Raw genomic sequence first — 144,179 nt, forward strand, 5'->3', positions numbered from 1 at the left:
AAGGACCAAGGACTTGAAGTGTGGCAAAAGCCAAGGGAAATTTTCCTATCTCAAGGAAAATATGTGGTAAATATATTGGAAAGACTCGGTATGATGGTCTGCAAGCCTGTGACTACCTCGAGGATCTTAACTTTTAGAAGTTATATGGTAGTGATGTCGGACCAGACTTGGGAAATGCCTCTGAGTTTCAAAAACTCATTCACATTGATGTTCTTGGTGAACCTCCGTCCGAACATATGTTTTGCAGTTAGCATTGTGAGCTCATATTTGGTTGAGCCTCACTGGATTGATGCCAAGAATCTTCTGAGATGTCTTCAGGACACAATCTCTCATGGATTAAGATACACTGCCGGAGATGTGAGACTACTTGGATATACTGATGTTGATTGGGCAGGCAGTGTGGTGGACCGTAAGAGCACTTTCGGGTACTGTTTCACCTTGGGATCTGCTTCGATATCCTGGATGAGCAGGAAGCAGAAGTCGGTGGCTTTGAGCACCGCCAAAGCAGGATATATTGTTGCTAGCATAAACTCATGTGAGGCAGTCTGGTTGCGAAAGCTCTTCAGTGAGTTGTTTGGATTTACATTGGATACCATTGTGATTCTCTGTAACAACCAGAGGTGGGATTCGATTATTGAGGAATCTCGTATTCATCAATTGCTCCAGTAGATAGACATCATCTAGGATATGGTAAGTCGATGAGCAAGGAAGCTCCATCACATTAAGATGATGTATAGGTTGATACACCTTGTCAAAGCCCCGAGGAAAGATCTAATCTATGATTTTCCCAAACGACTTGGAGTCGGCAAGAAACCTTTGTACAAGGTTCCTGCATGTTGCATACATTGAGATCTGGGAGCTCTGAGGGCTTGCGGTTCCTACTGGAGCAACATATGACCACAGGGTGACTCACCCTCCCCTGGTGGTGCACACTGGAACAAGATGATTCGCTCTCTTGTGGAACAAGATGATTCGCTCTCTTGTGGGACAAGATGATTCGCTCTCTTATGGAACAGGATGATTCGCTCTCCTGTGTAGCAGGATGATTAGTTCTCCTGTGAGGCTTGGATTGATGTGTTCTCCATGGCAGCCTGGATTGATGTGTTCTCCATGGCAATTGTAGCAGGATTGATGTGTTCTCCTGTGAGGCCTGGATTGATGTGTTCTCCATGGCAATTGTAGCAGGATTGATGTGTTCTCCTGTGAGGTCTGGATTGATGTGTTCTCCATGGTAATTGTAGCAGGATTGATGTGTTCTCCTGTGAGGCCTGGATTGATGTGTTCTCCATGGTAATTGTAGCAGGATGATTAGTTCTCCTATGAGGCCTGGATTGATGTGTTCTCCATGGCAATTGTAGCAGGATTGATGTGTTCTTCTGTGAGGCCTCGATTGATGTGTTCTCCATGGCAATATTAGCAGGATTGACGTGTTCTCCTGTGAGGCCTGGATTGATGTGTTCTCCATGGAAATTGTAGCAGGATTGATGTGTTCTCCTGTGAGGACAGGATTGATTAGTTCTCCTGTCGAGGCATCCTACCCATGCAGTCTGGGACTCATGGGAAGTACATCTCATCTGATCAATGAGCAGGGAAATGAAGTTAGGGACCATAGTAGTACCGATGGACACATCGTTGTAACTACCGTACTCCCTATGCTAGGATGACCTCCATTGATCTGGGATCAATGATACTGGTCTGGGACAAGTGGTAGGAGTTGTACCATACTATGACGCTAACTTCGATTCGGTTGAGACTGGTCTAGGATCAGTGGTACATACTCTGAGACTGACTTTGAGTCAGTGGAGGATGATATTGGTGTGGGACCATTGGAGTTGTACTCACTATGACGTTGACTTTGGGTTGGTTGAGACTGGTTTGGGACCAGTGGTACATACTCTGAGACTGACTTTGAGTCAATATGATACATCCTCGATCATTTCTTCTTCTTTATAATTCGGACAAAAACAGAGTAGAACAGAACAATGCAAGAGCAGAGCAGAACAAAACAAAACAGTACAGATCAGTGCAGGGCAGAACAAGACAAAGCAGAACAGGCAAAATAGAGCAGAGCAGGGTAAGGGTCAGGCTGTACAAGGTAGTGTTGATGGATGAATAGTAATGACCGATAGACAGATTGCAGATGAAGTTCTCCATGGTTGAGAGGGAGTGTTAAAATTGGCAACCAGGGAAGAACTTCATGTGGGTCATCTTATTCATGGCTAATAATATTTTTATTAGATTCGTCTCGTCGAGAGGTGTAGGATTGATATAAAGATCATCCAATTCCGATAAGTATTCATGGAGATATGAATTTATTTTGATTATGGAATTATTATCAAGCCGACCTACAACTCATGTAGGCTCAGAAGCCCAACAATCGCATCTATTCACCCACCAATGTTGTGTATAAATATAAGAGGAATTTTCCTCATTTGGACTCACTCATCTCATCACATCTGTCTCTCTCTACTATGCTGAAATGGGTCTCTCTTTCTCACACATGTGAAGCCGGAAACTGCTGAAACTGAAGCTGCAACTGCAGAAGTAAAGATTGACTTGCGTGGCCTAGAATATCTCCTCTTTGGAACTGTGTTGTAGGTTCATCTGAACCTCCTTTGAAAGCCGCAACTTTTGGCGGTGGAATGAAGTCAATCCGACGAACGGTTTGCAAGATATCGACTGCCCTAGTTTGAAGCCGGAAACTGCTGAAACTGAAGCTACAACTGCAGAAGTAAAGATTGACATGCGTGGCCTAGAAGATCTCCTCATCTAAACTATGCTGTAGGTTAATCTGAACCTCCTCTGGAAGCCGAAACTTTTGGTGGTGGAATGAAATCAATCTGACGATCGGTTTGTGAGATATGGTCTGCCCTAGTTTGATAATGAAGCCGCTAATGCTGATGTTACTGATCTAGGGTTTGCTACTGCTGATATGAATCAGATTTATTGTACTATTTCTCTCTGCTGAATTATTGAAGATAAAAGAATATTTGATCAAAGGGTTTCCCCACACATTGTGGGGTTTGTCCCTGGCTAGCCGCCACATCTTGTGTCTCTTGTCTTGGCTTGTTTTCTGTCGATCGTTTAATGTTCTATCTACACTTTACTTTATGTATATGTGATTGCTAATCTGTGGAACATAATAAGAAAAAGAAGTAAACTGTTATAAGCATAGAACATACCATAACTTAACACATATGTGGAACAAATAATTCAAGAATGAAAGAAGATGTTGGCAACTGAATTTGCGATGAAGGATCTAGGACTAATGCACTACTACCTGGGTCTAGAAGTATGGGAGAAACTTAGGGAGATATATTTGGGGCAAGGATTGTACATCATCAAGTTGTTGCAGAAATTTAGGGTGATGGATTCCAAGCCTATGACTACTCCTATGATCACCAATCTTGATAAGTTGAGGGGATCTGACTCAATTCTCATGGATCCTACCTCCTATCATTAGTTGGTGGGCTCCGTAATGTATCTAGTAAATACTAGGCTAGATATATATTTTGAAGTAAACATTCTTAGCAAGTTTTAGTTGGATCCTCGTCTTGATCACTAGATAGATTCCAAACCCATATTGAGGTATCTTTGTGGCACTATACATCGCTACCTAAAGTATGATAGTAAGGAATCCAATCTAATTGGCTTCACAGATTTTGATTGGGGTGCCAGTGAGAATGATGGAAGGAGCACTACCAGAGGATGTTTTTAGTCTGAGAGCTGCTATGATCTTATGGATGAGTAGAAAACAAGATCTCATTGCTTTAAGTAGTGATGAGGCAAAATATGTGGCTGCATCTGAAGTAAGAAAGGTGGTTGTTTGGTTAAATAAGTTTTTGACAGATTTGTTTGAGAAGTGTTTGAGTCCTACCGTGATTAATTGTGACAATCAAAGTTGTATTAAAATTTTTGTAGATCCCATGTTTCATGCTAGAATGAAGCATATCAACAATAAGTTCCACATTATTAGGAGCTTGGTGTAGGATGGGATCGTGAAGTTGGAGTATGTCTCGACAGATGAATAGGTAGTAGACATACTAAAAAAGTCTCTTCCTAATAAGAAGTTTGAATATATAAAAAACATGCTTGGTTTAGTAAATATTGTTGATTGTATTGATGATAAGAGATTGGAAGATATTTGTTGAGGATTTACAAGTGAAGCATTTCCTAGTAGGACATCTGGTCGGCACTTTGTGATTATTTCTAGGTCTCAAATTAGGGAGGGTGGCGTTGGTCATGGAGCTTTGACCTCGGATACACACCTAGGTCCCTAGGTTGGTGGTTAGAAAGTAAGCCCGATGATACCTAGAGAGGTTGAAATATTGAGTCTACCTTAGTCCCACTTAGATACATTTCCCTGGTAAGGAATCTAGTCCATGGCATTGCAATGCCTAAACTATTAAGAGATCAATGGATAGACTGCCCTGGTTAGGAATCTAGTCCATCGTATTGCGATGGCTAAACTCTTCATTGTCCATATAGTTTGAGATATTCCATTATATTTGTATATTATGAATACCTCATGTCTAGTCAATTTAACATCTTAAATTGCTCTACATAAATTATCAATCCGGGTATCGTAAACTGATGAAGTGTGGTGCACCATATGTGCTTAGTTAACCTTTTTTCTTATTTCATTGTTTTATAGTTTTTATCTTGTTTTGGGGTTTTGTTCTTGTTGATCTCCTAAAGTGTCTAATGCAAATGGAAATCCTATTCTAAGGTCTTAAGAATACTTTTAAAGGTCAAGTATGGATAGAGATTTTGAGACAAGGTTTATGTCCCTTATGGTAACTTCCAAAGCTTAGTGCTTCAAAATATCTCAAAATGTGTTATTGATCAAATCAGTACTTGAACAAAAGTGTAAATATGCAACTACTTAAATCAAACAAAAGATGAAATATTGATCATAAAATCATTGTCTTTGTTGTTTATCTAAATACAGAAATAAAAGTTAAGCTATTGCACTCAAACAAATCAAAAACTGCAAACTAATAAAAGTAAAATCAATTTACTTCATTCATAGTCTGATAGCTCACCAAGTATTCTAAGCTATGGCTTTAGGAGATAACGTCAATAATATGAAGAATTTGATATCTAATTGCAGAAAAATAAAGCTAAAATCAAATCACATCATTCATAGTCCAATAGCTCGTTAAGTAGTCTAAGTTATGGCTTTAGGAGATAATGTCAATGATATGAGCAGTTTGATATCTAATTGTAGAAAAGTAAAACTAAAATCAAATCACATCATTCATAGTCCGATAGCTCGCCAAGTAGTCTAAGCTATGGCTTTAGGAGATAACGTCAATGATATGAAGAATTTGATATCTAATTGCAGAAAAATAAAGCTAAAATCAAATCACATCATTCATAGTCCGATAGCTCGCCAAGTAGTCTAAGCTATGGCTTTAGGAGATAACGTCAATGATATGAGCAGTTTGATATCTAATTGCAGAAAAGTAAAACTAAAATCAAATCACATCATTCATAGTCTGATAGCTTGCCAAGTAGTCTAAGCTATGGCTTTAGGAGATAACGTCAATGATATGAGCGATTTGATATCTAAACTAACTGACAAAGCAAATGAATAAGTCTGAAATCAAAGCATAACCAAAATTGAAAAGATAAAACAAAGTCAGCAGAGAGGCAAATTTCATGTCACTATTTGATGCAAAAACATGCAAAGAAAAATTAATTTACAATCAACCGATTGAATACACTTGCATGAATTAAAATTGCATAAATGGAAAATCTAATCTACCAAGTTTGAAAGCAATAAAATGACATAATGAAATCAAAGTAAAATTACAAAATAAAATCTATTCTACCTTACATTCTAATGTGCTCCATGACATCTACTTCACATCTCCTTCCATGTTGAGAACATCAAAGCTTTATTCAAATTCTTCAAAATTACAAACTACAACAAAGCTCTCCAAAGCTTTCAAAAGCCATCAAGGAATAACTACAAACTCCAAGCTAAGTTAAGAATCACAAGCTAACAAGCTAAGCTCTAACAAGCTCACCAAACTCTAAGCTAACAAATGAAGGGGAGAGATCTCCTATTTATACAAAAAAAATGAGAAGCTATCTCATTAATGAGAGTCCATGAATCTCTCCCTCTACCTCTAGAGTCCTAATCAAAATAGGAGCTGATAAGACACATGTCTTCTTAGAGTTTCAATACAATTAGGAGATGTGACACATATCCTCATGATCCCATGATTCTTTCCACTAAAATTCGAATTTGGCCTTAGAGTGCCACATAAGGGTCTTCTAGAAGCCTCATTTTGACCTACACATGTCAACAATCTCAACCCACTTGTTAGGTATAAGCATATGCACATTATTTTCTAATATTTAACCACAAATTCACTTAAAAAGGCTAAGAATTAATAAAGTTTGGAAAAACATAAATGTGGCCCAATGATAATGAAAGTGGGATGAATGTAGTGACATAGTAGTGAAATGGGGGTGAAATGGAGGTGATATAATGGACATAATAGTGAAAGTGTAATGAAAATGAATGACATTTTCAAGACCCAACATACCCCCCAACTGAATCTATTGCATGTACTCATGCAATATATAATACATTAACTCTTTTGATCCTTGAGCTTTGGCTTAACTTTGCATGATATCATTTGATAACTTCATATTTTTGCAAAGTGTGTTACTTGAATTGCAACATGGTTGTTCTTGTGTTACAACCAATTTATTTTGTTGTTGTTGCATTCTATTTTGATCTTTGATCTTTGCATAATGATATTTTGATTATTGTTGCAAAGTATATCTTTATTGGATTGCATAATGGTTGGTTCTTGTGTGACAACCATGATTTTGTTGTATCCAATTTCTCCTTTAAGCACTTTTTGAAAAGCCATTGTATGCTCATAATAACAATGTAATAGTTAATATATGTTAAAAGTATGTGGGATCATGAATATGATATGGACATGGCAAGATATGAATATGAATGTATCCCCCCCCCCCCAAACTGATGGTATTGGCAATTTTATGAAATGAGGAAGAGAAATGTTTTTCCAACAATTATCATTCTAGCTTTTTATGGAATTCTATGGTCAAAAGTTAGAAAATGATGTACCTTAACTTACCCTTTGGAATGGATGAGTTGTATATGTGGTGGCTGCAAAATTCTGATCATATTCTTCTTCAAGTGGCTAAAAAAGAGGAGTCATGGATAAAGAGATAAGATGACTTTTTATTGCTTCTACTAAAACTTGCTGAATCTGCTCCAAAATGCTGAAAATAATAGTCTTCATGTCTTCAAAACTCATTTGCACAATTCCTACTATGTGAAAAAAATGTTCTGATATCGAACATAGTAGGAAATTGTTGACTTAGTGGCCATTAATGGATGCCACTAGTCAACGTGAGAACTCTCACCATTGATGACAATGAGAGTTAAGATGTCCAAACACATCTTGCTAGGTACGAATGAATTTGCCGATGTCGAGTCACCTACAAGACCTGACAAACAAGGGACATTAATGTATTCCCATTGTTTGTCAGCATGAGAACTTGCTATTAAGGCATGCAAGTCTCAAGGTGTCTTTCCAAGGAACTTAGACTCAAAGGACTATGGACTCAATAATTTGCATTGAGGCAGGGCTTATTTGCGAAATGAAAATGACAGGAAATGAAAGATGAAAATGGAAGATGGCAATGGAGAGCAGAAATTTCAATAGGCAATAAGCATGTGAATGAGCCTCTTGCTTTTATTTGTGGATTATGAATGGAAAAAAAGAGATGGAAGGTGCATGTAAATAGAAAGTATGAAGTGAAATGAGGTGAATGGTTTATTATGAGGTATGGATGTGATGGAGACAATAATATCTGAAAGTTTTTCAAGTGCTTGGATCTGCTTTTGCATCAGCATATTTCCTCTTTGTTGTTGATCATCCTCTTATGAAACAAATTGGTCTCTTAGAGAGACACCATTCTCTTCTAGTCATTTTTCCTTTCTCCTGGAACCTGCAAAAAAACTAATACTTCTTCTGCAATGGAATGTAAGATTTTCAAAGGAGAGATATGGAAAATCTCTCTAGTTATGATATTTACACACAACTAAGAATTTGTATTAATGAAACAAGTTCTCAAAGGAAAAATTAAAAGAATTTATACCTGCTTTGAAATTAGTGCCTCAAGTTGATGTTGCTTCTTTTCAGCAATTTATTTCATTATTCTCCTTTTCAAACTCTAATAATGGATTTCTCATTGTGTAGATCTTGTTGAGATCTTTCCAACGGTACTTGAATCATCAAAATATAATTTTGTATGAGAAAGTTAGGCTGATTTGAACAATGAGGTTTTTCAGCTGCGAAATTGGGGAATAGCTGCGGAATTGGAATTTAGCTACGGAATGTGCATGGTTTCTGTAGCTAAAAATCTTGAATAAAAATTTAGCCATTCATCTTTCATCATCAGTCCAAAATTAATCAATACCTTCAGAAAATTGAGCAAATAACTTATTCATTTGATTGATTCAATTTTTTTTAATTTTTTTTTTTAATTAAAAAAAACTGTGTTGACAGATTGTATATCATCGCATGCATTCTGATATTCATATAATACAAATCCATTGAACACATATTTAGGCTGTTTGTGTGTGACATTTATAGTTTATACCATCAACCAAAAGAAAGTCAAGGTGCTGAAGTCTTCCTATCCCATGACCAATGATCAAATTTAACCTCCACAAATGTCAAACATATTTTAGTTTCAAGATGCTCACATTTCAAAATCGTCAATAGAAACCTATCCATGTGGTGAATTTAGAGCAGATGATAGTCTTACTATGAAGAATATGCATGCACTCCAGAGTGCAGAAAAGGAAAAATATTGTGAAGGCACGACAGAAGCTAAAATTCAATAAAGCTGAAATGACTTAACCAATCATCTGAACTTGAGAGAAGCTCAAACAGGACGGAAAGGGAAGCCTATATTGTTATTGATGTCCCAAACAATCTCACTATCGTACTGACTCTTTCAGCAAAAGCACGTGAGGTGATTCTCTTTCCTGGGACATGGAAAGGATTTGACACAACTTCCACATATGCAGCATGAAACTATCTGAAGAAACTATCTGCGGATTCACGGCATCCACTTTGGGATCCTTAACAGCGACTTTGAATACATTTCCATGTTGAATAATTGCCACGTCTTATTAATCGGCTGTGAAGAGCTATATACACCCGGTTCACGTAATGGAGTTAAACAGAGTCGTATTCAACTGAGATTGTTGTTAAACATGTGTTAGATGAATTATTAAAACAAGAGACGTGTAATCATGATTGATTTCCTGCTCATAGTTGACTCCAAATAGAAATTCTCTTGCCGAATTAAATCATAGCTTGTTCATTGATTAAAATCCATTTTTCTTGACGTGGCAAGCAAAAAGAGGCTTTAGAGAACCGAGAAATTCTCTCAAACCACCACGAATTTCTTAAAACCGTTTTTGGGTTATCTAATTGACCCTATTGGCGAAAAAACCCATGTTTTATTTTTCCCAAATTCGTCCCCGTTTGGCCAGATCGTGCATTCAAAGTTTGACGTTTTTCTCTATTTTGCATTTTTTTCTAAATTGTTGTGTTTGAATTTGCAGGTTCATGAGCGTCTTGGAAAATTCTTGCAGCAGTATTATGAGCAGTCACAGTTGCGATAACCTACCACATGGAGATTTTCTTTGATTGTATGCGTTTGGAGATAGTATATGTCCGTCAGATTTACCTAAATCAACACACCTGTTTATGTAATTTTGATCTGCATTTTGAAATTCCACTATTGAGCTCAGCGCTAATGGAATAAAATTTATATTGCAGGTTTGTTGAAATCGATACTGAGGATGAAGCATCAATTCACCGTAGCTTCATTTCACGGTTTCGATCCTTCACTTATCGTTGATACTCCAAATGCAATCACCTGTTACATTTTATTTCATTTGCCAAAAAAACAAACTTTTATTTTCTTAGCCCTACGTGGTTTTCATGGAGTTGGTTTTTTTTTTTTTTTTTTTTTTTTTGTCAATAAAATTACATATGTTATATCTCCAAAAATTAAAAATATACATATATATTTTACTAAACAAAATAATAAAATTTATTATATTCTTTTTAATGTTTTTTTTTTTAAATTGTTTTGTTAATAAAATTATATGTTATACTTTCAAAAATTAAAAATATACATATACATTTCATTAAACAAAACAATGATTATTTTTTATTTTTTATTATGAATCAAATGAAATGATGAAGTTTATTTTGTCCCCTTTTTTCTCTCTCTTTTTTTCTTTTTTTTACATAACAATCATTTTTCTGATCCTCCAGATCACACGAAGTGCAGGAGGAGAGCATGCTCAAGAATAATTAATTTTTTTTTACTTAACAATCCCTTTTTCTGATCCTCCAGATCACATGAAGTGCAGGAGGAGAGCATACTCAAGAATTGTTAATTTTTTTTTTTTAGATGTAAGAAATAAGGTCTCTTAATTACACTTCCCCAACAACAGTGCCAAAATGTCTAGTCAATTTAACGTCTTAAATTGCTCTACATAAATTATCAATCCGGGTATCATAAACTGATGAAGTGTGGTGCACTATATGTGCTTAGTTAACATTTTTTTTTACTTCGTTGTTTTAAAGTTTTTATCTTGTTTTGGGGTTTTGTTCTTGTTGATCTCCTAAAGTGTTCAATGCAAATGGAAATCCTATTCTAAGGTCTTAAGAATACTTTTAAAGATCAAGTATGGATAGAGATTTCAAGACAAGGTTTATGTCCCTTATGGTAATTTCCAAAACTTAGCGCTTCAAAAGATCTCAAAACGTGTTATTGATCAAATCAGTACTTGAGCAAAAGTGTAAATATGCAGCTACTTAAATCAAACAAAAGATGAAATACTGATCATGAAATCACTATCTCTGCTGTTTATCTAAATACAGAAATAAAAGTTAAGCTATTTCACTCAAAAAAATCAAAAACTGCAAACTAATAAAAGTAAAATCAATTTACTTCATTCATAGTCCGATAGCTTGCCAAATAGTCTAAGCTATGGCTTTAGGAGATAACGTCAATGATATGAAGAATTTGATATCTAATTGCAGAAAAATAAAGCTAAAATCAAATCACATCATTCATAGTCCGATAGCTCACCAAGTAGTCTAGTCATATTTAGATGTAAGAAATAAGGTCTCATGATTACACTTCTCCGGCAACGGAACCAAAATGTCTAGTCAGTTTAACGTCTTAAATTGCTCTACATAAATTATCAATCCGGGTATCGTAAACTGATGAAGTGTGGTGCACCATATGTGCTTAGTTAACCTTTTTTCTTACTTCGTTGTTTTATAGTTTTTATCTTGTTTTGGGGTTTTGTTCTTGTTGATCTCCTAAAGTGTCTAATGCAAATGAAATCCTATTCTAAGGTCTTAAGAATATTTTTAAAGGTCAAGTATGGATAGAGATTTCAAGACAAGGCTTATGTCCCTTATGATAACTTCCAAAACTTAGCGCTTCAAAAGTGTAAAAGTTAAGCTATTACACTCAAACAAATCAAAAACTACAAACTAATAAAAGTAAAATCAATTTACTTCATTCATAGTGCGATAGCTCACCAAGTAGTCTAAGCTATGGCTTTAGGAGATAACGTCAATGATATGAAGAATTTGATATCTAATTGCATAAAAAATATAGCTAAAATCAAATCACATCATTCATAGTCTGATAGCTCGCCAAGTAGTCTACGCTATGGCTTTAGGAGATAACGTCAATGATATGAGTAGTTTGATATCTAATTGCAGAAAAGTAAAACTAAAATCAAATCACATCATTCATAGTCCGATAGCTCGCCAAGTAGTCTAAGTTATGGCTTTAGGAGATAATTTCAATGATATGAAGAATTTGATATCTAATTGCAGAAAAATAAAGCTAAAATCAAATCACATCATTTATAGTCTAATAGCTCGCCAAGTAGTCTAAGCTATGGTTTTAGGAGATAACGTCAATGATATGAACAGTTTGATATCTAATTGCAGAAAAGTTAAACTAAAATCAAATCAAATCATTCATAGTTCGATAGCTCGCCAAGTAGTTTAAGCTATGGCTTTAGGAGATAACGTCAATGATATGAGCAATTTGATATCTAAACTAACTGACAAAGCAAATGAATAAGACTGAAATCAAAGCATAACTGAAATTGAAAAGCTAAAACAAAGTCAGCAGAGAGGCAAATCTCATGTCACTATTTGATGCAAAAACATGTAAAGAAAAACTAATCTACAATCAACCGGTTGAACACACTTGTATGAATTAAAATTGCATGAATGGAAAATATAATCTACCAAGCTTGAAAGAAATAAAATGACATAATGAAATCAAAGTAAAATTACAAAATAAAATCTACTCTACCTTACATTCTAATGTGCTCCATGACATCTACTTCACATCTCCTTCCATGTTGAGAACATCAAAGCTTTATTCAAATTCTTCAAAATGACAAACTACAACAAAGCTCTCCAAAGCTTTCAAAAGCCATCAAGGAAGAACTACAAACTCCAAGCTAAGTTAAAACTCACAAGATAACAAGCTAAGCTCTAACAAGCTCACCAAACTCTAAGCTAACAAATGAAGGAGAGAGATCCTATTTATACAAAAAGATGAGAAGCCATCTCATTAATGAGAGTCCATGAATCTTTCCCTCTACCTCTGGAGTCCTATCAAAATAGGAACTAATAAGACACATGTCTTCTTAGAGTTTCAATACAATTAGGAGATGTGACACATATCCTCATAATCCCATGATTCTTTCCACTCAAATTCGAATTTGGCCTTAGAGTGCCACATAAGGGTCTTCTAGAAGCCTCCTTTTTACCTACACATGTCAACAATCTCAACCCACTTGTTAGGTATAAGCATATGCACATTATTTTCTAATCTTTAACTACAAATTTACTTAAAAAGGCTAAGAATTAATAAAGTTTGGAAAAACATAAACGTGAACCAATGATAATGAAAGTGGGATGAACGTAGTGACATAGTAGTGAAATGGAGGTGATATAATGGACATAATAGTGAAAGTGTAATGGAAATGAATGACATTTTCAAGGCCCAACACCTCCCTAGTTAAGAGGGAGTGTTGAAGAATGAAACTAGGTTTGGTCTTCATGTAATGTACTTGTCAAAAGAATAAAGAAAAATGTTTTTATTATTGTATCAATGACTTATTAAAGCATGGGTTTCAGGCTTGGGTCATCATTATATTAGTCAAAGTCCCCATTGTGGACTACTAGGATTAATATTGAGTCAATAGAGTCATTGTACATTTAAAGAGAACCTTTTTGGGATTTTGAATCATATAAAAAGGTTTGTCAAATATGATTTGTGTAACCTCCACACCAATTCAGCCTAAAGGAGATCAAGTTAGCTTAAGGGACATCAATTTGACCTCACCTAGAGCCTATAAATAGGATATAAAATTCATTTGGGGTATCTCTGCTCAAGCAAGTTTGATATCTCTAGTGAAGTTGAAAAAAGTGCCAAGTGGGTCAAGGAAGTAAAAGGAAGTGCAAGTTGGGTCAAGTCTAAGGATAAGGAAGAAATCGAATTTTTGGTGCTACTCTATTTCTTTCGTGCCCTATTTTGGGAGATCAAATTCTTCCAAGTGTTGTTGCTTCTAGTTGTTTACTGATGCCATAAATTGCTGCATAGTCGAAGTTATTGAAGTGGAAGTGCTGCTGCAAATAGGTCGAATATCTGGAAGGGTTGACTTGGCATGGAGGGAAGGTTTGGTCTATGTGTAGGTTGAAGAGTCTCAAAGAAAACTATTAAAGGAAGAGAAATTTTGACTGGGTTTTCCCCTTGAGAGGGGTTCTTCACTGGCATAGTGCCTACATATTGTGTCTTGTGTTTTTGTGATCTTCATACACACAAAAAATGGTAATTGCTTGAGAAAAGATAAGATAATAAAGAAGTAAAATAAGCCAACATACTCACAAGTAACTATCAAGAAAGAGGAATCAAACCCTAATATAATTGCATTGATTTTTTCTCAACAATTCAACCATATGAGTATTCACACATCACAAGAAACATCATGCTCCCTCTCTCCATGCAATTGCAACATAAAAATTCATCCATCTAAAGTATACCAACAACATGCATGATTCATCTAGAAGTAGAAACATAAGAAACGAGGTACATATATTTTGTTAGTGTCAGTCTTTGAAGCCTTCCACCAGCGATCAAACATGCTCTTACAAAGTGGTCTTAGGGTGCCAAAGTCAAATTTTGTCATTTCAGTAAGTCTTCAAGTAAAATTTGGTCACTAGGTATTAGGTCTAGGATTTGTTTTCACTCCTTCCAAAATTTTCCAAGTGTCGGTCCATGTCACCATTCAGTTGAGTGTACCATCATGCAGAGAGGTGTCATCATCATTTCAAATTACAATGGGTCATTTTACACCTTGTTCGTGCTTCAATTGTACTTGAGTAAGGCTCATTTCGCTCTCCTAAGGTTTTGAAGGTAATTTCTCTTGGATGGTCAAATCATCAACAAAACTTGTATCCTGATGCTCGTAAACCTTTCCCTATCCTTTATGTACCTTATTAAACACTTCCCATCACTGATATCCCTCAAATTCTTCATTTTCCCACAAACCCTAGTTTCTTGCTACAATTTGACAATTTTCTAGGCTAGGCCTGTGTTTTTTCATTTTGGACCCCTTCCCCTAACTCAATCTTTGAAATACCACTTTCCCCTACTTCCTAACATCCCTCCCTACTTCCCAAAATTTTCTGAAGAATTAAGAAGGCTCTTATCCCCTTCATTTACCTCCATTTCTAAAAATCCCTTGTTCCACACATCAGGATAAGTTTTACTCAAATGATGTTTATGAGCAAGATAAAATGAATTTGGAAAACGTGAGAGAGGTTTTTGTCAATAATAGGCCAAGGAAGAAAAGCCTACTTTACTTTTTACACAGGTGTCATGGTTTTAGAGAAATGTGAAACATATAGTTTCCTCAGGAGAGCTGCTGCACCTCTGGAGTGACCTTGGTAAAATCAAGATTTATCTTAGCCTGGTTGGCCAAATGAATTTCTTGATGATTCAAACCATAACTAAACAAATATAGATTTCCAATGAGCTATCATTAGCTCAATTTGGAGTTGAGGAAGACCTTTAAAAGTTGACTGCAACAACACTCTGGATTTAGGCAGCCTCATTTTGCACATTTTGACCAGTCTTGGGATATTTGACTTTTTACAGGGCAAATGAACTCCAAATTGAAAAATTCATGATTTTTTAGAAATTATACTCGACAATATTTCCAACGAGATATCCCGTGTCCAATTTGGACACTGGGAAGGCCTCCAAAAGTGGTCTGCAAAAGGGCGTTGCGCATTAGATTAGCATTGCGCATTGGACTGTGAAGCTGCCAAAACCCCTAAAATCATCTTCAATCACTGTAAATTGCCTCATGTCACTTCCTATCAAGTAAATAGAGCCTCTTTTCAGATGAAGCTAGGGTTTACATGAATTTTGGTGGTTTATACCTCTCTAAAAACTAAACCCTAATTTGTCTCTAAATTACCAAAGTTGTTTATCATTCTCTTTCTAAACCTATCTCCTAATCCCATCTTCCCTAAGTCCTATTCCCTTCCTCCATTCTCCTAAAACCATAAATCCCTTACATTCAAAACCCTAACCCTTTATAAAACCCTACCCTTCACATATCAAACTCTATATCATATGCCTTAAACCCTATCATACTCCCAAACCCTACATCATTCATTAATCACTCATTTCCTACACCCCTATCCCATTCTTGTGCACCCTCATTAACATTCCTATCTAAAATCTCTTCATACTCATCATACCCTCATTCATTACTCCATCACTCCTCATTGACCATAAAGACAAACAACAATACAATAAATGGAGAGGGACAGTGGGTATGAAATGGAGGAAGAGACACATAGTGACAGTTCCAGAGAGAGAGACACTCAGGCAGAAGACCTCATAAGGGAGGAAAACATATCAGAGAGGAGCCCACCAGTTTGAGAGAGCTACAAGTGTACCCATTTACCATTTCTTATTTCAGACATCAGTGATGTTTTACTTTTTGTGAAATGGTGGAAAGGGTAAAATCCCATCATGAATTAGCAAGGTTAAGGAAGGCTTTGAGAAGCCAAAAGGAGAAAAAAAATTTAGAAATTCTTGTTGATGCCTCATTAGCTCATCAAAGTAGTGCTTGAGGGTTCCTTGTACCAAATTTGGGGCAATTTTGAGAAAATTTTGCAATTTACAAATTTTGAAATTGGAAACACAGGAAAACCCAATAGGTGTGCAGCGCCACTGGCACTATGCTTTTGACAGGAGAATCTTTTGAAGGAATGGTTTACTTTTTTGTATTCAGCATGAAAAAACAAGAAAACCCAAAAATTTTCATCAATTTTGGAGTAGATCTTGGTCACCTAAAGGCCAAAAAACCATCAAAAAATGACCTCTCTGCCACTTTTTTGACACACATGAAGAAGTCTTGGGAGATTCCACTTTTGAGGGGGAAAATAACCTCCAAATTCAGAAATCCAAGTTGCTCCAGAAAGTAGACTTGGCAAGATTTCCAACGAGCTATCGTGCACCCAATTTAAACACTGGGAAGGTCCCCAAAACTGGTTTGGAAAAAGCGTTGCGCATTGGATTGGGGGCGCTGTGCATTGGATGGAAATTGCCAGTTTGGCTCCAAAATCAAAATTTCGCCTTGATTTTTTGTAATTTTAATTTTGGGTACTTTTTAAGTAAATATATAAATTTAATTGATGCTATGGGATGTAAATATGATTTCAAAATGACTCTTAGAGGTAAATTCATCATTTTGAGGTGGTTAGGGGTGGAATGAATCAGTTTCCATGGTTTTAGAGGCAAGTTGTTCCACTGCCTATATTCCTATTCTTAGTTTAGATATGGTTGAAACCACTCCTTTTCTCATGGATTTGACCCCTGATTACTGGAATAGGTGGTTTGATGCTTATATCATGTACTTTCTTAGTCATTTGTAAAGGTTGGAGTCTTGTGAAAGCTCTGAGCTCTATTGTATATCTCTACAGCAGTTTGGCAAGGAATAAAACCAGGTTTTGCAACGATTTTTGTGGGATTCTTGTGATATTTTGTTTTTGTATTGTTTCTTCTTTTGTAATAAGTTATTCTTATGTGTTATATGTTCCAAAACCTTTTCCATTCTTCTTAACTAAATGAATCAAGAGAAATAGGCAAAATACATTGATAACAATGATTTGCCTTGGGAATGCATTTAGTTCTTAATGTTTTCAGTAGTCTGAAGAGGATTCATGATCTTTGCATGCCCTCCTCAGCTCCTTAGCAGTCTTAAATCATCCATCTCACTCAATTACTAGTGCATAAACACTTATCTATCTCACCCCACAGAACATGTCTGTAAATCTGACTTGATTTCCCAAACCCAAGCTACCTGCTCCATTTGATCCAGTAACCAATCAATCAAAATCAACCAAAAACCCTTGAGCTACTATACCTAGCCTAAAATCTAATTTCAATTCAGTCATATCAAGCTATAATTGCAGTCATCTTTACTGAGATTGACAAGGAAAGAGCCCTCTCCCGACCTGGTAGGGCTAGCTACTAGGTTAAGTGTGGTTTTTGGTTATCCTAAGATTGCCTCACTTCAGCTTGAGTTTGATCTAGGCTTTAACATAGTGGCAACCATAATGGGGAACGTAGTGTTATATTCCTCAGCAAAATGTATCAAGTTCAGATCTGATTGTTGATTGTGGACGACGATCAGATACCGGAAGTTTGAAATCATTCACCTGGCGATCCCAAATCAATTTCGAGATCAGATCGAAGGATTCCACTGGAGGATGAACCTAACCAGTAGAAACATGAAAGGACAATATGGAAATATCAAGTATTCAAGTTGGAATTTCATCCAATACATTATGTTCTTTGTTATAAATTATTTCTTCTCTTTTCCCGAGAATGTCAAGAAGGCTTTACAAAGTATACTGTATTCGAGAAAAGATCCTAGACCTGCATTTGATTCCTTCCCTTGGAAGATTGTGAATACCAAATATTCGCATGCCTTTGATCCTGATGAAGACCCTTCTTCCGAATCTTATGATGACCATCTTCAAACTAATGAGCCTCAAGAGACCAAGACTGATTTTACACCTTCTGTATATACTCCTACACCTTGTAAAATTCCATATTGATACAAACCTCTGATTTTACCGCTTATGTCCCATGCTTTCCCTAAAAATCATGACCTATATCTACCAAGATTTGATGGTGAATGCGACAACATCACTACTGAGAGACATGTACTGAATTTTGAGTCTTTCCTTGACCTTTTTAAAGTTGATGAAGAAGATGTTAGTATTAGGCTTTTTTCTCTTTCCTTGCAAGGCAAAGTCAAGAGTTGGTTCAAAACCTTGCTTGATGCAAGCATCTCAGATTTCCAGCAATTCGTCAAAGTTTTCCTCCGCAGGTGGGTGGTCAGAGAAAACCCTTTCTTGATTCTAGAAGAGTATAACCAGTTGAAAAGACTGCTAGAGGAGACAATACAATAGTTTTCTGCCAGATTTAACCAAGTTTATTGTTCGATGCCTATTACTATAAGACCTCCTCCTGGATCCACTCTCTTGCACTACTCGGAAGCCTTTGATCCAGAAATGGAGTTTCAACTGAGAGAGAGGAACCTTGCAACACTTGAAGAAATGCAGAACAATGTAGTATATGTAGAGGCTAATTTGCTAATCAGAAGGGAAAAATTGAAGGAAGAAAAGATGAAGGACATAGATCCAGAGGAATCGACATATTTAGAGGTAAAGCTAGACATTTTGGTAAGTGCATTGGCAGAGATGATGTAAAAGATCACCACAAGGAATAAGTATGATGTTCAATATCATGGCTCGTTGATTGAAGAAGAAAAAGTGGCTGATCCAAAACATTTTCTTTCTTATCACAATTGTCATAAATCTGATAGTCATTGTGTTATAGATCATCTTGGAGAAGAGAGAGATTTTGACCTGACATCTATGCTTGATGATGTGTTTTATACTGATGATTTCCCTAAGTGTGATTAGTATGATGATGATTATGTTCTCCAAACAAAAGCTAGTCTTGCAGATAAATCAGCAGCTGGTTTGTGGAAGGAGGAAGTTCACTTTCAACAGCTCGAATACAGTGATCAACCGATGCATATTAGCTATGGAAGTGAGGAGGAAAGTGGAGCAAATTTTGAAGTAAGTGAAGGATATTTTCCCTTTTGTTTTGCTTTATTTTAGATCATCAGAGACAACTTTCGTGCTATCAAAAATCAACCATTGATAAGTTTCAATCTTGACCATCTAGAGGGCAATGAAATCCTTGTTCAAGACTTCTCATATCAAGTTTTGCATCCCCCAAATGCCATTGAATGTCAGGTTGCAGATGAAGACTTGGAAGCTAGAACATATGATCAAATGATGCAAGATGATTCCGTGCCATTTTGTTTTGAATCATTTCAGTTTTTGAAGGATCATTCACATAGTATATATTCAAATGAGCAACCTGTAGAAAACCATGCAATCTCATTGGAATAAATAGAAAATGGGTTACAACAGTATTTTCAAGTTTTTCACGATCCAATAGTTGATGTGTTGGATGATGTCTGCAGTGAAAGCCCCTCTCCATTAGCTACCTATGAGCTTGAAACAAGTATTGATACAAACTTGATCTAGCAGCCGGTTTCTTTGTCATTATCAGTAGGAGTCTCGTCACAAAGCTCAGATGAAAGTTTGCATTCATGGTATGAGGAGAAGCAAAGTAATCCATTGGATGAGCTAAGTCCCAGTGCACATGAATTTCAAGATCTTTATACAGTATTTTTGGAGGCGGATAGAGAATCCATATTATTTAATTTGGGAAAATTTGGATCTGTTTACAAGTTTTCATGGGAGTTTCCTTTCAGTAGTTCTCTCTTGTTGTTCATAAGCAAGCACTTGTGAAGAATTCAAACAACAACTGAAATACTTACTTGGTTGCATTGGTTGTTTCATTTCACTTGATTAGGTGATGAATGGAACAGTTAAAGTAGGTTTTATTGAATAAACTCCATTTTGAGCATATTTTCCAATTTGTTAGTTGTGTTTTAGTATTGAGTCAGTTTCAAGTCAGTTTGTGTCTTTGAGTCATCAGTATTCAGTCGTGTAATTTCAGCTTGAGTTTTTGACTCCATGCCCAATGGATAAGGCTACTAGGTCTACGGTGCTCTTGGCACCTCCAAGGAGCTACCATCCCCATTGGAGCCAATTTTAGTGTCAGCCTTTGAAGCCTTCCACCAGCGATCAACATGCTCTTACAAAGTGGCCTTAGGGTGCCAAAGTCAAATTTTGTCATTTCAGTGAGTCTTCAAGTAAAATTTGGTCACTAGGTATTAGGTCTAGGATTTGTTTTCACTCCTTCCAAAATTTTCCATGTGTCAGTCCATGTCACTATTCAGTTGAGTGTACCATCATGCCAAGAGTTGTCATCATCATTTTAGGTTCCAATGGGTCATTTTACACCTTGTTCGTGCTTCAGTTGTACTTGGGTAAGGCTTATTTCCCTCTCCTATGGTTTTGAAGGTAATTTCCCTTGGATGGTCAAATCATCAACAAAACTTGTATCCTGATGCTCATACACCTTTCCCTATCCTTAGTGTACCTTATTAAACACTTCCCATCACTGATATCCCTCAAATTCCTCATTTTCCCACAAACCCTAGTTTCTTGCTACAATTTGACAATTTTCTAGGCTAGGCCTATGTTTTTCCCTTTTGGACCCCTTCACCTCACTCAATATTTGAAATCCCACTTTTCTCTACTTCCTAACATCCCTCCCTACTTACCAAAATTTTCTCAAGAATTAAGAAGCATATTATCCCCTTCATTTCCCTTCATTTCTACAAATCCCCTGTTCCACACATCAAGATAGGTTTTACTCAAATGATGTTTCTGAGCAAGAAAAAATGAATTTAGAAAAAGTGAGAGAGGCCTTTGTCCATAATACGCCAAGGAAGAAAAACCTCTTTCACTTTTTACAGGTGTCATGGTTTTAGAGAAATGTCAAAAATATAGTTGCCTTAGGAGAGTTGTTGCACCTCTGGAGTGACCTTGGTAAAATCAAGATTATCCTAGCTTGGCTGGCCAAACGACTTTCTTGTTGATTCAAATGATAACTAGACAAAGATATATTTCCAATTAGCTATCATGAACTCAATTTGGAGCTGAGGAAGACCTTCAAAAGTTGACTGCAACAACACTCTGCATTTAGGCAGCCGCATTTTGCACATTTGGAGCAGTCTTGGTATATTTGACTTTTGACAGGGAAAATGAACTCCAAATTGAAAAATTCAAGATTGTTTGGAAAATAGACTCAACAAGCTTTCCAATGAGCTATCCCGTGCCCAGTTTGGACACTGGGAATGCCTCCAAAAGTGGGTTTCAAAAAGGCATTGCGCATTGGATTGGCGCTACGCATTAGATGGTTCCTCTCAGTGCAAAATCACACTGGCACTGCGCATTGCATTGTGAAGCTGCCAAAACCCCTAAAATCATCTTCAATCACTGTAAACTGCCTCATGTCACTTCCTATAAATTAAATAAAGCCTCTTTTCAGATGAAGCTAGGGTTTACATGAATTTTGGTGGTTTATACCTCTCTAAAAACTAAACCCTAATTTGTCTCTAAATTACCACATACATTTCAGACCATAGTTGTTTATCATTCTCCTTTTAAACCTATCTCCTAATCCCATCTTCCCTAAGTCCTATTCCCTTCCCCCATTCTCCTAAAACCCTAAATCCCTTACATACAAAACCCTAACCCTTTATAAAACCCTACCCTTCACATATCAAACTCTATATCATATGCCTTAAACCCTATCATAATCCCAAACCCTACATCATTCATTAATCACTCATTTCCTACACCCATATCCCATTCTTGTGCACCCTCATTAACATTCCTATCTAAAATATCTTCATACTCATCATACCCTCATTCATTACTCCATCACTCCTCATTGACCATAAAGACAAATAGTAGTACAATAAATGGAGAGGGACAGTGGGTATGAAATGGAGGAAGAGACACATAGTGACAGTTCCAGAGAGAGAGACACTCAAGGCAGAAGACCTCATAAGGGAGGAAAACATATCAAAGAGGAGCCCACCAGTTTGAGAGAGCTGCAAGTCTGCCCATTTACCATTTCTTGTTTCAGACATTGGTGATGTTTTACTTTTTGTGAAATGGTGGAAAGGGTAAAATCCCATCATGAATTAGCAAGGTTGAGGAAGGCTTTGAGAAGCCAGAATGAGAAAAAAAAATTAGAAATTCTTGTTGATGCCTCATTAGCTCATCAAAGTAGTGCTTGAGGGTGCCTTGTACCAAATTTGGGGCAATTTTGAGAAAATTTTGAAATTGGAAACATAAGAAAACCCAATAGGTGCGCAACGCCACTGGCGCTACGCTTTTGACTGGAGCATATTTTGAAGGAATGGTTTACATTTTTGGATTTAGCATGAAAAAACAAGAAAACCCAAAAAGTTTCATCAATTTTGGAGTAGATCTTGGTCACCTAAAGGCCAAAAAACCATCAAAAAATGACCTCTCTGCCACTTTTTTGACACACATGAAGAAGTTTTGGGAGATTCCACTTTTGAGTGGGCAAATGACCTCCAAATTTAAAAATTCAAGTTGTTCCAGAAAGTATACTCGACAAGATTTCCAACGAGCTATCCTGCACCCAATTTGGACACCGGGAAGGTCCCCAAAACTGGCCTAGAAAAAGCATTGCGCATTGGATCAGGGGCGCTGCGCATTGGATGGAAATTTCCAGTTTGGCTCCAAAATCAAATTTTCGCCTAGATTTTTTGTAATTTGAATTTTGGGCACTTTTTAAGTAAATATATAAATGTAATTGATGCTATGGGATGTAAATATGATTGAAAAATGACTCTTAGAGGTAAATTCATCATTTTGAGGTGGTTAGGAGTGGAATGGATCAGTTTCCATGCTTTTAGAGGCAAGCTGTTCCACTGCCTATATTCCTGTTTTTAGTTTAGATATGGCTGAAACCACTCCTTTTCTCATGGATTTGACCTCTGACGGCTAGCATAGGTGGTTTGATGCCTATATCATGTACTTTCTTAGTCATTTGTAAAGGATGGACTCTTGTGGAAGCTCTGAGCTCTATTGTATATCTCTACAGCAGTTTGGCAAGGAATAAAACCAATTTTTGCAGCTATTTTTGTGGGATTATTGTGATACTGTGTTTTTGTATTGTTTCTTCTTTTGTAATAAGTTATTTGTATGTGTTATATGTTCCAAAACCTTTTCCATTCTTCTTAACTAAATGAATCAAGAGAAATAGGCAAAATATGTTGATAACAATGCTTTGCCTTGGGAATGCATTTAGTTCTTAATGTTTTCTGCAGTCTGAAGACGATTCATGATCTCTGCATGCCTTCCTCAACCCCTTAGCAGTCTTAAGTGAACCATCTCACTCAATTACTAGTGCATAAACACTTATCTATCTCGCCCCACAGAACATGTCTGTAAATCTGACTTGATTTCCCAAACCCAAGCTGCCTGCTCCATTTGATCCAGCAACCAATCAATCAAAATCAACCAAAAACCCTTGACCTACTATACCTAGCCTAAAACTAATTTCAATTCAGTCATCTCAAGCTGAAATTGCAGTCATCTTTACTGAGATTGACAAGGAGAGAGCCCTCTCTCGACCTGGTAGGGCTAGCTACCAGGTTAAGCGTGGTTTGTGGTTATCCTAAGATTGCCTCCCTTCAGCCTGAGGTCAATATAGGATCTAACATACCCATATAGCAAAATGTGGCAACAACTATAAAAATCATCTTACATAAACAATGTCAACATTATGCAAAAACATTAGGAAGCACATAAGCTCCCCTTGAAAGTGTGATCCTCCATCACACCTCAACCGTATGCATGAGACAATAGTATGGTTTTCATATGTCTAATGTTATCATAAGAAAACTAACATGCAGCTGCTCCAAAAACCATCAGTAACAATATATCTGAAATATAGGCTGCAACAAGGCTGATATACATATATTTTCAACTCATATACAATAAATGAAAAAATGACGAGTGTAAATAAATCAAACATAAATAATGAAGCCTTGAGAAATAGCTCCCCCTGATAATGATATACCTCATATGAAGTGATCTAGTTGATATGAAGGTGCATGAAGGAACTGGATCAAGCTACCAACTCTCCCCCTGATACCATGCAAGTATCATGCATACTGCTATAGTCAAGTAGATCTAACATGCAAGAATGGACAGTAGTAGGGACTGATCTCATATAATCTGAATCAGATGAGGAAGAGTATTCTCTTGGCCTCTTCCTACTCTTCTCTCTTCCCTTCAACACATACACATTATTAGTATTTTTTACTCCTCTAGCAATCACTCTCCTTGATCCTTCCTTTTGGATGATGCAACCTTTGGGTTTCAGATTTTATGGAGATTTGGGCTTCCAAAAGCTTAAAATACATGCAAATTTTGACTTTCTGCCCCTATTTTGAGTTGCAGAAATCTGTCTTGGGAGAAATGACTTTTGAGGGGTCAAATCAACTCCAAATTCAAAAATTCCGGTGGGGTTGGAAAGTAGACTCGCAGACCTTTCCAACGATCTATCTTGCACCTGATTTGAACACCGGGAAGGCCCTCAAACAGAGCTGTGAATGTGCGCGACCTGTCAGAGTGATGTGCGCGACCTGTCAGGGAAATTTGCCTGTTTTGACCAGTTCGGCCAGCAAAACACTGTTTTCATCTTGGTTGACTTTTGAGGCATGTAAATGATGGATTTTTGTGTAATTTTCATGGCACTTAGATACTTTTACTCTCCTTCATCACTTCTAGAAGATTCTTTGATGTAAATGGTAAATATTTAATGCATGGATAGGTTTCCTAAGTTTTAGAGGCAAGTTGTTTTGACTGCCTATTATCTAGTGCTCAGTTTAGAATTAGTTGAAACAGCTCCTAGGAAGCTGAGCACGACCCCTAGAGGTGGGGAAAGGAGTTAGATCATCTATATTATGCCTTCTCTTGCTCATTTTTAGGGTTGGACTCTTGAGGGAGAAGCTCCTATTGTATATTTTACTTGTATCTCTGCAATTTGAGGAAAAGGAAGACCAGGGTTTTGCAGACATCATTGGGATTCTTGTGGACTCTTGTGTTGATGGTGTGTTCTCTTATTGTAATTGTAAGTGTGTTTATGTGTTCCATCTCTTTCTTTACTGCAGCTTATTAAACAAATGAAGTGATAAAGTTTGAATTCATGCTTGCCATGCTCAGCTTTCAAATTTGTTTAATGTTTATGTTTTCCACTGTCTAGAGAGGATTCAAAGTCATTGTTTGCCCTCTTTAGCTTCTCTTTTTTCTTCCTTGATCATCCATCTCAGCTAAAGGCATCAGCACAAACTCCTACCTTGCCCCAAAGACCCACCTGCAAAACCTGAGCTCAATCCCCGCACCCTGAATTGCACTCCCTCCAATTGCCACCAAAAACCCCAAAAACTTTAAATCAACCCTCCTTATCAGTTTACTAGCCTAATATCAGTGTTTCTAATTGGTTAGCTCATCCTATTGAAAAATCCACCGAGTTTGACCGGAGAGAGCCTTCTCCTGCCTCGTAGGGCTAGCTACGAGGCTGAATGGTTTGATGTAGCTTTGAGATTTGCCTTTTCAGCCTGAGGTGAAATTTCAAGTGCTAACATACTGGCGACCATACTAGGGAGAACAAACTTGTTTGTGGGTTGATGTTTTTGTTTCATAAGTCTTAGACGGAGCCTGAAGTTATGCCAGGTAGCCTTCGAAAACGCTCTTGTTTTACATCAGCGGAAGTAGATAAACGCTGCTTCAGTCCATCTCCGTGAGCTTGTGAATACATCACTTCATTCGCATTTTACCCCAGTACATGTATCAAGTTCAGATCTGATCGTTGATGGTGGACAACGATCAGACACTGACAAGGCTGAAATCATTCACTGGCGACTCCTTCACTGAAAACTCCAGAGATCAATGCTTCATGGTGACTTCACTGCAGAGAGATCAGTAGCTGTGAGATTTTCAAGATGGATCGGATTGCAAGAAGATATGCTCCCCTGAGCCGAGATCACATCCCTGGTTTTCCGAATAAAATTCCGAAGGTAGATTGGTCAAGGAATCTGCCTACATTTAATGATGATGGTAAGAAGGATGCTGCTTTACATCTAGTTAGATTTCATATGCATATTCGCAAGTTGAAGGTCGATTTTCCTGAAGATTGTTTGATGAAGATATTCTTGGCCACTCTGGAAGGTGAAGCCCAATCATGGTATGAAGGTTTGCCGCCTGCTTTTATTTATTGTTTAAAGGATTTTCATGCTATGTTCATTGAAAGATATAAGGACTCTTATCCATCATTGAATTTAGTTCAAGACTGTTGCAAGCATGCCTATAGTTTTATTGAAAGCCTTGAGAAGTTTTATGAAGATGATAATTTCATGGATGAAGAGATCATGGAAGCCCTGTATGAAAATCCGTTTCAGCAGCACATAGAAATCTTAGAGGATACTTGTCAAGATCAGCAGGTTGAAGATGGCCATATGGCTGTAATTGATGAAAGAGAAGAGCTTGTTTCAGATCTGCCTACAGAAGAAGACAGCGTGCAAGATAGCCAAGATTCAATTTTAGAATGTAATGCAGTCAACTCAGCTATTTCAGATCAAAATTCAGATCATGGTGACCAAGCATACCTTGTGCCGAATCCTGAAAAGGAGAGTTTTGTTGTTGAGATCATGGACAAAGTTCTTGATCCAAATGTCCTTATGCCATCATAACAGAGCCTGCATGAGGAGGTAATTCAGCCAGCTCATGAACATCAAGATGAGATCTTTGTTCAAGTAAGTGAAAACTCTTCTTTCAATCATAATTTGGATAGTTTGATTGCCATGTCATATGAAGATGATCAACAATGTTTCCAAGTTTCAGAAGATCAGGACTGTCATTCAGATTTTTCATGTTTTGAAATGTTATTTCAAGAAGACAAGACTTGTTTGAGCAAAGGGAAACAGAAAGTCTTATCTCCTTTGTCTGAAGAGGAGATAGATCAGCTTTTGAAAGGTCATGCTACAACCCAAGCTAAAGCAAATCGGCAGTGTGCACATGGTCACGAAAGTGATGGTGAAACTTCTTCCTCTTTTGAAAATGATGACAGTCTTGTAATTAGTTTTATAGATCAGCAAACAGATAATATTTTCTTTCATGAAGATGATAAGGTTGTCATGTTTGATGATCTTGAAGATTGTTTTCTGTTTAAGAATGACCTAGACCATGAAATTGAGGAATATAAGCTTGAGAGAGACAATATGTCAAAATTTCTCACGGTCAAAGAATTTACAGCCAACACTCATATGGCAGAAGCTTATACTTCTCTGTGCCTTCCTATCAATCAGCAACCCACTGTTCTTTCAGATCAGAATGAAGCAAGTACTTATATTTTTGCAGCCGGATCTCCAAACAAGATAGTGCTTCAGGATTATCAAGATCCCTTTGGCATTCTTCTGCAAGCATTAGAAAAGATAAATGTTCCCTGGTTCATTATCATAAGCTTTGGTTTCAGTGGTTATTTTGAGTTGCCTACAGGTTCATCGTTTCGCCTGCTCGAGATAAGCAAGAGCAGAAATTTGGTATGTAGCCATCTGCTGGATTGGTTACATTGGAAAGCTCATTATACATGATTGTACATATTTCATTAGTATGCAGGTGGTTGTCATCATGATTCCAAATCTTGATGGACTGCTGCCTTTCAAAAAGCTTTGTAAGTTCTTGTTTTAGTTAAGTCAGTCATGAGTCATTTGTGTTTGGTCTGTTGAGTGAGTTTTTCAAGTTATTTCAGTTTGCCATCGAGTCGGTTTGAGTCAAGCTTCAGTTAAGTTTCAATCAGTTTTCAGTCAAGTTTTCATTCAATAAATGTGTCAAGTTAGTTTGTTTGTGTCGAAGTCCTTTGAAAATTTCAGTTCATAGTCAAAGTCCAATACAGTCATTTCAAGTTTGGTCATGTGTGTACAAGTTGACTCCATTTGCCCAATGGATAAGGCACTGGTCTGCTCTCCCAGAGGTCTAAGGTTCTTGGTACCTCCAAGGAGCTACCATCCCCATTGGAGCCAATGTTAGTGTCGGTCATGATGCCCTCCATCGGTGATCAAAAGCTCTTTGCATTATGCATAGGTAGGTGTCTCATCAATGTCAGTTTTGCATTTCGTTAGGCATGCCATAAAACTGATGGAGGAGCTGGTCCATGTTCCCTTCTTGGCTTTGCTGGATCAGGTCATATCAGTTAATGAGCTTGTGTCACATTTGTTTTGCTTTGTCTTGAAGTCCAAAGTCTTAGGTCTAGGGTTTCGGTCAAAAGTCTTTGCAATGTCATGAGTCAAAAGTCCATGAGTCCCCAGCAAGCCAGAAGGAGGTATGTAAATATGTTTCATTGATATTTTCATCAGGTACAGCTCATTTATACCTTGGATTTAAAAACCCTGTTTTTAAAGCCAAGGTCATGTCAATTTTGCAAAAAATAAGGAAATTTCAAAAATTCTTCAAAATTTCAGCAATAGCCCTGGTCTTCTCGCCAGAGTCCATCAGATGGTCTACCTGCAAAAAGAACGGAGTTAAAGCACTCAAAGAGCCAAATTCAGGACAAAGAAAACTCAAATCAGTGTTAAAAGTGAATGCCAAAACAAAACATTAGAAAGTGGGTTTGGTAAGTAAATTTTTTCAAATTGGGCCTATAAAGAGTCAAATTCCCTCTAAAACACTCTCATTGTGCATCTAAGAGCTTGCAAGGCAAAGAGATAGGGCGAAGAGGCGAACGAAGGCGAAGTGCAGAGAAATTGGTCGTTTTTCAGGTGCGCGACCTGTCAGGGACTGTGCGCGACCTGTTGGGCGGTGCGCGACCTGTCAGGCACCTCTCCGCAGTGTAAAAACATAACGGGCGCGACCTGTCAGCCCGTGCGTGACATGTCAAAGCCTGTGCGCGACCCGTCAACCTGTCACTCACAAAACCGCTTCAAAATTTGCTCAATCGCCCTCGTGCTTGCCAAATCAATCGAGGTAGGGTCTTTTAACGTGTTGGATGCTTGAATCAAGGATGTTGGGCTTGTGCTTATATATATTTTTGCTACCAAGAATGTAAAGAGAAATGGATTTTAGTTATTGCTTGTTCATGTAGGCATAGTGCTAGGGTTGGTGTTTTTTCAAGGTTTTTATTCCCATTTATATTCCCTCCATTTTTTCCCATTGATTTCGCAATTGTCATTATACATCTCTATCATATGTCATTTGCAAAGAAATTAAAATTTTCCCATCTCCAAATGTCAAACCCTATCCCTCCCTAAACATATTCCCAAAACCCTAATACCCTCCATTGTGATATAAAAACACACACAGCAAAAGAACAAATTTCTATGCAAGAAAAAGGCAATATGATGGCAAAATGACAAAACTAAGAGAAAGGCAATATGGCTGTGCATAGTCATTACAAAACAGAGAACATATTGCTGTGTATATTCAAAGCAAAAACAAAGACAATGCAGCTGTGTATATTTATCAAAAAGACATATTGCTTTGAGTATTCATTACCAAAATAATGTTGCTGTGTCTCCCAAAACCAAACCCTGTTTTCCCTTTTCCCTTCTATCCCCTAATATCCTTGTTTCAGTACAACTCTTTTCCCTTTTGAAGTTGTCAATGAAATCCCTTTTCCCCTTTTGACAAAAATGTAAATAAAGCCCTCCTTCCCCTATGACAAATTTAAAAGAATCCCTTGTTTCCCTTAGCATCAAATGTACATGAATCCCTTGAAAAACAGAGTATGCCTTATAATGTACAGTCAAAAGACAAAATCAAAGAGCAAGTTGTTGATGCTAGTGATCTATGCTGCCCCATACCCCTGTTACACATGCTGTCCCTTACCCCCTGTTGAGCATGTATATCCTTTCCCTTGGTTATTATCATCCATGTTTCCCTAATAAAAACATTTCTTTGCAAATGATTTCCCCGTGATTAAGATGAGATTGTATGTTTGACAGTTTGTGAATTGTCCCTTAGAAATTCCCTATTTTTATATGTTTCCCTTTCCTTATGAAAAATCCCCTCCCCTAACATTTCCTTCATGATTTTGTTCCCCTTGAAAACAACATACAACTCAGCATTTTTGCAGGCAAGGGCAGCAGTCTACTTTATCTATTTTCTCCACTTTGCTCAAAAGCACCATGTCAACCACTGAAACCTATGAGCAAGGTGATGACCGGTCTTCTTCCACAGAGGTTGAGGTACAGCAGAGGCCTCGTAGGGGTGGCAAAGGTGGTCATCATAAAAGAGAGGAGCCCACCTCTTTGGCAGAGTTACAGGCCTGTCCTATGGCAGTGAATTGTTTCCGTTATATGTCATGTTTTCAGTTCTGTGAGAGGCTTGCCCAGATTCAGCACCACAGGGAGTTGGCCCGCTTATTTGTTTTGCACCTTCAGGATGGGCAGGTCACTCTTGCAGGGGTGAATTTTGTGCTATCTATGGAGGTGATTTCAGAGGCTACCGGGATACCAAATGTGGGTGAGGTGTGGCCCAAGCGCAAAATGCTGGATTATGTTTATTTTGAGCCATATGTCAGGCCAGCATTCATGAGCCACTTGTCGGGGGTCTTTCCTTTCAGATTCCTCCGGGGGGAGTATGCTCCGATCATGCGGCTTATCATGCATTACTTCACATGTGAGGGGAGATTTTCACAGGTCTTCTCTTATCACATTCGCCTGTTGATGCACTTTACCCGAGTGAGGATGATGAACATCCCGGTTTTCTTCTTCCAAGACATTCAGAGGATGGTGTCCGTGTTTCAGAGGCGGTCCCCAGCTCAGCAGTATAGGAGTTTGTGCCATCATGGTCTCATCCAGCTCATTGTTTCCCATCAGTTGAGTCAGCAGGGCATTCCATGGGCAGACTTCATTTCTCATGAGTTCTTTACAGTGCCACCACAGCCAGAGCCAGAGCCAGAGGCCATTTATGAGGAGGGAGGTCCGTCACACCAGCCTGAGATCACTGTTCCGAGACATGTTGCTTCCTCACCTCAGCTCACTTATCAGAAAGGCCCGAGGGCCTTGTTTGCAGCAGCTCGGCGAGTACTATCTCCACAGCAAGTGGAAGGGGTCTCTCCATCATCATCTACAGGTCAGCGAGTGTTATCTCCACACCAGGTGGAAGGGGCCTCGCGTTCTCCATCAGCAGTACGGGAGGGAAAACAGCCCATGACAGAGGAGGAGAGAGCCGGTGACACACAGGTTGACATCATTGATCTTGATGCTCGCTCCCCCACTTCAGATTTGCATGAGATCATCCGACAGAGAGAGGCGGAAAACCGCTTGTTACAGCAGAAGCTCGACATGGCCCAATGGACAATAAACTATCTTGAGCAGCGCAACAAGCAACTTGAGGATGAGAAAGAGTTGGATGAGCTGTGGAGGATTCGAAGTGACCGAGTCATCAACCGTAGGAGGCCCGGTGACTTGCTGCCCAAGGAGAGGGAATCCATGCTTATCCGTGTGAATGCACACTTGGAGAGGCTGTTGGAGAAGGCCAACCAGGACAAGAGACTGCTACGGAACATGAAGAATCATTACTGGGCGAGGATGCATGTTTGCAAAGCAAAGATGAAGATATTCCAGAGGAGGTTGTCCGAGGCCCGCAAGAGGAAGAAGAAGACCAACCCACTCCGTATCTTGGCTGAGGCCTCTCTCACTCACCATGATACTCATTAGCATCCTCCTAGCAGCAAACCCAAGAAATTTTGAGAGTTTTGAAGCATTTTTGGCATTTTTGGGAATTTTACAGGTTTTGGTCATTTGACGGGTCTCACCCCGCGCGCGACCCTACATGGGGGCAACTCAGAACGGGGAAAAATTTGCATTTTTGGAATTTTCATGCAAAAATACACTTGCCTATGGATGGGTTTCAGATTTTATGGAGATTTGGGCTTCCAAAAGCTCAAAATACATGCAAATTTTGACTTTCTGCCCCTATTTTGAGTTGCATAAATCTGTCTTGGGAGAAATTACTTTTGAGGGGTCAAATCAACTCCAAATTCAAAAATTCTGGTGGGGTTGGAAAGTAGACTCGCAGACCTTTCCAACGAGCTATCTTGCACCTGATTTGAACACCGGGAAGGCCCTCAAACAGAGCTGTGAATGTGCACGACCTGTCAGAGTGATGTGCGCGACCTGTCAGGGAAATTTCCCTGTTTTGACCAGTTCGGCCAGCAAAACACTGTTTTCATCTTGGTTGACTTTTGAGGCATGTAAATGATGGATTTTTGTGTAATTTTCATGGCACTTAGATACTTTTACTCTCCTTCATCACTTCTAGAAGATTCTTTGATGTAAATGGTAAATATTTAATGCATGGATAGGTTTCCTAAGTTTTAGAGGCAAGTTGTTTTGACTACCTATTATCTAGTGCTCAGTTTAGAATTAGTTGAAACAGCTCCTAGGAAGCTGAGCACGACCCCTAGAGGTGGGGAAAGGAGTTAGATCATCTATATTATGCCTTCTCTTGCTCATTTTCAGGGTTGGACTCTTGAGGGAGAAGCTCCAATTGTATATTTTACTTGTATCTCTGCAATTTGAGGAAAAGGAAGACCGGGGTTTTGCAGACATCATTGGGATTCTTGTGGACTCTTGTGTTGATGGTGTGTTCTCTTATTGTAATTGTAAGTGTGTTTATGTGTTCCATCTCTTTCTTTACTGCAGCTTATTAAACAAATGAAGTGATAAAGTTTGAATTCATGCTTGCCATGCTCAACTTTCAAATTTGTTTAATGTTTATGTTTTCCACTGTCTAGAGAGGATTCAAAGTCATTGTTTGCCCTCTTTAGCTTCTCTTTTTTCTTCCTTGATCATCCATCTCAGCTAAAGGCATCAACACAAACTCCTACCTTGCCCCAAAGACCCACTTGCAAAACCTGAGCTCAATCCCCGCACCCTGAATTGCACTCCCTCCAATTGCCACCAAAAACCCCAAAAACTTTAAATCAACCCTCCTTATCAGTTTACTAGCCTAATATCAGTGTTTCTAATTGGTCAGCTCATCCTATTGAAAAATCCACCGAGTTTGACCGGAGAGAGCCTTCTCCTGCCTCGTAGGGCTAGCTACGAGGCTGAATGGTTTGATGTAGCTTTGAGATTTGCCTTTTCAGCCTGAGGTGAAATTTCAAGTGCTAACAGCTCGATTAGAGAAGTTTTCTAAAAATGGCTAAGTGAGGGATAGGTGATGAACTATGGTGAACCTTGACTATGATCATACACTTAGCATACTTTGACGACACAACAACATAGATCATCAGAAAACATGAAAAAATAATTTTCCCTCCATGTGACTACCTCATGACAAGATACAACAAGTGAGACACTTAAGATAGGATTTAGGATGACCATGATGACACTTATGCGACAGTGCTCAAGACTTTGTGTATGGATGTGGAAAATGTTTACATGGTTAGGAAAAATCATATACACAAAGATCGACCTTCGAAACTATCAAAATAGGTTTGTAAACATTGCACGACATCCAAACATGCCAAAAGACGACAGTTAACCCAACATGAAAAAGGGACCAAAGCACTATAGGAAAGCTCATGAAATGATCTCTAGTGTTTGAAACAACAATGTAAAAGACCAAGAAAGGCTCTAAAATTGAGTGTAAGCCAAAATTTTGGAAGGTGTTGTTGCAGCAACAACACTTGGCGACACACTAGTTAGACTCTAGCTTCTCTGTCTTGGTTAACTTCTTTTGTGTAGGGCCTTCATTCTTCAGGGAGTATTTATTCATCGTGTAGATTACTTTGGCCTTCCTACTTACCCCACGAATAGACATGTTCCCTTCTATCCCTTCTTAGTTGAACACAATCATAAGATTCAACATAATCACAATGTTTTGAGTTGGGAAGGGTAGTGTAGCTCGCGAGCTTAAGATATTCAGAGGATAAATTTTCATCTTTGGTGTTGCTCCACTACTAGCAAGCCTAGACAGTACCCCGATGGAGTCACGAAGGAACACAAACATTGCTTTGGATCCAACTAGCTTGGACAGTACCCTGACGAATTTTCTTGCTTCACCTCTCTGCGCAGGAAGGCTTTCTCTTCTTTCGTCTTAGTTTATTTATTTAAAGAGAATTATGCATTGGTACTTATTTATTTTGGGGTGGTAGAGGGATCCCAACTTATTGAGAGAAGAAGAGGTTTTTCCTTTAGAGAAGCATGTAAAGACCTCTGATTTAGGTTTTCTCATTAGATTTTTCCCCTTCTCCATTTCTACTAGTTGGATAAGCTTGAAGACACCAAAACAGAAAATTGAGTATAGGCATGAGGTTTCCAGACTAGACATAGGTTCATGGTGGGACAAAAACTCTCTTGATGGACAGATCATATTTTCCGTCGAAATTTCATTGGCCAAAAGATGTAACCAACACAAGATAGACAGAATGCTAGCCAATTGTTGTAGTTTCACAATACTCTTTATAGTTCAACCACACACATACTTAGAAGCCACGACATATTCGTGCACAAAACTTATTCACATAATGGAAACCAAAACAAAATTCAAACAAACAACAAAGAAAATACTATGTACACGGTGTAGGCCACAACCCCAAATTTTCATTTCAAGTCTTTTCCATTGACAGGGAGAGATTCAATCTTCCCATCAAGTGATTGAAGACGATAAGTGTGTTGGCCAAGCTTTTCGTGCACCATGAATGGCCCAATCCACATGGATTGAAACTTAGTGTGTTTTCCTTTTTCCTCGTGGGCTTTATCCCACTTTAAGACTAAGTCACCCACACTGAAGTTGTTTTTCCCTACAAAGTTCTTGTCGAACCACCTCTTGATACGATTTTGGTGAAGTGAAATTTTTTCTTTTGCTTTCAACCTTTCTTCCTGTAGCTTATGAAGGGTGTCCATCCTACGCTAAACTAACAGACATGGCTTGCCTTGGGATTCTTGTGAGAGTTGGAGAGTAGGAAAGTAGATGTTTGGAAGGAGGATGGCTTCTTTTCCATACACCAGGAACTAAGGGGAGGGTTTCAATGAAGGTTTCAGCATGACTCGGTCAACCCATAAGGAGTTTTCCAAAGCAGAGGGTTAGTTTCGCTGCTATGAGAATATGGTATTTTTGATAATGCATATCAAGTTCTTATTCATAGATTCAACAAGGCCATTCCCTTGTGGATAATAATTAGCTAAGTGTTTCATTTTCCAATGAAAAATCATAGAGTTTTAATGATGAAAAGTATGTTGCATTGTCAAAAACAAGTGAAGTAGGAATGTTGAACCTAGAAATGATGTTTTTTCGTAGAAAGTTGATGACTTCCTATCATTCACCTATTTGAGCAGAACTGATTCTATCCACCGTGTGAAGTAATCTATGGAAGTTAGGATGTAGCGGTGTTGCTTTCATGAGTGTGGGAAAATATCCCCAATAATGTCTAAGCCCCACTGTTGAAAAGGTTATTACACTACAATGGGTTGCAATGGGACAATTGACTTCTTGTTTCTCCCGGCACACATTTGATAGACTAGACACTTGCGGGTGTAAGCATGAGCATCTATAAATAAAGCAGGCCAGTAAAATCTAGCCCACATAACCTTGTGTGTTGTGGTGTTGCCTGTGAAGTGTCTTCCGGCTGGTCTATCGTGGGACCCGGTAGCGGCAATGCGGCAGATGACATCAGTGTGACGTGGTAGTATAATGACATGTGGTAGGAAGATTCAACATTCTTGGGTAGCATAATGGGAAAAATATTGGTTACACGTGTCACCATATAGAAGGTTCCATGTGGCCTATAAATGTTAGCATGGGATAAGAAGATGATGTGGTAGAACCTCGAAGTTTGAGCCAAGGGGATGTTTTGTGAATATTTTCCCATGTATTTGATCTTCGGCATTGAAATTGATAAAATTGGCCCATAGAAATTGATAAGGATTTAAGTTGGGCCTATAAGCAAGTCAGGGTTGAAAAAAATGTAGGTACATAAGAAAATAGAGTGGGGCCAACTCTTGACCTCCCAAACTACATTGGTAGGTGTGCCCAGGTCATGGTTATGCAATTTTTTTATGAGTTATACACCTAAGGTATTTTGCATTGAATGAAATGTATTTCAATTCTACTGTGTAAGGTCATGTGACCCGAGGCTCGGATAGCATACTAACAAAACCAGAGTAAATGGAGTCGACAGGAAAACTGAGATATAAGAAAACAAGGACCTTGACATGTTGCATATTAATGTTGTTTGACATAGTAAAACTTGAGTTCTCCTCACGCCGCGGAGAGATAAATGAGAGTAATGGAGATTATACCAAGCTCAAGAAATCCATGTCGTTTTTACAATAAAAATTTAAATGGAGGATATATTTAAGTATGCAGGTGGACTGAGAATTAATTCTTAGCATGGAAGAATTGCTAAAGCCCATTCTCAAATTTAATATAGTTATAGCGACCTAGTGTTAAGATGTAATAGGATAATGAAGAGCTTTTCAGGAGTATGCACTTGTGCAAAGTGAAGAATAGAATGAGCCTTGTTGAAGAACCACAAACATTGAGTGAATTAAGCTCACTTGCAAAATTGAATTCAGATGACCATCCTCCACATTAAATCAGTTGTAGTGATTAAGAACACAAGCTAGAACAACATGAAAGAGCCTTGTTGTTTTGGGTTCATTATTTTCATTAATTGTAATGTAGCTACAATTGGATCCCATTCTCATTGATTAATCCAATTGTAGTGGTATTTCACTCTGATGGAACAACAACTTGGAGAGCCATGTAGAAGTAAACTTCCAGGCACTATGTTGCAAAGGCAACATCGATCACAACACAGGAGAGGAGAAAAATTATCGAGAGAAATTATGCAACGTGGGGAATGCATAATTGTTCAGTGTCATAGAGTGCAGTGCAGTGGGTGTGTGACTAAGCTAAGTGTCACTGAGTGAAGGTGTATCATAGGGTTGAGACAAAAGTTGGTTGAGCCATCATAGAGCACAGTTCGAAGGAGAATTGGGGATCGAAAGGAAGGGAACTATTACTAGAGCATACCAAATTTATTTTTCTATGTATATCCATTTGCCTATGTTTTCAGTTCTAAAATTGTATCAAAAGTAGAACAGTGGCTAGAGCAGGTAGTGGCCTACATCCTTAAGAGGTGACTGCCTCATGGAAAGTAGGGACTTGCTGTATTAAAGGGGGTTGGTGCCTCCTATGATTGGGTGCTCACAGACAAATTGATGTAATTAAGTAGGTGCTTAGTTTACATCATAACAACAAACATATTGGTGGTTTGCTCCCTTTGGATTTCCACGTCAAAATACCTGTGTCAATATGTGTATGTTGCTCATGTGATGGATTGTAGGTACATGTGAATTCCTTATCTTGTTGTTCATTGGTATTGTATATGAAATATCTCACAAGTAACTGACCATAGTGAAAAGAATCAAATACTTATACTTGAAATTTTAAAGAAACTAATTGTTACTTATTCACCCCCACCCTAGTAATTCCAACACTTGGTACTAGAGCCAAGTTCCTTCAGGAACAGTCTAACCACTAGAATGTAGATCCATAAGGAATTATGTCTAGGCAAGAGAGTCAAGATGTTTGCTCAGGATAGATACCAATCTTTGATGGGACAAACTACACCTTCTGGAAAGTTAGGATGGAATATTATCTTATGTCCCTAGGAGTAGATGTTTGGATCTCTATACTACTAGATTATGAAGTCCCTGATGTCCGTCCTATTGATGTAGATGGTAAAAAATTTGTATGGAAATAATTCTAAATAAAAGAATGTCATTCTCTTTGGCCTTAGTTAATATGAACTCGTAAAGGTTATGCACTGTAAGTCTGCCAAGGAAGTATGGGTGAAGTTCAATTAGAGTCATGAAGGAGATGATAAAGTCAAGTAAGCCAAACTTCAAGCCTTTAGAATGTGGTTTGAAAGCTTAAAAATGAGGGAAGAAGAAAGCATAACATAATACTTCCTCAAAGTTGATGAAGTAATCAATATGATTAAAGGAATCGGTGAAGAAGTGAAGGAAGATATGATTGTTCAAAAGGTCTTAAGATCTCTACCCATGAGATTTAATGCCAAAGTATCTGTCATTGAATAAATGGTTGATTTAAATAATTTCAAGATGGATTAGCTGCTTGTTACTCTCACAGCCTATGAGATGAGAGTAGGAAGATAGAAGTCTAAATCCAAGGAGGCAACATTCAAAGTATCCAAGAAGGCCAAGGAGCACAAAGATCATCATGATTGCTCCAACTATGAATTTGAGCAAGAGTTGGGTCGATTTTCCAGGAAACTAAAGTGTGGCTCAGGTAAATATAAAGGAAAGTTTCCCTTTAAATTCTTTGACTGTGGAAGAGTTGGACATTTTTCGTCCAAGTTCCCTTACAAAGAAAGGACAAAAAAGGAAGATGATCAAAAATTTAGAAACAAATCTCAAAAACACCAGAAGAATAATTTATATAAGAAAAAGGGGTTCTACTCCAAAGAGGATAGCTCAGCGCCAGATTCAGACAGTGAAAACTCTTCAAAAGACGACTCAAATAATTATTTACTCATGGAATTTAGAGCATGCTCCAAGAAACAAAATATTATTGACTTTGAAGAGGAATAAGAAGAATATGGAGTAGTGAAATTTGAAGAGGAACTCATCAGTTCTCTTGATGAGTTAAAGAAGGTGAGGAGAAAGAACATGTAGCTAAAAGAAAAGCTATAGTGTGTTGAACAAAGTATGTACATCCTAGAAAATGAGGAGTTTGTTTATCAAAAAGAAAAACGTGAAGAAGCCATTAAAAGAAAAGATAATTTAACCCTTCTACTAGAAGAAAAACAAGGAACATGTGAGAAACTAGAAGAAGAGAGAAAGAATTTAAAACGGGATTTGTTCAAGGTAAAGAAGGAAACTATCTCAAAAACATGCAAAGATGAACTTTTTTCCTTGAAATTCAAATTAAAAGAAGCTAAACAAAAGGAAGAAGCTCTTTGTGATTTGATCCATGAATGGTAAGATAGTTGTCAGAGTCTTGAGGTAGAGGTCATCTCTCTGAGAATAGATCTTGAGAAAGTGGAGACCGGGAAAGGTATAAATAAATAAAAAATTGCAGAAGGAACAAGAAAGCTAGATCAGATTCTAAAGAGTCAAATGTCTTCAGGAAACAAAATATGCATGGGATACTCTAGACCACAGGAATCTTCTATGGGATAGATGAACTTCAAGTCCATAGTATTTGAGGAACCTCATAGCCATGCAAATATGTATCAAGAAATAATCAATGAAGACAAAAAGGTAGAAAGCTAGAGAGGATCTCTTCACTGGAATAATAACTCCATCCACCCCAAGGAGCCATGCCAACAGAGAACGAATCAGTCAGCCAGAAAACAAAGGTACCTTTATGCACAAAATCATGAACTTTCCAACTTTAGGTACTCTCATTTATTTTATGATCATTTTTATAAATGTCGTATCATTGGACATAAGTCTGTTGCTGTAGAAGGATCAAAGTTGAAATATGTAACACCCTCCTCCCACATCTACCTAAGAAACCGGCCAGCCGAGGTAACCATGCGATGAGAGGCCACTTATGATAAGATTCAACCTCCTTGGTGACTTTAAGGAAATGTAATCAATGGAACATCACATACAGTCATCCAACATCATCCAAATAACCTTTAGGAGATAAGTCAGCCACTCGGACTGCCTGTCCCTGGATCCTACTGTTGTTTGAGAAACTTAGGGCAGGGTCTCTAAACTAACACTTTGTTTTGCTAGAATTCTAGGATTTGAGCCACCTTTTTCAACCCAAAGCCCGAGACACTGCCCAAAATGGAATGTTCACTTAAAATTAGTAAGGATGTAAGGAAACAAGGATGAAAAAGAAATAATATGAACAAGATCATAACCAGACCCCTACTAGCCATGATAGCATTTCATCAAGCATATCATCAACATGTAACCTACAGGTGCCAATAACAGAATTAAGTGTAGGGATCTCATACTTATCTGAGAATCGTTATGAACCATTATTCCCTCATGCCATTTGTTGCATTATCCTTTGTTAACTCATAAACACATTATCCAATTATATACAAATAAAAACATGTTGAGAGCCATACATAGCTACTATCATGAAATGTGCATATAACTAGCATAATAGGAACAAAATTACAAACATATCAGCCATCAAATCCATAAATACATTAGTACCTTTGCACATGAAGAACAAGGGAACAGATTCCTCATTAATGAATGAAATGAACCAACCAGAGATGGGACTACCACGTTCCACCTGACCATAGAATCGTTGATCCAAATCTCTCTTCAACCATTCACCCTCGTGCCATATTCCAAGCATGAATGTGGGATCTCATATAACACATCAATCAAAACTCCTTCAGAGCTTCTAGAGGCCATCCACCTCAACCCATCAAACAACGATTCCACTTCACGATCGGACATCACCAGAAACCATCATTAGATTGGTCTCCATCCAAGCCTTCCAGGGCTTCCAGAACTAGTAACTCAACCCACAACTTATATAGGGCTTCTAGAGCATTTTTCCAACCAAGGCTTCCAGGACTAGTAACTCAACCCAAGCTAAGGAAACATGGGAACCAACCAAAATAAAGAAATGAAATTAAACCCACAATCAACATGGCTTTCCAAGAAATGTCAAGGCTAGGCAATCCACTGTTAATCCCAACCATCCTCCATGCCCATGACAAATCATAACCAAGAAAGCACATGCATGTGCCATGCATACCAAAACTAGAGAAGAAATCATACATGCAACTTGGTACATACAAGAAAATTTGATGTAGTTGCTAATGTTGATGCCCTCTTGCACTTCCCTACTCTTCCTTTGCCTTCTTTCTCCAAGAATCCAAGTATTCCACACCCTCCAAGGGTGCTCCAAGAAAAATCTAAGTGACCAAGAGTATGAGAGAGAGAGAGAGAGAATAACAAGAGAGCTCCAAAATTGAACTGACAAAAGGTTACCAACTGATCCTCCAAAGACTTTTTTATGAATGAGGCCTCTAGTTTCTTCATTTTCCATTATTTTCCTTCATTTTCCTCCTCACATGCAACCTGTGACCTTTCACCTTTCTTTTCTCCTAATTTCCATTATTTTCATAAATAGAATGCAAATCAATGCCTCATGCCTTTTCAGAGCCTTAGCCATTGCATGTGCCAATTTCCTTAGCCATAAACAATCAAATGAACACCCCCTAGACTGTCTTACCTGCCATTTAGCTTGGAATACATGTCCCATCATCCATGGTATTTATATATTTTTACATGGAATTTTCACCAGGGTTGTTACAGAACCCTCCCCCTTGGGGAAGATTATCCTCAATTTTCAATGACACCTATAACCAACAAGACCATTTAAAACAAAAAATACCACCCATGGAGCTTTATAACACAACTCATTGTAGTATTTACAATGATTGGCCCACTCAAAAGAAAAACATCATGACAACATGACCAAATAAAAACCAAACCACATATTGGATCTTTATAACACAACTCATTATGGTATTTACAATGATATACACATATACACATTTTCTTAACCAACAAATAAAGGATACGATGCCCGTATCAATCAACAAGGGAATCTAAAGGCTCACACCTCCACCCTCAAGTAATACCAGGGTTCACCTCCTTCCTATGAAGTCCATAATCCTCTGCAAAGTCAAATATACATCCAATGTCCAACGCTATAATCATGCATCACTTGTCCTTTCAACAAACAACTAATAGATCATTGTTCTGGGGAGCACTCCCAATGTGCATCTAATTCCATATGGCAATGCTAATGACCAAAACGAATCCATCTGTGACCTTCCCTTATGTGCTACACAATCCCTTGGGAATCCGGCCACCCCTCTCATGCAATCACTCACCTTCCAAGTTCTGCTGGCACCCCCATCTTGGGTAGTCCATCCCTTGGCAAGGCTTCATCGCATCGAAAGATACAAAAACTAAGGCATGTACCTTCCTCAACACATCATACTGGTCATAACATGCTCATGGAAATCTATGGACACTATTGGGTACTAGTGTCCCACAATGGCCCTATTCTTGAAGTGCTTTACCAACATACTATTGCCTATTTCAATTCCTTTGTTGCTACTGCTAATTCTTGCGTTTGATTTTGGCCACTCAACTGAGCATGTTCATCCATTCATGTACCGAGCACATAATTTCCATTAGATTTAAAATAAACTGAAATAAATTCACATCATACCTCATTGGTAGCTCGTCAATAAGGTACATTTTCAATCTTGTTCACTTCCTGTCACAACAATTCAAACTAGCATATTTGACCAAATCAACATGTATAAAAATATCACATCAGGTTAGATCAAAACATAACCATCAAAATCATAAATCACATGTCACCATCATAAACCAAAATCATAGATCACATGTAATCATCATATACCATAATCATAAATCAAATGCATACTAAAACGTGAAATACAATACTGATACTTATCCTTCATTGATTCTTACTTCTGCCTTTGTTCTTTCCGTACACAGACCGGATCGGTTTCCACACCCAGGAACACCCAATGCCTTCTCCTCAACCATGTGCACATACACATACGACCACATACGACATACAACTCCATGCAACACATGCATCTACACCAGACATACAACACATACACCTACACCTAGTGTACAACACAACGCAATACATACGCCTATGTCTGGTGTATAACAAAATACAAAACGTATACATACACAATGTACATCACAAGACATGCATCTGCACACAATGTGTGACACCAAAAAATGCATACACATACACCCGATATACAACACAACTCCTACATCTACACTCGATGTACAACGTCACACAATACATGCACCTACACAATGCACATACATAGTGCCACAAACCCTCAACACAACATGTATGACATGTGAACAATACCACACATACACCTGTACCACATATACAACATGTACATAGTACCACTTGTACACTGCACCACCTGCACAATGTGTGCACAACATGACATGTACACAGCACCACCTGTACAATGTGTACACAACGCCACATGTACACTGCATCATCTATACAATGTGTACACAATACCACATGTACATAGTACCACATGCACGACATGTACATGACACCACATGTACACATTGCCACATGCACGACATGTACACAACACCACGTGCACACATAGCCACTTGTACAACATGTACACAACACCACGTGCACACAACACCACATGTACAATCATGCACACGACACCATATGTACATAGCACCACATGTACAACATGCACGCAACATCACATGTACATAGCGTCATCTGTACACAGAACCACATATCCAACATGTGCATAACACGATTGTTGAAAAGTGTGCAACAAGAAATGCTTGTTGAGAGTGCAACAAGATGATGGAGCTTAGTGAAAAGAGTCGCCTTCACTAAGTGGGCCCGCAGGCTATTTTTGGCGCAAGTCTATTTTTAGACATATGGATCATGTCTATGGATTGCAGGTTGCTGTTTATGGATGATTGGTCAAGTTGGAAAAAATAGATGGACTTCTATTTTTGATGAAAGTGTGAGTGATCACAGTGTCAGTGATCAAAGTCTATTTTAGACTGGCTCTCAAAAATAGAAAAGTCAAATATTATTGTCTCATAATAATATTTGGACTATAAACTTGATCTTATTCTCTTAGAGCACTTCAGTTTGAGCTACAGAGGTGGCACATGCAGCTGTCAGAAGGAAATACGCTTTTCTTATGAGTCAGTTGAGTTGTTGCATGCAGGACTTCAGTTAGAACTCAAGTGAGTTGAGTTTAGTGGACTGGAGGTGCAGTTGATGGAGTTGTGTTCAGTTTAGCTTTGTTAAACTGGTTGTATTTAGTCTAACTGATCAATAGACTAGAGATGAGTTGGGTGAATTAGTTATTAATTAATTCACAAGTTATTAACTCATAATACAACTATAGAATACATCAGTTAACTCAGTTGCATGTCAGTGCATGTTCAGTTCAGCAAGGACAGGTGGTAGAGAATCAGATTGCTATCAGTTGTGACTATAGTTGTGCACCAGATCTTGCACAATCAAGGGATTGAGTATGCCAATGAGTTTGCTCACGTATTTGCCCACATTATAGCTTGTGCTCACGTCCAACAAAGAGTGAGTGACTAATTTGCAGGTGAAAAACGAGTTTGGTGAGCCATTCTCATCAGTTCTTGAGCAGGTATTGAGCAGTGGAGGCAGGCAAGCAGTGGAAGAGATTTGGAGATCAGATCTGAGCTGTATTGTGTGTAACAGAGGTGGAGATACTTGTGAGAAGTATTATGCTGTGTAATGTTACATGACTCAATCATTAATATACAGATAGTTGGGGTTTTTAGCGAGATGCTTTCCCCGGGTTACATACTGTGTTAATGTGTGAATGCTCTTGATGTTTTATTGTTATTGATGTTGCTATATTGATGATCAACGTAGAGGAGCTTATGTATTGTGTATGTATTCCGCAATAGTACATGATCAGGATAATCTCTGTTGAATATGTGTTAAATTATTCAAAATTTCTACAATGATATCCATACAACACCGCATATCCATCATGCACACAGTACAATATGTACACAACACCATATATCCAACATGTACATAGCACCATATATACCTAGCAATGAATATGCAACATTCATACAACATTATCTATACTAACACCATGTACATAATATTGCATAAACAACATGTACACACACTACATATGCTCAATATTGCATGTGCACAATCATCACAGATGCAACATGCACAACATATACAACATATGCACAACAGTACTACCACACATCTGAAACCACACTATCCTTACCAAGAAACCTTGCTTCTGGTGTCTTACCCATGCTTGTCCCAACATGTTGCAGACCACACTGCTTTCATTTTGCTGATGTATCCCTTAGTATAACCTATCCATAACATAGACATAGCATAATCACATAATATCAACTCATAACCACATGATACTGACCTCATATATTTTTCATCACTACTCTTCTCACTTGATTCCTCATGAACCAGGAACCTCTTCATGCCATTCTCCTGCATAAGCAATCATTCCTCCACAAGAATTATCCCTGACAACCTTGTCATAAAACAACACAGATACATGGATACATACATACAACAATCATGATCCTGTCAGACAATAACATACATACATACATGTATACATATATAAACATCAACATAATCATGATCATAAAATAATTACCATAGATCAAGGTCAAGGTTAAGAGAACTTCTTTTATTCATGCACAACATGCACGAGATTGAGAACAACAATTCCCAACATACCCAAGGCATCCAATGCCTTAGATCCATTTAGTCTATATTTTTGGTTACCTTTCTCATGCCTGTACTATCACTGTCCATTTACCACAGTGGACCCATCCAGTCCAACTGACTCTCATAGTCTTGCCTTCCGTTGCGCTTACTCATGCACCAAGCTTCATCCAAGCCTTACATCACCTGTTGAGTACCACACAACTCTCCTCGAGCTCCATTAAATTTCCTCTTTCCCCAAACAATTCCCAAGACTCAAAACAATAAAATAAAAGACAAGAAACAACCAAGAAGAAGACCACAAAAACCCATAACGATATGACACTGCAACAAAGTGGCAAGGCCTTGCACCAGACATAAAAAAATTCGCAAATCAAGCTCAGAAAATCATAAAAGACCAAAAGCACAATACTAGAAACAAAAACCATGACTCAATCCCCATGGTTCCCAAGGAAAGCTCAACCAGAGCCTTCTTCAATATTTAGTGGAAAATTCTTTTGCCCTACAATCCCCTACATCATACTGCCATAAACACATAACTGTAAGTGTATATATAACATAACAATACACCAGTTACCTTATCTTGTTGTGCCAAGTAGGTTTCCTTTCATCTTATCACATTTGTGCCATGTCATAAGGGACCCCAATTATCTTGACAGATCCACCTGTAACTAGAGACTAGCTAATATACCTACCAAGTACATGTTCATGAATCTAGCACATATCCACATAATGTCAAACAAAATCAATGTTAAGAAGACTTCCTATGTGAAAAGCACTCATATTCATTCAAAATTAGGGTTTCCAAACATAGCCAAAGGAATTCTTGCCCAATTGCTTTCTTTTAGCTTTTTACCTTGTTGGAATCGAGGCTTACTATGTGTTGTCACACCACCCAACTATTAGTTATATAGACACATCAACTATTACCTTGTCATGCTAATACCAAGCATATTACCTTGCAATTTCTCACACATGTCAACCACCTGTTCCAAATATCAAGACAATCATATCTATCAATTTGAAATCAATTGTTACCAATACTAACAATCATGTCATAACCCATAGTCAACTCATAATCATTAGACATAATGCTACAATTGTCAGCGACATTAAAGTTTGTAGAGTTTTCTTCCAGAATCATCGCATCCATAATTGTTAGAATCGACATTTCGAGCCATCCACCGTGGCTCATCATCAGGATAGATCTATAAGTGTGTAAGACAGATCTCATGGGAATGAATAAATAGAGAAATGAGTTATATGGAATGGGAATGTTGTTAGCTGACCATGCCTTTATTTATAATAATAATTTTAAATAATTTTAATTAATTTTTTCTTTCAATTTATTATTTTATTTTTAATTAATTTTATTTTAGAATTTCCAATAATTTTAATTTTATTTTAAAATTTTATTAAGAATGTTATTTAATTTTTTTTAAAATCAAAATTATTAATAATGATAATATTCATATTCATATCATTTAAATTTTGATTAAGATCCGAGTAATCATTTTAATTAATTTTGATATAGAATTAATTGTTTTAATTTAGAATTAATTTTATTCTAGACTAAATTATTAGAATTCATATAATTGCAATCCCACTTTATAATAATTCAGGGTTCATGTTAATATTAATATTAATCTTTGATAATCTTGATATTTATTATTAATTCAAAATATTTTCAATTATTTTAATTAATTTATTCATTTCTTATTTTGAATTATAATTAATTTTATTTAATTTTTATTTTAGAATTTTATTAAATTTTAAAAAAAATTATTGGTAAAGTTAATATTAATATTAATATAAATTTTGATTAAGATTAAAGTAAAAATCATTTTAACTAATTTTAATTTAGTTAATTAATGTTAAATTTTAATTTAGAAAATCATCTTCACTTCTTATTTTTAATTATAATTGATTTTATTTAATTTTTATTATATCTATATATATATATATATAGGTAAAGTTAATATTAACATTAATTTAAATTTTGATCAAGATTATTTTAATTAAGTTAATTTATGTTAATTTAATTTAGAATAAACTTTAAATTTAGAATTGGTTTATCTTTAGAAATGATTAATTTTAATTTTATTTTAGAATGACAGATTAAGAATTAATGTTTAATAATAATATTAATTATTAATAATATTGATATTAATATTAATCTAAATTTTGAAATTGTTTAGTTAAAAATAATTTTACTTAATTTTAATTCAGATTTTTTTTTTTAAACCTTATATTTTCAGTTGAAATCTGAATTAAAAATTCAGATTAGGGTTAGCGACTATTTAGAATGTGAGTAGGGGTAGAAAAGTAAGGTTAGGAATGGAGGTGAAAGGTTCAGTGAAAAGAGGGGAGGGGAGATGTTAGGAGATGGCGATCTAGGAGGTTAAAGCAGGAATCCAATTGTCACTTATTTTCCATCCTTCATCCCGATTGAGGTTGTTAGGGTGTTTCCTATTTCTATGGGTTCTCTAAATTTTCTATGGTGATAATGATCGATTTTGGCCACCACACTGGAGTGTTGGGTTGTGTTATATTCTTTTCACAACTAACCCACGTAGTGAACCGGGGGGTTTGAGGGGGGCGGGTAGCCCCCCTCTATGGGGTCTAGGGCAGCGCCCCGGTAAATTTTTTTTTGGACCATATATTAGGTTGGGCGAACCTACCTATGGTTTTCGGTCCATGGTTTTGGACGTGATGGTTTTCGGTCCATGGTATTGGATGCTTCGGCATGTATAAATATGTATTGTAACATTGAAAGGAAAATAATGAAAAATCAAGCTGGTAGTCCTGGTTTTGGGATCCAGGGGAAAATCTCTGTGTATATGTGTTTTATGTGTTATGCTCTCGCATTGTTTATTTTTCTGTGATTTAGAATTCGTATGCAGGTAATTTCTGTACGGGGTTAAAACCTACATTTGGTATCAGAGCTGTTTTGGCTTCAAGGGGATGCCTTTGTTGCTGAGGGGTTTCGCTCAGGCCTGTGGTAGACCCTGTTTAGTGGGAGATCTGCAAGATCGATTTTGGTGGTGAAAGAAGATGGCGAGCAACGGAAAGATAGAGATCGAGAAGTTCAATGGTCAGAGTTTTGAGTTGTGGAAACTCAAGATGGAGGATCTGTTGGTGGATAATGACCAGTGGATCGCGGTAGATCCAAGTACTAAACGAACGGGAGTGACCGATGAAGAATGGAAGAAGTTGGATCGGAAGGCAAAGAGCACAATATGATTGTGTGTCTCAAATTCAGTATTGCTGAATGTATCAGGGGAAGCTACGACGAAGGCTTTGTGGGACAAGTTAGGGACTTTGTACCAATCTAAGTCTCTGGTGAATAAACTGTTCTTGCGGAAAAAGCTATATAACCTGAGGATGAAAGATGGAGACTCAGTGGCAGAGCATCTGAACGAATTTAATACTGTGGTAAGTCAGTTAGCGTCTGTTGATATTAAAATTTTAGATGAAGATAAGTGCATCAGTTTGTTGTGTTCTCTACCAGATTCGTGGGATAGCCTGGTTATTGCAATAGGTAGAAATGCAACTACTTTGCAGTTTGATGAAATAGTCTCAACCTTGCTGACGGAGGATATGAGACGGAAAAATATGGAGAGCAATAATGGTGATGCCTTATCTGTACGAGGAGGGTCCCATAATAGAAACAAAAATAAGTCATCGAGTGGGAGATCTAAATCTAGAGGGAGATCTAAATCTCCAGGAAAACCTGTAAAGGTGGTGTGCTGGAAATGCGGAAAGGAAGGGCACTTCAAAAGGGACTGTAAATCTAAAGCTCCTAATAAAGGAAAGGGATCTGATGATGCTCCTTCTGCAGAGGCGAAAACCACCTCAGATGAAGGTGGGGATGTGTACTTGGCTTCTTCAAGTACACATGTATATCATGAGGCATGGTTGATTGACTCAGGTGCATCCTTTCACTTCACTCCCCATAGAGAGTGGTTCTGCAAGTATGAGAAATACGATGGTGGTGATGTCTTCTTAGGAGATGATAGGAAGGCTAGAATCATTGGTCATGGAAAAGTAAAGTTGAAGTTGCAAGGTGGAAGGGTTAGAACACTTCCAGGTGTTCTGCATATTCCTACATTGGCCAGAAATCTAATTTCTGTAAGCAAGTTGAATGATGCAGGTGTAAAAACAGTGTTCGAGAAGGATACCTACAAGATGGTTCGGGGAGCACTAGTATTGATGCGAAGAGTTCGGACTGGAACTCTATACAAGCTACAAGGTAGGACTGTTGTTGATGGGTGCAACAGTTCTGTGGTTCCTGAAAGTGGAGCTGAAAATCTAGTGGTCTCTAGAGAGAAGACCATGCTGTGGCATCAAAGGCTTGGACATATTGGAGAGAAGGGCCTTCTAATACTTCATGGTAAAGGTATGGTAGAAGGTATGAGTAATAGCTCTCTGGATTTTGATTTCTGTGAAAATTGTGTATATGGGAAGCAGAATCGAGTGAGTTTCCCCTATGGTGCTAAGAGGGCGAAACAGATATTAGAGCTTGTGCACAATGATGTGTTTGGACCTATGAAAGTTCCATCACTGGGTAAGTTTGTGTACTATGTATCATTTATAGTTGACTTCTCAACGAATACATGGATATATTTCCTTAAGAAGAAATCTGAAGTCTTTGATAGGTTTAAAGAATTTAAGGCTCTGGTGGAAAATCAGGTAGAGAAGAAGATAAAGGTGTTGAGGACAGATAATGGTGGAGAGTTTTGCAGCAAGGAATTTGAAGAATTCTGTAAGAAGTGTGGTATAGCACGACAGAAGACTACTCCATATACACCTTAGCAAAATGGAGTCGCAGAAAGAATGAACAAGACGTTGATGGAAAGGGCAAGAAGCATGCTCAGGGTGTCGGGTTAGGACAGGAATTCTGGGTAGAGGCGGTGGATACTGCATGTTTCTTGTTCAACAGGTCACCTTCATCAGCGTTGGAGGATAAGACTCCATAAGAAGTATGGACTGGTAAGAAACCCTCTCTTTCACATCTGAGGGTATTTGGATGTGATGCGTATGTACATGTTCCAAAGGAGAAATGAACCAAGTTTGATAGTAAATCTGAAAAGTGCATCTTTATTGGGTATAAGGATGGTTTAAAGGGTTATAAGATTTGGAACCCAGTCACACGGAAGGTTGTGTACAACCGAGATGTGGTGTTCAGAGAGGTAAAAGAGGTTATTAAACATGAAGTCCAACCAAAGAAACCTGAGAAGATAGAGTTTGAGCTAAAGGAGGAAGAATCAGACTCTGCAACAGAGGAGGAATCAGAAGATGAAGAGCCACAAACTCTAGTTGTGAGAAGATCAGTTCGAGAAAGAAGGCAGCCAGAAAGGTATAGTCCTTCTGCTTTCTGTTCAAATTTTTCTTTGTCTATTACTGATGATGATCCCAGAACTGTGAAGGAAGCAGTAGATTCAGAGGATGGAAAACTCTGGAAAGAGTCCATGGCTGATGAAATGGCATCTTTGCACAAAAATGAGGCTTGGGATCTGGTGGAGTTTCCGAATGGAAGGAAACCCATTGGAAGCAAATGGGTGTTCAAAAAGAAGACAAATGCAGAAGGGAAGGTGGAGAAATACAAAGCTCGGTTGGTAGCAAAAGGTTATTCCTAGGTGCCAGGAATTGATTTTGGTGATATTTTTTCTCCTGTTGCCAAGGTAACTTCTATTAGGTTACTTTTATCTGTTGTTGCTGCTTTTGATTTTGAGGTAGAACAGATGGATGTGAAGACATCATTTCTTCACGGGGATTTGGAAGAGGAAATCTACATGAAGCAACCTGAAGGCTTTGTGGTGAAGGGTAAGAAAGAACTGGTATGCAAGTTAAAGAAGTCTTTGTATGGGTTAAAACAGTCACCAAGGATGTGGTATCAGAAATTTGATACATTTATACGGGGACTTGGCTTCACCAGAAGCAAAGCAGATCACTATGTGTATTTTAAATTAATTGGTGACTGTGTTATTTATCTGGTCTTGTATGTGGATGATATGTTGCTAGTTGGAAATGACAAAGAAATTATCCAGGATTTGAAGACCCAATTGTCCTCCAAATTCGACATGAAAGATCTTGGTGCTGCAAACTATATTTTGGGCATGGAAATTAAAAGAGATCGGGCAAAGAGGAAGCTCTGGTTAAACCAGAGGAATTATTTCGAGACAATACTACAGAGGTTTAATATGCAGGATAGTAAACCAGTGAAGGCTCCTATTCCTGTAGGTGTGAGGTTATCTGCTGAACGGTGTCCCAAGACACAAGAAGAGGAAGAGGACATGTCCCGTGTTCCATATGCGAGTGCAGTCGGTAGTCTGATGTATGCAATGGTCTGTACTAGACCAGAAATTGCACATGCAGTGGGAGTATTGAGAAGGTTTATGTCAAAACCAGGGAAGGAGCACTGGACAGCAGTGAAGCGGGTTTTCAGGTATTTGCGTTGCACTAGTGATTATGGTTTGTGCTACCAAGGAAGACCAGGATTGTACAGAGTGTTGGATATTCATGGCTTTGTTGATGCAGACTGGGCTGGAGATCTGGATCAGAGAAGATCTACAAGTGGGTATGTGTTTAACCTATTTGGAGGTGCAGTCAGTTGGATGAGTAAGAAACAATCTGTAGTGGCACTATCAACTACAGAGGCAGAATACATGGCAGCCACTCATACAAGCAAGGAAGCAATTTGGTTGCAGAGATTGTGTTCAAGTATGGGGTTAGTACAGGGAGCTATAAGAATAGACTGTGACAGCCAAAGTGCAATTTTCTTGGCAAAGAACCCTACTTATCATTCAAAGACAAAGCACATTGATGTTCAGTATCACTTTGTGAGGGATATGATAGAAGACAAAAAGGTGTTGTTGGTAAAGGTGGACACTTTGAAGAATACTGCAGATGCATTGACAAAATCTATGAGCTCTGAGAAGTTCTCTTGGTGTAGAGAAACAATGGGCATTTCAGGGCTGGAAAAATGACTAAGCTCTCCTGTGGCCCCCTATAGAAAGAAAACAACAAGTGGGAGATTGTTGGGTTGTGTTATATTCTTTCCACGACTAACCCACGTAGTGAACCGGGGGGTTTGAGGGGGGCGGGTAGCCCCCCTCTACGGGGTCCGGGGTAGCACCCCGGGAAAATTATTTTTGGACCCTATATTAGGTTGGGCGAACCTACCTATGGTTTTCGGTCCATGGTATTGGATGCTTCGGAATGTATAAATATGTATTGTAACATTGAAAGGAAAATAATGAAAAATCAAGCTGGTAGTCTCGGTTTTGGGATCCAGGGGAAAATCTCTGTGTATATGTGTTTTATGTGTTATGCTCTCGCATTGTTTATTTTTCTGTGATTTAGAATTCATATGCAAGTAATTTCTGTACGGGGTTAAAACCTACATGGAGTTTTCTATACGTACATGATGATTGGTTTTGCTGGAATTTTCAGCAAGGGCTGAGGTTTTACAGCGGTTGTATTTTATGTTGGCGGCATGTTCTTGAATCCTGGTAAGGATATATTGGTCAGTTTCCCCAATGTAAGTTTTACTGCATGAACAAGGAAGATTAAAGTACATATAAAATTTCTCAACACATATGTGTTAGTAAAATCATCTTAAAATAGGATCATTGGAACACATACTCATATTATGCAACTCATCAAACTTTCAACCAACGTGCAAACATACCATGTTAAATAAATCAACTAGATGATATGATAAACACTAAACACTCAACATCATATAGAAGACGTAATCAAGAATGAAGCACCAAGTATACTACATAAGCAACCTCATACCTTAGTGTACCTCAGGGGAGGCTATCTTGTCTGCACAACCAATCTAGGTTAGCACAATAAAACTTCACAACATATCAACTCAAATGTAAATCATGATATCCATAGCAGGAACTAACAAATATGTTCACATCATAAGCTCATAAGAATTTGTCGTTCATGCATAAAAATCACATATGTAAGATCAGTCTAGATTAGTACTTCAACATATCACAAATATGTTGACTCATACCTGAATATCACAACCATAACCATTTGCATAGGTCAAACTAGGTTAACACAATAAATATAACATTTATATCTTCAATGCAATGAGCATAACCATCACGCATGTGATCAATCCAAATTACAACATTAAGATCTCAATGAAGTAACCCTAATCATCAAGTTAATAATGGCATATAACAACAATAAGCAATGCATATGGTCACATGTTACTATCTTTCATGACTATCTGACACATGTGCATATAACTATACTAATAAACTATCATGTATCATGTATGTAACCATAACAGGCAAAAGACATGTACATAAGCCTAATGTATATAACCCTAATGCATATAACAATCCATTAACTAACATATCTGCATGCCAAACATACGATACCTTTATGACAATCTGCTCTTACCCCAAAGTCCAATGATGCAACCTCATTATGATGATCTGCATCTCCTGCTCCATCTTATCCAACACATTAGCATCATAACATACCAATAGCACCATGATGACCTAAATTTTATACCATGACTTGACAAGGCATGTTTACTAATCATGCATAACCATAACCAAGACCATACATGCTTAACAACTGCATATACACACATAACAAATGAGTGCAAAAACATATACTCATCATTCTTGCTAGAGTCCAATCATCAATGCATGACCATATCAACTACACAAATCATGAACTCATGCATGAAAACAACAACAACTACATCACATGCATTTGATAACATGTGAACACTAACGTGCATAACAATGCATAATAAATCCATACATACATGAATAAATACTCCATGAAAACACCTTCAACCTTCACATGGCGACATCACTACAACCATGATCAACACCATGTAAATGCAACAAGAACATGGACTACATTCTTTAGTAACACATATGCAACCAACATGAAAGCATGACCAACACACAACCGAAGGAGAGTGTAACCACTCTCTGATACCACTCTGTAACTCCCTCCTCCCACATCTATCCAAGCAACCGGCCAGTCGAGGTAAACATGTGACAAGAGGCCACTTATGATAAGATTCAACCTCCTTGGTGACTTTAAGGAAATGTAATCGATGGAACATCACATACAATAATCCAACATCATCCAAATGACCTTCAAGAGACAAGTCAACCACTCAGACTACCTGTCCCTAGGTCCTACTGTTGTTTTAGAAACTTAGGGTAGGGAAACACTCCCTAGACACTGCCCAGGAGAGTTAGTCTCAGAACTAATGCTCCCCAGACACTAGAAAGGTTCTTTATAATGCTTCCCAGACACTGTCTAGGTGAGTTAGTCTCTAAAATAATGCTCTGTTTTGCTAGTATTCTGGGATTTGAGCCACCTTTTTCGGCCCAGAGCCTGGGACACTGCCCAAAATGGAATGATCACTTAAAATTAGTAAGGATGCAAAATAAATAAAATGAACGAGATCATAACCAAACCCCTATTGGCCATGACAGGCATTTCGTCAAACACATCATCAACATGCAACCTACAGGTGTAAATAACATAATTAAGTGTAGGGATCTTATACTTATCTGAGAGTTACTATGAACCATTTTTCCCCCATGCCATTTGATGCATTATCCTCCATTAACTCATAAACACATTATCCATTCATATACAAGTAAAAACATGCTAAGAGCCATACATATCTGTTGTCATGAAATGTGCATATAACCAACATAATAGGAATATAAATACAATAAACATATCAGCCATCAAATCCATAAATACATTAGTACCTTTGCACATGAAAATAAAGGGAATGGATTTCTCATTAATGAATGCAATGAACCAACCAGAGATGGTACTACCATGTTCCACCTAACCATAGAATGGTTGAGCCAAATGTCTCTTCAACCATTCATCCCCATGCCATATTCCAAGCATGAATGTGGGTGTTAACACCCAGGTTGTTCCCTTTGACTCCCAAGGGAATACGGCCGGGGTAACCACTAACCAATCTTTGGATTATAGTTTCTAGCCAAACTGTAATCAGAGAGGGCTCTCTCTTTATGATTTGTCTCTGTTTTGATAGTATTTTAGGCTAGCTATAATGTTCAGGGTTTTGTTTTATGTTTTGGTTGAGGGATGTCTTCTGCATCTAAGGTGTAAGTTTTCAGGCAGTATTAGTCCATTGGGCAATGGAGTCTGTGGCTACAGGTTGTCTGAAATATTGAGTTGAGTTACTAAAATTACAGGGCCATTTAAATACTTCATGAAACAAATTTGGAATTGTGATGGTGGAGTGTGTGTTAACCAGTGGAAATAAATTGAGAATTTTCCACTAAGCTGGGAGTGCGAGAAAGAGATATATTGCACAGGAAGCAGACTTGAATTTCCTGAAACAATAATCACTGTGAAAGATATAGTGTAGAGGTGCAGCAAATAAGAATTACACCTTTATAAATGTAACTGAAGAAAACATTTATAATAGCATAGATTGAGTCCAGGGTAATCTGTGATTAAATCCTAGAACTATTCTTTTTCCTTGCTATTAATTGTAAAACACAGAACATGAATGAGCTATGAGAAGATGAAAAAACACATAACGAAGAGTTTGAAGAGAACTTATTGATTCATGAAGTACGCAGGAATCCTGTAACATTCAGCTAAACACCACAATGCATCAAACAACACAGAGCTTTGGAAATTCCATCACTTTTGTATTAATAATCTGGAAGTTTACAACACAAGAAATCTGGAAGAGAAATCAACAACAACCCCTGCAAGACTATGCAAGGGGGGAATATATAGAATCGGTCATACAAAATATCTGGAGCATTGAGTCATTTTAGAAATGAATACGTTCACCAACTTTTCAAGATAGTAGATAAGAAAGTTATTACATCATTGAATACAGAATAAGTGCTCTTTATGTATGTCAGAAGATATTTTGACCTTTGGAGGCCACTGAGTCGGTCTGAACGTTCTGCTTTAATTCTGGAAAAATGTGCCTTTATGGCTGTCGTGCTGTAGTTTTTGGCCCTGTCACCTGTAGCTGTCACTGCTGCTTTGGTGGCCGAAATAGTTTTGCTGAGTTGGCTCAGCCCATTCTTCTCCATGCATGCTGACTTTATCAAAATTTTCCTGTGCATGATAACTTGTATTTTTGATGAAAAAAAACTTAGTGAATGGCTTCTTGTCTATAAGATCATCTGTATTGCCTTAGTCCACCATTCCTGTGTGGGCAATTGATGTCTCAGAATTGCCTCTAAAGTCTCATCTGCCTCTGTGTATTTATAGAAGTTTGGAGGCACTTCAAACAGATGTTTAATTTCATTCATTATAAAGAATAAGTTCTCTACCCTGTTGAAGAGACTTTGTCCTGTTGCTGGTCCTGTTTCTTCTGAGGTACTGGGCCTTTCAGTGATCTGATTAGTAGCGAATGTATTGACCCTCTTGGCATAATGCTCATGTGAAAGTAGTCTCCCTGCGCTGTTCAGTAAGCTAGGAAGACCTTTGCCCTGTAGTGCTGTGAACTTGTCCATGAACTTATTCACCTCTGTCTGCATGTCCTGGCTTCTCCTTTCCAGCGTTTGTACCAGGCTTCTCAGTGTAAGGACCCTCTTTATCAGCTGGATGGTTTCAGTTCTGCTTGTGATTCCCATTGTCGCCAGCTGAGCACTTGTTCTATTATTAAGCACATTGATCATCCTGTTGGCAACTTCAGGCATATTGCCTAGAGATGCCCTTGATCTCTGGATTTCCCTCTGTGCTTTCCCTATGAGCTCTATTTGCTCATGAATTGTCTCAATGTATTGCCATTGATCAGTTATGGATTGGCCAATGTTGGCCCATAAGACTGTCTTGAGCTCAGCTGTCACTTTGTCAAGTGTGAGCTCCTTCTCCAGCTCCTTTATCTTATCCTTAAGGGCCTTTATTTCCCTGCCCTTTTCTGCTACAGTCTGCTTGGATTTATCATATCTTTCATTGAGCTTGGCTAGACTCTCCCTGGCCTCATTTAGCTCTGCCATTTGGGCTTCCAAGGCTTGTATTTCATTCTTGAGCTTCTGCATATCCAGGCTTGGAGCCTGCTCTGTTGTTGGTGCGGTTACTGATGTAGATGGTGCTGTCTGTTCAGGAGGAGGAGCTGTAGTCTGAGGAGGTTCCTCCAGGTTAATTATTTCTGGAGGAGGCTGAGATGTTTGTCCTCCTTCTTTTTCTTGTAATGCTGCCTGTAGTGCAGCCTGTGCAGCCTCTGATTCTCCCAGTTTTTCTTGTGTTTGGATCAGCTGTTTGTATAGGGACACCAGCATAGCTGATGCATCTTGGTCATGTCTCAGCTGGGCAACTTCTTCCGTTTGTGGGTGAATGGTTGCTGGGACTTTCACCATTTTTCTTAATGCTGCCATATCCGCATCTCTCAATTTCAACAATGCCTGCACAGCCTTGATGTCCTTGGGATCATGCCCAAGTTCTATGATTATTTCCTCCAAGGCTTTAATTCTGTTGTCCTTTGCTTGAGAGGATGCTCTCTCCAACTCAAGCTGGGCAGCTGTATTATTTAGGCTATTTTCTAGCCTGTAGTTATCCAATGTCTTGTCTGCCAAGGAGGCATACACCATCTCACCCGTTTGCTTATGCAATTCGATTTTGTCCATTGGGTGGATGTCCTTGGCAAGGACCTCAAGGTTGGTCCTTATGTAATCTGCCGCTGACTGCGGCTGCAACACTGCTGGCATAAAATGGCTCATGATCATCTTGCCCTCCTGGACATCAAATGCAGACATTAGTCTTTGCTGGTTAGTGGGGGCCATTTTCAACAGATGGTTGTATAGTTGTACTCTTATGGGCTCATTCCTCTTCTTTATGTCAATGAATTGCTGCTTGATGCCCACCTCAGCTCCTCTTTGCTGGCTTGAGGAGCTGACTTCTCCTCCCACTGTCCTCTCTTGTTCCTGCTGGAAGGAACTTGCAGATGCCTCCATACTAGGTGGGCCCATGCCCAAAGATTGCCCTATAGGCATTTCTTCCTCTGAGAAGGGATTCATTCTATGTCTTTTCTCCCCATGAGTTGTTGATGTTGTGAGGGGAGTCTCTCTGTCCCTCTTCCTGCTTATGTCTTCTTTTTGTGGGGTTTGGAGGACTGAGGCCTCCACTGTTGTCTCTTGCCTAGGAGGCACAATTTGTTGGGGCTGCTGCTCAGTGGAAATTGGGGCCTGTGATATATTTTCTTGCTGCCCCGATTTCTCCTTTTCTTGCTGCTCCTCTTGTTGCTGTTGTACCTGTTGTTGTTGCTGCATTTCCTGCTGCTGTGCCTGCTCATGCTGCATCTCTTCATGGTGCACCTCTTCATGGTGCACCTCTTCATGAGGTGGCTGTTCTGGTTCCATTTCCTTTTCCTTGCCTTTGGTAGAGGTTTGCTCAGTAGCTTTGGTTGTTTGCTGATTTGCTGTGGAGGAAGATGCAGCTGCTCCCACTTGAGTGCCTGGAAGAGCAAACACCTGTGCACAAAGCTCCAAGTCAGCCATCTTTTGGATATTTCTAACTGCTCTTTGATTTAATTCTTCTTGTGTAGCAGCCTCCTCTAAGGTTCCTCTCCTCCACTTAGTTTGATTTGCATACTTTTCTATGTGAGGCAACCTTACATGGTCATACCTGGACAGCCTATATTTGACCCTTCTTAAAGTTATGAAGTGATTGGGGTCATAAGGTTTCCAAAGGAAACTGGTCTGTAGGCTAAGGGATCCTAACATGCTGTCGACTTCTTGCCAACCTTCCTCCCTTTTGTTGTAGATGAAGTGGCCTAATTGGTTTCTCACCTTGAGCTGTGCTTTCTTGCCTTTGCCTGAAAAATGTAGCACATCAGCATTCCCAAATTGCCTGAAATATTCAAGGGCAAATAATCTCATAGGCACATATCTGGGCAATCTGTATGGGGGCAGCTCACACCCATATATTCTGATGACTGTGTGGTGTTGGTAATAGTACCAATCCCCGATGTTGTATGCCTTGGACAGCTGAAGAATCCTCTGCATCTCATCAGTTAGTCTTGGAGGAGGTGAGCTCATCATCAGAGACATGGCTGGGTGGATGAAGAGATCTATGAACTCACAGTAAGTATATGGAGAGTCAGATCTGCAGTGGAAGGCAGAGGACCAATACACCACTGACCTTGGATTTCCTTGTGCATCCACTCTCTTCATAGCAAAGTGGAACTTCTCATGTTGATAATACAAAATCAAGTGGTAGATGTAAGAGGTGTATCTGAACACCCTTTCTCTTGCCAAGTTCATTAATTGCTCATGTATTTTGTCAGATATGTAGGTGGCATAGTCATAGCAGATTGGAGACTTGCCAGGGGCAAACATGAGCATCATCATCAGCACAATCTCATCAACAAACTCAATAGAATTATAGCCTAGAATGGGGCTAATCATATCTACCAGGTCCCTGCCCAATTGGTTGAGGTAAACATGAGAAATGGGAAGGTACTTCACGGTGTCAAACCCTATGTACAACTGATTTAGTTTGGTGATCTGGGCATCTTTCAATTTGGCTCCTTGCTTTATCAGATCAGCCAGTGATAAAGGGACTAATTTCTTCTCAGTTTTGAAATGGAGCATCTCTCTGATGGCTTCAGGGGTGACATAGAAAACAACTGAGCCTGAAGGGTCAATCACAGCCCTCTGAGTGGCGTCGTAGGATTCAGCACATAGGTGGATTAGGTCAGGAAACTGGTTGACCTAAGGGAGTTTGAATAGAGGGAGGAAAGAATCCCAAATGCCCAATACATCTGTTCTAGCCTCATGTTTAATTTTCAACTCATTCAGCAAGTGAATGTGGAACTTGCTGTGCATTAGCATTTCTTCTGATATCTGATAATCCAGGTCTGCTAATGGCTGCCAATCCAATTGTCTCTGAGGGGCATTTAAAGGGGCAACATTCAAGGCTACAGGTGCTACTGGAGTATCCATAGTTAGTTTAGGATTCTGCTGTATAATCTGGTGTCACTGTGCAGAGCAATACAAAAGAGTATTCTTTGAAAAAGGAAGGTGAATTACTGAGGAACAGAGGATAGAATGGTCAATTGCAGCAATTGAAATACTGCTCAAAGCTTTGATGAGACAAATGCTTGGCCTTAAACTCTTTTTCACAGCAAATTGGTGCAGTTTGGATTTCCCGTTCACAATTGCGCGAACAGAATGCAGGTTCTATGAAAACTCGGGTAAACAAGGCTTAGCAGGTGAATTTTGACCTTACAGTTGCAAATGGAGACTAGGTACAGGGGATTTGCCGGTAAATTATGTGTTTTTCACTCTTTTAAGCTTTGTTTTAGACAATTCTGGATACAACCGAGCACAGGGGAGGCGAATTTGATAAATACCTGGTAAATTTGCTTGGCAATGGTGACAATGCAGGCAGATTTGGCGCGCCAATGATATCCAGGTCGAATTCAGCAGGTTGGTGACAGTCTGGACGTAAATTACATGCAGAGGAAACAATAGTTGTTTATGCGAAAAGTGCAAAAAACACGGCTTTTTGGCAAGAATATGGATTTTTTGGAACATTGGCACTTTTTTTTGGATGACGTTAGCATGACGTCATCAGGTGGGTTCAAGGTCGGATGACGTCAGCATGACCTCATCGGGTGACATGGCAGCCTGCAAGTGGTCCATGGCTACGGTGAGGTGGCAGACAGGTGGAGAAAATGGCTAACGGGGGCGCTGACACGGCGATGACGTAGCAGTGACGTGGTAGCGACGTTGGCAGGGCGGGTTGGCGGAAACCGGAAACAGTAAGCGGTATCATATCGCACCGCTTATTATACGGAGGCGGAATTGTCAGAGGGGGCTCCGATACGATGTGGGGGTGACGCGTGGCAGAGGCCTGACGTCACCCTCTGACAAATATCGGAAGCTATTCTTCGGACGTCGGAGCCGCTCCGATATTCATGTGGGCCGTCGGATGAAAAGGGCCCGATCCGACGGTCGACGGATCGTTAAGCTGCCAGGCCGATACGGATAACGGGTGGAGAATATTTTAATATTTTCTTTGAAAGGTGTGCCCCGGCGGGGACTTAGGACTTCGGCAAATTCATATGGTTTTCAATGTATTTTTCATAAAAATGCGCATAGCGCCCGAACTTTGGGTAAAATGAAAAAGTGGGTTTTTTCATATGTTTTTTCTAATGAAGCGGGTTAGGGGTGCAAATGGGGGTTTTTCACAAGGTTCTTTTGCAAATGAAAGGTTTCATGGTATAGAAAACTTCTGAAGGGGGAAAGAGGGGTGAGGCTTAGGGTTCTTAAGCTGACCAGATGTCAATTTAATCCCTGATAGTGAACATATGGCTATAATGCCAAGGGGAAGGGATATTTATAGAATGCTTGGGGTTTATACACCATAGTGTTTATAATAATAGGGAAAGGGTAATATAGGGGATTTAAATAATAAGAAGTTAGGGGTTAATATGAATAGAAGAAGTGAATGAGGGATGAAATCACTAAGTTTATATGAGGACAACTTAGCTTAGGGAGTAGATCAAAATGAAAAGAATTTTTAGACAAGAAATGTGGCTTTCAAAGGAATAAGAACCAGCATAAAACCTCAAATTCTTTCATGAACACAACTGATGAAGGGATGTTAGTAATGAAGGTGAAAAGGGGGAAAAGGAAGTTAGTCATGCTTCTTTGTTTTGCTGTGTATTAGACCAGCAAGATTCATTTGAGAGAAATGCCATTTCTGCAACCCCATCTGCCTACCCATCTACTTGCCTAGCATTTTTTGTTTCTTCTTGGAGGGTGCACTTAGACTTGCAGACCCTTATGTGCCTTTTCTTTTCTTTGGCTTTTTCCTTTTGATTTTCTATCCAAGGCTACCCTTATTGCTTCCAAGGTCCCAGATTAAGCAGTTGGGAACCTCAATTCTCTACCTAAGCTACTGGTCTGCCAAGATTAAACAGTTTGGACAGACTTCTTTCTCTATTCTACAACAGAAAAATTGAAACATGGCATGATCCAGATTAGGCTTTTGGACCACCCATCAAAACTTAATCAACATGAAGCTATATACACACCTTGTCTCCTTTTGGAAATATGGGATCTTTGTATCACTAAAGCAGAGCATATTTGGAACTTTCTTTGCCAATCATGAAATATGAAACCTATTGGTATAGGTAGCTAACAGTGGGATCTCATATAACACATCAAGCAAAACTCATCCAAGGCTTCTAGAGGCCATCCACCTCAACCCATCAAACAATGATTCCACCTCATGGTCGGATATCACCAAAAACCATCATCAGATTGGTCTCCATCCAAGCCTTCCAGAGCTTCTAGAGCGTTTTTCCAACCAAGCCTTCCAGAACTAGTAACTCAACCCACATCTTATACAAGGCTTCCAGAGCATATTCCAACCAAGGCTTCTAGGACTAGTAACTCAACCCAAGCTAAGGAAACATAAGAGCCAACCAAAACAAAGCAATGAAAGTAAACCCACAATCACCATGGCTATCCAGGAAATGGAAAGGCTAGGAAACCCACTTTCAATCCCGACCATCCTCCATGCCCATGACAAATCATAACCAAGAAACCACATGCATGTTCCATGCATGCCAAAACTAGAGAAGAAACCATACATGCAACTCGGTACCTATAAGAAAATCTGATGTAGTTGTTGATGCTGATGCCCTCTTTCACTTCCCTGCTCTTCCTTTGCCTTCCTTCTCCAAGAATCCAAGTATGCCACACCCTCCAAGAGTGCTCCAAGAAAAATCTAAGTAACCAATAGTATGAGAGAGAGAGAGAGAGAATAATGAGAGAGATCCAAAACTAAACTGAAAAAAGGTTACCAACTAATCCTCAGAAGCCTTTTTATGAATGAGGCCTCTATTTTCTTCATTTTCCATTATTTTCCTTCATTTTCCTCCTCACATGCAACTTGTGACCTTTCACCTTTCTTTTCTCCTAATTTCCATTATTTTCATAAATAAAATGCAATTAATGCCTCATGCCTTTTCAGAGCCTTAGCCATTGCATGTGCCAATTTCCTTAGCCATAAACAATCAAATGAACACCCCCTAGGATGTCTTACATTCCATTCATCTTGGAATACGTGTCCCATCATCCATGGTATTTATATATTTTTACATGGAATTTTCACCAGGGCTGTTACAAAAGAGATGAAAAACCTAGATATAATGAGTATCAAAATTTTAGATCTCAAAACTCTCCTCCTAGAGATCGAAATGCCTTCTCTCCCCTATTGAGTGATGTTGAATGTTTCAAATGTAATAAATTTAGGCCAAGGTAAGTCAGTGAAGAAGTAGGTTTAAGTACCCATCTAAGTCCCAGAACACTTGGCGGCCATCTATTCAAAAGGATAAGGATAATTGGAAATGAAAAAATGAAAAGAGCATGGAATGTGGACTTTCTTGAAGTAAAGGATACCATTGTTACAACAAAAGGACAAAGAGGGTTGAGGATTTCATTCATGTAGTAGTAGATGAAATAGCTCCACAACCTGAATCCTCCAAAAGAAACATTAACTCATATGGATAAGAGAGTTCAGCCATCAGGCCCTTGGATCATGAAGAAACAAAGTTAGATAATGAAGACGTAGAAACAAGCACAACTCCAAGTCCCAAAGAACCTTCAAGTTATGTTAGAAAGAACATCCTGAGAGTCAAATTCTTGGAGATCAAAGACTTGGTGTTCAAACCAAGAGGGAATTTGTTGGTAGTTCAAGCTATGAAAACCTTGCTCTGTTATCTCAGGTTGAGCCTAAAAATCTCAATCAAGCGAGGACAAATCCTAGGTGAGAGCTATGAATGAAGAACTTGACCAAATTGAGAAGAAATACACTTGGGAGCTTGTTCCAAGACCCAAAAAATTTCATAGGTACAAAGTGGGTCTTCAAAGCCAAGCTAAATGAGTAGGGTGAAGTAATAAGGAACAAGGTTCGATTGGCCTGAAAAGGGTATGCCCAGATAGAGGGGGTATATTTTGATGAAACCTTTGCACTAGTAGCTAGACTGGAAGTTGCGAGAATGTTTCTTACCTTTTCCAGGCATAAGAACATCAAGGTATAGGATATGTATGTGAAGTCGGCATTTCTCAATGGAAATCTAGAAGAAGAGGTTTATATTGAGTAGCCAAAAGGATTCACACTCACTGAAAATGAAGGGTTTGTGTGTCAGAGCCTGGTATGTAAGACTGGATCGATACCTTTAGCAAAAAGGCTTTGAATAAGGCATTGTAGACATCAATCTGTATATAAAATATGAATATTATCATCTACTAGTTGTAGTAGTTTATGTGGATGACATAATCTTTGGCAACGGCCTAGAAAAATTGGGACATCAATTCGCAAACTGTATTTAGACAGAATTCGAGATGTCCATGATAGGAGAATTATCCTTCTTATTAGGATTGCAAATTTATCAGTCAACAAATGGGGTATTTATCTCCCAATCTAAATACCTACAAGAAACTCTAAAGAAGTTTGGGCTAGAAGATTGCAAGAAAGTTAGCACACCCATTGTTATAGGCTGCAAATTGTGCAAAAAAGATGAGGCACTACTGGCAAATCAAACCGACTATAGGTCACTAATAGGAATATTGTTGTATCTCACAGCTTCGAGACCAGACATCATGCAAGCAGTGGGTTGTGGCCATATTTCAAGCCTATTGTCATGAAAGTCACGTCATCATTGTTAAAAGGATTTCAAAATATCTTCAAGGAACAACTAATTATGGACTGCGGTATGCTAAAAGAAGAGAGTTTAATTTGAAGGCATATACTGATGTTGATTAGGCAAGTAGTATTGATGACAGGAAGAACACCTCTGGTGGAGAATTCTTTTTTGGAAACTACCTAGTGTCCTGGGTCAGCAAGAAATAAGACTCCATTTATTTATCAATTATTGAAGCAGAGTATATTGAAACTACTAGTTGTTGTTGCAAATTCTATGGATGAAGAAGACCTTGAAGGATATTAAGGTAGAGTTGACTGATCCCATTCCAATCATGTGTTATAATATTGGTGCCATCAGTATCTCTAAGAATCCTTTCATGCACTCGAAGACCAAGCACATCCCTATAAAGTTCCATTTCTTAAGAGAACAAGTTGCATCTAACATTGTTCGACTTGAATATGTGGCCACTAAAGACAAAATTTCAGACATATTTACTAAGCTACTAACAAGAGAACCCTTTGATTATCTCAGGCAACAGATAAGGGTTGTGACTCCTCCTCCCAAATGAATCAATTATAAGGTTTGTTGGTAGCTACTTAGCATGTGGGATCAATTGAAGAGTAAGTTGTAGTGGTTCAGGGGGAGTTTACAAGATAATCCTTTGCCATTGATGCCAAAGGGGGAGAAAATTACTAGTGCTCAAGAGAAGAATAACAATGATGAAAACCATGCCTAGTTTGAGGGGGAGTTTTCAAGAGCATCCTTTTCCATTGATGCCAAAGGGGGAGAATATTACTGGTGTTGAGGAGAAGAAAAACAATGAAAAAGACCATTCCTAGTTTCATGGGGAGCTTACATTGTTGCCATCAATGCAGAAGGGGGAGATTGTTGGGCAATTGGCATTGTCTGATTAGTTGTTGGCACATGGTATGTTGGAATTGATACCAATTAGACTAGCATTGAGTTCATAATAAGCATATGTTAACATTGATGTGAGCATGATTACTTTGGAGGAGTCCCATGTTTGTTGTAGAGTTATGTAGAGAATCATCATAGTAGCAGGCTTTGTGGAGAAGCCATAAAAATATGATTATGATTGTTGGAAGTCCTAGGTTTTGAGGATATTTAACCTAAAGATATCAACTTAGTTTCTCTTGAAAGTGGCATAGTTAGAAATTGTTTTGGATGAAATTTTGAATGGTATGCTGAAGTCTTAAAAAGGCCTTCTAGATCAAGAGTTACAAGAAATTGAAGTTTGCAAATAGAAAATTCATTCCTAAGGACTTCGGTAAATTTTGAACTAAGGTCACGCCTAGTTAGAAGTTGGTCCTAGTCAGAGGTCATGACCATGTAGCAGAGTTTGCAAGAGAACATCCCGAACCATTGACCCCTAACCTCTATGGGGTCATCCCTAGGTTGGAAGTTGGGCCTAGTTGAAGGTCAGGGTTATGTAGCATAATTAGCAGGAGAACACTACTAATCCTTGACCTATGTGGGACCTGGTACAAGCAACATGGTAGATGATGTCAGGGTGATGTGGTAGTATGGAGGACACATGGTAGGCATATTTAGCATTCTTGGGTAGCCTAATGGGCCACATATTGGTGATACGTGTCACCATATAGAAGGTGCCATGTGGCCTAAATGATGTCAGCATGAGATAAGATGATGATCTGGCAGAACCTTGAAGTTTGCACCAAAAGGATGTTTTGTGAATATTTTACCGTGTATTTGGTCTTTGGCATGGAAATCAATAAAACTAGCCTAAAGCAGTGGAAAAGGCTTTAATTCAGGCCTATAAGAAATTCGGGGTTGAAACAAATGAAGGTACATAAGAAAATAGAGTGGGGTCGATTCCCAACCTCCCGACATACATTGGAAGGTGTGCCGAGGTCATAGTTATGAAATGTTTTTATGTGTTATACACTTGAGGGATTTTGTGCTAAATGTAATGTATTGCATGTGTTAGGTCCCTATACTACTAGTGTAACCCCTTATTGTTATTAGTACAACCCCCTTATTATATTGTTGTGCCCATGTAATCCCCATTTTTTTATTATTGTGCCCCATTGAAGCCCACTATTGTTATTATTGTGCCCTTACATTATTATTGTTATGTCAGCTCTGATTATATTATGACCCCTTAGACTCCTATATATAGAAAGGAGGTATTGTCATTTGTATCATCTAAGAATCGTTCATCTGTGTAATGTAAAGGAGGTTCCCCCTCGAAGAGGCTTATTTCTAAGGCGTTTATCTATCTTTGCTATCTTCTTGTGAGCTGGTTTCATAACATTTGGTATCAGAGCTTTGGATTTTAGGGTTTCGCTTCTCCAAAACAGGTCAGAGTGGAATTTTCGCTATAAATTATTTTCTGCGATGTTTCAGAATCTACAAAAAAACCCATTTGAGAAGAAATCACGCTAAATATTGTATCCAAATGTCAGATCTTGTCTCGCTATATTTTCAGATATATTATCCGCGGAAGTTAGGGTTTTTGCAAGCTCCAGAATTTCATCTAAAACAGGTCATCGTGCAATGTTTGCTATAACTATTTTGCTACGAAGTTTCATAAGCTAAAAAAAATACCATTTGAGACGAAATCGGTCTAAACCTCGGGTCCGAATTTGAGATCTTGTCTCGCTATATTTTCAGATATATGATCTGAGGAATTTAGGGTTTTTGCAGACTCTTGAATTACATCCTAAACAAGTGACATTGGGAAAATCATTATAACTTTCTCTCTGAGCATCAAATTGAAATTTTGTAAGAAGTTATAGAAAGAAGACATACTATATCTTTTGGGTATAATTTTTAGAACCTAAAGTTGAAACAATGACATGTGGCACATCGTAAAAATTCACTCTACTAAACTAGTATATAATTAGGTCATCGTAGGAGATTGGGAATAAATCTTTATTTGGGAATCCAATTGCAATCAGAATTGTGGAGTTAGAAAGAGGAATCAAAGGGCTATTATAGGCCAAATTTCAGAACCTAAAGATCTGAAACTACAGAGTTAGTTGTTTCAAGATCAAGCTCCTAAAATCAAGAAAAAGCAAGATGAGGAAGTTTTATGGCAATCTACATGGTGTACCACTGTTAAAAAAGGTATGTATTGCATCTAATTATTTAGAACTGAATCAATTTTTATGGTCTAAAGGGCTTTGTTCTCGTAAACCACTTGTTACGTGGTCAATTTCACAGAGGAAATGATAGCACATTATGAGGATACAAAGAGAAACACCTTCTTTAGCCAATTGATAAATCTCAAACAAAAGGGTTCAATGGCAGAGCACATTGAGGAATTTCAAAAATTGAATATAAGGGTAAATGACATTCTGGAGAAGCAAAGGATTGATGTCTTCATAGGGACTTTAAAGGATAACATTCAACATGAGGTTCATCTTTGGGAACCTGATTCATTAGAGAAGGCATTCAGGTTGGCAAGAAAAATTGAAAGTGAAATTATGGAAACAAGGAAGCCCGTCGCTCACAATTATAAGTATGGAAGTGTTTTTTCTCCTAGCCTTCCACAACCTACAAGGTTTACACCACAACAATTTGAAGAAAAAAGAGAAAAAAGGCTTTGTTACAAAGTGGAAAGAAAAATTATGGCAACAAGGAAGTCTACCCCTCACAACTATAAAGATGGAAGTGTTGTTTCTCCTAGCCTTCCACAACCTACAAGGGTTACACCACAACAATTGGAAGAAAAAAATAGCAAAAGGGCTTTGTTACAATTTTGATAACAAATACATTGAAGGTCATAAGTGAGATGAGAAGAAATTATTTTACATTGATTGTGGAGAGGAGGAAAAAAAGGATCAAGAAATGTCAAAAGAAGAGGATATACACCAGGAACCAACCCCAGATAAAGAAGGAATGAATCCGACCATATCTTGTAAAGCATTGGAAGGAATTACTACTCCTCAAAATCTTAAGATAGAAGGACATATCAAGAAGAAAAAGGTTCAAGAAGTGAAAGATCACATCAAGAAAGAAGAAATGAATCTGACCATATCTTGTAATGCATTGGCTGGAATTACCACTCCTCAAGCTATCAAGATAGAAGGACATATCAAGAATAAAAATGTTCCAGAAGTGAAGGATCACATAGAGCATCAAGAAATGAATTTGACCATATCTTGTAATGCACTGGAAGAAATTACCACTCCTCAAACTCTCAAGATAGAAGGACATATCAAGAAGAAAAAGATTCAAGCAGTGAAAGATCACATCGAGCATCAACAACAAGTTCTCCAACTTTTAAAGGATAACACGACTTTGGTGCTGAATCGAATGAAACAACAGGTAAATAAACATCGCAATGAAAGAAGTTTTGATGTAGATGATTGGGTATTTTTATGGTTACATCCATAAAAACAAATGCCCCTCAAGAAAGCTATTTATGAGAAGGAAATGTTGGCAATACTACATGCACTTAAGAAATGGCAACCTTACCTAATGGGAAGACACTTCAAGGTAAAAATGGATCATGATAGTCTTAAATACTTTTTAGAACAAAGATTACCTTAAGAAGGATAGAAAAAATGGGTCACAAATATGTTGGGTTATGACTTTGAAATCATCTACAAAAAAGGGAAGAAAAATGTTGTTGCAGATGCACTCTTAAGAAAGGATGAGGATGTGGAAGCATTGTTTTGTGTTATTTGTATTATACGACCAGATTGGATAAAAAAAGCAAGGATGAATGGAAGAAGGAAGAAGAAGTTTGGCCACGCATTCAAAATTTGCAGAAGATCCCAGTTCAAACAATATTTCCAGAACTTGACGAGGAAGGAAACATCATATTGGGACCTGGAGTAGTCACAGAAACAAGAACCCAGAAGCTACGAAATCGATCAACTTCAGAGTATCTCATCAAGTGGAAGAACTTACCCACTGAAAATTCCACATAGGAGGATAAGAATTTTATACAGAAGCATCAAGAACTACTCAAGCGTTGAAGACAAAACTTTTTGAAGGAGAGGGGCATGTTAGGTCCCTATACTACTAGTGTAACCCCTTATTATTATTAGTACAAACCCCTTATTATATTGGTGTGCCCATGTAGTCCCCATATTGTTATTATTGTGCCCCATAGAAGCCCACTATTGTTATTGTTGTTCCCTTACATTATTATTGTTATGTCAGCTCTGATTATATTATGACCCCTTAGACTCGTATATATAGAAAGGAGGTCTTGTCATTTGTAGCATCTAAGAATTTTTCATTTGTGTAATGTAAAGGAGGTTTCCTCCTCGAAGAGGCTTATTTCTAAGGTGTTTATCTATCTTTTCTATGTTCTTGTGAGAGTGGGGTCGATTCCCAACCTCTCGACCTACATTGGAAGGTGTGCCGAGGTCATGGTTATGCAGTGTTTTTATGTGTTATACACTTGAGGGAATTTGTTCTAAATGTAATGTATTGCATGTCTACTACAGAGGGTCATATGCTTGAATAGCTTACTACTAGACCCAAAGTAAATGGAGTTGATAGGAAAATTGAGATACAAGGAAACAAGGACCTCGACCTGTCGCATATTAATGTTGTTTGACACAGTCAAACCTGAATTCTCCTCATGCCACGAAGAGATAAATGAGAGTAATGGATATTAGACCAAGCTCAAGAAATCCATGTCATTTGTATAAGAAAACTTTAAATGGAGGAGATCTTTGAGTATGCAGGTGGATTGAGAATTAATTCTTAGCATGGTAGAATCGCTAGAGCCCATTCTCAAATTTAATACAGTTACAATGGCCAAGTGCTAGGATGTAACAGGAGAATGGAGAGATTTTTAGGAGTACACACTCAAGTAGAGTGAAGCACAGAGTGAGCCTCGCTAAAGAACCACGGACATTGAGTGAACTATGTCCACCCGCATAATTAATTTTGAGATTCCCATCCTCTGCATTAAATTAGTTGTCATGACTGAGACCACAAGCTACAACATAATGAAAGAGCCTTGTTGGTTTTGCTTCATTATTTGCATTAACTATAATGTAGCTATAGTTGGATCCCATTGTCAATGATTAATGAAATTGTAGTGGTATTGAACTCTGATGGAACAACAACATGGAGAGCCATGCAGAAGTACACTTCTAGGCAGTGTGTTGCAAAGAAAACATTGATCACAGAGCATGAGAGGAACAAAATCATGGAGAGAAGTTATGGAAAGTGGGGGAATGCAGAATTGTTGAGTATCATAGAGTGTAGTGGAGTGAGTGTATGACTGATCTAAGTGTTATTGAGTGAAGGTGTATCATAGGGTCAAGACTTGAGCTAGTTGAGTCAACCGAGAACATAGTTTGAAGGAGAACTGGGGAGCTGAAGGAAGGGAACTGATACTGGAGTAGACCAAATATTTTTTTGTATGTATATTCGTTGCCTTTGTTTTCATTTTTAAAATTTTATGAAAAGTAGAACAGTGGCTAGAGCCGGTAGTGACCTACATTCTTAAGAGGTGGGTGCCTCTTGACAAGTATTGGCTTGCTATCTTAAAGGGATTTGGTGCCTCCTATGAGTGGGTACTCACAAAAAAATTGATGTAACTAAGTAGGTTCTTAACTTACATCATAAAAAAAAACAAATTGGTGGTTTTATCCCTTTAGGTTTCCACGTAAAAATACATGTGTCAATATGTGTATGTTGCTCATGTGATGGATTGTATGTACATGTGAATTGCTTATCTTGTTTTTAATTTGCATTGTGTATGAAATCTATCACAAGTAACTGACTATAGTGAAAAGAATTAAAGACTTATACTTAAAATTTTAAAGATTCTCACTATTACTGATTCCACCGCCTTCTCAGTAATTTCTTATTACAACACTTACTGCAATTAATTAAATTACACACAGAATTAACTATAACAACAACAATAACAACACTCACATAACTGATAAATATTTATCCAATATGTCATTCAACCACTGTCACTTCACTCCTAAATATCATCACTCATTCAATATGCTCACATAAAAGGATGTGCAATTCAAACTATAATAATAAAGAAAATAATTCACTGCCACACTAAACTAAGGGAACAATCTAGGACTTAAGTTGTCACACCATCCAAAGTTGTCTGAAATTAATTAAATTACACAAAAAATTAACTATGATAGTAGTAGTAAAAACAATCACATAACTGAGAAATATTTATTATGTATTCCACTCTAACTAACCAGTGATCCCTACTAAGAAGGAGGGCCCTTCCTCCTTATTAGGGGTTGGCGAACTAAAAAACACAAAAAATACTCAGAGGAATTTATTGAACCACAAAGTTGAGATTTTCATTAATAAAAGTATCGGGATTACAGAGCTCTGGTGTTTCCCCTTCCAGTCCTATTCTCCTATCACTCTAGCCCTCGTGGGAAAACAATATTCTCTTTTAGAGATATTAATTACAATGAGAAGATCATCATGAGAATATTTTTATTCTCATGTGATCTTAAAATAAAATGATATCTTAACAATTACATAATGATTTCCATGGAAGGGGTAAAACTATAACAGTTTCCTTTAACTAAAAATAGAGTTAAAAAATATCTCAACCAAATGATCTAGATGCTCCACAAATATTAAAGTGATGAGTTGGTTTCTTTTCACTTTGATGTGCTCCTAGATCCATTTGAATTAGGAAAGGAAACACGTGCTTAAGAAACTGTCTGTGTAACAACAATAGCTCCTGGAACCTTAATTAATCCAAATCGGTAAAGGAACTAAAATGTATTCATGTAACAACAAGCTTCAATAGACCATCCAAACCCGAAATATCCCATACATTAGTTTTATCATTAAAAGAAGCCTAAGAAAGTAGTTCCAATGTCAAATTATAAGTAGAATTGGACTAAGAAGTGACAAGTGAAAAAGGACATACTTAGGTGAATAAGGGTTGTTATAGTAATAAGATATGGATCGGTTGGTCAAAAATGGATAAAAGAAATAGGAAAAATATGACAATTTTGTGTCCCAACATCTCCCCCCCATCTTAAGCTTTTGCGTGTCCTCATGTAGAATCATGTCACTGATGCCTAACATGTTGAGAGTGAAGTTGTGTGAGGTTGTCTTTTCCTACCAATTCTCCCTCCCAACACTTATCATTAATATTATATGGATGTTGATACGGATGGGTGGGTAACCAAACAAGACAGAACATTAATCTAAGTCATATTCAACCTAAACCACTCTTCCTAATACCATCAACATACCAATGAACTCTGGAAAATTCTTGATCAAAAATTTGATAAATAATAGGGGTCTCCCTTCTTCAATTCTTGTTGAGAAAGATCTCATCTCAACTTGCTTCCTTCTAAGGCACCAGTTCTCATTCCTTGTATATTTCTCTAGTATCTTCATAGAACTGATTATCAATGGTCCATTAGTAGTGTCTTAGTGGTTGGAAACCACCATATTTTATTGTATTTATGTGCAATAGCTTCAACTAAACTAGGTTCTCCTCTAATAAACAATTCTACCCGTTCTTCATTAGTTGTTACAATATCATGGGCAACTTTCCAACCTATCTGATTTTTGCATAAAAGAAACAAAATCCCTGAGTTGTACATCTCCCACATAGGGTGTCAAATTGAATGATTCATCCCCAAAGCAAGTGAGATCATGCAGGTACAACTCACACAACAAATTTTGTTATGAGAAATTAACACTTTGAAATGTTTCTAGGAAGTCGTGTATCTCCCTTATGGTCGCTTTTCCTTCAAGGCTATTAATTGGAGGAGATAATCTTTTTCTTGCAAATATAAAGGATAAGAAGGAGAAGGAAGCCTATCGCACAATAATTAGCTCCTTTTCTTGTTGTAACAACTTAACCTCTCCTTGCATTTCCTTCACCTATTTCATTTCTTGATTCCTCTCCTTACGAATTTCCATAAATTATGCAATTCTTAATTTTTCAGCCCACAACTTAATCTACTGACCCTTTCCTCGTGCTGCTTTAGGAAGATGACTTCATCTTTGGTAAAGAGTGTTAATTTCTCCCACTTCTCTAGTACCCTCATCAAATCTTCACATTTAACATCCTCAGATGTTGTTTTAGCATCCTCCTTTTGATCCCTTTTCTCCTCCTACTTCTTTATCTCAAATGTTTTTTCTTGTGTAACAAAAACAACATCGACGGGTTCTTGTGGTACAACAATATTTTTATTTTTAGTCTGCTCTATTTCAACTATTGGTTCTCGTGTAACAAAAAAATCATACACATGTTATTGTGGATTAGCATATTGTTTTTCTTCTTCCTGCTCTACTTCGACTACTAGTTCTTATGCAACAACAACATCATTAGCAGGTTCTTATGGAATAGCAGGTCGAAATTCTTCATCCTATTCCCCCACTTGTACTCCAACTGAAACAGTAACAACCTCCATGATTTTAGTCTCTTCAAGGATTTGTTGGCAGCCCTTAATTTTTTTTTGAGACAGTAGTCGATGCCATTTCTACAACCTCTGCCAACATATTAAATCTAGTTTCATTCTTAAAATGGAGTGTTGGCATTATGATACAAGTGTTCTCCTTGATGGCAACTCACTCACAGGTCAGTTCAGTTTTGATAATAGGCAACTCACAGTGTAACAGATCATTTTAGAGGTAACAGGGCATTGGTACAAAAGAACAAGAAGATGGAACTAAGGTCTACTAATCAAAATAAAGAAGTTGAAGGAAAAGGATGTTTTAGAGCAGTTTAAGATGTATATGCAGGTCCACTTAGTCAAAACATCATATACACGTTGGTTCATAGAAAAAAAAGAGCGTATATGTATACATGCACTTTCACAAGAGGAAAATCATGTACATGTTGGAAAATCAAGGAAATTCAAGATGAAACAATACCAGGGGTCAATACCATGGTATTAGCCCACAATATTGAGTGGAGTAACGACTATTTGATCCAGTCCAAGAATACCATAGTTCCTAAGTGGTTTTTGGTCTGAGGTATTGAGAAAGGCCTAAAACTATATAAGGAGGAGAAGATCATAAGGCCAGTGTGTGCAAGTGAAAAGGGTTTCTCGGGAATACTTCTATCTGAAGCATATTTTATATTTCAGGGGCTATGTTTGTGATTTGATCTGAAATATTTTGTGCACCTTGAATTTAATGTTGGATCAGGATCATGAGATCTTAAATGAATTATCATTGAATGATCTGATATTGGTTGGGCTAGATTTAATTGCGTACACCTATTTTATTCTTTAAATGTCATGATCTAGGTTTGTCTGAAGTCTGAAATAGCAACGAAGTTGTGAGTTAATATTTGCATATCTATATGTTGGTTCGCCTCGGTAAAATCTCCTATACACGCAGGTTCGAATCTTTCAAGCAGTGTATATAAAGGAAAATCCTATTCTTCATAAATCATTGATCTATCTAATTAGTTATGTTGTTTTACTATTGTCCGTTAATGAATTCTTCTTAGATCTGAATGTAAAACTGAATGCATAAGGAGTTTGGTGTCTGATTGATTGATTGTCTAAGTGAGAAGGGTTATCGTTGCTACTGCCTGTGTAAAGCTCTATAAATTGATAGTAGATGTTCAATATATTTCTGGTTGATACAAACTTGATTCAGAAGTTTTATGTTTCAGTAGCTTTGAAGGTATACGTAGGTTTTGTTAAGGAAGTACCGTATACATGCAGGTTGGGTTCAGTAAAGTAGTGTATACATTTTGATGTATGATTTTTGAGGTTACAGTTGGTTCTGAATGATGATGCGGGTTTTTGGGTTTAGCACAGTGTTCTGGTGATAATGATCTGACTGTTCAGATTAACTGATTATTGGTTGATGCAGTTTGGAAGTTCTAATGGGTCTAGTATGAAAATTTGATGCAACGAGGCCTTCATTTGTATTTTTGTGTACCAGGATCATCCAGTCTGAAAATTTATGAAACGTGGTCCCTGGAGGAAGAGAGAAGGTCGTAGACTTCTGTAGGCCAGTGCCTACATAATAGTAAACAAATTGGCTAGCACAAGAGCTAGGGGGTTGTAGCTCCCTTCCAATAGAAGCTGGAAAAGGAGAGAAGGTTGTAGCCTTCTGTAGGTGGGTGCCTACGTACTGGTATGAGTCTGTACCAGTACAAGATTGTAAATATATTTTCTTAATATTAAAAGAAGACAAAGATGACAATGGCAGGTGGTTTTTCTCCCACATTGGGTTTCCACCTTAAATCTTGGTGTTCAAGTGTGTTTCTTATGTGTGATGGTTTATTATGTTTTTACTGCACTATTTAAAAAGTTACTGATGCATTGATTAAAGTTCAACAGATGATAAATTGACTAAATCATAAGTTATCTGGGTATACGCTAGTTTCTCTAATCACAGTAGCGTGTACATGCAAGTTCACTTCACAGAAGTAGCATATATAAATCTATTTGGGAAATGAAATATTATTGAACTGTAAATACTAATTCACCCCCCCCCCCCCCCCCACCCCCCTCAGTGTTATTTCCAACAATTGGTATCAAAGTAGGTCCTTCAGAAGAAGCTTGATCTCTTGAAGGAAGATCTTTCAAGATGAATAATCATGAAGGCATGGGATATATCAGACCACCAATATTCAATTGGAGCAACTTGGTATATTGGAAAATAAGAACCAAAGCCTATCTTCAATCACTTAGAGCCGATGTTTGGGAAATTGTGGAAGGAGGATATCAATTTCCAGTAGCAATACCTACAGACTTTGTACGTAAGAAGTTATATGAAACCAATGCCAAAGAAGTCAATACTTTATTGGGAATTCTCTTAGAATCAGAATTTGTCAAAGTCATGCAGCTCAAGACAACCAAAGAGATATGGGACAAAATCATTGAGAGCTATGAAGGAGACTCCCAGGTAAAACGTGCTAAGCTTCAAACTCTCATAATTCAGTATGAAACTCTTAATATGCATAGTGATGAGAGTATTTCTAGTTACTTTTTATGTGTAGATGAGATTTTTAATTGTATGAAGAATCTGGGTGAAGAGATAAAGGAAGCTACTTTAGTTGAGAAAATTTTGAGATCTTTGTCTTCTAAATTTGAGTCAAAAGTATCTACCATAGAAGAAAAATAAGATCTTCAAAATATTACTGTGACTTAACTCCATGGAATCCTAATTGCCTTTGAAATGAGGAAAGGAGGTCCATCAAATATGAGAGAAGCCGCTTTTAAAGCTTCAACAAAGGGAAAAGAAAAGGAAGAGCACAATGAACCAGGATACATTTCAGAAGAAGAAGATGAGGTAAATTTTGTCAAGAAGCTTCAACGGGGTTCTGGAAGATTCAGAGGTAAGCTACCATTCAAATGCTTTGCTTGTGGTAGAGTTGGCCATTATGCTACCAAATGTCCTCATAAAGATAAATATGAAAAGGGAAGGAATATGCAAAAGGAAATAGAAAGCAGGTTGTCAATAGAAGGAGTTGCTATACGCATGAAGATAGGTGATGGTTTATATAATAGTGATAAAGATGAAACTGAACAAGATTATAGACTTCTCATGGCCTATGACAATGATGACTTTTTGGATTCCTTAGAAGAGGAAGACTTTCTTGAAGAAATCACAAAACTCAAAATCTGTTTAGAAGAAAAGAATATGATCATAGATACATTGATACATCAACTCACTGAAAGAGAAAAACACAATGAAAATCTAGAATGTGAAATTGTGGGTCTAAGAAAAGAACTTGAGAAGAAAAAATCTCTTAATCTTAGATTTTCTAAAGGATTAGAAACTTTAAATGAAATCATCAAAGTTCAGCCTTCTCCTCTTATAAAGATAGGTCTTGGATATACTGAAGAATCATCTCAATCACAGAAGCCGTCAGCCTCCACCAAAAGCTATCTTGATGCAGCAAGGACCAGTGAACAGTATGTCAATCGTCAGCAAAGGCATAAAAGTACTCATCAGGTAAATCATACTCAATTTACTCCAAGGATGAATATCAGTAGAAGCTTCAACCAACAGGTAAACAATGCCAAAATATTTTATGATTGCAGAAACTTCTTTAGTGGGTAATGTTTTTCATGCCATAACTTTAGACATAAGGTTTCTCAATGTGTTTCTTACAAAACCATCATGACTAGAGAAGCACAAAATCAAAGGAGTGTAATAGGAATCAAGAAAAGTTCCTATAATAAATTTCTCCTCTCGAAGATGAAATAGAATGTTCGATTTCTAACAACTTTGGTCATGAAGAATCTAAATGCAGGAGCAAATTTCGGCCAACACTTCAAAAGGAGCAAACATCATCAAATTCCAAGATATGGAGAAAGAAGGAATCTCAATTAGAAAGATGTGGCATAGCTCTATATGCATAAGGACAAGAGAATCATTGGTACCTCAACAGCAGATGCTCCAAACACATGACATGTGATAAAGAGAAACTTCATTCATATAATTCTTTAGAAAAGGAAAAGAATGTCTCATTTGGAAATGACACACCAATTGTCATTAAAGGTAAGGGCTTTGTTTTCTTGAAAGAAAAGGTTAAAGCTAGAAATGTCATGTATGTAGATGGTTTAAAGCATAACTTGTTAAGTGTCAGTCAAATGTGTGATCAAGGAAATGAAGTTGTGTTTCAATCAAATGGATGTGTGGTGCATGAGCTTGATACAGGAAAGATTGTAATCAAAGGTACAAGAACTCCAAACAATCTATACATACTCAAAGGAGGACAACAACAATGCTATCTAAGAAAAACAGATGAAAACTAACTATGGCACAGAAGATTGGGGCATCTAATATTTTCTCAAATAAGAAAAGCACGCAGTCTCAAGGCAGTTCATGATCTTCCAGATATCAGCATCCTAGAAAATACTATATGCAAACCATGTCAAGTCAATAAGAAAACCAGAGTTTATTTCAGTGAAAAAGAAGGATCAACAAGTAAGCCTCTTGAACTCATCCATACTGATCTATGTGGTCCTACAAGGAAAAAGTCACATCGTGGAGAAGAATACTTTATTTTATTTATTGATTATTTTTCTAGGATGTGTTGGATAGGTCTACTAAAGCATAAAGATGAAGCATTTGAAAAGTTTAAAGCCTTCAAAGCTTTAGTTGAAAATGAATCAGATCGAAAAATCAAATGTCTCAAATCTGACTGAGGGGGAGAATTCATATCAGATGAATTCTTTGACTTTTGTGAACAATATGGAATGAAAAGGCAATTCTCCTTTGCCAGAACTACTCAACAAATTGGTGTGCTGGAAAGAATGAACAAAACAGTTCAACAAATGGCTCAAAGGATGCTTGATGAATCTAGAACTCCCACAAACTTCTGGGGTGAAGCTGCATTTGCTGTCGTGACTATTCTCAATAAAGCGAATGTTCGGGTAAATAGAAATCAAACTCCATATGAACTTTGGTATGGTAAGCCTCCTACTGTAAAACACTTTAGTGTTTTTTGAAGCAAATGTTTCATAAAAAGTACTGATGAAAAAGTTGGTAAGTTTGAACCCAGAGGAGACGAAGGAATTCTTCTTGGTTATTCATCCAGAAGTAAAGGATACAAATGTTATAATAAAAGACTTAGGAAAATTATTGAATGCATTGATGTTGTAATTGATGAAGCATGTAGAAATCTAGAACAAATGAAATAAACAAAGGAATATGACAATGAGGAAGATGGAAAATTATTTCACGTCACAAATAAAAATGATATAGAGGAAGAAACCAATGAAGCACCAAAAGAAGACACAACAGACATGGAAAAGACTCCATACAACTATGTTCAGAAGAATCATCTAGAATCTCAAATTCTAGGAGAAAAACGGTCTGGAGTACAGACAAGAAGAACTCTTATAAGGACCTCAAGTTATCTAGCATTACTATCCTCCACAGAACCACAAAACGTAAATGAATCTAGCAAAGAGGAATCTTGGGTCAAGGCCATGGATGAAGAACTTGACCAAATTGAAAAGAATTATAATTGGGAATTAGTTTCTAGACCTCATGATAAAAATGTTATAGGAACAAAATGGATATTTAAGAATAATTTGAATGAAGGCAAGACTTGTTTGTAAAGGGTATGCTCAACAAGAAGGTATATATTTTGAAGAAAATTTTGCACCTGTTGCCAAACTTGAAGCCATAAGAATTTTAATTGCTCTTTCTAGTTTTCGAAAATTCAAAGTATATTAAATGGATGTAAAATAAACTTTTCTTAATGGAGATTTAGAAGAAGAAGTTTATATTGAGCAACTAGAAGGATTCATTCTAGGAAATGATGCAAAACTTGTATGCAAGCTCAAAAAGGCTCTTTATGGTCTGAAACAGGCTCCAAGGGCTTGGTATTACCGTCTTGACAAATATCTACAACAACAAGGTTTCACAAAAGGTTCTGCAGATAGAAACTTATACACAAATATTGAAAATGATAAACTACTAATTATTGTTGTTTATGTTGATGATATCATCTTTGGTAGCAATGAAGAATCTATGAGTCAGAATTTTGCTTCGGTAATGCAACAAGAATTTGAAATGTCCTTACTTGGTGAAATTACTTATTTTCTTGGTCTACAAGTACATCAAACAAAAGATGGTATTTTTATTTCACAAGCCAAATATCTCAAGCAGATCTTGAAGAAGTACAGAATGGAAGATTCTAAACTAGTATGTACTCCAATGATAATAGGATGCAGTCTCATTTCTAACGATGAATCACTAGCAGTAAACTAACCAACTTACAGATATATGATTGGAAGTCTGTTTTATCTAAGAGGTACCAGAACTGATATCATGCATGCAGTAGGAATTTTTGGAAGGTTCCAAGCAAATCCAAAGGAATCACATCTTCGGGCAGTTAAAATAATTTTCAAATATCTTCAAGGAACTCAAGACTTTGGACTATGGTATCCTAAAGATACAGACCCTACTCTTCATGCATATATAGATGCAGACTGGGTAGGAAATGTTGATGATCGAAAGAGCACTAGTGGAGATGCATTCTATATGGGTTCAAGGTTAGTGTCTTGGTTCAGCAAGAAACAAAGTTCGATTGCCTTATCTACAACTGAAGCAGAATATGTGGCTATTGCATCTTGTTGCACACAACTACTTTGGATGATGCAAACATTGCAAGACATTCAGATCACATGTACTCCACCCATCTCCATTCTATGTGATAATACAAGTGCCATCAGTATTTAAAAAAATCCTATCATGCACTCCAAGACCATGCATATACCCATTAAGTACCATTTTTTCGAGAACAAGTGCTTGAACAAAAGGTTAAATTGGACTATGCTCCCTCCAAAGAACAAGTTGTTGATATATTCACCAAACCGCCTCCCAGAGAAACATTTAAATATCTCAAACAAAAGTTGGGAGTAGTTGTTGCATCATCCTACTATTAAATCCAGTTTTTTAGAGGAAGGTTCATACACGCAGGTTTCATTAAGTATAGTTACGCATATACATGGGTTTCATTAAGTATAGTCGTGTATATACGTGGGTTTCTATGGCTGCAGAAGCGTATATGTTTTTCTAACAGAAAAATAGTGGGTCAGACTCTGATATGGGTGCTCAGTCTGATATTGATGATTACAGTTTGACAATGTGCTTTGTTCATTGATTTTTATTTGATTGACAAATATGCCTTGATTAATGACTTGTTGAAAATTCACAGGTAGCACAAGTTCAGGGGGAGCATTAGCCTTCACTCACATTTTGCATTGTTGGCATTATGGTTGTTGAGTTCAGCTATGGTTTCAGATATTTATATCATTTGTTTCATAAGTCATGTAAAGATCTAGGGTGTGATATGTCTCCTTCTGTCATAGTCTATGTTTGAATGAGTCCTATTGGACATATGATGTAATTTGTATCCCCACTATGCATGGGATGGATGATGTAATAATTGTTGTATTTCAGTCATGTATAAACAATTGGTATATCCCCACTTGGTTGGGTGATTGATGTATGTATGAGTCATTGGTCTTAGGGAGGTCATACTCACTTAGTTGAGTTATAGAGTCATGTTATTATTTTGAAACATATCTCTGCAGACTCGGCATGTACTTAGGGGGAGCATGGACAACATAATGTATATCAAAAGGGGAGAGTATCTAGGTTTTCCCTTTTCCCTTGATGTCAAAGGGGGAGAGTATTTTGGTGTTGCTTGTTATCTTTCACAGTTTCTACAGCTTGTAGTAATCAACACCAACATGGTTGCCATCAAGTCTAAAGGGGGAGATTGTTGGCATTATGATACAAGTTTTGTCCTTGATGGAAACTCACTCACAAGTCAGTTCAGTTTTGATAAAAGGAAACTCATAGTGTAACAAATCATTTTAGAGGTAACGGGGCATTGGTACAGAAGAATAGGAAGATGGAACTAAGGTCTATTGATCTGGAATTTATCCAAGACAAAGAATTAAAGGTATTACGGACTCATGTGCATGGATGTGCCTATGTTACTTTATGCAATGGATCGATAAGATTGCAAAATACACAGACATTGAGGCAGTTAGAGAAAACATAACAGGAAAACATGTAAGACAACAAGTTTAATAAGGAGTTCACCCAATGCTCCTAGGCTACATCTCCTGGTCCAGCTCTTAGTGGTGGCATCTCCATTATGTTTTTAAGCAGGGTTTTTACAACAGTGAGCTCAATTCGAGTCTCACTAAATAGATGAAAGTCAGTAGGAATGGAGTGCACAGACTCTCCTTACTGAAATTCGACCTCTGATGGTCATAATAGTATGACAGGCCTATGCCGAGGAGTTTTCTTGAACCTCTCAAGCCTTATATGGAGTACACAGACTCTCTGACTCTCTCTAGCTATGTTTGGCTCGATGCTGCCTTCAGGTTAGCTCAGCTTCTACTCTCTGTTTTCTGATCTTAGTTATCTGCCTTCTTGTGTCGTCCTTCTACTTCTGTCAGGTCATGGCTTTAAATCCAGTCTATTCTTTTGACTTTTCATTCCCACTTCCTGACCTTATGGTTTCCTTACCTCTGTCCATTCGAATTCCTTTGCTCTGTGTCATCATCACTGGGTAATGCCTCGCAGGGAGGTGGCCACTTGTTTCCTAACGAACTAGGTGTCAGATTCCTTGAATCATTTTTGAATGGTCGTTAATTCTGTTTGCTTCAAGATCGCTTGCAAAACATGAGTCATTTGTCAACTCATCATCTACGTCGGACTTCAAATCCCTTGTCGTCTTTCTTTTTGACTTGTCAAATCCGGTTAGTCATCGAGACACATCTCTGTCGTTGATATGGGCCCCCCAGATCCGACGGTCGTTCTTCATATTGAGCGGACAAGTTGCACGATGTTTACCTGTCTGATGTGGGCAGTTTTCTCTCTCATCCGCCAGACGCGTCGCTCGATGTGTGGCATCGAGCAGGACTCAGTCAAAATTGCTTACCGCCTCAAGGCCTTCCGATATCCTGCCGGTTTGTGGAATCCCGCACTATCGAACCGAATGCATTACTTTTTCTGAATTTTATAGAGATTTCGGGTTTGGGCGCTTCAGGGCTTTCCTTCACTAAGGGGGAAATCCTTCAATCGCGTATCAAAAACCACCCCTGTTTCTTGATTTGGCCTCTGGTTTTGCTAGTTTGCACCAGCGCGCGTTACCATGGGCCAACGGTCTGTGCGCTCAATCGAGGGTCCTCGTTGCTCCGCTCTAGCCACAACTGCAACTGTTACGAGGATTCCTTCTGATAGCTTTAATTTTTCTAAGACTTGAATCTTTTGGCATAATTTGAAACAGTCATGAAAACTTAGAGAGTGTTTTAGGATCCAATTTGGATCACGGCCTTCCCACTAAAAAAGCTTTTGGACCACCAAAAGTTGGTTTTCTTTTAAGCATCAATCAATTGAGGGTATTGCTTCCTTGCTTGCTCAATTTCTATCCATTTCGCACTACTTGGCTTTGAACCTTTGAGTCCAATCCCGAGGTAATCAACATCCCCTCTGTGCGTAGTTCTTACCTTCCTATCCAGAATTGTATCTTCTTGCAATTCATTAAGATATTCAGGAAACAGATCATCAATAGAAGGCAATTGACTCTGCTCTTCGGGATCTTCGATTAATGAAGGTTCAAATAGTCTCAAGTTGTCTGCATTAACAACTGAGTAGATGTGCATGTAAGCTGGTAGATCAAGGTGAAAAGCATTCTCACCAATTTTCTCAAGTATCTTGAAAGGCCCATACCTTATTGGCTTCAGATTCTTTCCTTCACCTTGCATTCTATCTTTGCTGATATACAGCCAGATTTGATCACCAACTTGGAAACTATGCTCCATCTGATGCTTGTCATGCCTTGCCTTGTACTTGGCTTGGATCTTTTCCAGCTGTTCCTATACTGCCTAGTGAATCTCTTGGATTTGTTTAATGAACTTGGTTGCCTTGTCCACATCACTGTGTCCATCAACTGCTATGTCTTTACCAAAGACAAAATCCAAGGAAGACCTTGTTGTGAAACCAAAACAGGTCTCGAAAGGAGATCTTTGTGTAGAAGAATGTTTAACTCGGTTGTAAGCATGCTGCACATAACATAAATGTTCATCCCAAAGTTTTGGATGCTTGTTGCAATAGCCTCTGAGCAACTGGATCACTGTCCTGTTGACCACTTCTGTTTGGCCATTTGTTTGCAGATGAAAAGTTGTGCTCTTTTTCAGCCTGGTGTCCATCAATTCCCACAAACTTGACCAAAATTTCCCAACAAATCGGGTATCTTGATCAGATATTATGGAAGTGGGTAATCCAAAATGAACCCATACATGCTGAAAGAACAACTTTGCAATTTGTTCAGCTGTAATCTGTTTGTTACAAGGTATTAAAATACACATTTTTCTGAACCTATCGACAACAACATATAAATAGTCATGACCTTTCCTAGATTTAGGCAGTCCTCCAACAAAGTCCATGGAAACACTTTCCCAAGGATGAGAAGGCACTGGTAGTGGAGTGTACAAGGCTAGTTTTCTATTGTTGGGCTTGCTTTTAGCACACATGGTACACCCTCTTACATATCTAGAAAATGTCTCATTCATTTTTGGCCAATAACAAAATCTTTGTAGCTGTGCAATTGTTTTACTTACACCAAAGTGACTTGATATTAGAGAAGTGTGTGCTTCTCGAATTATCTTTACTCTTTCAGTTTGTGGAATGCATAGTTTCCCAAAATGATACAAGAGTTGGTCCTTAACATGATAATCCAATTCTTCTACTCGTTTGCCTTGACTTAAAGTTGCATATACATCTTTTAAATATATATCTTGAGCATATTGTTCAATGTAGCTTTCATGCAATACTGAATTATGCTTAAGTATAGTAAATGCATTTATAATTGGTCTAGACAACATATCTGCAACTTTATTGTGTATGCCCTTTTTATATCTGATGACTAAATGAAACTATTATAGAAAACCCATCCATCTATAGTGTCTTGATTGCTGCAACTTAGTTTGGGAGTGTAGATATTGAAGTGGTTGATGATCAGTATGTATAACTGTCTCTTTGCCCATTAAGTAATGTTTCCACTTTTTCACACTTTGTACTAATGCATACAATTCTTTATCATATGTGGGATAGTTAACTACTGCAAAATTAAATGTCTCAGAATGATAACATATGGGTTTACCGCGTTGCATCAACATTGCTCCCATGGCATAGTCACTGGCATCTGTTTCAATCTCAAATGGTCTTTGAAGATTGGGTAGAGCTAGTACTGGTGATGTACTAATCTTTTCTTTCAAGGTGTCGAAGGCTTTCTGTTTCTTGCCTCCCCACTGAAATACCTTGTTCAATCCTATTAAAGCATGTAAGGGAGCTGTAATTAAGGAAAAAGAAATAAACTTTCTCCAATATTGTGTTGCTCCTAAGAAGCTTCTAACTTTTGTAGCAGATTTGGATTTAAGCTAGTTTACAATGACTGCAACTTAGAGGGATCTATCTTCAATTCACCACCCCCTACTATATGTCCCAGATAATTCAAAGATGTTTCACCAAATTCACGTTTTGAGAGTTTAACATAAATATTTTCTCCTTTCAAAACATCTAGAGTCTGCTTAACATGCTTTAAATGTTCTTCCCACGTTTTTCTGAATATAAGAATGTCATCCAGATATACAATAACAAAATCATCAAGAAAGGGTTTGAGTACATCATTCATTGCTCTCATGAAAGTAGCAGGAGCATTAGTTAAGCCAAAAGGCATAACCAGCCACTCATACAATCCCTGCTTTGTTTTGAAAGCAGTCTTCCATGCATCTTGCTCTACAACTCTGACATGATGATAGCCACTATGCAAATCTAACTTGGAAAAATAAACAGCTTCTTTCAACTGATCTAATAGATCATCTATACGAGGAAGGGGATAACGATTTTTGATTGTTATCTTATTCAGTGCTTGGTAATCAATGCACATTATCCATGAGCCAACTTTCTTTCTCACCAAAACAATTAGAGACCCACATGGTGATGTGCTAGGTTTGATGAACCCCTTCTCGAGCAGCTCCTATACCTGCTTCTTATTTATGCATTCTCTAAAGCAGACAACCTATACATTCTGATGTTAGGAAATGGAGCATCTTGTTGCAAATTAATATCATGCACTATTTCCTTTTTGGGCAACAGAACTTTAGGTTCTTGAAGCAATATATCATATTCTGAAACAACTTTTTCTAAATCAACTTGTTGTTTAGCATCACAACCCTCAAATACATTGGTTTTATTAGGTTTCTTTTCCTTTACAACCATCAGTAAAAATTGTTTGCATGAATTTACAATTCATTTCATCTACCCTGAGTTTATGAGAGTATAATTATTCTTGAGCTTATGAGCTCTTACAATATATTCGATTCCATTTTTAACGAGTTAGATACTTGTTCTCAGCTCTATAGAAGATAGCTCTATCATACAAGTAAGGACTTCCTAAAACAATTCCACATATATCCAAAGGAACTATATCTAACTCAACCTCATCTACAAATGTTGACCCAAAAGACAACTTAAGTTTACATTGTCTAGTCACTTGTAGCTTTTCTTTATCACATGACCAACCTAATGGATATGGTTTCTTGTGAAGTGTGGTTAGTAATCCCAACTTCTTTACAATTGCTTCAGAAATTAAGTTTACTTGTGAGCCACTATCAAACAAAGTATCAATCTTTTGATGATTGGAAATAACTCGAATATGAAAAATCTCATGTCTTTTTCTCTCATTTTCTTCATTATCAGTAGATTGTGCAAAATTACTAGTAGATGCTTCATATTTTTACCTTTAATACTTGTGGCTGCGATTGTTGCTTCATCTCCTGAGTTTGACCCCAAATCCTTTTGAATAGCTACAACAGTGTTCTTCTTCTTGCCCTCGAACTTCTTAGGTTTCAGCTTCGGATGTAGAATCCAGTAGTGTTCATCATCATTCCCATCCTTCTTACAGTGAGTGCATGAAGACTTGATTTTCTGTACAGTGTTTGTCTTCCTCTCTTTCCATTTCTGTTTTCTTTTCTCCTTATTTTTGCTTGCAGTGGGTTTGGATGATCCCCCAACTTTTGGGTTCCCATTCTTACCTCTAGCTTCTAGATGCATAGCCTGAACAGATACCTCATCTATGCTAGTGGGATTAAACATGAGGTTAGTGTGCCTCATGTAGCTGTGTAGACCACCTATATACTTCAACAGAGTCTCAGGTGAGTCTAAAGAAATTCCTAGAATCAAAGCTCTTTTCCTAAATTCTTGGGTGTAACCTTGTACACTTTTCCCTTTTAGTTGTGAAAGAGTTTTCCAGCTCATCATGGCTTGCTACATGTATGCTAGTGGATAGAGTTGCTTTTTAATTGCACAAACAAATTCACTCCAGATAGAAAGAATCTTACCATGTTTCTTCATGTCAGCTTGTGTTCTACCTTCCCACCATACCAAGGCAGTGCCTCCAAGGCACAAGCTGGACAACTGAATCTTACTCTTGTCTGAATCAATGCTCTACATGTTGCAATAAATATCAACCTGTCTGATCCAATTATCCAGCTTCTCTGCATTCAACTCTCCATCATATATTGGTAAATCAAATTTAACATCTAATTTAATCAAAGATGTCTTCTTTTTATTTTCAGGGCTATTAGGAGATGTGAGAAATTTTTCTTCTTTCCCTATGCCTTTAGAGTGGTCATGGAGGAGAGATTCTTCTACTCCTTTTTCTTGTTTGGAGTTTGATGACTCTTCATCTCTATTTTTCTTAAATTCCTTATACATTTCCTCCACCATGGATCTCATGGTCATAAAACTATCCATGAATTGGGGGTCTGATTCCAAGGGATTTTCTTCTAACATTTTCCTCTTAGAATAGACTCTTCCAATTTTTGGTTTAGTTTCAGCCAACTCTCCTTCTCCTAATTTACGCTTTGATCTAGTTAGCATTCAACAACAAAATCCAACACAAGCTTGTCTAACCTTAGTAACCTAGAGCTCTGATACCACTTGATCTGGAATTTATCCAGGAGAAAGAATTAAAGGTATTACAGACTCATGTGCATGGATGTACCTATGTTACTTTATGTAATGGATCGATAAGATTTAAAAATACACAGACATTGAGGCAGTTAGAGAAAACATAACAGGAAAACATGTAAGACAACAAGTTTAATAAGGAGTTCACCCAATGCTCCTAGGCTACATCTCCTAGTCCTGCTCTTATTGGTGGCATCTCCATTATGTTTTTAAGTAGGGTTTTACAATAGTGAACTCAATTCGAGTCTCACTAAACAGATGAAAGTCAGTAGGAATGGAGTGCACAGACTCTCCTTACTAAAATTCGACCTCTGATGGTCACAGTAGTTTGACAAGCCTATGTCGAGGAGTTTTCTTGAACCTCTCAAGCCTTCTATGGAGTACATAGACTCTCTGACTCTCTCTGGCTCTGTCTGGCTCGATGTTGCCTTCAGGTCAGTTCAGCTTCTACTCTCTGTTTTTTTCTCTTAGCTATCTACCTTCTTGTGTCGTCCTTCTGCTTTTGTCAGGTCATGGCTTTAAATCCAGTCTGTTCTTTTGACTTTTCGTTCCCGCTTCCCGACCTTATGGTTTCCTTACCTCTGTCCGTTCGAATTCCTCTGCTCTGCGTCATCATCACTGGGTAACGCCTCGCAGGGAGGTGGCCACCTATTTCCTAACGAACTAGGTGTCAGATTCCTTGAATCATTTTTGAATGATCATTAATTCTGTTTGCTTCAAGATTGCTCGCAAAACATGAATCGTTTGCCAACTCAACATCTACGTCAGACTTCAAATCCCCTGTCGTCTTTCTTTTTGACTTGTCAAATCTGGTCAGTCATAAGGATGCATCTTCGCCATTGATCTGGGCGCCCCAGATCCTACGGTCTTCCTTCATATCGGGTGGACAAGTTGCACGATGTTTACCCATCTAATGCGGGTGGTTTTCTCTCTTATCCGCTAGACGCGTGTCGCTCGATGTGTGGCAACGGATGGGACTCAGTCAAGACTACTTACTGCCTCGAGGCCTTCTGATATCCTGCCAGTTTGTGGAATCCTACGCTACAGAACCAAATGCGTTAATTTTTTTGAATTTTATAGCGATTTCAGGTCTGAGCGCTTTGGGGCTTTCCTTCACTGAGGGGGACGCCCTGTAATACGCGATTAGCGCTTTCACATATCAGAAACCACCCCCGTTTCTTGATTTGGCCTCCGGTTTTGCTAGTTTGCGCCAGCGCGTGTTACCATGGGCCAATGGTCTGTGCACTCAACAAAGGATCCTCATTGCTCTGCTCTGGCCACAACTGCAACTGTTACGAGGATTCCTTCTGATAGCTTTGATTTTTCTAAGACTTGAAATTTTGGCATAATTTGAAACAATCATGAAAACTTAGAGAGTGCTTTAGGATCCAATTCGGATCATCTACTGATCAGAATAAAGAAGTTGAAGGAAAAGGATGGTGTAGAGAAATTTAAGATGTATATGTAGGTCCACTTAGTCAAAACAACGTATACACACTAGTTCACATAACAAAAAGAGCGTATACATATACACGCACTTTCACAAGAGGAAAAGCGTGTACATGTTGGAAAATCAAGGAAATTCAAGAGGAAACAATACCAGGGGTCAATACCATGGTATTAGCCCACAATATTGAGTGGAGTAACGACTATTTGATGCCGTCTAAGAATACCATGGGTGCTAAGTGGTTTTGGTCTGAGGTATTGAGAAAGGCCTAAAACTATATAAGGAGGAGAAGATCATAATGCCATGGTGTGCAAGTGAAAAGGGTTTCTCAGGAATACTTCTATCTGAAGTATATTTTATGTTATAGGGGCTATGTTTATGATTTGATCTGAAATATTTTGTGCACCTTGAATTTAATGTTGTATCAAGATCATGAGACCTGAAATGACTTATCATTGAATGATTTGATATTGGTTGGGCTAGATCTGATTGCGTACGCCTATTTTATACTTTAAATGTCATGATCTGGGTTTGTTTGAAGTCTGAAATATCAGCGAATTTGTGAATTAATATTTGTAGATCTATACATTGGTTCACCTCGGTAAAAGTGCGTATACACACAGGTTCAACTCTTTCAAGTAGCATATACAAAGGAAAATCCTATTCTTCATAAATGACTGATCTATCTAATTAGTTATACTATTTTACTGTTGTCTATCAATGAAGTCTTCTTAGATCTGAATGTAAAACTGAATGCATAAGGAGTTTGGTGTCTGATTGATTGATTGTCTAAGTGATAAGGGTTATCTCTGCTACTGTCTGTGTAAAGCTCTGTAAATTGACAGTATATGTTCAATATATTTTTGGTTGATACATACTTGATTCAGAAGTTTTATGTTTCAGTATCTTTGAAGGTATACACAGGTTTGGTTAAAGGAAGTAGTGTATACGCACAGGTTGTGTTCAGTAAAGTAGTGTATACATTCTAATGCATGATTTTTGAGGTTACAGCTAGTTCTGAATGATGATGCAGATTTTTGGGTTCAACACAATGTTCTGGTGACAATGATCTGACTGTTCAGATTAACTAATTATTGGTTGATGCAGTTTGGAAGTTCTGATGGGTCCAGTATGAAAATTTGATGAAATGAGGCCTTCATTTGTATTGTTGTGTACCAGGAGCATCCAGTCTGAAAATTTATGAAATGTGGTCCTTGGAGGAAGAGAGAAGGTCGTAGCCTTTTGTAGGCCAACACCTACGTACTAGTAAACACATTGGCTAGTACAAGAGCTAGGGGGTTGTAGCTCCCTTCCAGTAGAAGCTGGAAAACGAGAGAAGGTTGTAGCCTTTTGTAGGTGGGTGCCTATGTACTGGTATGAGTCTGCACTAGTACAAGATTGTAAACATATTTTCTTAATATTAAAAGAAGACAGAGACGAAAGTAGCAGGTGGTTTTTCTCCCACATTGGGTTTCCACCTTAAATCTTGGTGTTCATGTGTGTTGCTTACATGTGATGGTTTATTATGTTTTTACTGCACTATTTTTCAAGTTACTGATGCACTGATTAAAGTTCAACACATGATAAATTGACTAAATCATAAGTTCTTTGGGTATATGTTGGTTTCTCTAATCATAGTAGCGTGTACACGCAAGTTCACTTCACAGAAGTAGCGTATATAAACCTATTTAATATTATTGAACTGTAAATACCGATTCACCCCCGCTCTTAGTATTATTTCCAACATTGATTTGTTCTTTAACCAAAGAAATTTGTTCCTTTAACTCCTCATTTTCCTTTCTCATATTTTTAATTTGAACGAGAGGGTGAATTTTCATCTTGCCTAGTGAAGTAATAACCTCTTATTATTCTACCTACTCTTTTGTTACTGGTCCTTTTGTCTCTTGTTATTTCTTTGGTTCTCCTTTAGGCTTTAGTGTAACAACCAGGATTTCAGATGTAGAGGGTCCTTTCTCTATAGACTTCTGCATTTCTTTGTCTCATTACTCCTTAAACCCATGAGGTCTAGTTGTATCAACACATTCCCCCTCAGCTGTAACAATAGGTTTTGAGTGTCTTTTGGTATAACAACTACTTGCACCCTTTTCCTAGGGGTTCTTCCACAAATTAGCCTTTTCACTTTCTTTTTCTACACTATACCTTTATTGATACTCCCTTAGTCCCTTTGGGGGTCTTCACTTCCTTAGCTCCAGTTTCAAGCACATCTGTTGTTCTAGTTGTTTCTTCCTCTCATACTTCGTTTAAAATCAGACACTCACCTCATCTTTCCTCTTATGAGTCACTAGAAACCACCATAGGTTCTTTTATCCCCGTCTCCTTTACTTGTGAGGATGAACTAGGGGTCGTTCTAATGGAACCCCATGTCTTAGGGTTTTTTCGGCCAGTCATAGGAGGTCTATCATCCCTACTACACTTAGAGTCTACAATTGTCTTTGTCTTGGAAAATGTAGTAGTTTCAACAACAAGTGTTTTTTCAGCAATGGGTGTTTCTTTACTACTTGGTGTTGTTTCAATGCTAGGGTTTGCTTCAGCACTCTCTTCATGCTCCTCATTTGCACTAGCATAAGGTTTCACTATCAAAGCATGCCATGAGTTCCCTTGTCTTTGCAATGAATACATGGTGATTAATTTAATGAGTGCATGGTTAGTGACACAAGTTTCTGGATGTTTTTCCCCTTTCATATCCTCTTCCATGTGTTGTAATGACTTCAGCAAGTAGTATGGTAAATTAATCAACCTCGTTGTCCATAGGTTTGCCAGCAATTGAAAGTGATAATTGAAAATAATCCCAACATAGCCCTCATAAGTAATGAATATTTGGATGAAGAGGGCTACATCTTTCCAAGGTTAAGGAAGATATATTCTATCAAAACCCTGGTGCTTTGGCGTCAATTTTTCTCCCTCTAGTAAGAATATGGCCTTAGCTTCAAGATTGTCCACTTTACCTGAGAACCTGTTACACAAAAATATCGTCACCATGATTATTTGCACTCAGTATGGGTCTATCAACACTTATACTGTCCTCCTAAGAAAGTCTCAGACCTCAGCTTTTCAAGTCAAGCTTTGAAAATGAGAGAAAGACATTGAAAATCAACAAAGCTCTGGTTCCGCACTTTCTCTCACTGCTGCCTGCGGTCCCGCACCCCCTATTTACAAAAACTGTGGACCTGCCCGCTCTGTCCCTAAAGGAGTGGGTGCGGACCCCTGTGAAAGTCAAAAAGGCGCAAGTTTATTCTAAAAAACTCACTTTGGGTTAATTCTAGATGATTCTAGAAGGAACTTTGACGTGGATTAGTCGCTCTTAGGTGGTTCATGCATCCCAAAAGAGAAGGAGCTAATCCCTTGATGAGAGGAGCTATCCCTTTGAAGGAGGACCTAGTAACTTCCCTCCATTGCACTATAAATTAAGGCATTGGGCTGGTTGCTAGGGAGGTTAGAAGCTGAACATTTTTTAGGGTAAACGCTGGTGGAATTGAGAATTCCTAGTTAAGCTTGAGAGGAGAGATCACATACCTTTCTGGCTTCATTGGGAAGAGAGTGAAACTTGTCAAAGTAGAGGAGACTTCTTGTTGGACCCTGGGAGGAGCTTGTACAACATCAAGGCACAGGTTGTAAAGTTCTTCTTTGATTTGAATTAATACAATCAGATTCATTTTTCTCAACAAATTGTCTTATGTCATTTGTTTCATGAATTCCTTGATCTTCATGTTAAATATGTTTTATGATATTGGCTTTTTAGGTGCTATTTAATTTGTTTGCTTGTTTGTGTTTGCAGATTCGCAACAAGGGAGCTCATTTGGACCGAAGGAGTGAGGCTTCCACAAACTTGCATTGGACCCAAGGTAGGCCTAAATCACTTGTTTGCCTTTGTTTATAAATGCATATTTAGAGAAAGATATTTTTTTATTGGCTTGCTTGTCACTAGGTCTCTTTAGATTCTAGGAAGGTCTATCTTGTCCACAAGATCGACTCATTCCGTGTGACAAAATGGCGACCATACTGGGGACTTGATTTTTTCCTTGTTTTTACTTTGACCTGAGAAACTGTGTTTTTGTTTCTGTTTTTGGCTTGTTGTGTGTGGAATTGGGTAGAATTAGTAGATCCAGGGTTATTTTTTGTTTTTCATAGCTTTGGGAGAGGACTGCACCCTAGGCTTTTGACACAGTGCGGACCTATCTGCACTTTTGCTTTTAGCACAGAGCGGTACCACACCTGTGTTAACTGTGGGCCTGCGTACCCTGTCAAAATTTTGGAAAACCTAAGATTTTCTCTGTTAGTCAGCTTAGTTTTGTTTAGATGTTATTATCCCCTACCCAAACCTACATATAACTTGTCAGAAGCTTTCCTTGGGTTAATTTCATTGGTGTTAGGGTTTTAGGTGAAATTCCTAGAAGTTTTGCTTGTTGGATTTGGTTTTTAGTTTGGTCTTGTAGTAGCTTTGAGCTTAGAAGCTGTAGAAGCCTCAAATCACCTTGGTTTTTACCAGCCTTCTTATGAGTCTGACCATTTGCAAAATCTAACTTTGTTGAGGAATCCGCCTTGTGTTTTCTCTTTACAAAACTTCGAAAAAACTTGTGTTAAAAGTTTGGATTTTCATTTTTAGAAAAGAAAACAAAAATTGGTTGTTTTTTTATTGATTTGTGATTCTGCATAAATTGGTCCTTAGTTTACATCTAGCTAAGTAAAACATCCTTAAAAAGACATCTTGTAAGCTTTGACTTCAAATAGGTTTTTATAGTTTATAGATCTCAAAGTTAGTCATTTCCATAGTTTTGAGTGTTTTATAAAAAAATAAAAAATCTCTTTTGGAAAAAGTTTGTTTTTGTAGTGGTTGAGTGTTTTGAAAGAAAAGGGAAATTTTTGTGAAAATAACTAGTTGTCTTGTTTTGAGTGCATTGGAAAGGACAAAAGCTCTTCTTTTAATTTGTTTGTTAAGAAAGATTTGTGTTTACAAGTATTTGCATTCTCAAACTCTTTCCTAGCTAGAAGTTCATTGAAGGGAAAAGATTGTTCAGTCATCTTAAGTGCATTTTTTAGTGATTTCGAGTCGAGTCTCATACCACGAGTTTCACTCTGCGTCCCTTGACTTAAAAAAAAACCAATAAAAATGACGCTTAAAGTAAAATTCATCTAGTAAAATTTTTATTTCTAGGGCTCTGATACACCAACATAGCTTAGGCTATTGTCTTGGAGTAGGAGAGTAATTAACTCTCCAAGACAGTAAAACAAACAAGTAGCTGTATCTTGCGGTAGGAAAGAAATCCAATTGTTGCATTTATGCTCTGGGAAAGCTCCTCTTAAAGGAGAAGCACGAGATCGTGTCCGAACTAGTGTGGGAATCAATCCTTCCTCATTGGGAACGACGCCAGATATTCACGTATTAAAAACGGTAAACCTCGGATTAACCATTGTCGAGGAGCCTAGGGTCACTTGTTGGTAAACCTTGGATTATGTCAAGGAGCCTTCAAGGGGATTGAGCTTATTACTCTGCCCTTGCGTGTGTATCGGATCGTAGACTGTTCCCCCAGGTATATTTGTTTCGGTTGGTAACCTTAGTGACCATATTCTTTAGGATTCTTCCTAAGGTGACAGTGGTGGGAAGATCCCACTGTACCTGGAGCAGACGTCGGCTAGACTCACTTGGATTTTCTGGGGGGTTCTCTTCACTCGAGACGGTTTAGTGGAGGAAATTGTGCCAGTCTATTCATTAAGCAGGTTGCCCGGGTAACTATTCCAACCGCCATTTCTGTATTGAACTCTGCGACGTTGGGCTTCATCACCAACTAGTGTTTTCAGTATGGAAAGTTACTATTTGTGTGTGTTTGATCTCCTAGATTCTTTAGGTGTGTGATTCAAATTTGTTTGGTTCTTTAGAGGCTTTAGGTGGTTTTCATTGAGATTTTACTTTGTTTGCATGTGAAGTAGTTAAAATTTTTTAATCGTGGCTGAATTACCGAGGAAGTCCTGTAGACTTCGGGACCAGCCTCCTGAGTTTTCACTGAGCCAGCCTAAAGGGTTAAGAGCCCTCGTAACTCCTAGAGACAGTAGAGTTAGTTCACCTGAAGAAGGAGAGTCTTCTTTGGTGGTACACCCTGATTTTCAAGCTTTAGTAGCAGATTATAATCCACAATCAGTTTCTGTTTCCGAAGTTACTGGTAGCTTTTCATCTACTAGTGATATAGTTGAGGAACCTGAAATATCTGAGCCTGAAAGTGAATTTGCTGCTACTCCAACATCAGGGTTTGCTTCTATAGCTTCTAGTGGTCCTGGTTCACCCAGGGTAGAAAGAATAATTACCTAAAATCTTCCTTCTGGACTTATAGCTATCGAAGAACTTGCTACTCCGGAAGAAGACGTAGGCATCCCTATCCCTGAAAATCAACCTGCTATTGAACTAAGAGAGCGTGAATCAATTTTTTACAGTCCACCTAGGAGCAGTGCTTGGTATCTTTCTTTGACTAATTTCTTGGAAAACCCAGGGTTAAGTTTTTCACCACCTCGTGTTCCTTATCACCCAACACCTAGAGGTTACTATCCTCTGTTAAATATGTCAAGACAGTCGTCCATGTTTACTCAATCACCAGAATCCTTTTTGTACGGCGGTCCTTCTGTTCCCTTTGGGTATCAGTCACTTTCTGGTATTTCTTTGGGAGCATCTCCTCAACCCATTGAACAAGGGTTATTAACTGGAAGAATTGGTACTAAGCCGTTGAGTGTAGAAGATATTATGATGATGTCAGGTACTATTCCTAATCCTCAACTTCAAGGTGGCCAGTTACCGCCTGGGGGGCAACCTCAAAATCCTCAATTATCGCCTGGGGGGCAACCTCAAGGTACTCAATTTGTGCCTGGGGGGCAACCTCAAGGACAGTACATACCTACGGGATAGTACGTTCCTCAAGGTCAACCCCAGACTCAATATGTACCTCAAGGTCAACCCCAATATCAATTTATACCTCAAGGTCAACCCCAGTATCAATACGTGCCTTAAGGGTATCAACCCCAAGGTCAATACTCGAACCAAGGTTTCCAACCACCCTCCGGTCAATCATATGTTCAAGGAACGGGAAATGTACCTTTGAATTATCAACCTTACCCTCAACCCGGTTATGGTCCTCAATATCCTCAACCTGTTATGGGTCCATACCCCGGAATGAATTTAGTGTGGGATCCATCGCAAACACAACATGTCTTACAACCGAATGTACAGTTGTCATCTCGAACTAGACAACCCTTAGTTTCTGGTACACCCCAGTAACCTGTCCAGTCTACTATTCAAACTTCTGTACCTTTGGTAGTTTCTCAGCCTGGGCCTAGTATGCCTCGTACTCCGCCTCAAATGACTGCTGCAACTGCCGCAACATCTGTTCAATCTACCCCACCTACTTCTGGAGTGTCAACAGCTCCGGTTTCTACTGTTCCTGTATCTACTCCTCAGACATCTTTACCTCCGTCTGGATCCACAATTCAAACTTCGGTTCAGATGCCTGTAGGACAACCTGGTTCAAGTACGGTTGTCACAAGTCAACCACAATTTACTTATCAACCGTACCAGGGATAGTACCAATTTGGTCCTGCTGTACAGCAGCCAGTCTATCAGTATCAACTGTACCCTGGGTACACATATAAACAACCTCAACAACCCCTGTACGGTCCGGTTAATCCTGGTTTTCCGGGAGGATACAATATCCCAAATGCAATCCCTATTCCTAGTTATCCTGGATATCCTCCTCCTGAGGCTAGTCTCATGACCCAGAGTTTTAGGGACCCTAATCGTCAGTTACCATTTATCGCAACTTTAGACTTGCCTGACTTGTCGCGTCTAACGAACGATCCCATTAATTATCTTCTGTTTTGGCCGCCAATGCAGAATAAGTTGCCTAGTGATATTCCTAAGTTTGAAGGCAAATCAGGAGAGGACCCGTCGAACCATGTGATGACTTATCACCTCTGGTGTGCATCTAACTCCATTTTAGATGATTCAATCCGTCTAACGCTTTTCCAGTTCAATCTAATTGGTCTCGCGGCCAAGTGGTACATTGAGTTACTGCAAGGCATTTTTTATAACTTTAGTCAGTTAACTACCTCATTTTTAACTCATTTTCAGTTGCCAGTCAGATATGACAATGGCACGGAATTACTAACTTCATTAAAGCAGTTGATGTCCACTTACATTTCAGATCACATTCATGAATGGAGACGTCAATGGCGTTTAGTGAAGGTTTTTATTCCGAATCAGATCTTGGCTGAATGGTTTGTAAAATCTTTGTTGCCAAAGATCACTGAGGATGTGGCTAAGGCCGGAGTCGTTACTGAGGAGCAAGTAATTGCTCAAGCACAATACCTTGACTTGGTTTATACTCAGTCAGGTACGTTACATGAGAAAATCCCTAATCTTCCTAAGCAAAATCAAATCGTTGTAGCTCCTTCAGGGTCTCATGCCGCTGATGGTATGATTGGTACGGTTAACACTAAAAGTAAGAAGAAGTCTTCCAAGAATTCTTCTCCTATCATAACCTTACCAGATTCCCCGACAGGAGATTCTTCCACGGAGATTTCCACCAATATTCACGTTGTAGAGTCATCTACAGCCAAATCAAAATCCGGTGGTAAGAAGAAAGGGAAGAAGAAAAATAAAACGGACAAAAATTCAAAAGAGAAACCTGAAAAATCGGAATCCAATGATGAAAAACACAAACCTCGTTATCCTTGTCTCATTTGTGACGAAGAACATTTTACAAGAGACTGCCCTCATCGTGCAGAGGTTGTGAAGATTGTCAAAGGTTCCCAAACGCCTGTTGTTTTGAAGGATCCTTTTCCAAGTCAAGACAGTAAGATGATAGGTTCTTCCTCGAGTGCCAATGAAGAACCCATACTGATGATATCCCATGTTAGGATTGCGACTCAATCGCATGATTAAGGTAGTAAAAGTCCTGTTGATGGTAAAGAAGCAGAATCTTCTCATTCTAACCCATCAACCTCAGCTCCCAATTCCGATCCACTACAGATCGAGAAACCTAATCCAGACTTGGTAATCAAACCGCCCGCCAAGGGTACACTTCGAAAGTCGGCTTTCAATCCACATGCCAGAGTAGCTCAGAACTATAACATTTTTGAGGATTTAGCTGTTTCACCCTTAGCAATGTGTTGATGCTTCGAAAATCGCTGCAACAACATCGGGGATAACCACCCGGTCCGGACCTTAGTACAGCTCCTTTTCCGTTTGGAATAGTGGCTCCGACTGGGGATAATAGGACCAGTTTCCCAGAAATAGATAAACGGGATGGATGGGTGATTATAAACTACGCTAGCGATGAGTGAATAACTAAAACTATTGACAAGAATATAATAACTATGATCTATCCCGGGGACTTATTGAGCTTTTAAAGTGCAGCGCTTAATGATCCGTATCTATAAACGGGCATATAGATGACTCCATTTGACAGACATGGACGTTATTATGTTCATGATTGCTATGCCTAAATAGTTAAGCAAAGCGATTAAGGCAATATTACCACACTTTATCATTTATATCATTGACATATACATGATTTAAAGAAAAGGCACATCATAAAACATCCAATAGTGGAATGAATAAAGATCTGTTGTTACAACGCATGCATATAATCAACAATAGCAAGAATAATCAAATAACAATTCACATAGCAGGAGTGAATTCAGACATAGATAGAAGTACCATATGAGCCGCTTTAACACTCCCAAATATCAATCGCTATTTGTAGTTCTTCCTTCAACGCAAAAACATCCTTAACAAAGACAATAGTGCACAATTGCATAAAGAAGCTTCCTTGTCAAATTAAGAACAACTGGTCTAGTTTCATAAAAGAATATTGACTGAAGCACAGTAGTGCAAACTTCAGTCTTTTAAGTCTATTACAAAACTTTACGACCCTTTCCAAAACAATGAAAGGGTCTATAAATACTAAGCTAATCTAAATATCTATTAAACAGAAATCCTACTTAATTGGCATTAATAACTTTTGATCCTATTTTTTGCTATGCGATCTGGCAAGCGGGAGCATGATTCATCAAGTCGGCTACTTTCCTTTGAATCTGAGCTGACTTATCGCAAGCATTGGCTCTACTTCAGGAGGTTTGTTGAGGCGCGAACTGAGCTGGGCAGCATAGGTGGCATCCTGAATATCGGGAATTATACACCCGATTGCATCTGTTAAACACTTAAGGGCGGCTCGCTGTGTGTGCGGCTTAATCAGAAAAAGCCAATATGCATCCATAGTTAAACTATTAATCCCAGCGATTAATCTCCCTTTCTCCTCTAAATCAGGATAGCATGATTGTTCCAATGTATTTGTTGTTGTGATCTTTCCTGGTGTACATTGGGAAATCATATTTGCTAAGCAGAAGGTATTGTTAACTAGATCAACCAGATTGCTGGAAGTTGATTTACACCTTGAAGCTGCCCTTTCTGCTTTCATCACCTGAGTGTGCCATTCTGTGAAAAGTATGTCTTTATATGTTTCTGAAATCTTGGGCAAATTTGCTTCTCTCCCTTGATCAAAATCTTGCCAGTCAAGATATCCAGTTGTAATCTCTTCGGCCTGGTCTAACTCATTCCTGGCCTTCTCTACCTGCTGATTTATTGATGTCGTTAGCTCACACAATGGTTCTGCCTGGGCGATTTGTTGACACAGGAGCCTAATTTGGGATATTAAGGCAGTGTTTATTTGCAATGCTTCTGCTCTGAATTCACCCACCTGTTGAGCGCCCTTTATCTTTTCGAGCTGTGATGTCAATTGAGCGATTTGCTCATCTTTCATTTTCATCATTTGCTCGTTTGCTGCCCTTAATTGTGCCACTGCCTCCGACAATTCCTTTTGTTTCTGGATCGCGCTTTGGTCGATCCTTTACCTTTCTTCCTACAATTGCTAGGTTAATTGATTGTTCATTTGTTGTTGTGCCAACAATTTCTCTTCTGCTTGATCTGCCTTCTGCTTTGTTTCAGTCAATTATGCCTGTAACGCAAAAATTTCTTGGTCCTTAGTCTTCAGTAAAAGACTTACCTCCGATGCCTTGTCGATTGTTGCTGTCGAATAGGCTCCTGCATACTGTGACAGTTTTGTTAGGTCATCGGAGGGGTCGAATTCCTCCTTCCAAACCACGCTGCCCGTTACAGTTTGTTCTGGAAAAATGGGAGGTTGATCAATCTTCCTCCTTTTCCTTTGTCTTTTTACCACTGCTCTATGTATTGGGCTGTAGAAAACATCCAGGGGAGGAATATCTTCTACCTAAAGAATGATTTGGTCGGAGGGGTCCTTTGGTATTACTTCAACATCTTTAGAAATGGATGGGCCGTTGGTTCCACTTAGAACCTGAGGTGAAGTGATGTCCTGTGTATCATTTGTCTTGGAAGTATCCCCATCTTTTGAACATTCCAATCCACTGATGATGGAATGAAACTGCTGCCATTCCTGGAGTAGTTTGGGGTCTATGGTAGTGTCCACATTGATATTGGTGGTGGTCTGTTTCTCCTTTTCGGCTTGGGACTCCTTCCGCACTGTTTCCTGCTCTCTTTTCAGCTGTTCCTCTTGTTCTTTCTTTTGCCTTTCCTCTTGCTCTTTTCTCTGTTGTTCCTCTTGCTCTTTCCTCTGTTGTTCCTCTTTATCTTTCCTTTGTTTCTCCTCATGTGCTCTCTTTTGCCTTTCTTCTTTTTCTTTTCTCTACCTTTCCTCCTGTTCCTTTTTATGATCCTTTGTTACCACCGGAGGTTCCTTTGATTGTTGCCAAACAGGCCCGCTTGATGATGTCGACGGGGTTGTTGCTAGTAAATCTAGAGGCAGAGTTTGCAACCTCTGTTCTCTAATCTTATTAAACTCAGTCAGCCCTTCATCATTATATTTCAATCGAGCGAGTTCTTTAGCTTGACCTATTGTTTCGGCTGCAATGAATAGGTCGTCAAACAAATCTTCTTTGTGCTCAAATTTTGTCAATTTGGCCTGTTCTAGTGCATTGTAGGAAACTTTGCTTGGATCATATGGCCTGTTTTGGATAGTCGCCAGAGTTAAATATTGAAGCTTTGTGGCTTCCTTTTCTGCATGTTTGAGATCATGCAGGGTATAGACACCACACCTGAAGGGAAAAGAGGGCCAGCCCCTCTTCTTTTCTTTCTTGAGAGTTTGTGTAACACTCTCAGCCATAATCTGATAGGCGATTTCTCTTGCTAGCAGCTTATCTGGTATATACAAAGGGAGAACATGTGGGTCGGCTTGGCTGCCGAAAACTCTTATGTAGGTAAATCTCTCCTCTCCAAACCAACTTGCTACCGCTGTTATATCAAACGACGCTTGATAGGAAATCTTGGGAATGGGTTTGTCAAAAATAGAATAATGAATAGGCACCATAAAGCCATTGCAGATTTGGTAGAGATGGTGCTTGTAAGAGGACTTCCATAGTTTCTGATGGTATATGTGGATAGCCGTGGGATCTTGTGGCATCCACCTCCAGCCGAGCACGGGGAATTCAGAATTGAAACATAGTGTATCTAAGATATATGCACTGTAATAGAATGGGGGAATTTTCCTTTCAGTGACGATAGTCTGATGTCTAAAATCACGCACAGCTTGTGCTAATTTGTCAGAAAGGATGGTGGCCCAATCCATAATTATACCGTTTACAGCTGCCTCCATTAGAGGAACCATCTCTATGGTAAAATTAGCAGAGTCATGCAATCCCCATAATCTACACATCATTATTCCCGCATAGCAATAAGGAGAAGCAAGAGAATCAACCGAGTACTTACCGGAAGATTCGTGTTTGTGTTTGGCTGGATTTTGTCTCCAATCCCGGATGGGTTCGGATTCAACTTCATTTTGGCTTGCAAACTTCTACAGGAATGCTTTATTATATATCTTCTCCGGTTCGGGCAAATGATACATTTGCCTTAGATCATCCGGCCTGAACGATCCAAAGATTCTTCCATCTCTAGTACTAAAAGTTCTATCCAAGATTGGGATTTCTTGAATCGCCCACCGCACTACGTCCGTGTATGGGAGAATTTGCTCCTTGGCCGCTATTCTGTGAATGAAAGAGTCGGCTAAATCTTTGAGAGTACAATCAGACTTCCGAGTAGGATCCGCAGTAGCTTCTGTTACTGTCTTTTCTGGTTCTTCGGCTTCAATTAGGTTGTAAGTGCCTTGCCAAGTCACTCTGGTGAGACCCGTGCATGTAGTATCAGATATTAAGCCCTTCTTCTTGTCCACGAGAGCTTGTCCCGCAGCTGATGTAGTGGAAGCGCCTGCGGTCTTCTTAGATTTTTTCCCCATCTTATTTAAGCTTCCTTCTATGGATGAATTCTGCACAGCGGCGCAAATATACGTAATACAGAGAAATAGCTTTGAAAACTTACAAGTGATGAGAAAACATGGACAGATGCGTAATAAGGGATTAGCCTTTAAAATGGGCGCGGACACAATCCATGGGAAGATTTTAGGACTTATGATCACATTAATTGGCCATTGAAAACCTGTCATCTCTTAAATGCCCATTATATCGTTAATAGGCCGAATGATTCATTTAAGCGTGCAGTGGGCATTTTGGCGGTTGAGCGCAGGTGAATGATTGCTTAACCGATCAAGCTTTAAATATGAATGAACCGTGATATCCCATCACTTAACGGCTTTTTATTGAAATCTGTGCTTTATCGCAATCGGGTATCGGGACAACCTTAAACCTTGCTGTATTGACATTATTCACAACCTCCGATCGCCGATAGCGATATCGCATCGCGTCGGGGGTATGACCTGAGCACCTTTTTATTGTGCATTGGATATTGCCGATCCCCGATTGCGATATCGCATCGCATCGGGGTGGAGAGCTTTGGGCGCATCAAGAATGTTTTATAGAATATCGCCGAACGCCGATCGCCGATAGCATATCGCATCGGAACTAATGGCATGTGGGTGCTTTAAAACCTGCATAAAGTATCGCCGATTGCCGATTGCGATATCGCATCGGCGGAGATTAATGTGCCGCTTATTTGTATTCCTTATGTCATTGCGATATGCGATCTTGCGATCGCTTTATCGCAATGACAAAGATTTGCTTTATTCCATTTAATGGGTTTTACAAAAAGGGTTTTATATAATGATTTCATTTGATTATCGGTCTTTTTGAAATAATGAAGTATTGATACCAACTAACTTCTAAAGGGACCCATTTCATATGATAATAAATAAAAAGAATAATAATATGAAATGGGGGGTTGTTGTAGAGCACAACAATTGGCGATTCACTGGAAGAACCAGTTATCTCTGGAAATCATAGAAATACTTAAGCTTTTTCAGAATAGAGTTTCAATCAAAGGGGAAAATTCTAATATAACTAGATTTCTATGCATTCTGAGTAAAATGAAACTATTTTGTTGACTTCCTCCCTTTTTTAAGAAAATAAATACATTCTAAGTTTAAAATAGGCCTTTATTGGTTTATAATGATAAAATAGAAAACCTTTCCAAATCAGCTTTTATAGTAAACTCATCTGTCATAGGTAGAGCCTCTGCTGCCAGCAAACATCTATAGTTTCGACAGGGATACCTTTTAACCATGTGATTTTCTATTGCTCCATCCAATTAAGAGTGTGATTAACAGAATGAATTCAAAATATGTTTTCATATTTTGTATTTCATTTCCTTTTCTGTTGTTGATAAGATAAATAGGCATTGTCCTGGTTTGGTGGCCAGCTATTGACAATGCCATTCACTGGTAGTAGTCTGACTGAACAAGCTGGCTCGTGATGAGACCCCTTGTCTTGTAATTTCAAGCCATTACCCTGTTTTGGTTTGCAGTATTGGTAATGTCAGATAAACTATTTCCCTATGAATATGGTAAGCAGGCTTGTGATAAGACCTCTTATCTTTAATATCTTATATTTTAGAATTACACTCTGAATAATCATAAACTTTAGTGAATGGGATGAACAATCTTCTCCTTAAGAGTAAATGGATGACAGGGTAAGAGTTGAAGATGCTGAAATTGGATTGACTTCTATCTTGATATTGATAACCTTTTGAGACCAATTTGAAAACAGAAAATGATTTACAATACTTCTATGCTTTGAGAGGAGTTGACAAAACTTGAACTGTGGTTTCAGAATACAATGATATCTAATTTCCTAGAAATTATCCTTTTTGGTTAAAAGTTCTATTTATTTAAAAGCAAATATTCATACTAGTTCTATGGGACAACTTTTTCAAACACAACAAAAGGTCAATGGGAGATATCTCACAACCTTATTTTCTAAAAATCCTACAAACTATAAAATCCTACCAAAATGAAAGGAGAAGGGGTTACCTCCTCAATTAAAGAATTTCTTCAAGATAAGGCCATTAACAGGGAGAGAATCTCTCAAACCTGATAAATCTTGCAATATAAAGGTTGAATGGCCTATCTTCTCACAGATCTGAAATGGTCCAAGCCACAATTTCTAGAACTTGGAGTGTTTGCCCTTGTCCTCATGGGCTTTGTCCCATTTCAGAACTAAATCACCGACTTGGAATTGTTTTGAACCGGATGAGACTGAATCAAAAGCTGCTTTGATGACTTGCTGATGTTTGGCATGGATAACTTTGGCTTTTTCTCTTTCCTCTTCTAATTTTAGAATTTGGTCATGTCTAAACTGAATAGAAGAGGAAGGACTTTCCTCAATAAACTGCACTAGGGCTAAAGAAGGAATAACAAGATTTGTGGGTAGTATTGCTTCTTTTCCATATACAAGATTAAACGGAGAAGTTCCAATAGAAGCCTTTTGTGTTATCCTATCAGCCCATAATGCAAACACTAAAGATTTGTGCCAGTTTTTATGATTTTGTTCGATAGTTCTCTTAATGATTTTGATCAGATTCTTATTGGTAGACTCCGCTAAACCATTACCTTGGGGATAGTAATTAGCAGAATACTTTAACTTAAATCCTCTTTTAATAGCGAAATCAAACATAGCATTGCCTGAAAAGTAAGATGCATTATCAAAAACAAGAGCATTTGGGACACCAAACCTGGTAATAATGAATTGATCTATGAATTCAATGATTGCTTCAGAATTTGCTGTCTTTAAAGGGATTGCCTCAACCCACTTAGTAAAATAATCGGTAGCAGTAAGGATATACTTATTCTGTTTGGAAGAAGGTGGATTAATTTCCCCAATGATATCCAATCCCCATTGCTCAAATGGGGTTTCAATGTTGACTGGTTGCAAAGGGAAAGCCGGTTTCCGTTGTCTTCCACTAGCAGTTTGACAATTGAGACATTTCCTTACATACTCGTGGGCATCTTTAAACAGAGTAGGCCAATAGTAACCAGCATGAATAATTTTATGAGCTGTTGTATCAGCTCCAAAATGTCCTCCCGCTGGTCCATCATGTAAATCCTGCAAAACCTTTTGGGCTTCAGGTTTCTCAAGGCATCTTAACAAGATAGAATCATAATTCTGCCTAAAAAGCATGTCATCGATAATTGTAAAATTCTTCGCTTTTAACCTAATGGCCCTTTTGTTTTTGTAAGACAAATTTGGAGGTGCATAACCATTCTTTAAATAAAATATTAAATCTGCATATTGAGATCCAGAATCAGTAACACTTATCTGATTGATTTCTTGAGTTTGATCTGTATCGCTTGATTCTGGAATGTTGGATGCTCCTGCCAATATCCTGCAAAAACCTTGGCCCCTAACAATCTTTGCTGGCCTAATTTCCAAGTCATACTCTTGAAGCACTGTGACCTAATTTGCCCTTTTTTCACCCAGCTCTTTTTGGATTAATAGTTGCCTAACTGCCGGGAAAGGAACTATCACTTTTGTGTGGGTTTTCAAAAGGAAGGATCTATAATGCTTGACTGCTTTAAATACAACAAAGGCTTGTTTTTCTACATCAGAGTAATTCAATTCAGCACCCTGAAGATTTGAGCTGAAGAACGAAATGGGTGCTTCCAAATTGTGTTCATTTAGTTGCATGAGTACTGCAGCATAAGACACGTCGGATGCAATGGTATACAATGTAAAATGATTAGAAAAATTTGGAGTATTCAAGGTTGGGGCATTGATTATTGATTGCTTGATTATATCAAAAGCTTGCTTTTCTGCTGATCCCCACTTAAAGACTGAATTCTTCTTGATCATTGTTTGAAGTGGCAAAATAATTTGAGAAAAATCTGGAACAAATCTTTTAACAAAATTGATTTGGCCTAAAAATGACTGCATCGACTTTTTATTGTGTGGGAAAGGGATTTCAGAGATTTCTTTGATCCGATCAGGATCGATATAAATGCCATCTTTGGATACAATAAAACCTAAGAGTTTTCCTTGATCAAGAGCAAAGAAAGACTTTTTTGGGTTAAGAGAAATACCATATCTTTTGCAACGCTGAAAGATTTGATTTAGATCATGCAAATGATTATACCTCTTCTTAGAGAATACAGTAATATCGTCTAGATAGATGACTACTGTTCTATTAATCAACCCTCTAAAAGCTATATCCATAGCTCTTTGGAATGTCGCTCCTGCATTTATAAGTCCGAAAGGCATTTTCTGATACGCATATGTTCCCCATTTTGTTCTGAATGTGGTTTTAAGTTGGTCATCAGGATGAACCAGAACTTGGTTATATCCTGAGAATCCATCAAGAAAAGACATCAATTCAGAGCCTGCTACTGATTGGAGTATTTGCTCCATAGTAGGTAATGGGAAATTGTCTTTCAAGCTCGCTTTATTTAAATTTCTGAAATCAATACAAATTCGAATGTCGCCATTTTTCTTTCTGACTGGCACCATATTAGAGACCCAGTTTGAGTGTCGGACAGGAAAAATAATCTTGGCTTTCAAGAGTTTGTTAAGTTCTGACTTTATCTGGCTCTCTAAATTTGGATGTATTTTTCTTAACTTCTGCTGAATCGGTTTCTGATCAGGAAGCATAGGAATGGTATGCTGGATAATGGATGTATCATATGTCTTCAAATCATCATACTTCCAAGCAAAGACCTGTTTGTTTTTTCTTAACAGTTTAATGAATGCCTCCTTCTCTTCCAAGGAAAGTCCTAATCCTAAATTAATATTTTGAGGAGCATGGTCAGTACCTAGATTTATCAATTCAAACCTAAGGGTAGAACTTTGGAGCTTTGCATTAATTACAGGTTTAAACCTGTCTTTGATATCATAAAGATCTTCAAGCTTTACCACTGGTTTAGGAATTGAATTTTCCTGAGGTGTTTCATTCATTTGTAGATCATGGTCATTTTCCTCAATAATTTGATCGTCATAGGACTTTTCAGAAGTTAAAAATTGTAAAATATCCTCATCATGGTTAAATACTCTCCAATTAGTGACATTGTCGGGAATTGAAGGCCTAAAAAGTAATTCTACGGAAAATCTATCAAGGCTGTAGTCTTCAGAGGGTAAAAGCTTGGAAGCTACATTGGCTAGTAGATCGGCTGCCGAGTTTTGCGACCTAGGAATGGAGGAAATGTTAAATGCTGAAAAGTGTGAGGTAAGATCTTGTACTAGCGATTGATAATGCTTGAGGTGATTTGAAAGACAATGAATTGCATTCCTCACCTGTTTAACAATAATTTCAGAATCACCGAATACTTTTAAATATTGCACTTTAAGGCCGATTGCTTTATATAATCCCTGGACTAAAGCTTCATATTTGGCTGTGTTGTTAGTGCATTCAAATTCTAACCTACAAGACATCATTGTCTTTTCTCCTTGTGGACTAACCAAAATGCAACCTGCTCCTGAGCCCTCGTTGGACTTAGAGCCATCAAAATATAAAGACCAAAATAAAGAGGTATTAACAAAAGTATTTACAGTTTTTTCAGCATCATTGAAACATCTAGACTTATCAGTTTGTGAAAAATTTTCAATCTGAGATGTAAAATGATTGACTGAAAAAGGAGATGGTTGGGAAACAAAGTTGCCAAAGAATGACTCTGACGAATAATTCCCCAAAATGTTGTTGTTGAATGCTACAGGTTGGTTTTCTTGCTCAAATTCAGTCACTGTGTGGGTCATGTGTTTCTCTCGATCGATCCTTATTTGATTTGGCTTGCCCTTGTAGGGAAGCCACATATGTGACCAATCAGTGGAAATATACCCATGCAATTTTTCGGACCAATCCCTACTCAGAATTAAACCATAAAATTCAGGTATATCGACTATTAGGATGTCAATCCTTTGTACTACTCTGGGATCAGCAGACAACCTGATAGTTACAGAATTAATTTCTCCCACAACCTGCACTTTGGTCATGTCCAACTATACAATATGAATAGCAGACTTCTGGGGTTCAATGTTCAGTTTAGAGCAAACTGAAGCTGACATTATGTTAGATGATGCCCCTGAGTCAATTAAACAGTTGTGCAGGTTTCTGTTATAGATCTCATAGGTTAGAAGGAAGGGTGGAGTATGAGAATTTGATCTATCTCCAATCAGAACTGAATCGGTAGCTTCAACCATACCTGGAGGAGGTTGGCCTGAATCATTAGCAGCCTTTGCACTGGGAAGGGGTGTAGAGGGAACAACATTCAATTCTTTAAGAAGTAATTTTTGTTGATTCTTTAATTTACTAAGTTCAAACATAGTTATGTTTGCTTTAGTTTTCTTCATGTAATCAACAATGTTATATTCCATTGAATCGGATACCACGAATGTTTTAGATGTTGAAGGAGAATTAGAAGTTGAAGGCTGGTATTGGGGAACTACTACAGGTGATTTCTTTGGAGGAACTTTTTCCTTTGTTGTGGTAGCACCTGCACTCCTTTTCTTTGAAGTTGCCTGGGCAGGTTCAGAAGTACTTTTACTTCTAGTAGTAACCGGGAAGGTTTCTTCTTCATTATCGGTATCAGAGTTGGGGAGTATAAAATCCCACATTCCGTGGCATTCAGCTACTTCTTCTTCATCATCAGTTTGTGAGGTTGTTTCCTCTTCCTCTTCTTCTTGCTCTAAATCTGCGTTAGATATGACATTCGGTGGCTTTGGTTCAGTTTTCTTATAAGTTCTAAATGGTCTTTTGTTTGAGGTTTCGGCCACCTGTTTCTTTATTTCAACCATTTCGTTAGACAAAGTTTTCTGGACCTTTCGCAAACCCTCCATGTCATATGGGTCTTTTGGGGTTTTCTTCTTGGAATCCTCTTTGAATGAAACTTTTTTGGCTTTTCTGTCTTCCAAAGCAGCTTTCTTTTCTAGAGCATTTATGCGCTTTTCCACAGCAAGCGCTTCTTTCATATTTTCGGCTAAGGTAGGTTTCCCTGCTCTATCTACAAAGATGGCTATATTGGCAGGCAGGGCTGTTATATACCATTCGCTCCGAATTTGTTTGCTTGGTTTGGAGGCAGTAGGGATTTTATTCAGGAGTTTATTGAATCTAGCATTAAATTCCTTTATTGGTTCCCTATGCTCTATTCTCAGATTGGAGAGGTCGTTTATTAAAGTAGCCAAAGACCTATCATCTCCATATTTGGTAAGAAACTGCTCTTGGCAAGTGTTCCAACTGGTAATGGAACCAGAGGGTAAAGAAAAATACCAGGATCCTGCTGATCCTTGCAAGGTGTAAGGGAAGAGTCTAACAACAACATCTTGTTCTGTTACTCCTTTCAAATTGACTGCTAACATAAAATTATTAATGTGTTCTTCAGCCTGGGTCCCATCATCTAGGTTAAATTTAGGTAGCCATTTTTCAGGAGCATCTGGTAAAGGATGCAATGGTGCAGGCATGTTGACTGCACCTGGCCTGGTCCATGGGTCTGCCATTATAATAGCAACAGTGGTTGATACTACTGTTGGAATTCCAGATGTATGGGAAGGAAATAATGCTGAGGAGTGAGCAGGTTGGGATGTTGAGGCTTCTAATCCCTGGTGAACAACAATATGTAATGGGGGAGTGGATGGTTGACTTTGCAGAGGGGAAGATGCAATGGAGGATGTGGATGAAAGCTCTTCACTATCAGATCCTTCAGTAATTTTCTTCGCCTTTTTCCTTTTGGGTAAAGGGAACTCAGTGGGTTCAATACCGAGTTTTTCGCTCTGAAATCTGGTGAGAGGATGAGTTAAATTGAACTGCGAAGTCGCACTGCTTTGTGATACCTCAGATTTCTGTGGTGAAATCGAGAAGCTCTGAAGTTTGTGGATAAGAGACTGGACTTCAGGTGATTCAAGACTTAATTGTTCTGGAGTATGATGGGTTTGAGCAGTGGTAGTTGATTCCCCTTCTTCTTGTTTGGATACCGGCGAACCTGTATGCAAATGGGAAGATCGAGGGGATTCGGAGGGAGAATTACTCTTAGAATGGCTTATAGGTTTTGACTTATGTGCCATTCACAGTTGATGGCCCTCCTTCTAGCGCCAAAAATGTTGATGCTTCGAAAATCACTGCAACAACATCGGGGATAACCACCCGGTCCGGACCTTAGTACAGCTCCTTTTCCGTTTGGAATAGTAGCTCCGACTGGGGATAATAGGACCAGTTTCCCAGAAATAGATAAACGGGATGGATGGGTGATTATAAACTACGCTAGCGATGAGCGAATAACTAAAACTATTGACAAGAATATAATAACTATGATCTATCCCGGGGACTTATTGAGCTTTTAAAGTGCAGCGCTTAATGATCCGTATCTATAAACGGGCATATAGATGACTCCATTTGACAGACATGGACGTTATTCTGTTCATGATTGCTATGCCTAAATAGTTAAGCAAAGCGATTAAGGCAATATTACCACACTTTATCATTTATATCATTGACATATACATGATTTAAAGAAAAGGCACATCATAAAACATCCAATAGTAGAATGAATAAAGATCTGCTGTTACAACGCATGCATATAATCAACAATAGCAAGAATAATCAAATAACAATTCACATAGCAGGAATGAATTCAGACATAGATAGAAGTACCATATGAGCCGCTTTAACACTCCCAAATATCAATCGCTATTTATAGTTCTTCCTTCAACGCAAAAACATCCTTAACAAAGACAATAGTGCACAATTGCATAAAGAAGCTTCCTTGTCAAATTAAGAACAACTGGTCTGGTTTCATAAAAGAATATTGACTGAAGCACAATAGTGCAAACTTCAGTCTTTTAAGTCTGTTACAAAACTTTACGAACCTTTCCAAAACAATGAAAGGTTCTATAAATACTAAGCTAATCTAAATATCTAATAAACAGAAATCCTACTTAATTGGCATTAATAACTTTTGATCCTATTTTTTGCTATGCGATCTGGCAAGCGGGAGCATGATTCATCAATTCGGTTGCTTTCCTTTGAATCTGAGCTGACTTATCGCAAGCATTGGCTCTACTTCAGGAGGTTTGTTGAGGCGCGAACTGAGCTGGGCATCATAGGTGGCATCCTGAATATCGGGAATTATACACCCGATTGCATCTGTTAAACACTTAAGGGCGGCTCGCTGTGTGTGCGGCTTAATCAGAAAAAGCCAATATGCATCCATAGTTAAACTATTAATCCCAGCGATTAATCTCCCTTTCTCCTCTAAATCAGGATAGCATGATTGTTCCAATGTATTTGTTGTTGTGATCTTTCCTGGTGTACATTGGGAAATCATATTTGCTAAGTAGAGGGTATTGTTAACTAGATCAACCAGATTGTTGGAAGTTGATTTACACCTTGAAGCTGCCCTTTCTGCTTTCATCACCTGAGTGTGCCATTCTGTGAAAAGTATGTCTTTATATGTTTCTAAAATCTTGGGCAAATTTGCTTCTCTCCCTTGATCAGAATCTTGCCAGTCAAGATATCCAGTTGTAATCTCTTCGGCCTGGTCTAACTCATTCCTGGCCTTCTCTACCTGCTGATTTATTGATGTCGTTAGCTCACACAATGGTTCTGCCTGGGCGATTTGTTGACACAGGAGCCTAATTTGGGATATTAAGGCAGTGTTTATTTGCAATGCTTCTGCTCTGAATTCACCCACCTGTTGAGCGCCCTTTATCTTTTCGAGCTGTGATGTCAATTGAGCGATTTGCTCATCTTTCGTTTTCATCATTTGCTCGTTTTCTGCCCTTAATTGTGCCACTGCCTCCGACAATTCCTTTTGTTTCTGGATCGCGCTTTGGTCGATCCTTTGCCTTTCTTCCTGCAATTGCTGGATTAATTGATTGTTCATTTACTGTTGTGCCAACAATTGCTCTTCTGCTTGATCTGCCTTCTGCTTTGTTTCAGTCAATTGTGCCTGTAACGCAAAAATTTCTTGGTCCTTAGTCTTCAGTAAAAGACTTACCTCCGATGCCTTGTCGATTGTTGCTGTCGAATAGGCTCCTGCATACTGTGATAGTTTTGTTAGGTCATCGGAGGGGTCGAATTACTCCTTCCAAACCACGCTGCCCATTACAGTTTGTTCTGGAAAAAGGGGAGGTTGATCAATCTTCCTCCTTTTCCTTTGTCTTTTTACCACTGCTCTATGTCTTGGGCTGTAGAAAACATCCAGGGGAGGAATATCTTCTACCTGAAGAATGATTTGGTCGGAGGGGTCCTTTGGTATTACTTCAACATCTTTAGAAATGGATGGGCCGCTAGTTCCACTTAGAACCTGAGGTGAAGTGATGTCCTGTGTATCATTTGTCTTGGAAGTATCCCCATCTTTTGAACATTCCAATCCACTGATGATGGAATGAAACTGCTGCCATTCCTGGAGTAGTTTGGGGTCTATGGTAGTGTCCACATTGATATCGGTGGTGGTCTATTTCTCCTTTTCGGCTTGGGACTCCTTCCGCACTGTTTCCTACTCTCTTTTCAGCTGTTCCTCTTGTTCTTTCTTTTGCCTTTCCTCTTGCTCTTTTCTCTGTTGTTCCTCTTTCTCTTTCCTCTGTTGTTCCTCTTTATCTTTCCTCTGTTTCTCCTCGTGTGCTCTCTTTTGCCTTTCTTCTTTTTCTTTTCTCTGCCTTTCCTCCTGTTCCTTTTTATGATCCTTTGTTACCACCGGAGGTTCCTTTGATTGTTGCCGAACAGGCCCGCTTGATGATGTCGCCGGGGTTGTTGCTAGTAAATCTAGAGGCAGAGTTTGCAACCTCTGTTCTCTAAGCTTATTAAACTCAGTCAGCCCTTCATCATTATATTTCAATCGAGCGAGTTCTTTAGCTTGACCTATTGTTTCGGCTGCAACGAATAGGTCGTCAAACAAATCTTCTTTGTGCTCAAATTTTGTCAATTTGGCCTGTTCTAGTGCATTGTAGGCAACTTTGCTTGGATCATATGGCATGTTTGGGATAGTCGCCAGAGTTAAAGATTGAAGCTTTGTGGCTTCCTTTTCTGCATGTTTGAGATCATGCTAGGTATAGACACCACACTTGAAGGGAAAAGAGGGCCAACCCCTCTTCTTTTCTTTCTTAAGAGTTTGTGTAACACTCTCAGCCATAATCTGATAGGCGATTTCTCTTGCTAGCAGCTTATCTAGTATATACAAAGGGAGAACATGTGGGTCGGCTTGGCTGCCGAAAAATCTTATGTAGGTAAATCTCTCCTCTCCAAACCAACTTGCTACCGCTGTTATATCAAACGACACTTAATAGGAAATCTTGGGAATGGGTTTGTCAAAAATAGAATAATGAATAGGCACCATAAAGCCATTGCAGATTTGGTAGAGATGGTGCTTGTAAGAGGACTTCCATAGTTTCTGATGGTATATGTGGATAGCCGTGGGATCTTGTGGCGTCCACCTCCAGCCGAGCACAGGGAATTCAGAATTGAAACATAGTGTATCTAAGATATATGCACTGTAATAGAATGGGGGAATTTTCCTTTCAGTGACAATAGTCTGATGTCTAAAATCACGCATAGCTTGTGCTAATTTGTCAGAAAGGATGGTGGCCCAATCCATAATTATACCGTTTACAGCTGCCTCCATTAGAGGAACCATCTCTGTTATATACCTAGGGGGGATAATATGGGGTACCAAGGGAGGTACCCAAGGTAATAATGTAATAATGGGATGGGCCATAGTAATAAGTAAGGTGGTTAACCCATGTCATGTAAGGGACCACAAGTAGTTAATAATAATGTAATGGGCCCATGGTATTAGTTGATGGTATGAGGAAACCATGGTAATGATGCATGGTATTGTATGTATGAGGCCTATATAAAGGCTAGAGACTCCACATATGAATAAAAAGTGAAGTATTATTGTATGAACAAGCATATGGCTTGTGGAGTATTCTCCTTCCTTAAGGAGTGAATGTATGGTGTTGCCCTACCATTTTCGGGGATGAAACATGCTTAGGGGGGTGGAATGTTATATACCTAGGGGGGATAATATGGGGTACCAAGGGAGGTACCCAAGGTAATAATGTAATAATGGGATGGGCCATAGTAATAAATAAGGTGGTTAACCCATGTCATGTAAGGGACCACAAGTAGTTAATAATAATGTAATGGGCCCATGGTATTAGTTGATGGTATGAGGAAACCATGGTAATGATGCATGGTATTGTATATATGAGGCCTATATAAAGGCTAGAGACTCCACATATGAATAGGAAGTGAAGTATTATTGTATGAACAGGCATATGGCTTGTGGAGTGTTCTCCTTCCTTAAGGAGTGAATGTATGGTGTTGCCCTACCTTAAGGGTTTGACAATAAAGAATCATTTCATATTGTTGTTGGGTTTCTTTGAATTATCTTATATTTTCATATCAGATCTATAGTATTTCTGGGTTAGATCTACAAAAATTGGTATCAAAGTTACAACAATTGGTATCAGAGCACTTTCTTGGGCAAACCGTGGAGAATTTTTTTTTCATTTTTGCAGGGTTTCTAGGGCAGCGAATTTGCAGATCAGATCTGTACGTTTTGGTGCCAGATCTGCAGACTCTAATTGCAGATCTGTATTCCTTGTGAAAAAATACCCAAATTCAAAAAAAAAAATCAATTGAATCGGAGTCCGGATGAAGGAGATATCGCTGATCTAAAAATCAGTGGGGTTGCAGAGAATTTTTCGGGGCAGCGAGTTTGCGGCGCAGATCTAGATGTCCTGGTACAAGATCTGCAAAATCTAATTGCAGATCTGGATTCTTTGGGAAAAAATACCCAATTTCAAAAAAAAAAATCAGTCGAATCGGAGTCCGGATGAGGGAGATATCGCTGATTTAAAATCAGCTCTTTTTTGCAGAAATTTTGGTGACGGCGGAAGAGTTGCAGCACAGATCTGAAATCTCAAGTGCCTGGATCAAGATTTCTACCACATGGGCAGATGCAGAATGATTGTTCCATTTCTAAAAACAGGTTATAATACGAATTCTGAGCAATATTGACGGAATTGTGACCATTTCAAATTTTCGCCTTTTTTTTATGGCGGCCCTAGGTCAGAATTTCAGGGACTTGTATAAATTTGATGGCTCTCATCCAGCCAAATGGCTAGCACAAATGGAGAAATATTTTAGATTGAATTACATCATGGATGATGAGACTCAGTTGGGTGTGGGAATAATGTACTTGGACAATGAAAGACAACAATGGTGGCAATGGCATCAACGTTGCTATCAAAGGCCCTTGACTTGGGACACATTCACAAAAGATCTTATGGACCACTTTGACCGTAAAGCTAATCTTGTGGATAAGATCACACAGACAGACACACAGCCTAGCAAAGATTTTATAGAAAAGAAGGAAACCAAGGAACCTAAAGGGTTATTTTCTTCTGGTATCTCCTTATTGCAGGTTCATGGATTGATTCAGAAGGAGAAAGTCATTGTGTCTATAAATCCGAGTTGCAAACAAAATCTCATAAATGTCAACTTGGCAAAAAAATTGCAAATTCCAGCAAAACACGTGGAAAACACACAAGTGGATGGTGAGGATGTTCAAGTGTACAAGGATTTGAAGATTTCTATGGATAAGTATGTGTTGCATGGTGATTTTTATGCTTCAGAGATGGATAATATGGATGTTGTTTTGGGATATCCTTGGATGGAATCCGTGGGTACTATCAATATTAATGTGTAGAAGAAATTCCTGAAGCTATGGTATAAAAAGAAGAAAATTACATTACAAGATATTTCCATCCATAAACAGGTAGAGCACATGGAGGCTGAAGCAGAAGATGTTCAAGGGACTGACATATCAGATGATGAGCCTCTGATGATCGACAATCAAACACAAACAGAGGCTACAGAAGAAAAGGTTACAGGTGATGATACATCAGAGGAGGGCTCAGTGGTTGAAGTCATATTGAAAAAGAAGACACCACAACAGGCACCACAGCAGGGTGAAGTCAAGCAAAAGCCATCGTGGGTTAAAACTTCAACATATCATCACCCACATCACCCCGCAAGACAACCATCATGGAAACCAAGTAGTCAAATGATGGATAGAAAGGAGAGACGATCCACCTACTACACATCAACACAGAAGAGCTGCCACGGTCAACTTCCATCTCAAGCGAGCAAGGCACCAGCGAGATCGAGGGTTCACCTTTCTCTTGGATGGCTAGATGCATGTGCATGGTATCAGTGGACTACTCTTTTGAGTAGATCTTATTATTTGTGTTCTTCCCATGTTTCGAGGACGAAACATGCTTAGGGGGTGGAATGTTATATACCTAGGGGGGATAATATGGGGTACCAAGGGTGGTACCCAAGGTAATAATGTAATAATGGGATGGGCCATAGTAATAAATAAGGTGGTTAACCCATGTCATGTAAGGGACCACAAGTAGTTAATAATAATGTAATGGGCCCATGGTATTAGTTGATGGTATGAGGGAACCATGGTAATGATGCATGGTATTGTATGTATGAGGCATATATAAAGGCTAGAGACTCCACATGGAGAGATATGAAGAGAAGTATTATTGTATGAACAGGCATATGGCTTGTGGAGTGCTCTCCTTCCTTAAGGAGTGAATGTATGGTGTTGCCCTACCATAAGGGTTGATCAATAAAGAATCATTTCATATTATTGTTGGGTTTCTTTGAATTATCTTATATTTTCATATCAGATCTATAGTATTTCTGGGTTAGATCTACAAAAATTGGTATCAGAGTTACAACAATTGGTATCAGAGCACTTTCTTGGGCAAACCGTGGAGAATTTTTTTTTCGGGGACGAAACATGCTTAGGGGGGTGGAATGTTATAGATCTAATCTGGACCCATTATTACATTATTACCTTGGGTACCTCCCTTGGTACCCCATATTATCCCCCCTAGGTATATAACAATCTCTATGGTAAAATTAGCAGAGTCATGCAATCCCCATAATCTACACATCATTATTCCCGCATAGCAATAAGGAGAAGCAAGAGAATCAACCGAGTACATACCGGAAGATTTGTGTTTGTGTTTGGCTGGATTTTGTCTCCAATCCCGGATGGGTTCGGATTCAACTTCATTTTCGCTTGCAAACTTCTCCAGGAATGCTTTATTATATATCTTCTCCGGTTCGGGCAAATGATACATTTGCCTTAGATCATCCGGCCTGAACGATCCAAAGATTCTTCCATCTCTAGTGCTAAAAGTTCTATCCAAGATTGGGATTTCTTGAATCGCCCACCGCACTACGTCCGTGTATGGGAGAATTTGCTCCCTGGCCGCTATTCTGTGAAGGAAAGAGTCGGCTAAATCTTTGAGAGTACAATCAGACTTCCGAGTAGGATCCGCAGTAGCTTCTGTTACTGTCTTTTCTGGTTCTTCAGCTTCAATTAGGTTGTAAGTGCCTTGCCAAGTCACTCTGGTGAGACCCGTGCATGTAGTATTAGATATTAAGCCCTTCTTCTTGTCCACGAGAGCTTGTCCCGTAGCTGTTGTAGTGGAAGCGCCTGCGGTCTTCTTAGATTTTTTCCCCATCTTATTTAAGCTTCCTTCTATGGATGAATTCTGCACAGCGACGCAAATATACGTAATACAGAGAAATAGCTTTGAAAACTTACAAGTGATGAGAAAACATGGATAGATGCGTAATAAGGGATTAGCCTTTAAAATGGGCACGGACACAATCCATGGGAAGATTTTAGGACTGATGATCACATTAATTGGCCATTGAAAACCTGTCATCTCATAAATGCCCATTATATCGTTAATAGGCCGAATGATTCATTTAAGCGTGCATTGGGCATTTTGGCGGTTGAGTGCAGGTGAATGATTGCTTAACCGATCAAGCTTTAAATATGAATGAACCGTGATATCCCATCACTTAACGGCTTCTTATTGAAATCTGTGCTTTATCGCAATCGGGTATCAGGACAACCTTAAACCTTGCTGTATTGACATTATTCACAACCTCCGATCGCCGATAGCGATATCGCATCGCGTCGGGGGTATGACCTGAGCGCCTTTTTATTGTGCATTGGATATTGCTGATCCCCGATTGCGATATCGCATCGCATCGGGGTGGAGAGCTTTGGGCGGATCAAGAATGTTTTGTAGAATATCGCCGAACACCGATCACCAATAGCATATCGCATCGGAACTAATGGCATGTGGGTGCTTTAAAACCTACATAAAGTATCGCCGATTGCCGACTGCGATATCACATCGGCGGAGATTAATGTGCCGCTTATTTGTATTCCTTATGTCATTGCGATATGCGATCTTGCGATCGCTTTATCGCAATGAAAAAGATTTGGTTTATTCCATTTAATGGGTTTTACAAAAAGGGTTTTATATAATGATTTCATTTGATTATCGGTCTTTTTGAAATAATGAAGTATTGATACCAACTAACTTCTAAAGGGACCCATTTCATATGATAATAAATAAAAAGAATAATAATATGAAATGGGGGGTTGTTGTAGAGCACAACACAATGTCAGCTTTGGAAGTGTTGCAATCATGTCCAGCACAGCGTAAATTACTTTTGTCGACTATAAGAGCTGTTGATGTTCAGGACTCGAACCTAATAATTTTCGATCTAGAAAATAGTACACCGCGCTTACCTCATCAAATGGCTTTCCAGATTCCAGTGATAGTAAAAAACAGGCATATTCATAGGACTGTGATTGATGAGGGAGCCTCAATGTGTATTATGTCGATACAGTGTTGGAGATCCCTTGGTTCTCCTTCACTAAATCAATCCCCGATGATTCTAAAGGCCTTTGATGGCCGTGGGTTTCATCCTTTTGGCATTCTACAGGATCTACCTATAGGGGTTGAAGGAAAAACTGTTAATCTAGACGTGGAGGTGGTTGATTCCCCTCTAGATTACAACCTTCTCTTGGGTCGTAGTTGGTCTTATGCTATGACAATTGTCGTTTCATCGGTCTTTCGGGTTATAAAGTTTCCTCATAATGGAAAGATCGTAACAATAGACCAGCTGGCTTACTTCTCATCCAACCCAGCCTCTTTTGAAAGTATTCAGCATGTCGATAAAATGACTATCCCGTATAAGGATGTTGGAGTAGGACTAGTTAAAGATGCCGGTTTACTGGGAACTTTTCCTTTTCCTCCGATCAACGCATCGTCTTCATTTGCAACCATTCATATGATTTTGTCAGACACCATTGTTTATGATGATCCTTGGATCGTTCCTTCTGAATCTGAGATAGACTCATTTGGTGATGTTATGCCTTTGAGTCCATATGAAATTGCGTATGAGGCCGTGCAATCGTTTACCGACCCATCTTCAACCAAAATTGACTTAATGAATGTGGTCCATGAGGAATCACTTTTCACATCAAGCTCGGATTCAACAACGTTTTCCGAACTTGCTCACTCTGATGAGAAAATTCGTGAAATCCTATGTGTAGATGATTTACCATGGGAAGATCTCCATCACAGATCTTCATTCTTACCCGAGAATGATCGTTTTGAAAATGATTTTTCATCAATTTTTACGACTGAATATGTCAAGGAACCTCAGAATCCAATGAAAAATCCTGATTCGGAGTTAAATTTGGGAAACATCTCTCGAACTATTCCTATTGACATTTCGATTAAGCTTGGAATCGTTGAGAACATTCATATAGGTGCCTTGTGTATAGAAGATGAAATTCAAATATATAAGGCCCTATTTCAAGAATTCCATGACGTGTTTGCTTGGTCCTATGAGGAAATGCCAGGAATTGATCCCGCAATTGTTGTTCATGAAATCAAGACTTACCCAGATGCTAAACCTGTCCAGCAACATTTGTGTCAGATTCACCCAAGAAAAGTTGTTGCTATTAAAGCAGAAGTTGAAAAATTACTCAAAGCAGGTTTCATTTATCCGATCCCGTTAACGGATTGGGTATCGAATATTGTTCCGGTTAACAAAAAGCAAGGGACAATAAGAATATGTATCGATTATAGGGACATTAATCGAGCCTATCCAAAGGACAATTACCCAACTCCCTATATCGATCAAATCATTGATGATTGTTCCAGCAACGAAATATTCTCCTTCATGGATGGTTTTTCCGGATACAATCAAATCAATATTCTACCTGCCGATCAACCAAAAACGGCTTTCATTTGTCCATGGGGGACATTTGCTTATTGCAAATTACCTTTTGGGCTCAAGAATGCCGAAGCAACTTTTCAAAGGGCCATGTCTTATGCGTTTCATGACATCAAGAACATTGTGCAACCCTATCTTGATGATTTTCCTGCTCATTCATTACATCGAGCTGATCATCTCATTCATTTATGAGCAATCTTTATGAGGTGTAGGCATTATCGGATTAGGTTGAATCCACACAAGTGTGTTTTCTGTATAGAAACGGGTCGATTGCTGGGGTTTGTTGTTTCGAAAGTCGGCATTCGCGTCGATCCCTCGAAGGTTGAAGCTATTATCAAATTGCCTCCTCCTTCGAGTCTTCGCCAACTCCAAAGTTTGCAAGGGAAAGCAAACTTTTTACGACGATTCATTCCTAACTATGCCGAGGTTACAAAGGGTTTTACCTGGTTGTTGAAACAGAATACTCCATTCAATTGGGATGAGATAGCTCAGAAATCTTTTGATGCACTAAAACACGCGTTGACCCATGCACCGTTATTGCATCCTCCCAACTACAACCATGACTACTTTTTGTATCTCACTGCCTCCCATTCCACCATTAGAATGGTCTTAGTTCAGGAAGATGAATTCGGTACTGAACATGTGATATATTACCTTAGTTGAACTTTAAATCCAACTAAGCTAAAATACTCACATGTGGAGAAATTGGCATTGGCAGCTGTTCAAGTTGTCCAACGTTTTCGTCACTACATTTTACTACGTAAAACTATAGTAATTTCTGATTGCAACCCTATTATCGACATTTTGACCAAGCAATTGCTAGGGGGCAAGTACTCTAAATGGATTGTTATCCCACAAGAGTTCGACTTGGAATTTGAAAAATCTAAGTCTAAGAAATCTTTAGTTTTTGTGGAACTAATGTGTGACTTCCCGCGAGCTGACATGGAAACTGTGGCGGAGGAGCCCATTGCGGATGAATCCTTGTTTCTCATCATCACTTTAGATCCGTGGTATGGGGATATCATCGTTTATCTCCAGACCCAATCCTTTCGGCCAGAAATTTCAAGGTCAGAACATTGGAAAATACGATTCCAGTCCCAACAGTTCAGGATTATTGGAGATACTCTTTATCGCCGTGGGGCGGACTCTGTTTTTCGACGTTGTTTAACTCACGAGGAAGCTGAAAGGGTTCTAAATGACTATCACTCTGGGGCATGTGGCGGTCATAGTCTAGGTATGCCACAGCCCAAAAGATATTGCGCGCTGGCTACTTCTGGCCGTCTTTGTTTAAAGATTGTATTAACGCGGTCTGAAAATTCCACAACTGCCAAATTTTTTATCGAAAGATGCACGCTCCACCTACTCCTCTCCACCCTATAATTGTTGTTGGTACTTTTTCCAAATGGGGTATCGTTTTTATTACATGTAACCCTCACTCGGCCGGGGGGCATGCGTATATCATCCTTGCGGTAGATAATTTTACCAAGTGGGCCGAGGCGATGCCTACATTTGAGGCAGACGGAAAAACAACTACAATTTTCGTGTTCAATCATATAATTGCTAGGTTTGGTGTTCCACAAGCGATCATCACTGATCATGGGCGTCATTTCCGAAACGTTATGATGACCGAACTTACAGGCCAGCTTGGCTTGTGTCACAATAGTTCAACTCCTTATTATCCACAAGCTAATGGTCTAGTTGAATCCATCAACAAAGTTTTAGTCATCATGATCCAAAGAATCATTGGGATTCATCGGTCGAATTGGCATAACATGCTATTTTCAGTGCTTTGGGCGTATCGAACCTCAGTAAAAACGTCAACAGGATTCACTCCTTTCCAACTAGTTTATGGTCTGGAAGCTGTGTTACCCATTGAATGCGAAATCCGATCATTGAAAATGGCCATCGAGTTACTTCCAGCCACTTCCGAAGAGGAAAAACGTTTGTTATAATTGGCTCAGTTAGATGAGAATCGACGTGATGTTGCATTGGCGATCGAAACTCACGCAAAACATATGAAAGCTCAGTATGATCGAAATGTGACCCCTCGAAATTTTTCGAAAGGAGATCTAGTCTTAGTGTATGATCAAGCTAATGATAAATTAGGCGCTGGAAAATTCGTTCCTATGTGGCATGGTCCCTATGTTGTCAAGCGAAAGCTAGCAAAAGGGGCCTATGAATTGGTAGACTTTGACGGGGACTCTTTAGGTAAACCCAGAAATGGTCTTTACCTGAAGAGGTATTATGCTTAAAGAATGGGTATGGAGATTTTAGTTAGGATAGTTTTTCTTTCTAGCTGGTGTGTTTTAGTTTAGAAGGTGTGCTTATCTTAGAGAGTGTTTTTCGTCATTATTCCCTCTTATCTTGGTTTTACTCTTGATATTGCAGATGTCGATGCCTCTCCAAACATACATTGGTTTCGCTGATGGTGCGTTTCGTAATACACAGAACATTTCTTCCACAGCTTGGGTTATCTATTCGCCCTCTGACGAGTTGGTATCTATGCATGGGGTAAGCCTCGGTCAAACAACAAACAACATTGCCGAGTATAGTGCAGTGATTGAGTTATTATCTGAATCTATTTCATTTGGGATTTGGAGTTTGATAGTGAGGTTAGATTTTGAACTCGTTGTATTACAGCTTAATACAGTGTATGCCATTAGAAATCCAGTATTATTGAGATTATTTTTTAGAGTGCGTCTCTTGGAACGTGAATTTGATTATATTGAATATCAGCATATTCCAAGATCTTTAAATACATTAGCAGATGCAATTGCTTCTCGAATGTTAAGTAGAAATTTGCAATAATCATACATGTAAATTTAAAAACATTCCATAACATGATTTACAAGATAAGCCGGTAATAGTGATATATATATATATATATAGGAGTGTGTCAAAAATACATCGTCCTCGATCATAGGTTGAAAAACACCTTATGATCGGCAAAAATGATAAGTACAAAAAGCAAAAATGTCATATGTGCCTACAATAGGCGATCATCCTATCACTGGTGATGATCTCGATAAGAAACCACTGCACGGGCTACCTTGCAAAGGAACCTCCTAAAAGGTCCTAGGACCCCAATTACATAGCACTGAAGTCGATGAGGAATGTCATCTATGCTGGTATCCAAAATGTCTCCTGTCAAGCGCTCTAGATGACTCTCCAAATCGGCCAAGGTCTCTGCTGATTCGTCCTGTGGGGCTGGCGCGGTTGCAGCTGGTTGTTTCCTCTTGTAAGGCCGGAGAGCGGCTGGTCGCTGTGGACCCACATCTGCATTTGAAACTTTTACTATCAGTTTTGGGACGATATAAAAATAAAAAAATTAAAATAGGAAAATGTTGAAAATGATTTTACCTGAGTCATCCCATTGCTCTCCTGGTGGAAGAGCCATGTCTGGGTCACCACGAAAATCTACCCCGGCGTAAGGAAAGTCCTGAATAGAAAAAACCTGGTTTTCCAACCATTGGAAATACTCAGGTTTGAATCGAACAACCTCTGTCCCCTCGTCCGAATGACGGACCATAACTGCAACCCATCACATCAGTTTGGGCTCTCGAGGAAGCCCAGCTCCAACAGTAAGGTGCTGCGGGATCAACATTGGAACCCTCTCCAGACCAAAGCTCACAACTAAAGCCCCATAACCAAAGGTCTTCAGTTGTCCGTTCTTGGCTCTGGTCAGTTGGCCTTTTACATTGGCCAACACAGCATCGCACCAGTTGAAGATGGTGCCTCGAAAGCAGTCAACTGCCATCCGCATCTAGGATCTGGTGGCAATATGTAATGCGGCACTCCCGCAAAGTCTGGTGACAGTAAATGCGATCACCATGAGTTCAGGACGGGATATGGTTTTAATGTCTATCCCTTTGTCTCTAGCCTGGCTGTTGCAGAACTCTAGCCAAAGGATATCGATAGACTGGCCACCTGGCCTAATCCTGAATAGAGTCAAGTCTTCGCCTCTCGTAGGCAAACTAGTCAAGAATTATATGTCTTCCGGCTCGATTTCGAGCTGGTGGCCACCAATGAAGAAGCACTGGTCCTATATGCTCCATCGTCTACCAGCCACTGTAAGAAATCCACCTGGGCCCTCATGCCAGGTATGGCCCAGAATTTGTACAAGTCGCATGCCTTCAATGCATCAATCGAAGGTTGGTGATTCAATGTGGCAAGATCCACGTCCTCGTGCTCCCATTCACGCCAATCTAGCATGATGTACACTCTACATCCAATAAAAAGAAAAATTAGAATGCTAGAAATTAAATTGTTTGGGTCAAATTTGAGAATTTTTCGGTTAAAAACCCTTGCTTCGGGGATCGCACCCTCTGTGTTAGAGACAGTGTGTGGGTTCACACCATGCCTTCATGGAAGGTGCGGACCCCTGACGTTTTCCCCATTGAGAAAAAGTCGGGGTCCGCAGGGTGCCAGTGTTACGCCTGTGGGCCCATGCGCGCGGGTTTTTAGCCTAAAAACCCTCCACAAAATGAAATAAAACCCTAAAACAAAAAATTAAACGGTTGAAATTGAAGAGTAGGATGATGTGGATTACCTGGAGAAGACGACGTTCGATTCCGATGGTTGGATTTTCCGCAATCTTCACGGGAAGTTTCTGAACAAAAGCATTATTTTCTCACCCAAATCTCAAACGATAAAAATGAATTGACGAAAGCCCTTTTTATAAGTTTTTTGAGTAAATAAATTGCAAATTTGTTTATGTTTCACTTTAGAAAGGTAATTTTTGCATCATTTTTATCCATTTCAAACAGGTATGAGTAATGTTTGAATTTTTGTTCAGGATAACGGATTATTCAGGCGAAATCTATCATTTTCAATGAAAAAACATTTAGAGTCACATTTAAGCTCTTTTCTGACTCCTAAAACATGAAAAGATCGTCGAGTTTTTCTTTTAAACTCGTTAAAACGGAACTAAAAAGACAGTCCACTTACAGCTCTTTTCTGACCGTAAAAACATGAAAATATTGCCAGATTTTTGTCGTTTCAAATTCGATACTGGTTATAAAACGACGTATCGTTGATCACTTTTTTACTTTTTCGGATCAGGGGCACTAATTACGCAAAGTACTCCTTGGTCGTAAAGATCAAGCGGTTCTCTCAAGTATTATTTTATACTTTTTCGGGCTTGGGAGACACAAATTTACGAAAAAGGTCAGCCCTGGAGTCTTCTTAAGTTTTTTCAGACTCTCTAAAATTGAAAAATACCGAGTTTCTCCTATACTGGACTCGTTAAAATTTCACAGTAAAGGACCTGTTCAATTACAAATAGGAACGAACCACTCCTTCTTAGGGTTCGAATTTAAACTAAGTTTGACTCATCCGAAGGATGAGCTTATAATCAAGCAAATGTTATCCTCCTCAAGCTTGTCAAAAATAAAGAGGTACTTGCCAGAAATGGTGGAGGAAAGGAGAGAAAAATGAGCTTGTTTGTCATACTTTGTAACCACTCTTGAACATGACACTTTTATTCACCTGGGTTGGGAAATCCTTTGCCTAACTATTGATCAAACCACATTGAAAGTCTTCAGCCAGTTTCTGGGTATTAAATTTGGGTCAATCATCACCAAACCATCTGTTGTGTCGTTATGTGTTCAAGAGGTCACTGCTAATAAAGCCATTCATCTGCAAAATATCTGTCTTCCATCTTGACCATCCCTGAGTCTGTCCTTGCAACTAAATTTCTTCAACTTGATCTATGATTTCGTGTTGTGGGCTTGCCTGCGACGGATCGCTTTCTATCGACTTCAGCTAAGTATCTAGAAAGATGATCTAGAAATCGTCAGTACCTTGGGATCTGCATGCCTCAATGGAAGGTTTCTCGCCTTTGACGACAGGTTGCATCATTGACCTTCGATCAAAGGATTCCGTGACATGTTCGACATCAACACATTTATTCACATCTCATGGATTGTACTGGGTACTTTGAGAGCCATTGACATCACTGGTGGTTTCTCTCACACTTGTTAATAGTTTACATCATTGACTGGTAATCAAGTGGTTTCTACCATGTTCGACTTCAACACATTCATTCGCATGGATAGAATCGTATTGTTTCGGGAAGTAGAAATGAAGACCCTGGATCTAGTTTCCACAAGCCAAGCTGCGAGGAATTTTGTATTCATTATATGATGGACTATTCATAAACAGATGGCTGCGTCCATACTGTGTCCACATGAGTCTATACTTGTGATGTATTACAAGATCATTCATGTATCAAAGAAGTAGTTAGTTTTCTAAGTCAGTTTTGATCTAAGTATGGGAATGGCTACCTCAACGATGATATGATGTCATATATATATCTTGCATTGAATGTTTTTACAGGTTTCGACCGGGCTCTCCACAAGATGATCCTTGAAATGATAAAGTACTTCACTCTTCCTAAATGATAAATGAAATCCTCATCTACTACAGACTTTTCACTTTAGGGGGCAATCTGTTACACAAAAATATCGTCACCATGATTATTTGCAGTCAGTATGGGTCTATCAACACTTGTACTATCCTCCTAAGTAAGTCTCATACCTCAGCTTTTCAAGTCAAGTTTTGAAAATGAGAGAAAGACATTGAAAATCAACAAAGCTCTGGTTCCCCACTTTCTCTCACTGCTGCCTGCGGTCCCGCACCCCCTGTTTACAAAAACTGCGGACCTTCCCGCTCTGTCCCTAAAGGAGTGGGTGCGGACCCCTGTGAAAGTCAAAAAGGTGCAAGTTTATTCTAAAAAACTCACTTTGGGTTAATTCTAGATGATTATAGAAGGAATTTTGACGTGGATTGGTTGCTCTTAGGTGGTTCATGCATCCAAAAAGAGAAGGAGCTAATCCCTTGATGAGAGGAGTTATCCCTTTGAAGGATGGCTTTATCCCTTTGAAGGAGGACCTAGTAACTTCCCTCCATTGCACTATAAATTAAGGCATTGGGCTAGTTGCTAGGGAGGTTAGAAGCTGAATATTTTTTAGGGTAAATGTTGGTGGAATTGAGACTTCCTAGTTAAGCTTGAGAGGAGAGATCACATACCTTTTTGGCTTCATCGGGAAGAGAGTGAAACTTGTCAAAGTAGAGGAGACTTCTTGTTGGACCCTGGGAGGAGCTTGTACAACATCAAGGCACAGGTTGTAAAGTTCTTCTTTGATTTGAATTAATACAATCAGATTCATTTTTCTCAACAAATTGTGTTATGTCATTTGTTTCATGAATTCATTGATATTCATGTTAAATATGTTTTATGATATTGGCTTTTCAGGTGCTATTTAATTTGTTTGCTTGTTTGTGTTTGCAGATTCGCAACAAGGGAGCTCATTTGGATCGAAGGAGCGAGGCTTCCACAAACTTGCATTGGACCCAAGGTAGGCCTAAATCACTTGTTTGCCTTTGTTTATAAATGCATATTTAGAGAAAGATAGTTTTTTATTGGCTTGCTTGTCACTAGGTCTCTTTAGATTCAAGGAAGGTCTATCTTGTCTGCAAGATCGACTCATTCCATGTGACAGAACCACCATTCTCAATTCCTAGGTATCCCTATCACTTTTGTGATAACTTCTTCTGGAACAACAATTATAAAGCCCCTAGCTACAAAGTGTTTTTTTTTTTTGTAAGCCAGTAGATTTATATTAATTCATCAAATACATAATATACAAAATGGTCTACACGCACAGACATAACTAAGACTTCCTTGCTTTCTCAAAATGTCTATGAGCCGCAAAAATAGGATTTCCTGAGCCGAAGGCTAACCACACAGGATTGCCTAGAGAAGGGCTTGACAACAGCAAAACATTTCATCACATTGGATGACTGAACAGTGGTACCAGAAGATAGAAAGAAGACCAGGATGCTTTTCTCAGTAACAAGAGACCAATGGTCTAGAAACCAGTAATAAAACATGCCAAAACGAGATGAGAAAACTAAACCAGAGTAGCTGTTACATCTTCAGGATAACATAATCTTTGTTGGGACTGCTTGGTCCTCCCTTTGCAGTTCCTTTCTCAGACTGAGGATTCCGTTGATGTGTGGTTTGCTTTCCCTAACTAGTGTCAATTGCTTCCTTCTTACTCTCCATCGTAGTTGGTGAACCCTGATGAATGGAATTCCTTAGAAGACCAATGAGGACCATCATTTTCTTCGAAAGAACACCGACTTCCTAAGACAAGGCACTTAGAGTGAATTCCACTACATCGAGCCGAGTCATGTGCTCTATCGAACCGCAGGAGGCTGATTGTTGGACTTTTTTGATCTCTTCGCCTTGCATTCTTAGCACCTTGGCTAGCATGGTCTTCATTCTCCAAAATTCAGCCTTAGTGCGAACAAATTGGGTTTGCTCTGGTGGTTGTTGTACTAGGGTCATGAAGCCATTCAATTTCCTTCTCCAGATCTTGCTCTTCCAATTTTTCTTCCTCCTCTACTACCTCCACTTCTATCTCCTCGATTTTCTGCTTTTCTCTTTGGGAAGTCCTGGTCTCATAGGCCTCCCTTGCCTTTAACAAGTCCCTGTTTGCTGACACGTTTCAACCACCTTCTCACACCATACTGCTGTTGCAGGACACCGAAACACTAAAACTTCTACTAGCTCCATGAATGTTATGTTGCAAGATGTGAGGGGACTGAGTGTCATTCCTATGGTGGGAGATCATAGATATAGTAGATGGCATCCAGGTCCGACCCCAGGTTTCCCACTTTGCCATCAAAATGATGCTGCGCCTCGCATAATAATTGTTGCAGTAAATTCCCAATTTCTATTCATCATTAGTATCCTGCGACTTAACTCCGCTACGCTCAAACCTATTAGCTAAATTCCATTTGTCCTGCCTTTTGATTTGTCGACAGCTCTGATAATATTTTTTGATGGTTGTTCACCTTGGTTGATGGGCTACGTTCGTGTGGATGATTTCCCACTCCTCCTTACGTCCTTCATGGGTCTGACGCCTGATGTCCCTTCGATTGGTTATCTTCATTCTTAATTAAGGAAAAATATTCGTACTCCAGCACCACTTCTTCCATTAACTTATGTCTTGTCTCAAAAGAAGTGAGCACTTACTTCGAAGATCGGTACATGTGACCTCATGCCAACATGTGTTTGGGTAGGTAGAGTGGTTTTCAATCCCATAGTTGGCCAGATGATCCGCTACTGTGTTTTCATTTCTCCTCACTGTCTATAGTATGATTCCGTCAAGGCCAGAGAGGTGCTCTGCTATGATCTCTGTCACTTTGTCCAGTCTCCAGTGCTTCGTGACCTTGCTCAGTTGCGCCCCTACCTGTATTCTCCTTGTCACTGTGATGTCCAATTGTGAATCACCTTCCACCACTGTGGCTCCTGTTTTTAGGTGCCTGAGAATTCTTAATCCTTGCTCTAATGCTACAAATTCCATTTCATTATTATTTCCTTCCCCTAGTGCTTGGCTGAAAATGTGTTGAATTTCACTGTTGTGATTCCGTAGAACCCTGCCTATACCTGCAGGTCCCGGATTCCCCCGAGAAGCCCCATCAAAATTGAGTTTCAAAAATCCTAACGGTGGAGGAATCCAGGCATCTATGACTTTGCGTTGTTGTTAAAGCTGCTTTAAATATGTAGTTATGGTTTCTATCTCAATGCCAAACGCCTTCAGAATCTACAAGTCATCAACTAAGAAATCCTTGTTCTATTCAGCTTTCCCTTTGGTAAGAATTGTTTCTCTTACATTATGCAGATTTTTTCCTTTAAGAAGTTCAATATTTCTAGTTTCATTTTGGAATACTCTTCTGTTTCTCTCTTTCCATGTCGTCCAAATGATAAACCCTGGTATGAGTCTCCAAATTGCATTAACCATATGGGTTTTGGAAATATTGCCACTCCAATTCTCTATACTCTCCTGAATTGAGATTCTTACCCTATCTGTCCTTTTAAATATGGATTCAATCCAATTCCAGAGGCTATTAGTCCACTTGCAAGTATTGAGGAGGTGATTCATGGTTTCCTCCTCGATTCCACATAGGGGACATCTCGAGGGGCCTATGAACCCTTTTTTTCCTAAGGTTCTCCTAGGTAAGTGTTCTTCGGTGCATCAAGAACCAGAGGAAAGTTTTAATCTTCGGCCAAAGTAGTGCATCCCACAGCTTACTATGCCACTCGACTATTTCCTTATGTTTGTTTCCTTCTATGTAGCCTCTTGCTTCTTTATGTGAGAAGTTTTCCCCCTCGAGCTTGCCCCAATGTAGTGTATCAGCATCCAGTGCGTTTCTTATTCTTTTGTCTAGCTCTATTTTCAAAGCTCTTATGTTGTGATTTTCCCTTTCCGATGTTTTTGTGTCACTGAATAACAACATTCTCCATGCTTTGACATTCTCAATCGGTTTCCAGTAATGGTTTACTATTATTCTCCCTAGCTCCTGGCTTCTTCTTTGAATGTTGAAAAATTCAGGGCTTTCCAGCTTAGGTAATTGTTGCCACGCATATTCCCAGAACAGGACCCACTTTCCATCTCGGATTTACCAGAAACTCTGTTCCTATATTATGTGCCGATTAGTTCTAGCAAGGTTCCAAATTGGAGAGCCGTTAGGGTTTCTTTCATCCTAATCAAATTTTGCATACTGTAGTTATTTGCATACTTATCTTTCCAATGCTTGGCCCAGGGAAAATTGGGTTCCTTTAGCCACCTCCACCATAATTTGGCTCCACATGCATGGTTGATTGTTAGGGGGTCTTGCAGATTTAACCCACCCAAGTTTTTGGGTTTACATATCTTATCCCATGCCATTAGAGCCCACTTCCTCTTCCTTGAATTTCCCGACCAAAGAAACTCTCTTTGGATGCAGCAGATTCTCTGAAGAACACCTTTAGGTGCCGGGAGAATGGAGAGAATGTAATGCGGCACATCCTGAAGGACAGATTTGGTGAGGATTAGACGGCCTGCAAAATTAAGGGCTCTGTGTTTCCAATGTTGACATCTTTTCTCTAGGCTAGCAATAATTTTTTCCCAATGTAGTTTTTGCCAAGGCTTGTCTATTAACGGAATGCCGAGGTATCTTGAAGGTAGATTGCATCTTTTGAAACCAAGGATGTTAGAGAGATTCTTCTGGATTGCAAGGTGCGTATTGAAAAAGAAAATAGAATATTTAGCTAAATTTATTTCCATACCTGAGGCCAAACTAAAGCAATTGAAAATATTTTTGGAACCGTGAGCTTCTTTAACCGATGGCCTCCCATGCAGCATTGTGTCATCGACAAACTGCTAATGCGTAGTAGTAGGGCTTGAGGGCAAGGGTTGGAGTCCCTAAATAATTCCTTCCTCTTTTGCTTTGCTAATTAGCCGGCTTAGCCCTTCTATGAGTATTACAAACAAAAAGGGAGATATAGGATCTCCTTGTCGCAGACCTCGAGAAGGAGTAAACTGGGTTGTTGGAGCTCCATTAACCAGGATTGAAAATCTGGTAGATTTAACCAAGGTTAAGATCTAGACCACCCATTTTTTCCCAAAGCCAAAGGCTTCAAGAATAGCCTCTAGATAATTCTAGTTTACTTTATCATAAGCCTTTGATAGGTCCAACTACATTAACATACCTGCTTTTTTTTGAGTTCGGAGAGTGTGAATCATCTCTTGGGCGAGCAAGATGTTATCCATTATCTGTCTCCCTTCTACATAGCCTAATTGTTCTTCCAAAATAATTCATGGGAGAATTGGTTTTAGCCTGTTGGCTATGACTTTAGAAATAATCTTGTACAATACATTGCGCAATGCAATTGGTCGAAACTTCGTCGGAGTATTGGCTTCCTCCTCCTTGGGAATTAGGTTAGGAAAGTCAAATTGAGGGATTTGAGGATGGAAGAGGAGTGCCATGAATCCTCTACCACTTCCCAAACCTATGACTTAATGATTTCCCAACAAGCTTTATAGAAGTCAATGGTGAAGCCATCCGGTCCCGGTGCCTTACCATTTGGCATATCTTTCAATGCCTCTTCTACTTCTTCCATGGTGATTTCTCGATTTAAAGCCTTGTTTTTCTCATCATTGATGAGCTTGGGGATAGTAGTAACCATTTCCTTTATAGCTTCCTCTCTATTAATCTCCAGTTCCCTAGCAATCTGGCTGAAATGATTTATTAGAAGGCTCGAGATCTCCTAATGAGTCTGAACTACAGTTCCATGTTCATCTTTGATGCTTAATATTCTATTAGCCCCTCTGTGATCAATGGCTAATATGTGGAAAAATTTACTATCTTTTCACCTTCCTTAAGCCATTGCATCCTGGACTTTTGTTTCCATAGCACTTCCTCCTGTTGGCATCTCGCCTGCCAGTCTTGCATTAGTTTTTGTTCTATATGCATTGATTCTTGGTTAATACTTCCTTGAATCCAATCCTTGTGAATTTGTTCCATTTGCTCCTCCATTTTTTTCTTTTCTTTAAATATGTTACCAAAGACTTCCTGATTCCATGATTTTATTTTAGCTTTGATGTGTTTGAGTTTAGCTTGTAGAATGAACATCTTTGTTCCTCTCAAGCCTAACGATTCATTCCACCATTATTCAATTTTCGGAATGAACTCCAGATGACTGAGCCAAAACTTCTCAAATCTAAATGGCTTATTCCTAGGTGTACCTTGGATAGCCGCCATCATCTTTATGGGCCAATGGTCCAAACCTCCACTCGGCATTATGTCCGATTCTATAGTGATCCCTTTCAGGAGAATGGTTTTTGTTACTAAGAATCTGTCCAATCGAGAGGCTATTTGCCTATCACCTCCTCTTTTGTTGTTCCATGTAAAGGCTCCACTTTTGGGGAGGATATCTACCAGCTTGGTCGAGTTAATGAAGTCATTGAAAGCTTCAGTATCCCTATTGAGCCCTCTCACACCTCCTTTTTTTTTCCATGATCGAGGTGATCATGTTAAAATCTCCTCTGAAGATAGCTTTTTCCTAAGGATATCTTAGCCGCAAATTGGATAGAGTGCTAAGCCATAGTAATTTGGCCTCTAGTTTCTTAGGGCCATAAACATTAGTGCATAAATACGTTTCCATATTCCCTACTATTTGGACTTCTATTGAAATATGAGATCTAGCTGCTTCAACAAAAACGAGCTGTATAACCTATGGATTCCAAAGAATGGCCATGCCCCCTTCCCATCCATTACTTGTTGTTTCTAGATGGTCTATTCGTTTCCCCAATTTTTTGCTAATGTTGGTCATTGTTTGGCTGGAACATTTAGTTTCTTGCAGAAATATTATGTCTAGTTGTTCCTTTTGGACTTTCTTTTTTAATAAACGTTGCTTTTTTAGGCTATTTAGCCCTCTAGCATTCCATGAAAGTACTTTCATAATAAAAATAATTTAGGAGGTTCATGTAAACACCTCAAGGGCTTTCATCTTACCTAAATTTAGAAGCATTTGTCCCAGTTCTTGTAACACCTCATTGTTAGTCCTTCTTCCTCTTTTTTTCTGGTGCTATGAGTTGGCAGAGGTTTGATGCAGTCCCTGCATTCTTACCCCTAGCCCTTTTGCTAAGCTCTTTCTCTGCAACTCGAGCTCTTCTTGTTGTCTTGCTATGAATAAGCTGTTGATTCTGTTTACCTCCTCTTCTGAAATGTGTTCCATACCTTTCTTTTTCCAGTCTTCTACCATGTTTGGTAGATCCATGCCTTCTTGTTCAAGCATGTCACTTAATTCCATATTCTCAAGCCCTATTTTACTGGTTATCATCTCCGAATCTTCTTCTAAACCTTCTATTGGCCCCTAGGTGTGTGGTGTGTTGCTTGTTGGCTTAGAAGTAGGTTCTTCTGTCCCTGTTGTGGCTTTGGATTGACCTTCTTTCAATATCTCATTCTCTGTGTTGTTGTTCTCTGACTCTGTGTCTGATTCTAATACCTCAAATGCGTTGCTTATGTTTCTAAGGGAAGTGCTTGCCTTGTTTAGTCTTTTTTTATTTTCTCTTTGTCTTGCATTAGGTCGCACAAAAGGCTTCCTTATTCTTATCTCCTTTGTTCTCCTAGTTATTTTCCGCCATTTTATTCATAGGGAATTCTCTAATCAAATGACCATGCTCATGACACTTCTTGCAGCGGAATGGGATCTGTTCATAGTCTATAGTTTGAAAATAAACTTTGTCTCTATATTCCAACCATAGGCCCTCATGCAGTGCTCCTGAGACTTCCATTTCCACACATATTCTAGCACAGGAGGTATATCTTTTCTGTAGTGTAGCTTCTGAGGCTTTGATGAAGGTTCCTAGTTTGTTGCCAATCTGTTCTAGTGCTTCATGTCCCAAATAATCTATCGGTATCGAGAATAAGTGTATCCAGACTGGTACCTATTTAAAGGTTTCATGTTCAGGCATGAAGTTGGGTTTCCATGGTCTCATGTAGAGACCTGCTGAGGCAAAGAAATACAGACCTCCATCAAATATTCGATCCTTGTCTTATAGATTAGAAAAAACCATTGTAAAGAATCCTTTGGCTCCTAAGTGTAGCCTTACATCTCCTTTTGGTTTCCATTGTTGCTTTATCCATAAGCACAATGCTCGTTCTGTTGGCCAAAATCTCATGAATCTGAAAATAATTGCATGTTCTACCATATGGTCACGGTACACCTGAAGTTCTGGGTCAAAAATTATTACCCTTAGGGTGTCAGTGGCTTTGGGCTTGCATGGTCCTTTTTTTTCTTTCTTCTTGGCTGCTGGCGCTATTCCTTCCTATCCTCCCTTGGCTTGGTTTGGATCCTCGTTTTCTTTTGATTGTGCCTCCTCCGGCTCATTTTCTTGTGTAACCTGTGCTAGGACCGGGTTTGTGCTCTCTCTGTTTGTTGTGTTGTTGCTTCCTATGATTCCTTTCAGTTTCTTGGTGTTTATATTCTCTTTGTTTCTCTTTCCTTTGTTGGTCGCATCTTCCTTTCCTGACTTCTCAAAACCTAATATTTGCACTCCTTCTGGTGCAATTTTCTCTTTGTGCATTATTACCTGTTTGTATGATGGGATCCCTATGGACCCCACTTTTTCCATTTACAGGGCCAGAATCTGCCCTCTTCTGCGAAGCTCTGCCACTCTAGCTCTGTCTTCCTCCAGAGTTTGTATGTAGGTTGTCGTATGAACATATTTCCTTCAAACCCTACTTTTTCCTCTAAAGTTCTCTAAAAAACCACCAGTTGTTTATGTAGCCCTAGCTACAAAGTTTTATTCAACAAAGGCTTGGGAAAATTATAAATCAACCAATTTACTGAAACCCAATAATTTTTCAAAATAACTTAGCTATCCAACCCTTCAAAAAAATTCTAGTACTTCTAGATGTTGTAACAACACATTAACAGAGTCAGGTTTGTGTCCAACCACTACTTATCTACTCACAAGCACACTACTCAACAATGTTAGGAACCTATTACAAAGCTACTTCGGCACACACAAATGACTTCTCAAGGGTGAATGTAAAGGTGTTGGAATTACCAATGGTTACTCCTCATTATTACAAACTTAGAACTTTTAAATCAAAAGGTGTTTCTGAACGACTGCACTGATCTCTAGATGTAACAACATGAATAGTAAAGAAAATAAATAATAATGATAAAGGAATATTGTTACTAACAACAATGGTTACATCGATTTAATTGTAAAATTTAATGGTGTCAGAAATGTCTAAGTATGCAGTACTATGGAAGGGTGAGGTATGTATTAATTAGATGAATAATTGGATTTTGTAGATCTGATCTTATTGGGAAATGTAGCACGTGCTTAAGAATTGTCTTTGTAATAGCAACAACTCTCGAAACCTTAATTAATCCAATTAATTAAAGGAACTGAAATGTAATCCTATAACAACAAGATTTGACAGACCATCCAAACCTGAAACAACCCAGCCATTAACCATTGAACTAACTTACATGTAATCACCAAATCCCTTAGCTCTTGACCCTTAATCCTTAAACCCTAACCCCTAATACCTTAACCCATAATCCTTGTACCCTAAATCCCTAAATCCCATAATCCTCAAAGCCCCTATCCACTTAACCCCAAAACCTCAATTAATTAACTACTTAGTACTTAGGCACATCTATCGCTAAAAAGGGATCTAACCATGGAGGTAACTTAGGTGCAAAAAAATGAGCTAAACTTAGTGCTATCACTGTCACTATTTCTAGGGATATTGATGATGCTATTTCTGGTTCTATTTATGGGAAATTAATGGTACTATTTATGATGCTATTTTCGGCGATTCTTCTGGTGCTATTATTACATAAATTATTGCCTAAATGTTTTTTCCAGTGAAAACAATGCCAAAAATAGTGTCATCCTAATAAATATCACTGATTTTTTCAAACAACTGGAGAAAAATGCACTAAAATAGTCCTTAGAAGAAAAAAGGGGGCAAAAAGGGGAACTAATCATAGGGATTTATTGTAGTGTACCTTCCTTGGAACCACAAGCCCTAAGTAATGAACCTCTGTCTGAAAGAAACTGCATTTACTAAGTTTTGCATACAACTAGTGCTCTCTTAGCAACCTCTACACTACTACTAAGTGTTTTGAATGCTCTTCCTCATTCTTAAAATATATCAATATATCATCTATGAATATTATCACAAACTTGTCCATATAAGGACGCAACACACTATTCATCAAATTCATGAATGTAGTTGGAGCATTAGTCAAACCAAAAGGAACTACAACAAACTCATAATGCCCACACATGGTCCAAAAAGTAGTCTTGTAGATGTCCTCTTCTTTGATGTGTACCTGATGATATATTGATCTCAAATCAATGAGTGAGAATATTTTTTCTCCCTTCAATTGGTCAAACAATTCATAAATCCATGGAAAATGGTACCTGTTCTTAATCGTCACCTTGTTCAAATGCTTGTAATAAATACACAACTTGAGATTACCATCCTTCTTCTTCACAAACAATATTGGTGCACCCCATGGAAACACATTTGGCGTAATGTATCCATGTTCAAGCATTTCCTTCAACTGCAACTTCAATTCCACCATCTCTGTAGTGCTCATCCTGTAAGGTGCCTTATATGTTAGCAGTTCTCCCAGTATCAACCCAATTGAAAATTTTACTTCCCTGTGAGGCGGTAACCCTAAGATTTCAGTTGGAAATACATATTGAAACTACTGCAAAATGAGATACCTCTTCAATACTTCAACATCCTCAACATCATTTCCTTTATCATTGGAAATATGAACTGCAAACAATACGAACCGTTTACTACTACTATGCTTGGCCTACATAATTGTAACCATTCTCACTGATGTAGGCTTCTTCTTACCCTGCAAGATTCTCTTCTCTTTATCATCATCCAAGCACTCATTAGCCTTATCATAGAAATCACCTTAGACCTGTGAATGTACAACCAATCCATACCCAACAACATATTACATGATCCCAATGGAAGCACATTTAGATGTGTTGATCTAAACATATCGTTCAAATCAAATACACAATATCTTAGCCAATGATGAACTCTTTTCTTAGTACACGTAGCCAACTTCACTAACCAAGGTTCTGAATTCACCTCTTTATTCAAGCAACACTTATCCATCAAGCCAAGACTGATATAACTATATTTAGATCTAGGGTCAATCAAAATAGAAAAAAACTTGATCACAAATCTTACCTTCCTTCTCAATAATGAATGTCTGATGATTAGTCTACCTATTATCCAATGTTGCATAAATCTGAGGAATCATATGTCCAACATCCCCAACTCTCTGTGCATCCTGAGAACTATAAATCTTTGGTCTTCCACCTTGATGTTATGAACAATATCTCTTGCGATGATCCTTTCCACAAGTCCAACACTGCAAAGGTTTCTCGCCATCACACTTGTTCTACTCCTCAGGCTGAATTCCCTGTCTTCTATTAATTACGTTGAATTTTTTTGTGGTGCTACATTCTCCTTGTCATTTTTATTCTTCTCATTACCTTTCCAATCATACATAGACTTAGTCTTTTGCTTCGATTGCTTATAACAATGCTTCAACTTTCTAATGGCTTCCTCCAACGATTTAGGCTCATTAAACTCAATCTTGTCTTTGAATGATGCCGACAACCTGTTGATGAATCTATCAATATTTTATTTCTCCTCCTTAATATAAGGCACATATCTCAGCAACTGCAAAAACCTTCTAGTATACTCCTCACCAGTCATAGATCCCATATTCAACTCATAGAAATCATTTTCCATACCATCATAGTATCTTTTAGATAGATAATTCTTCTTGGAAAGTATTTTGAACTCACCCCAAGTCTAATCCTATTCTTCAATGCCTCTGAAATTCGTTACATCTTCCCACCAAATTTAAGATTTTCCTTTAAGATTGAAAGTAGTTATCTTGACTTTCATATTCTTTGAATAATCATGCAATCTGAAAAACTTATTCATACCAAGCAACCAAGCTTCCGCATCTTGTGACTTATTCATTTCTTCATCAAATATAGGAGACTTTGCTTTCTTGAAATCCTATGCTAAATACTACTTCTCACTCCTCCTATATAGATGGTGGCGGTGATGATGATGTTGTCTCTATGAACCAAAACTAGAATAGAACCCACATTCATTACCCTTCCTGTTAGGTGTATCCAAGAACCTACCATATCTAACCGTCTCATCCCTATCAAACTTGTTTCTTGATTGAGACTTGGTTCCATATGCCCCATTGGTCCTTTCCTCTTATCTGTGACTAATCCTAAGTTGTTCCTATCTCTGCAAATCTGATAGACTCTGAAGAATCACTACATTAACCTATGCTTTCTTTTCTTGTGCCCTAGCAAGTATTTCATGTGACTAAATGATCCTATCATTATCTTCCTTACAATTTTTTATCTCTACTTTCAAACTTCTCAATGTATCTACTATGTCAGTGGAGTACTCATCACTATGTTTTTCATCTAATATGTAGGGAGAATCACGTGAACTATTGTGCACCATTTTTACATTCATCTTGATCTTCTACTTCTTGCAAACATACCATGTCAGATAACCAAATATAAACATAATCAACATACCTCAGTGAAGTTCACAGGAGGCTATCTCGTCTGCAAAATCAATCCATATTAGCACAATACGTGTATATATAATGAAATCAACATATAAATCATATCAATATCAACATCATCAACTTCTACATGAGGACACTATTACAACAATGACCATCAAAATGCATGCATAACGAACACATAGACAATTGACACGCATGCATGATAAACACATTCCACCCATCTAGTCCAAGTGTTGAACCTGGGAGCTCTAATAACAATCTGTAACCACCCCTCCCACATTTACCTAGTCTCACTAGCCTGCTAGCGTAAACATGAGATGAAGAGCTACTATGGCATGCCTCGAACTCCAACCTTCAGATATGAAAGTGGGACCGACAACTGACGACAAATTGGCAACTCACCTCATCCGTCTGGGATACATGACACTCAGGGGCCAAAAAACCACCCAAGGTGAGAAAAAATTGAGTTGGGGTTGCATTTCACACACTTTGACCCCCAACTACATGCATGGCAAGGCCTCCATGCGGTTATAGGCCTCCAACAATATGCACAAGCCTTCCTGGGTGCGATTGTGACCCAAATTGTCTAGTTCAAAGGGTGTGGTCCCGAGATCTGAGCCTAGATTATAGATCAACCTCCAAAAAACTTCCCATAACTTCCTAAAAATTCTCAGAATCAATAATGACATGATCAAAATGCTAAACATTCAAACTTGAAGGAAAAACTTGACCTATATTTCCTAGAACATAACAGACATTTCGTCAAAACACATGGAAAATATGTAAGCTATAGGTCATGAATGCATATATAATCATAAAATTATTAGATTCATCTGAGAATCACAAAGAAGACCCTATTCCCTCTCCACATAGCTACAAAAACACTTATTAGTCCATACATTCATCAAGTAGTCCACAACTAAACCATTCATGAGATGAGCCATAGAAGATACACATCATATGAACAACATATAACCAGAAATTAAATAACATATAACCATGGAAACTACCCATTAATATCGAAAACATAATTGCTACAAATATACATGAATCACAATATATTAATAGCTCTTACTAAAATATGAATTTTCCAACCAAGTCAGGGACTTCCACGAACCACTCGACCATAGATTGGGCTGAAGCAAATCTCTCTTTCAGCAAAATCACACCCACACCATATTTCAATCATGAATGTGGGATATCATGGAATAAACCACGAAAAACCAAACCAAGGATTCCATAGGCCAAACCACCTCAACCCTCAACTAGTGATTCCACCTCACAGTTAAACATCACTAACACCAACTAGATGTTGGCCCATTGATATTGTCGGATTATGGCATTTGGTATGTTGGCATTGATGTCAAACGAAATAACATTGATTCAGATATATTTGCAATCATTTATCACATAGCATGCAAGCTAAAATCCTACATCAGACCCTCTCCATTGGAAATTTCTCTGAAAGAGCTTTCCAAAGGTGTGTGGAAGCCTGAAAATGGCCTCCTCGATCAAAAGTTATGAACTATTAAAGTTTGGGTCTTGAGGTATCTTGAAGTAGGTCAAATATCAAGATCTGAATTTCAAAAGGCCGAAATATCAGGGGCCCGAAATTTCAAAGGTTAGCGGAGTGGAAGGATGAAGGGTTAATCGTAGCTCGGAGCACATTGGGACCTGATATCGAAACGTTGGAGTAGAGAGCATTTCAGAACCTTGGAGTTTCATAAGTCCTTGTAAATTGAATTATTTTGAAAGCACCGAGGAATGTGGGAAATGGGAATTACAAAAGGAACTTGTTGAAAAACCAAGGACTAAGAGGACCCTTTCTCTCTCCTCTGTAGGACACATGGCAGAAGTTGATTGGCCCCTCAGTATATGACAAGGTAGATGTCGTCAACATGACGTGGTAGTTTGTAGGACACGTGGAAAATAAATTCAACAACATTGGGTGGCCTAATGAGGCGAATATTGGTGGAAAGTTTCACCACTAAGGAGATGCCACATGACAAGGATGACGAAAGCATTTCGTCATTTTGAAGGTCGACATATTGGAGGTTGGAGTTTTTGTAACTCGTCTAATTTTTTTAATGAAATGTTCTGATCCGATGAAAGGGGCTCCGATGTGGACTAGCGCTTGGTCATGAGCAATCCAAAGGACCGAGGACATAGATAAGGCCTAACTAAGTGCTATGTGATGATGCGTGGAAAGTAAATTTTGTAGGTTGGAATTTTGGGGACCCTCTAATTGAATTATGAGAAAGCTCTGATATGCAGGAGCTCTGAAGTGTTGGTGCTTGGTCAAGGAAACCCAAAAGAACCAAGGGGGAAAGAGAAAATACAAATGGAGATTGGCACTTGAAAGGAACTGAAGGCCTTAGCACCTAAAATATAAGTCACTGGTTATAGCGCCCAGTCCCATGGAGGAAAAATAGGAAAGAGCCAAGCAAAAGAAGCTCGAAACCTTGCGACCTCGTAATATCATTTGAATAAAAAGTTACGAAATTTGATGGCTCTGATATTGCAGCACCAAAGGGCTATACCGGTGGTCACAAGAAGCAGTCATATGAATTAAAAAAATAAGGAGGTTAAGCACTAAGGGGGTAAAGGCATTGACACTATGAGATATTGTAACTTTGTTTTAATAAAATATACGATGAGTGGATCTCTAATACAATAGTACATAGAGTTAAAGGATGAAAAGTCAACAAATAGAGATTAAATGCAAGTCAAAGGAGTTATTTAAAGGATTTAATGGCATATGAATAGATCGTTATGTCAAGGAAACAAGGACAATGATTCACAAAGAATAACTATTGGGCTTGTCTCAATGTTGAAATAAAGCCATATCTAATCTCCCATGCACACATTATAGACTTAAATGAGGAATAAATAAGCCATATTGAAGTACATGTCAATCTTTGTGTGTGTTATGAATCAAATATGAAAAGACTTGTTGGAGTGTGCAGGTGGATAGATATTGAATTCTCAGCATGGAGAATCACACAGAGAGTGTGTAGAGCGCTCAAGAGCCCATACTTATGTTTAAATGCAGTAGAAAAATTATAGCATCAAATGCAACAACAACATGGAGGAGCCATACAGAGGTACACTCGAGAAGTGTGGCAATAGGAAGCAAAGGCATCATTGAGAAGTGCGCAAAAGATGAAAAAAACTTGTGATTTCCATTGACCAAAGGGGGGAAGAGAGCATTGTTGTGTATTTGTTGAAGAGTGTGGAGATGAGATATATCAACAAAACTAGTGATTTACATTAAGCAAAGGGTGGAAAAGAGCATTGATGTGTATGTGTTGAAGAGTGTGGAGCTGAGAGAGAGTAGGGTAACTGGGCCAAGTGTTGTACTGAACCAAATTTCTACAGAGAGCCTATGCGAGAGAAGGCCAAGAGTAGATTATATGCGGTGGTGAGTAGAGGATAGTGTGCTACTCTGTGAGGCTAAGAGATCTTGTGGATCAATAAAGAACCGAGAGCAGAAGTTTCTGCAATGAACCAAATTGGTATTTCTCCGTACATGTGTTTTCCTCTGTTTACAGTTTGAAAATTGTTTGAAAAGTAGAACAATGGCAAGAGCAGGTGGTGGTATGAATTCATAAGATGTTAGTGCCTCTTGGAAAGTAGGTGCTTACTATCCTAAGGGGGTCAAT

The sequence above is a fragment of the Pinus tabuliformis genome, chromosome J, assembly GCF_031772625.1.
Source record: "Pinus tabuliformis cultivar Carrire ecotype Pingquan chromosome J, CPIR1, whole genome shotgun sequence".
Taxonomy (NCBI): domain Eukaryota; kingdom Viridiplantae; phylum Streptophyta; class Pinopsida; order Pinales; family Pinaceae; genus Pinus; species Pinus tabuliformis.